The sequence below is a fragment of the Myotis yumanensis genome, unplaced genomic scaffold, assembly GCF_028538775.1.
Source record: "Myotis yumanensis isolate MYYU_CA2020_CCGP unplaced genomic scaffold, mMyoYum1.0.hap1 SCAF_1, whole genome shotgun sequence".
Lineage (NCBI taxonomy): Eukaryota > Metazoa > Chordata > Mammalia > Chiroptera > Vespertilionidae > Myotis > Myotis yumanensis.
Window position 1 is genome coordinate 69823454 of NW_027223752.1, and position 121896 is coordinate 69945349.

The 121896-nt window shown below is 44.2% G+C and overlaps 4 protein-coding genes and 1 pseudogene across 9 annotated transcripts; 2 read left to right on the plus strand and 3 right to left on the minus strand.

Annotated features, from left to right (window-relative positions):
* Positions 1-8054: 8054 nt before the first annotated feature.
* Positions 8055-32898, plus strand: TGM5 (transglutaminase 5; the record flags this gene model as incomplete). The annotated part of the gene is made up of 12 exons (XM_070406756.1): positions 8055-8262; positions 8360-8605; positions 10856-10974; positions 13558-13686; positions 14278-14455; positions 23521-23656; positions 24284-24387; positions 24491-24730; positions 27611-27958; positions 28765-28925; positions 32081-32214; positions 32387-32898. Coding segments are annotated over 12 exons (2157 nt in total), but the record flags the coding sequence as incomplete, so codon positions are not given.
* LOC139019057 (10 kDa heat shock protein, mitochondrial pseudogene) lies at positions 21881-22194 on the minus strand (annotated as a pseudogene).
* A 13884-nt stretch (positions 32899-46782) lies between the features above and the next one.
* EPB42 (erythrocyte membrane protein band 4.2) lies at positions 46783-66013 on the plus strand. Of its 2 annotated transcripts, XM_070424144.1 has the most exons (13): positions 46783-47075; positions 48566-48751; positions 49380-49613; positions 52411-52529; positions 53452-53556; positions 54720-54897; positions 55455-55593; positions 55853-55956; positions 56744-56986; positions 58328-58627; positions 61809-61969; positions 63040-63173; positions 65161-66013. In XM_070424144.1, exons 1-13 carry the CDS (start codon positions 47066-47068, stop codon positions 65321-65323), a joined length of 2076 nt encoding a protein of 691 aa, XP_070280245.1. In that variant the 5' UTR covers positions 46783-47065; the 3' UTR covers positions 65324-66013. The 2 variants fall into 2 exon arrangements, with proteins under 2 accessions (XP_070280245.1, XP_070280256.1); XM_070424155.1 differs by lacking the exon at positions 53452-53556.
* Positions 66014-69335: 3322 nt separating this feature from the next.
* On the minus strand, positions 69336-78806 carry CCNDBP1 (cyclin D1 binding protein 1). The gene is made up of 11 exons (XM_070424217.1): positions 78635-78806; positions 78411-78470; positions 78039-78124; positions 75393-75474; positions 74522-74618; positions 74275-74348; positions 73394-73470; positions 72764-73047; positions 71415-71475; positions 70068-70114; positions 69336-69817 (listed from the first exon to the last, which is right to left on the minus strand). Exons 1-11 carry the CDS (start codon positions 78735-78737, stop codon positions 69703-69705), a joined length of 1086 nt encoding a protein of 361 aa, XP_070280318.1. The 5' UTR covers positions 78738-78806; the 3' UTR covers positions 69336-69702.
* An 87-nt stretch (positions 78807-78893) lies between these two features.
* TMEM62 (transmembrane protein 62) lies at positions 78894-121388 on the minus strand. 5 transcript variants are annotated; one of them, XM_070424174.1, is made up of 14 exons: positions 121170-121388; positions 120748-120859; positions 119370-119507; positions 116591-116636; positions 110898-111039; positions 107945-108069; positions 107677-107799; positions 101635-101751; positions 97003-97162; positions 90424-90537; positions 88181-88265; positions 84732-84836; positions 82739-82857; positions 78894-80179 (listed from the first exon to the last, which is right to left on the minus strand). In XM_070424174.1, exons 1-14 carry the CDS (start codon positions 121347-121349, stop codon positions 79853-79855), a joined length of 1893 nt encoding a protein of 630 aa, XP_070280275.1. In that variant the 5' UTR covers positions 121350-121388; the 3' UTR covers positions 78894-79852. The 5 variants fall into 5 exon arrangements, with proteins under 5 accessions (XP_070280275.1, XP_070280267.1, XP_070280284.1 ...); XM_070424166.1 differs by having other exon boundaries at positions 78895-80179; positions 101635-101787; XM_070424183.1 differs by lacking the exon at positions 120748-120859 and having other exon boundaries at positions 78975-80179; positions 101635-101787; positions 121170-121241.
* Positions 121389-121896: the final 508 nt, after the last annotated feature.

Here is a 121896-nt window from a genome sequence, read left to right on the forward strand (position 1 = left end):
CAGCCATGAAATAGGTTGTTGCTGGGTAGCCATTGGGCATTTTTCTCTCTGCTACCCCACCTCTCCAGACCTGCCCAGCCTAGCTGCACTCACTTCCTGCCTCCCCTCACAATTAAGCTTACCTGCCCATGTCCATTTCTTTTTTCTTTCTTTCTTTATTGATTAAGGTATTACATGTGTGTCCTTATCCCTCCATTGCCCCACCCCCACCCCCACTCATGCCCTCACCACCCTGGTGTTTGTGTCCATTGGTTATGCTTCCATGTCCATTTCTCCTTCCTATCTCAGCTAGTGTGACAATGGGTTCATGCCTTTACTTATTCATTCATTCATGGATCATCTTTTACTTAATTTATTTCATCAGTTAGCAGATAGGAACTAGAAAACCAACCATGCTTCAGGTACTGCATGGTTCTTACACAGGACTCTAGAGTCTGACTGTGTCCAAATCTAGCTCCACCAGTTCTTAGTGAGTGATGTTAGGAAAACTATTTAATGTCTTTAAGTCTTGATTTCCTCATCTGTAACATAGGAATAATAATAGTACCCAGCTCATGGGGATGGTGTGAATATTAGGTGGGATAATGCACATAAAGAACTAAAACAAACATGTTCATCTTGCATGGTCTCATTGACGGCCTCAATAAACAGCTAGCAAACCCCAACAATGGTGGCTCCTCCGTTGTTGGACCCCAAGACATGATGCCCTTGCTGAATAATGAACACTGTGTAGTCTTAGATAAATCAGAGTTTTAAATAATGAAGGCTCAAAGACACACAATTTTTTATTGAGTCATAAAATAAAGCGTGCATACTGGTTCATTTAGGAAGCCTACACCCCTAATTATAACTACACACCCAATTATCTAATTATTACTAAGTTTTCCTTGTTATAAAGTCCAAATAAAGGGGCTCAATTTTATATTCACGTTATCCTGGTTATCTAAAAAAAGAAAAAGAAAAAAGAACTAAAACAACATCTGGAATGTGAAAGCTATTACTAGTTCTTCTAGTAGTTTTGCTGTTAACCACTGTCATTATTAAGCACGGAGGATATACTAGTTAGACACAGGCTATGCCCTTAAAAAGAAAAGATAGGTAAGTATTTATAATGTGGAGTATGACTAGGCTAATAGAGAACACAAAAGGGGGTGCCCCTGAAAGCCTGGTGTGGAAGAGAGAGCCAGGAAGACTTCCCCAGGGCAATGCTTGAACCTGGATACAAGAGAGCAGACAAGTGAGAGGAGAACATTTCAGAGAGAGACCAACTCATTCAAGAACTCGGAGGTGCAGGAGAGCAGGTCTCCATGGGGTAACTGAAGGGGTTTGCCTGCCTGGATTCCAGGCTGGGAGGGAAAGATCCTGAAGGGCTCTGGGGGTGATGTTGACAAGTTTGGACTTGACCCAACTGTTGTATCTTGAGCAGCCTGGTTGAATTGGCATTTCAGAAAAATCACGTTGGCAACTCATTTGGAAAAAGGATAGGTGGGAGGCTCGTTAGGAGCTGCTGTCTAGGCAAGTGGAGGCTTCAGGGAAGGCAAGACCAAGGGCACGGAAAAGGGCCAGTTTTAGGAAATAATCAGGAGTTGGACTGGACAGGCTCCGTGACTGACGGGCTAAGGGAAGTCAGGAAGTTGGAGAAAATAGATGGTACCAGTTTCTCCCAGAGTGACTGGGTGGGCACTGTCCTCACTCACCAAGACCAGGGATGCAGGAGGAAGGGGAGAGGAATGGAGTTCCACTTTTATTTATTTATTTTTTAAAGTATATTTTATTGATTTTTTACAGAGGAAGGGAGAGAGATAGAGAGTTAGAAACATTGATGAGAGAGAAACATCGATCAGCTGCCTCCTGCACATCTCCTACTGGGGATATGCCCGCAACCAAGGTACATGCCCCTGACCGGAATCGAACCTGGGACCTTTCAGTCTGCAGGCCGACGCTCCATCCACTGAGCCAAACCGGTTTCGGCGGAGTTCCACCTTTTTTTAAAAAAAATATTGATTTTAGACAAAAAGGAAGGGGAGGGAGAGAGAGAGAGAGAAAGAGAGAGAGAGAGATCAACATTGATCAAGTGCCTCCTGCATGCCCCCTACTGGGGATGGAGCCCCAAACCCAGGCATGTGCCCTGACAAGGAATCAAACCAGTGACCTCTTGGTCCATGGGTTGATGCTCAACCACTGAGCAACACCGGCCGGGCAGGAGTTCCACTTTGGATAGAAGGTGGGTGACGGTGTGTTAGTGAATTCTATATACACATGTATACTTGTAAATACACTTTAAATACTGATTGGGGATAGAGAGGGTTGGAAACACAGGAAGGGAGATGGGAGCTGGTGACTGAGGTTCCTGAGAAGAGCGGACAAGGAGCCTAGAAAGCAGGGAGACACAGGGAGAAGTGTCCCACAGGAGGGAAAGGAAGGGGGAAGGGGGGGCGTTCTTCAGAGAGTCCCACCCATTGCCTATGAAGAACCCTCCCCCTTTGTGTCTCTCTTCTCCCATCAGTTCTTTTCTCCCTTACACATTCAGTCCAAGGACTAGTACTTTCCTTACTAGAATCAAGGTCACTCACTGGCATTCCCACTCTCTCATCTATTTCCAAAACTTCCACGAATCTTCCCAAGTTTTCTTCCTCTACTGCTTTTATTCAAGAGTCACCTGGGACTTGGCAAATCTTACCCAAGACAATACTTCTGACAAAAAATAAATATCAAAAAAGTCATACTAGCCCTGACCAGTTTGGCTCAGTGGATAGAGCGCCGGCCTGGGGACTCAGGGGTCCCGGGTTCGATTCCAGCCAAGGGCATGTACCTTGGTTGCGGGCACATACCCAGTAGGGAGTGCGCAGGAGGCAGCTGATCAATGTTTCTCTCTCATCGATGTTTCTAACTCTCTATCCCTTCCCTTCCTCTATGTGAAAAATCAATAAAAATATATATATTTTTTAAAAAAAGTCATACTAAAGTGACCCAGAGTGGGCTCTATGGCACTGATGTCCAGGAAGTGACTCTTCAGAATAAAAGAAAGGGCTCAGGTGCCTAGCAGAGTCCTAGGCTTGGGTCTCAATTGTGAGTTGTAGTCTTGTGGCCCTAATACTCCTTCTTGCAAGAGTGCAGCCTCTCTCCATCCCCCTACAGCGGTTCTCAACCTGTGGGTCGTGACCCCTTTGGCGGTCGAACGACCCTTTCACAGGGGTCACCTAAGACCATCCTGCATATCAGATATTTACATTACGATTCATAACAGTAGCAACATTACAGTTATGAAGCAGCAACGAAAATAATTTTATGGTTGGGTCACAACATGAGGAACTGTATTTAAAGGGCCAGAAGGTTGAGAACCACTGCCCTAGAAGCCCCATCAGCTTACCACTCCCACCTGGCTCCCTCCCTCCCAGCACAGCACCTACCAAAGAATACCCCATTGCCCAAGAGCTGTCAAAGGCCTATATAGCACAAGGCCCTGACAGTTCATTGGCCATGACACTTCATCTTAGCAGAGCAACTTTGCCAAGAAAAACCTGAGGGCAAGTGAGAAAACCAGTTGTGATCTGCCCAGTAAACAGGTGGCAGTGCAGCAGCCAGCCCCGCCTCCAGTGTCTCCTGGCATCTCAGGGATGGAAGGTGAAGCAGACACTCCAAGACCAGTTTCCTGAAGCTCCGGGCCATCCTGCTATTCCGTGGGGAGCAGCCCGAGAACTGAAGGCAGCCACCATGGCACAAGGTAGGGCAGGCCCATGGGGCTGCTGGAGGTCAGGGGCAAGAAAGACCGAGAGACTGTAGGAAGTCAAGTGAGGGTGGATTCATAGGAAGAAGGGAGCAAATAAAGAACACAGGCAGAAGGAGTAGAAACTCCGGGAACCTCAGAATTGGTAGCCCAAGAACCAGGAGACAGGAGATGCCAGCAGGTAAACACAGCCAAGCAGCTGCATGCCAACACGCTGGCTTCTATAGCCCAGTGGGACCGGGCAGGATCAGGAATTAGGGGGTCGTGGTTTCTGTTCTTTTCCACCGGCTGACCCTTTGACATTGAGCAAGTCACTTCTCCAGTTCCCAGCCCCCATGCCTGAAAAAACAAGGGGGGTTGGACGAGACAATCTTGACATTATCTTCCATCTCTAGAAGTCTCTGAATTTCATATCTTCACTTCTTCCCCTACTTCAGGTCTCTTCCTCATCTTAGCTAATCTCACCACCACCCTTCTGTCTATATCAATTCCCTCTCTCTAGAAAGAGCTGCTATGATGATTAAATGGTTAGTTGAAATCATAAGAATAAGCTGTAAAGTTCTACAAATGTAACAGACTCACCTTCATTTACTGTTTTGTGTTAAATTTTTATTTTTAAATTTTTAATTTCACAAGAAATATACGAATACACAGTTGGAATAAAATAAAGCAATAATTACAGGTAAAGCTATAGTCAGTCCCTTTACCCCCACCCCAACCCCAGCCTCACCTCCAGAGAAACCACTGTTACCAGTCTTTTGTCTATACATTTATATTCATATATATATATATGCTCAATGTAATATTAGTATGTGTGGCTTCTTTTTTTGTATATCTTTGGTCTAATCATATTGTACATATTTTTCTACAGCTTGACTTTTTTTCTCTCAACAGTATGCCTTAGGGCTCTATCCATGCCACTCAGTACCTATAGATTTTCACTATTTTCTACATTGCATAGTATTTCATATTATGGGTGTAAATAGTTTATTTATCCAGTCCTCTATTGTGGGCATTCAGGTTGCTTCCCTATTTTTAGTTATATAAGCAATGATGCAATGCAAGTTCTTATCTATGCCTCCTTGTGCTTGTGTGGGAGTATCTCTTTAGCTAGACACTGAGATCAATTACTTTAAAAGTTCTTCCTATCATTTTATTTCTACTTTATTGATCATTTCACCACATTCTTCTTGCATAAAAAGAACAAATATGTCCAATGTCAAATGTACCTCCTGCTTGAATATCTAGTGACGGGGCTGAAGGATAATCCCTATGTTACAGGTAGATATTAACTGGACCCAGATGCATCCAGAGGATGAGCTTTGTCCCCACTGCTCACTGTCAGGCAGATGCTACCACTCCCGTTGAGTAGTCTGGGTCATGTGCCCAAGCTGAACCAGGACCAGTTAGCAAGCTCTGTCTAGTCAACTGGTCTCCAAAAAGAATGAGCTTCTCATTCCACCACTGGGAAAAAGTCAAGTGCTTTCCCAACTGGCAGTGGGTTGGGTGTCCTTTCTGAACATGAGTGAAGGCTGGAAATGGGCGGTAGCTATTGGGTAATGGAAATAGCACAGAACTTGAGTCAGTAACCTTAAGTTTAACTTTGGGCAAGACATTTAATTTGTCTAAACCTTGGTTTTCTCTATGCCAAGTGTGGATGACATGGCATTTCATGCCTCTACTGTTGTGGGGAGGATTCAATGAGAAAACTGTCTTAAGGTACCTAGGACAGTGCCTATCACAGTAATCAGGCCCTCAATAACGTGTTCATTGAATCTGAAATTTGAAATAAGTACAGGGTGATTATACAAAAGACAGAGAACTTTATTCAACATAGCAAACATTTGTTAATACCTACAATGTGCTGAAAATTGTGCTTATATTTCTTTTATAAGAAACTCATGCTCATTAGCAGTCATACCCCATATTCTCTACATCCCAGCCCCTGCTAAACTCTATTCTACTTTCTGCCTTTATGAATTGCCTAGTCTGCATATTTTATATTAATGGAATCATATAATATGTGGCCTTTGTGTTTGGCTTCTTTCATTCTGCATAATGTTTTCAACTTTCATCCATGTTATAATATATTCAGCATTTCTTTTTATGGCTGAATAAAAAGTGGTATATCCAGTGTATGGATATACCACTTTCATTAATTAATCAGGTGATGGACATTCAGGTTGTTTATTTTCTGGCTGTTATAAATAATGCTGCTATCAACATTAATGTACAAATTTCTGTGAACATATGTTTTCAATCTCTTGGGTATAGGAGTGGAATCTCTCGGAGTGGACCTGCTGGGTCAGATGGTAACTATGTTTAACATTTTGAGGAACCGCTGGGCTGCTTCCAAAATGGCCACATCATTTTATAATCTCACCTGCAATATATGAGGGTTCCAATTTCTCTACATCCTCATCAACACTTACTGCTTTCTCTCGTTTTTGTTATAGCCATCCAGGTGAATAGATGGGGTGAGAGTGGACATTCTTGTCTTGTTCCTTATCTTAGGGGGAAAGCAGCTAATCTTTCACTATTAAGTATAATGTGAGCTGTGGATTTTTCATCGATTACCTTTATCAGGTTGAGGAAGTTTCTTCTAGTCTTAATTTGTTGAGTATTTTCATTATGAAAGAATGTTGGATTTTGTCAAATGTTTTGGTTCATATTTCTTAAAATCTAAATACAGATGAGACAACACAGCTAGGTCTCTATCCCCATTGATTTACATCTAGTGGTGGAAAACAGACAAGAAAGTAACTGCAAAAATATCTGAACATCTCATAATGAGCCTAAATCTAATAGACTCTCAGTAAAATTTTGTTGATATGAATGAACAAATGAGCATATTAACTTGTCCATTAAGCAGTTAAGGTTCCCTGTGAGTGATACAGTTACATGCTGTAGATCAAGTGAAGATGGGGAGAAGGGTAGGCCAAAGGAGACAAGCTCTATGAAGAAGGTGGGTCTTGAACAGGTGCCGGAGGAAAAATGGACTTTGGTTAGATAGTGAAGGGGCATTCTGAGTTGGTGCTACAGCAGCAGCGAAATACATGGACAGGAAGGCTACCATTTGCTTGAAGACAGAGCAGATGGAGAGGAAGACCCATGGTGAGAGTAGTGAGAAGTAAGAATGCAAGTGTAAGTGAAGACCAGGTATGGAGGATCGTTAGTATCAGGTTAAGGAGTGTGCATTTTGTACGGTGGGCTGTTGGATATTTCAGAGCTTTTAAAGCAAAAGAATGGAATGATCAAGTTGTCTGGAGGAGAGGTCATCTGGTGATGTGTTAAGGGGTGGGTGATGTGGAGAGACAGAAAGCAGAAGACCTGATGGAGACTGTTCGTGTCACTAGGAGTGAGGTGAGGCGGTTGGAATTATGTTAATGTGGAAAGGGACAGATGGACACCACAGACATTTTCATGGAAAGAGTGAAGGGACCTATGACACATAAATGGATACAGACTGAGAAGGAGATGGATGAGCCAACTGTGATTTGAAGTGTGGGAACCATGCGGTGACCATGTTCAAAGGTGAAGTTAGAAATGCATCCCTTCTGCGGGAGGTACACTTGGAGGACACTGAGGTCAGTCTGCGTCTTAGCAGAAACTCTGGGAGACTGGGAGTGGGCCTTTCCTTGCTGACCTCAGCATCACACCTCCCCAAGCATTGGGCACACGCATTAGTATAGTCAGAAGGCCAGCGAATTGCTGAAAGCACAGCAGCTCACGCAGGGACTTCCTCCCAGATTTGGGTGCTGGTACAGGGGAAAGTGAAACTCAACTTTTGTTCAAGAAAGTGGATGCTGGTGTAAATCTGAGGACATGCTAGGCTAAAGGGCGCAGACATACTAGGCCAGTCCTACAGGAGTTGGACCGAGAGAGAAAACCACGTCTCTCCAGGAGAGTAAGGGAGGAAGGCTGTGGGCCGCGAACAATGAAAATACATCCTGCATATCAGATATTTACATGACGATTCATAACAGTAGCAAAATTACAGTTATGAAGTAGCAACGAAAATAATTTTATGGTTGGGGGTCACCACAACCCGAGGAACTGTATTAAAGGGTCGCGGCATTAGGAAGGTTGACAACCACCGGATTAGAGGGTCAGAGAAGCAGGGAAAGAAGGGAGGAAAGAAGTAAAAAGGAGGCACGTCCATGTACGGAGCCTCGTTTAATCCTTATACCAACCGTGTAAGGCTGGTATTGTGGATTCTATTTTCCCGACTTGGGAACTGAGGCTCAGAAAGGCTAAACTTCTTTCTCAAGTTTGCACAGCTAGTAAGTGGTGGACAAGACTGGACCGTGCTCCATAACCCTGCTCTTTCGTCTGCCCCGGCTGCCCCATTGCAGGGCTGGAGTTGTCCGTCACAGACTTCCAAAGCTCCCGGAACAACATGCGGCACCACACGGAGGAGATCACCTTTGACCACCTCATCGTTCGCCGGGGCCAGGCTTTCAACATCACTCTGTACTTCAGGAACCGGGGCTTCGAGCCAGGCCTGGACAACATCATCTTCGTAGCTGAGACTGGTGAGAACCGCTGCTGGCACACCGGGGAGGGCGTGGGGGGCAGAGTCTCAGGAGTGGGAGGTTTCCTCAGAGGGCCCCAACTCTGCTTCCCTCCCAGGACCGATGCCCGACCTGGCCAAGGGGACTCGGGCTGTGTTCAGCCTGGCAGGCCGTCACAGCCCCAGTCCCTGGATGGCCTCACTGGAGACCAACAAGGCCAGCTCCCTGGAGGTGAGCCTGTGCGCCCCTCCCATGGCGCCTGTGGGTCAGTACCTCTTGAAGGTTCACATTGACTCCTTCCAGGGGTCTGTCACGGCCTACCAGCTTGGGAAATTCATTCTGCTCTTCAATCCCTGGTGCTCAGGTAAGGCGGGGTGCCTGTGTGGGGGTCCCTTGTCTCCGCCCCTTTGTCAATGCCACAGAGCCAGGATCAAGGATTTCTAGACCCCTGCTCCCTGGGAACCCACAAACCTCCCCAGTCCCATGCACTAGGCATTCACTCCCAACCACCAAAAAGCAGGGAGGGATAAATTGCTATTTATTTACTCATCTAAAATTTTAAAATTATAAGCCAAGTCATCTTTACTTAAAAGGAAAATATTACAATTAAGTTTGACCACTGTTAACATTTACCTTTATCGTACATTTTTAACTTAACTTGAGTTTTTTCATTGTAAGAATAATAAATGAATTGTGGAATGAAGTAAAGGACAAAAAAAAAAAGCAAAAGAAAGAAGGAAAGAGGAAGGAAAAAAGAAAGGGTGAAAAGTCAAACCTTATCCCAATCTCCAAGTTCCATTCTCCAGAGGAAGTCCTGTTAGTGTTTTCTTGTGCAGCCTTACAAAAAGTGTTCTGCGCTTAATCAAACGTGTATTTATTGCATATATGCATATGTGTGTAATTATATAATACATACCACGCATGGGATTATTTAACACATAGTTTGCTCTAATTTGCGTTTTTTTGTTCATTTAAAAATTCAATGTTGGACATATTTTCCTGTCAGTACATTCCTTTTAACAGCTACAATTACTTCGCCATTTGGATGCACCAAATTTTTAACTGGTTCCCTATTTATTTGGACTGGAAAGTTTTTGTCATAGGCAAACATAGCTACAGGAAATATCCCAGAACTACCTGGCCCACAGTCCCTGTCCTCTACATCTACCTGGGAGCAGGAGTAGTTCCATAGACGGCTGGCACGGATGTGAGCAGAATGAAGGACAAGCTAGGAGGAGAGAGTAGGAAGAGGGCAGAAAGTTGAGAATAAGGGATTTGGGGCAGAGGTCAAATTCAACAAATTCTCACTTCTGAATCAGAGGATGTCTCCCTTCTCTCACTCCCTCTCATTCTACTTTCTCCACCAACCTTATGCCAAGGGCGCCTGCTGCGTTGTGCCAAAACCCAGAGCCCTGGCTGGGTTCTAATATCTCTAACCACCTCCCACTGTTCTGTCACTGATTGGCTCAGAACTCTTACCCATCAGCCAGATGAAGAGGCCCTGCGACTGGATCAAGGAGGATGGATGTCTGTTCGTTCTCTCTCTCTCTCTCTCTCTCTCTCTCTCACTCTCTCTTTCTCTCTTTCACACACACACACACACACACACACACACACACACACACACACACCTACCTGGCCTCCAAAACTGTGTGTTTCAGACTTGTACTGAGGGCCCCCTGGAGCTGTGGGGAAGAAAATGGTATCTGTGGGGTCTTCTGTGGGGCGCGGTTACGGTGTTTTGGCCAGGTTCAAGCCTTGGACTAATGAAAGGACAGGGCCCTCTCATTGCCACGTGCAAGTCCCAGCTGGAGGGCAGGGCCCTCCCAGCACAATTATAGCCAACGGCTGTGGTTGTAAGCTTGAACCTATGGTCCAAACACGTAGCCCCACGTGCTTTGTGATAGAGTTCGGGTGCATGTAGTTGAGTGAGGATGAAACTCACGAGAATGCTATAAACAACGTGATCACGCCCCTACTTTGCCTCGTGGCATCTGCTATAAAATAAAGACACAGCTTGTGGGCGCTGTCGTTGTCTCCTCACCAGGGAGGCAGCGTCCCACCGAGACCCAGCTATTATTCTCTTGTCTGTCTTTCCTTAATCCTTTCACCCCCCCCACTCGGGATCACCCTTGGTCGTGCTGGCGTGGCACAGTCTTCTCTTTTAAAGCTTGAGTCCTACAAAAGAAATAATGAGGTCAAAGCCAACCCCTAAATTCTGGCTTGCTGTTTTCCAACCAGGATTAATTAAGTATGGCAGAGCACAGAGCATGGAGTCACATGGGCTGTGTTCACATTCCACCCTGTACTATGTGATGTGGGCAAGCTATTTATCACTGTGAGCCTGTTTCCTCAACCTTAAAATGGGGCTGGGATGTAAATGTGCTTTGCAAACCAATAAATTCCACCAAAGATAAATTTTTACTGTCCCACCTCATTTTCACGTTGAGCCTGTTGCCGGTGTTGAGGGATGGTGGAGAGCAGGTCTTGCCTCCCCTCTTGGTGTCACCCTGTGCAGTCCTCAGAGTTCAGTTCCCATGCCTTCTGTGGATGGGGATGGGCAGGAAGGGCAAGATGACTTTTCTGCTTTGTGTCCTCCCACTTTGATTCCTAGGGGACGCTGTCTTCTTGGACAGTGAGCCCCAGAGGCAGGAGTATGTCATGAATGATTACGGCTTCATCTACCAAGGAAACAAGAACTGGATCCGCCCTTGTCCCTGGAACTATGGGCAGGTGAGTCTCGGCCCAGGTCATGGACCATCTCAGGGAGAGGGAAGCAGGAGGGGGATGGGAGGATGCCCCTCAGGCAAGGTTTATCTAGAACAGGGGTGGCAAACTTTTTGACTCGAGGGCCACAATGGGTTCTTAAACTGGACCGGAGGGCCGGAACAAAAGCATGGATGGAGTGTTTGTGTGAACTAATATAAATTCAAAGTAAACATCATTACATAAAAGGGTACGGTCTTTTTTTTTTTAGTTTTAATCATTTCAAACGGGCCGGATCCGGCCCGCGGGCCGTAGTTTGCCCACGGCTGATCTAGAACTACTGACTAATGCGAACTAAATGGTACTGGGAAGATGTGAGATGTGACTCCGGGAGCTAGAGGAGCAGCCATAGAAAGTTGGAAGGTGTTCTTTTCTGACTTTCAGGATTAGAGAGAGAAGGGCAGCTGAAGGTACCCACCCCGGAACTCCACCGAGTATGTGAGTGAGGATGAAGGCACAACAGGGACAACGGCCATGGTGGTGCCTCATTTTTTTGTTTGTTAACTGTTTCTAGTGTGGTGTAGGTTGCTCTAGGTTTTGTTTTCCACACATATTCTAAAACATGTGACTTTATTTGTAAAAATAGCATCATATTAATCACAGTGCTCTACAACAGCCCAGCCTTCAGCAGATGCTCCAGGAAGTCCAGAACCAGGCCAGGGAGGAGGGTTCTTGAGGCTGGCCCCGGCACTGGGGCACTGGCAGGGAGAGAGGACCAGCCCTGCCACCCAGAGGGGTGTCAGCTGGGAAATCCCAGGGGAGCATGTAGAGCAGTGGTTCTCAACCTTGGCTGCACATTAGAATCACCTGGGAATCTTGTTAAAATCCTGGTTTCTGGGCCTCATCATTGGTAACAAAGAAACAGAATTTCCGGAGGATGAGGCCTAGAAATCAGGATTTTAACAAGATTCCCAGGTGATTCTAATGTGCAGCCAAGGTTGAGAACCACTGGTGTAGAGCCTTGTTTCAGTTTGCTATGGCTTCCTCTCCTGGACTTGTCCAACACGTGTGGCCTCAGGATCTGTCTAGGCCCCCCAGGTGATTATAGTCAAGATGAGACATAGCAGCCTAAACTTGCACCAGCTGACATCCCCATCCCCACACTCAGCATGGGCAGATGGGGATCTTAGTGAGTCCCTGGACAGGAGGTTGCTGCCACCTGTGAGAAGCAGAAGAGCAGAGCTGCTGGTCTCTGAGCCCTGGGTCCTCCCATATCTCTTATTCAGTGAAAATATACTGAATGCCTGCTGAGTGCCAGGCAGGGTTCTAGGTGCTAGAGATATAAAGATGAATGAAACACTGTCCCCGAGCCCACAGTGAAGTGGGGACTCAGCCAAATAAGCAGGTCACTTATGCAGTGTGACAGGTAAAGATTGCCAGACAGGCACAGGGGCCTCTGAGAGCCTGGAGGAAGAGCACTTGGTTGGGCATGGGGCAGTCCGGAAAGCTTCCTGGAAGAGGAAATACTTGAACTGAGTTAACCAAGAGAAGGAAGGTGGGGGGGAAACATCACAGGCAAAGGGAAGGATAAGCAAAGACACAAAGGTGAGGATCCGTTTGACCTGCTGCAGGGGTTACAAGGAATCTGGGTGTTGCTGGAACAAAACTGGTGAGGCGAGGGTATTGAGAAGTAGAAGGCCAGATCAGGGAGGGTCTTATGTGTCTTGTAGAGGAGGTTAGAGCTTTGATTCTGATCAAAGGTCACAGGGATCTTTGAACATTTTAAAGCAGAAAAGTGAACTGGTCAAACCATCCCTTGGGGAAAGTGGATCGGAGAGCCTCCAAATCCTGTTTATTGCCCAGTGTTACATGAAAATCAATTAATTCACTTACTCTCATTCAACAAAGATGCTCAGAGCCCTTACTCTGTGCTGAGCACTGTGCCAGATCTGGGGTGTGAAGTTCCAAGGAACGTTCGAGAGAGGCAGAGCATATACTTAGGCAGGGGAGACAGACCTTGGCCACATCATTATACCTGAGCCTGATGAGTAGAGAGGTAGCCAGTGCTATGCTGCTAAACCAGGCTTGGGCTCAGCAAAAGGCCTCAGGACAAGTGGCATTCTCACCTCGCCTGCCTTGGTTGGGAAGTTTCCATAACTCACATGCTATTAGTCAGCCCACAGCCCTCCCTACTGCATCGCTGGCACCATGGCAAGTTGGGGCCATCACCTTAGCCTTAACTACCAATGATGAGCCGGATCAGCCGGTGGGGGTGGAAGATGAGGCAATGTGGTTTTAGCAAGAACAGCTTATGAGGTCCAAGAGTGTGGAGATTGAGGAGAGAAGAGAGAGAAACGATTTTTCAGCCAGTCAGACACATTAGAAAAAACTCCAAGGATTTGACTTGCAGGACATACCAAGTGGGGGAGTTGTGATCCTAGAGCTTTGAGACCCTGTACCTGCCCGAGTTCATGGCTGTGCTACTAGACACAGTTACCTTCCAAGTGGGTTTGTGTTTCAAACACACTCCATTGGAGAGCTGAGTGGGGTGGCTCCTTATCTGCATGTGCCAAGCATGGGTGCCTTGCCTCTCGGCATCTCTCCTTGCAGTTTGAAGAGAATATCATAGACATCTGCCTGGAGTTGCTAGACAAGAGCCTGCACTTCAAGAATGACCCAGCCAAAGACTGTGCTCTTCGAGGGAGTCCTGTCTACATCAGCAGGGTGGTGTGCGCCATGGTGAGGCTGGGTGTGGATTTGCCCACTCAGGGCATGTCCAGAGAGGGAGGAAGCCGTGCCAGGGGAGCCCTGCCCACTCACAGTTGCCCCTGCGATGGGAGAATGAAGAGTTGAGAGGCATGGGCCCTCTTGCAAAGCCATTTTGGCTAAGACTGATGAAAGTTATAGCTAACAGGTTTTTCTCAACTGAGCTCTGAAATAGCTGGGCGTGGGCCATCATGTCTATTAATCCCAAATTGCATGTTTTGGGAAAGGCTGAGCGTAGCCATAGTTTGTGAAATGGTCTTATTGTTTCTAAATTTCCTTTGCTCTGAGTATTTTTAAAAGCTACCAAAGCCAAGCTTTGCAGGGCATGGGGAGGTGAGGGGTAAGAGAGTGTGTAGAAATAGAATAATAAACTAATTCACAGTGGAACACAAGTCAGAGTGGCCAGCTTCACATCCCGACCCCTTCCCCGGCAGGTCTGGAAGTTCCCAGGTAAAATGAGATCAAAGCCTCCTCTGTGTCTCAGGCGTTGCAAGGCAGCTCACACATCACATCCTGTTGATGAAAAGGATGCTTCTAATTCTTCTATGTATGGCTTCTCTTCAGATCAACAGCAATGATGACAATGGGGTGCTCAATGGAAAGTGGAGTGAGAATTTCTCAGACGGCACCAACCCTGCAGAGTGGACTGGCAGCGTGGCCATCCTGAAACAGTGGCACGCCACAGGCTGCCAGCCAGTGCACTACGGGCAGTGCTGGGTCTTTGCAGCCATCATGTGCACAGGTATGGAGTAGAACGTTCCCCACGAAATGACCAAAAATGCAATGGCTCACATATTAGCCCTCCAAATAATTCTTGTCTTCATCTCACACAGTTCCCACCAAGGAACATTTGGAAGGAAGCCCTTTCCAGCAAAAATGTCTCTCCACTAGCCTCAGGCTTCACATATCCGGGCTTATTTCAGAGGATGGTTTTGAGGTAGAAATCACACACTTCTGGGAACCTGGCACCCTCCCCTCTCTTCTAACTGAACCTGGCTGGAAACTGTCTGATGCAAGCTAGGAAAGAGATGAGAGGCCAAGTAACTAGGAAAACTTGCAAACTGATTAGCACAGAGAATGGTCTTAATGAAGATGTTCATATGAGAGGGAAATGTGCATCTGAGCAGTGGTATGGACCATGGGGCCAGAGCAAGGTGACAGCCAAAGTGCAGTGACCTTGAATTGGGAGTTTCACAAGTTCGGAGGTCTGGAGGCCTGGCTCAGGCCAGGGAATTAGGGGGTGAGGGGAAATGGTAGATCAACTTTTCAGATAGGGAGTAGATGCAACATTAGGGGAAGAAAAGCTAGAAAGAATAGGCACGTGGGAGAGATGGCAGGTGGAAATTGGTTTGCATGTGGCAAGAGGAGCAAGTAGAAGGAAGTGGGAGGTAAATGTTGAGGAAACTGATACCTAGAAATGAGTTGCACACTGGAGGTAGCAGGAGCAGGTCTTCTGCCTCACCCAGGGACTCTTGCTCCTGGCCCTCACCCCGCCCCCCAGCCTAGGCCAGCTCTCAGCCTCTTGGCATGCATATCCCTAAACCTGACTTGGGTCACAATCAGGAAGTTATGAATGTTACCTGGAGAAAGATGCCAAGCGTGGCTTTTGTTCACAGCACTCTCTAGTGCAATCCAGGGAGGCCAGATCTGCCCACAACTTGGTTTTATCAAGGAGTGAGGCCTTTTGTGTAGAAATTCCCTAGAGGACAAGGCCTGGTGCACTCTGTATGCCTGTGTGTGCTGAGTCCAGCTCCAGTCTCCTGGAGGAAGCCCAAAGAGCCCTGGGCTGCGAGCAAAGGCCAGGCCTCTGTCCAAGGGTACAAGGAGGTCTCTGTCAACACCCACAGGGTGTGACTTCACACAGGTTGGTGAGGAGGAGGTTCCATGGAACTACTCCTCCCCTACAGCTGCACAGCCCCGGCTTGAGTTAATGCTTTGATTAGTCAAAGAATCCTTGGTTGGTGTTTTATTGTTTTGTTTTGTTTTAATAAGAAACCAGGAATCTGACAGCTTTGATTGTGTGACAGATAAGAGTTATAGGCATTTGGGTAAATTAGGATGTCTGAGTCATTGAGGGAGGAGGCACAAGAGTGAGAGGCAGAGGACGGATCAATCTTGTTTGTGCAGAATAGAGAGGAAATCTTCCTGTGCATGGAAAGCCTTGAGTCTAATGGGCCAGGTGTATGTGTGTAAAAGAAAGGGCCAGGGTTTGGGGTGTGATTATCTGGAACTGGTTGATGACAGAGGTGGAGCCAGTGAATGGAGATTATGCAAGAGAGGAGACCAATTAAAATGTTTATGAGAATAATGGGTCTATAGTGATCTGGGAAGCAAAGGGTTGGGCAAAGTGGGTCAAATGTGGGCTACAGTGGGTCCAACTGAAGCTCAGTTAGCACCAGCCTTCCCGGAAAGGCCTACCACATTGTATATTAATAAGTATATCAGTTTTTAAAACTCATTCCAATAACACTTATTTATTGAGTCCTTATTCTATGCTAGGCACTATGCTTCAAATACTTTTGGATATAAAAATGCGTAAGAACCAGTCTGTATCCTCCACTAAAAGTTAGAGATCTATCAAGCTCCTTAACCCGATTCACCTGCCAAAGCGTTACTATTATTCACAATCACAATAGCTGATGGTTATGGAAGACTTCCTCTGTGCCAGGAACTGTGCTAAAACTTTGACAGCTTAGAGTAATGGTGAGGCATGTGGGCTCCAGAGGTAGACTGCTTGGCTTCAAATACCAGCAAGGCCATTAGTTGGCTGAATAACCTCGGACACGTCACTTAACATGTGCCTCAGTTTCCTCAGAGGATTAAGCTCATACATGGGGAATTCTTAGAATGGAGCCTGGCTACAGTGAGTGTTCAGTATTAGCTAGGATAGTTCTCTTTGATCCTCCAAATGACCTTGTGAATTAGGTCCTACCATCACCTCCATTTTGCAGATGAAGAGACTGAGTGGTGGAGCGAAGCTCACATCCAGGTCTGGCACGCTCTAACCACGAGGCCATCTACTGCACAGACATGACTAGCAGCCACCATGTGCCCAGCATTCCCTGTGCTTCGGGCACGCGGTGAGCACTTTCACTCTTTCTAATCGTCACAACCACATGCAAAGTAGATATCATTACCGACCATCACTTTAGAGGTGAAAAAACTGAAGCTCAAAAGTGATCAAGTGACTCGTGTGCGACCCAGAAGTACATCCTCCCCCCAGCAGCTCTACTTCCCAGTATTGCCCTTTTTTAATGTGAACAGATTGACATCGAGTTCCTAAAGAAAAATCATAGAAATGAAACTTTGGACGCCTCAAAGATAGTGCTATAATTTTTGGATGCGCTGTTTCCTTGACAACCGTTTAGTTGTCTATTACTCGGAGAATTTCAGAGAAATCCCTGGCCTACCCTTCGATGCTCAGGCCCAGCTGCCCCCCGACTCTCAGTCATCCTGTTCTGGCCACCCACTCCTCGTGACAAGGTCGGCCCCTCAGCCCTTGGCTGAGGTCTGTAAAGTATCCAGGAAGCCTCACACTGTAACCAGGAACAGAGGGGACAGTGATGATCTGTTGTCTGAAAATTCTCCCCAAAGCCAGGTGTCCAAAAGCCACTTATTGTATGATTCCATATATGTGCAATGCCCAGAATAGGCCAATTCATAGAGACAGGAGAGTGGCTTAGTGGTGGCCTGGGGCTGGGGGGAGGGGGGAATGGAAAGTGACTGCTAGTAGATATAGAGGTGTTTTATTTTAGGTAAAATGTTCTGGGATTATTAGTGGGGATTGTTGTACAACCTGTGAATATACTACCAACCACTGAAGTGGTGACTCCAAAATACTTATTAAACTCATAAAATTCTAAAAGGGTGAATTTTATGGTATGCGAATTATCTCAATAAAGCTGTTTGTTTTTTTTAAGCCAGGCATCCTAAGAATATGCCTGGTCCTGGTAGGCTCCTACCCACAACTGCCTGGGGTAGCAGTGGGGGCAGAAGTGAGGGGCTGAGGGTTGGAAGACTTGAACAATTGACTCTGAGCAGGTCCATGTGGTATCATCTCCTCCGCTGTAAAGTAGGGCCCTGGGCCCTGAGCCATGGTGGGAAATGGTGGGAAGCTGAGGAGGCTGAGAGCTTAGGGCTGGGCACCTCCTCTCTTCATGGAGCTAAGATTTCTCCTCACTTGTTTGTAAAGAGATATTTCAATACAATAACTCTTGTCCTCGTTGTTTTTACTGAGTCATTCGTTCTGAAAGAAGGAACCTCAGCCAAGGCCCCCGTGTGCTATTTAGCTTCAACCTTTGGCTTAAACACAAATCTACTATTATTCTCCATGGATTTATGAGGCATCAAAGATTGTATGAAATGTTCCCTCACCGAGTTGTTAATTAATATGTGGCAAGCACTTAGATAAATGCCTGGCACAGGGTTCGTTTTACATAAGTGTTAGCTATGATAACTCGTCTCCTGGTGTTTTAATCTCCGCCTCTTAGGCTCCAAAGGTCTGACTGGCTCTTGGTTAAAAGGTTTTTTATTTTATTTTATTTTTAAAAAAATATGTATTTTTATTGATTTCAGAGGGAAGAAGGGAGAGGGAGAGAGACAAACACCAATGATGAGAATCATTGGATTGGCTGCCTCCTGCATGCTCCCTACTGGGGATTGAGCCTGAAACCTGGGCATATGCCCTGACCAGGTATTGAACCAGGAAAATCTTAGGTTTTTCTTTAATATATATATATTCAGAGAGGAAGGGAGGGGGAGAGAGAGATAGAAACATCAGTGATGATAGAGAACCTCCATTGATCACAACCTCGGCCTGTGCCCTGACCAGGAATCAAACTGTGACCTCCTGGTTCATGGGTCGATGCTCAACCACTGAGCAACATCAGCTAGGCTAAAAGGTTTTTCTAGCCATCTACCAAACTTCAGCTTTCTATTTTCTCTACCACTTTTTTTTTTTTTTTAAGAATTTTACAGATGTAATTAAGGTCCCAAATCAGTTGATTCTAAGAAGGGAGATTATCTTCAGTGGGTTTGACCTAATCAGGTCAAAATTATTGATTTCAGAGAGGAAGGGAGAGGGAAAGAAAGACAGAAACGCCAATGATGAGAGAGAATCATTGATCAGCTGCCTCCTCCACGCCCCCCACTGGGGCTTGAGCCCACAACCTGGGCATGTGCCCTGACCAGGAATTGAACTGAGATCTGGCTTATAGGTTGGCACTCAACCACTGACACACAGTAGCTGGGCTCTAGCACTTTTTGGGTTTATTTCCTTGCTTTGTTCCTTGGAGTGTTTGGGATTAAATTAATCATATTCCTCGTGTCATGGCATTTATCGTAATAGGTCTTCTTCAGGCCCCTCATTTTAAAAAATGTAACTAATTAATTGATTTCCCCCACTTATCTCATAAACCATTTCCATTCACTTCCCCCCAAGATAGGGAAACATTTTGATGTATTTAATATATAGCATTGTATTTAAAGCTGTTCTTATAAAAAAGTATATTGTCTTTTGTTGTTGTTGTTTTAATCATCATCCAAGGATATTTTTTCCATTGACTTTTAGAGAAAGTTGAAGGTAGGGAAAGAGGGGAGAGAGAGAGATATCAATGTGTGAGAGAGAAATAAGTTGGTTGCCTTCCAACCCAGGTACATACCCTTGACCAGGAATTGAACCCGTAACCCTTTAGTGTGTGGGCCAACATTCTAACCACCGAGCACACTAGCCAGGGAAGTATATTGTTATCTTTGTATAATATTTTGCCCAGTATGTATTTTTGTTTTATAGATTGTATTTTTCACCTTTAAAAGTTCCATTGGGCCCTAGCTGGTTTGGCTCAGTGGATAGAGCATCAGCCTACGGACTGAAGGGTCCCAGGTTTGATTCCTGTCAAGGGCATGTAACTCAGTTGCAGGCTCGATCCCCTGCCCCCAGGTTGGGTGTGTGCAGGAGGCAATCAATGTGTCTCTCTCACATCGGTGTTTCTCTCTCTCTCTCTGTCTCTCCCCCTCCCTTCCACTCTCTCTAAAAATCAACGAAAAATTATCCTTGGGTGAGGATTATTTTTAAAAATTTCATCGAGTCTTCTTTATCTTCCATTTTTCTTATTATATTTATGTTTTCCTTTACTTTCTCTTGAGCATATTTATAGTATTTAAAATACCTGTTTTAATGTCCTTGTCAGTTAGTTCCATGATCTCTGTCATTTCTGGATCTAGTTCTATTGACTGACAATTTTCCTGATCATATTTTCCTGTTTCTTTACATCCCTATATATATATTTTTATTCTTGATTTCAGAGAGAAAGGGAAAGGGAGAGATAGAAACAGCAATGATGAGAGAGAATCATTGATTGGCTGCCTCTTGCACACCCCCTACTGGGGATTGAGCCCACAACCCAGGCATAGCCCTTGACCGGAACCAAACCCAGGGCCCTTCAGTCCGCAGGCCAACGCTTTAACCACTGAACCAAACCAGCTAGGGCTACGTTTTTTTTTAAGTGGGCTTTATTTTTTAGAGCAGTTTTAGGTTTTATTGTCACTGGAGACAAGTGAGAATATGACCTCGTGCTAACATATCTGAAAAACTAAGGCAAGATAACCATCTTGTTGTGGAAACAATTAAAGGCATGGTAGGTGGAGCAGGAAGTGGTTACATCTACCATTTGGAAGCTTACTACAACCCGGGAGAAGTTAAAAGATGCTAAAAATCATCAAATTTAAATGCAATTACTTTGACTTTATATTAGCTGGGGCTTTGACTCTATTCTTCAGTATAAGCCATGGAAGTGTGATAGCAAAGCTGACCAAATGAATTTCAATAAATTGAACTCTAACTTTCCATTAATTTCTCTTATAAAATTGGAGCTACATTTCTTTAAGTGGAGGCAGGGCTGGTGGTGGAGGGAGAACTGGTGAGAAGCCTTCATGTCCAGCCTGAAACAGACTGCGTGTTTTAATGCACCGTCAGCATAGTGTCGGTGTGAAGTCAGGAGTGAAGCTGCACTCCTGGAGGGCAGGAATGTCTTTAGCTTCTGTGCATTTTGCATCTAACTCACTGCCTGGTTCATGGCAAGGGCTTGACACTTGTCACTGAAAAAGTGCTAAATTGGCCAAGTAAAGAGAGAGAGTAATTCATGCTGGGTATTGTGTAGTATGCCTTGGGAACTCTAATCCTTCCCCAGCTCTGAGATCTTCTCCACCTTTTCCAAATATCACCCTGTGAGTGTGCATGCCTGTAGATGCACACACACAAGCACACCCCATATGGGTTTCTTTTTTATGAGGGACTCAGCTCCCACAACATTATCAATGAGTCACCTGAGTCTCATGTCAAACTGTGAATCATTGGGAGTGATACTCTGCAGAAACCTTGTGCACAGGTTAAAGACAACCTGCTTCCAGCACAATTTAATGCGCGTCTACTCTGTGCCCATCCAGACATGTGGGGCAGGAGTGGGCACCACCACTGACACTTCAAGTGGCTGATCATGAATTCTGCAATCAGGGTGAAGAACAGAGGCTTGGTCACTGCTCTCCCTACTCAGTTCTCCTTGGCACATTCTCTTACCACCATAAGTGTTACCCACCCGTCTGACTGTCATCTTAGCATAAATCCTGGCCCACGCCATGCTCCTGAGTCACTTGAATGCTCTTGCATCACTTTTGTCTCAGGTTCCTTCAGTGACAGCTCTTCGAACCTTCACCCTCCCCTCCGAGGCTGTCCTGTGTCACCTCCACCTACAACTCGCTTGTCGGCTCTGCTCACTCCCTGCCCTTGTTCCTTGGCCCTGTGCAGACATGCAGATGTGCCACTCCTAGGAGAACTCCAGGTTCCCCTTTGGGCTTCTCTCCTCCCTGTCTTGGGCCATATCCAGGGGTGTGTCCATGCCCTAGCTTGGAGAGGCTTTGTGCCAACGTATGAGAAGGAGCCTAAACTAAAATCTATAAGCAATTACATGTTTAATATAAATAAGTATTTGAACTAAAAATTATGAACACTTTAAAAATTACAGTAGTATGTGAACAATGCTGAGAAGTATCTATATATTTTTTTCATTAGTTTATTATAAAAGAAACACGGAAATTATTTACATGACGAAAGATTTCAGAACTTCAATGGAATGGGCAGCTTCACGTGATGCCATTTCAATAGTGATTTATTTCAGTCTACTGGAACATACTTTCCAGGAATGTCACCACCTCTAAATAAGAAATAATCCTTGTCGTCTAGAACTACTTCAGTGCCTCCATATTCTGGAAGGAGACCTTTATCTCCAACTGTCATGCTAACAGGTTGAAACCCTCCACCTTTTCCTTTGGAGCCCGATCCAATAGGGACCACTATGGCTTGCGATACTTTTCCTTGAGGTTTTTCTGGAAGCACCATGCCTCCTTTGGTTACAGTTTCTGCAGCACTGCTTTCAGCAATACTCGGTCAAAGCGGGGAAGGAACTTCCTAACGGCCTGTCCTGCCATGACTCCGACCACCGCTGCCGGTGCTCCGTTGTCGCACCGCGGCTGCAAGGAGAGACGTGCAGTCGCTGCTGGCCACTATATTTGTTGACTCTCATTTTATCTCCTGGAATCTGTCCCCAGGGAGGAAAAAAGACTGATCTATAAAGATGTTCATCACAGCATTATTTACAACAGGGGAAAAATGGAAACCAACCAAATATCTAAAAATAACCACCCCTAGAAATCTTGTTTTTGACAAATATTTGATAATGTAGGAAAGTGCTTGGGATGTGGAATAAGGTGAAAATACTAGAATGCAGAACTGTTAGCATAATACTGGGAGGTGAACTCAGAATTGAGCACAAGCTGAGCAGTGAGACCAGGATTTGAGGGATAGCTCTGCCACTTCTTAGCTGTGTGACTCTGGTCCAGGTGAGCAAACTTTTCTTAGCCTCTGATTCCTCATCTACAAAATGGGGATAATAACATCAGCTTCCACGTAGAGTTGTCCTGAGCATAATGTATGCAAAACAGCACCATGCCTGCTGGTAGATATTATTATTATTATTACTTCACAGTTGGACTTTAGGGGACAGGGGTCCCCAGGGCATTGGTGGTAGGATGGGCTGGGAGATACTGCTGTTCTTAAAAGAATGCGGAGTGGGAGAAACAGAGCAGAGGACAAGAAAAGAAGTTGGTTGGCAAAGGGAAGAGATGCACCGTCAGGAATAAAGATAACATTCTACCGCTTTCCCAGAATTGCTCCACCAGGTACAGCCTCCCTTTTCCAGGCTTCTGTTCCACAGTTTCCTTCCCTCTGGCTGGATCTGTGATACTTTCTTTGAGAAGCTGCCAAGACAATTCACCCACAGAAAAGGGGGAAGTCCAAACCACAGGACTCTTTGCCTAAGAATCTGCTGTCCTCAGCCAACAATCTCTATCATAAAAAGGAAAACTTTCCAGGTATTTGGTTTGGAGGTGGAAATTTATGGCCAGGAGAGAAGTGCGACTGAGTCAGGCCACCGAGTCTTGCTAAAGGGGTGTGCCCGCCCCGCCCTGCTGGCCCAGGCAGGGGAACCCAGGCCTCCCTAGGCTTTCTGTTGGCCCTGGCAGTGCTTGTTGAAGCAACCTGCACCTTTGCACGCAGTGGCTTCTGTGAGCACCAGGGAGAGGAGCTCAGGAGGATGGGGAGGAAGTTGGCAGCATCACCAAGCCAGTGCCCCAGACAGCTCCTGCTCGGTCCTGAAGGCGCTAAATGAATGATTTCCCTGAGCCCAGGCCCTAACTCCAGGAAGCCACAGAGCTCCTGAATTCACAACCCCAAAAGATTTTCTGCCCTTTTCGCAGTGATGCGGTGCCTGGGGATCCCCACCCGCGTGATCACCAACTTTGACTCTGGCCACGACACAGACGGGAACCTGATCATAGATGAGTACTACGACAACACGGGCAGGATTTTGGAGAATAAGAAGGACACTGTCTGGTGAGAGACAACTTCTCGTTCTCTTTGTAGGGCGAACCCCACCGGAAGAAGTGAGTCCATGAGCCTGATGCCCTCTCATGCCCCCCACCCCCACTTTCCCCAGCCCTGCGGCTCAGTCTCCCCAACCCAAAGGCTGGGACACAGCTCAACACAAAAACAATGGTTTTGAGTTTAGAATCTAAACATCACAAGAGCTCCCTGTCCTGGCTGAGGTTTTCCTCTTTGCCGCCTCCTTCATTCAATACTCAGCCTGTGGCTGCAGGAGGACCGAAGTCTCACCTCCAGACACAAAGACCATGATTGCCTCTGAGTCAGCAGCACCCACAGGAAACAGCACAAGGACTTTCTGGGGGAGAGAGAGAGAGAGAGAGAGAGAGAGAGTGAGTTAGTTAGTTTTGAACTTCAGTTGGCGCTGCAAGCCTTCATTCTCTTGTCACCAACAGAGGAAAGCTCCTTTCAGGGCAGGTTGGGCTCACAGGAGGAAGAGCCATCACTACTCACCCACAGAGGTTTGAAGGCCTGGGGGTGCTAAGTCTGTCTTTCTACCGGTCAGTGCACCTGCTCATTGGTCCACTACAAACTTGCCCTTAGCCTATCTGACACTGGCTCCTGTGGCTTCTCCCTCAGGAACTTCCATGTCTGGAATGAGTGCTGGATGGCCCGAAAGGACCTCCCTCCCGGATACGGAGGCTGGCAGGTGCTGGACTCCACGCCTCAGGAGAGGAGCAATGGTGAGGCTCTCCATGGGAAAGGCAGAACGCACTCCCACGCCAACAGCCCTCGGCCCCGCCTGTCCCTGCAACGGACCCTCATGGCTCTTCCGTTCTCCTCCAGGCATGTTCTGCTGCGGCCCTGCCTCTGTCAGAGCCATCAAAGAGGGAGAGGTGGATCTGAACTACGACACGGCCTTTGTCTTTTCCATGGTGAATGCCGACTGTGTGTGCTGGCTCGTCCATGGAGGAAAGGAGCAGAGGCTTCACTGGGACACGCATTCTGTGGGCAATTTTATCAGCACCAAGAGCATCCGGAGTGATGAGCGGGATGACATCACGGAGAACTACAAGTATGAAGAAGGTATGACTATACCAGCCCCCTCAGAGTCCAGGTCCTGTGGGCACCTTCCCCCTACCCCAGGGAACCCCTCAGCCAGCTGGAATAGGCCTCTGGGGAACAGAAGGTGTCTGTGGGGCAGGACCCAGGTCCATCTCAGCCCTTCAGTTTTGAGTTCCCAGTCCAGGCATCCCCACTGTCTCACTTCCTCATGCCCCCCACTCCACCCCCCTCCCACAGGCCAGTGAGCACTTTCCCACAGACATTCACATTGACTATAGGGCCATTGACAGGCATCTTATCAACAGTATATGAATTCCTCAGCCCTGCCTTCCCCGCAAATCAGCCTCCCACTGAAGATGGGAGCATTTAGTAAAAAAAAAACACAAACGCTTATTAATTAATTAAATTAATTTCCTTTAATGTATTATTTAATTTACTGTTTTATTGGGTGTTTGGAGGACAAACTAGATCACCAGTCAGCACCCAGGCTGCTATAAGGCCATATGCTCACTCTTGTGCCCGCCCCCTGCAGAAGATGAATTGGAGATGTGGGAGACCTGGCAGGGTCTTCTTATCCAAGCCAGCAGGGGCAAAGGGGCAGCTAAATTAGTCAGCTGTGGTTTAATTCCTAGAAATTGAGGAAGACCAGTCACCAGGTTCAATCACTAGGGAGGCAAGCAAAAATATCCAGCCCATGAGGGCCAGCAGCAGGGTGAGGGACAGGATCTGAGGAGGACAGATCGGGAATGTGTGGAGGGCGGGGGAGGGTGAGCAATTGCTGGGAATGCGGGCAAGTGGGTGCCTGTGGTCTGTCTATGTGGGCCTTTGGGGCCACCATAGAGAAGCTCCAAAATCCAAGCCTAGGAAGGCGCTACACAGCAATACCGTCCATCCCCTCCCCACCCCCATCGACTCTGGGTTATCTTGGTTGGGGTGCCCAGAAACAGATCCTGAGGCAAGGATCCAAGTACAAGTGCTTTATCTGTGAGGCAATCCAGGAACTACTGGAAGGAAGGAGAGTGAGCAAGGGAGACAGGGAAGGGGAGGGAGCCAGTGCAGGGGCCCCATCAAGCCTGTTCGAAGGTGGGCGGCAGGAGCTCAGGCCGGCTGGGGAGCTCTGACAGTGAGGTTGCCAGAGAAAATACAAGATGAATAATGCTTTAGTCTAACCATGTCTCCAATTATTTGTTGTTAATCTGAAATTCAAATTAAATGGCCCTGTATTTTTATTTGCTAACTCTGACCACCCTATCAGGGATTCAGTGTAAAGTGTAGAACAACATCCAGGGTCAGCGATTGTCAATCTTGTTCATCTCATGACACACATACACTAATTACTAAAATTCTGCAGTACACCAAAAAGATATTTTTTGCTGATCTGACAAAAATATGTATAATTTTGAGTCATTCACACCAGGTGCCTACTGTTGTGCTGGCTGTTCTCATTTTTTATTTGACAATCTAAGGGAAAAGAGGTCAGTGCCCTGACTAAATAGTCACATATTGCATGTTTTAAAAATTCTTGGGGCACACAGGTTGAAAATCGCTACCCTAGATTTATCCCACCCAAGAGGCAAGGGGCTATTATTTATCCACCAAATCTTCTTGTTCATGGGTTGCGGGTGTAAATTCTCTAGCACTTTGGGTCTGCCCCATGCAAGAGCAGAGAAAGCCTCAGGCAAAGAGTAGTAGCAGATGCTAGAATTTGAAAATTAGGGCACATGGGCATTGAAATGGCAAATGCCAAGGCAATATGGGTGGGGCATGGGCAGCATTTGCTACAAGGTCCACAGGGGGATCTGGAGCTATATTCCAGTGGGCCTGACTGTGCTGCTCAGCCAGGCAGTATTCTGTCTCCTCCCACCCAGCCTGACAAGATCTGAAGGCAGAGCAAACCACAGATGAGTTAAACCTGACCCACATCTCTCTGGGTCCACTCTTACTGAAGCCAGTGTCTCAAGATTCTCTTCTGCATGAAACAAGGCTTAGAACAACCTCCAGAGCAAGGGGACACAAGTGGCCTCTGCCTGGGAGGTGGTGGGGATACACTAAGGGGGTAAAGCGGGGCCCTGGCGACAGTAAGTGTTCAGTGAAGGCACTGCTGGGATTACGAGGGAAGCACAGTGAGTACCCCTGTACTTCCCGGCCACCGCGCCCCCCAGGACTGAGATCCTCTTATTTTTTTCACTGTGGTTTTTCATCTCTCAATATCCAGGTAGTCTACACCTGACTAATAATGTAATGCTGGAACAGAAATCAAATCATGCCCTGCTGTCTTGAAGGGCATTTGTGGGCCTTTGTCTTCATGGTATAGTGACAATACTATAGTCCAGTGGTCGGCAAACTCATTAGTCAGCAGAGCCAAATATCAACAGTACAACGATTGAAATTTCTTTTGAGAGCCAAATTTTTTAAACTTAAACTATATAGGTAGATACATTGTTATTAACTTAATTAGGGTACTCCTAAGGCTTAGGAAGAGCCACACTCAAGGGGCCAAAGAGCCGCATGTGGCTCTCGAGCTGCAGTTTGCTGGCCACGGCTATAGTCTATTGGTCATGAGCACAGATGACTTTATTCATGTGGATTTGGCTTCTACCTGGACTCTGCCCCGAGCAAGTTGTGAGACTTGGGCAACTGACATGCCCTCTGAAAGCCCCATTTTCCACATCTGTATGTGGACTAATAATAATCTCTCTCTCTCATGGTTGATGTGAGGTGTGAAAGGAGTGAAGTGCTCAGCAGAGCCTGGCACTTAGAAGGCACCTGATAAATTATAGGGAGTATTTGTTGTTGGAAATGCAGGTTTGAACAACCTCGCAGTGTTGGTATGGCTGTTGGGAAGGATGTTCAGCCACGGCCTAACCGCTGGCCCATAGATGGTGCTATCTCTGCCCTCAGGTTCTCCCCAGGAGAGACAGGTGTTTCTGAAGGCTCTTCAGAAGCTGAAGACTGGAAAGTCCCGGGGCCACTACCAAGCAGACTCACCATCTTCCAAGCCCGTGCCTCGGAGGCTGAATTCACCTTCCCTTCGGCCCAGTGATGTTATCCAGGTCTCCCTGAAATTCCAGCTGCTCGACCCTCCCAACATGGGCCAGGACATAAGGTTTGTCCTGCTGGCCCTCAACATGTCGCTCCAGTTCAAGGACCTCAGAGTGAACCTGAGTGCTCAGTCTCTGCTGCATAATGGCAGCCCTCTGCCCCCGTTCTGGCAGGACACAGCCTTCATCCGTCTCTTACCTGAAGAAGGTATGGGCTCTGGGCATGGGCATGGGGACTCTCACACAGATGGGTTATGGAAATACCACTGGGGTCAAGCCAGCCAACAGGGGTTCTGGAGCTTCCCTGTGACACCATCTTCCTGGTGTCTCCTCAGCACAGATTCCTCTCCTTCTCCTTCTCCTTCTCCTTCTCCTTCTCCTTCTCCTTCTCCTTCTCCTTCTCCTTCTCCTTCTCCTTCTCCTTCTCCTTCTCCTTCTCCTTCTCCTTCTCCTTCTCCTTCTCCTTCTCCTTCTCCTCCTCCTCCTCCTCCTCCTCCTCCTCCTCCTCCTCCTCCTTCTCCTTCTCCTTCTCCTTCTTCTTCTTCTCCTTCTTCTCCTTCTTCTCCTTCTTCTCCTTCTTCTCCTTCTTCTCCTTCTTCTCCTTCTTCTCCTTCTTCTTCTTCTTCCTCTTCTTCCTCTTCTTCTTCTTCTTCTTCTTCTTCTTCTTCTTCTTCTTCTTCTTCTTCTTCTTCTTCTTCCCTTATCTCCTTCCCTCTGCCTCCTGTCTCCTCTTCTTCCTTCTACCTTTCCTTCAAGGACAGTAGCCTAGCTTAGTGGGGAAAACCTGAGCTTTTGAGTCGTCCAAACTTTAGAGCCTCAGCTCGCCCATTTACCAGCAGAATAACCTTGGGCAAGCCATTTCACTTCCCAGTCTCTCCATCTGATAACCTGGTACCCGCTTCACTGGGGCTCAGTACATGTTGGCTTCCTCCTTTCTATAAAAGGGTCCCCATATCCACCAGGCCCAGCTTATTTCCCCAGCAGTCTCCCCTCATCCTTGTGTTCTCTCCCTAGCAAAGACCCATCCCTGTCAAATCTCCTACTCCCAGTACAGCCAGTACCTGTCCACAGACAAGCTGATTCGCATCAGTGCCCTGGTGGAAGAGAAGAGCAGTCCCGAGAAGATCCTGGTGAACAAGATCATCACCTTAGTGTATCCCACCATCATAATTAATGTAAGCAAGAGCCCTGGAAGTGGCCTGGGGGTCCCTTGGGATTAGCTGGGAGCGGGAGGAGCCCTCGAGAGCCTGCTCAGAAAAGCAGCCCCTCCTTTCCTCTGCCTCTTCTGGTGCTTCCAGGTACTTCCCACCTGGATTGGGAGGTTTATCTGAAAACACTGGGTGATGTTTCCATCCTCTTGCACCGTTAGATGTCTTGTGGTTGGACCTTAAGCAGCTGCCATGGAGAGGTCCCTCTCTTGTGCCACCTCCCACTCTTGGCCTTCCCCAAGGTCAACGTGAGCTCAATTGGGAGGGACCTGAGAAGAGGGAGAGCACTGCCTGAAGGTCAGCTTAGGTTTGATTTGCCATTTCCTGACTGTGCATCCTTGGGCAAACCCCTGGGCCTCTGCTTCCTGAGCTGTCAATTGAGAGGATTAGACAAGATGGCCTCTGAGGACACATCCTGTTCTGACGTCCTGTGATCCTCTGAGTGGGAAGATGTCAGGGGTCCCTTCCTTCCATTGCTGCCTCACCAAAGCCAAACAGCTTCCTGGACCCTGCCACAGGAGCCTCTGGTGCCCTCCGCAGCATGCATCTGGCAAGCCTCGCCTCGGGAGGGTTTCCAAATGTGCTTCTAGGTTTCTTGAAGCCACTTCTTTGTCTCTACAGCCCTGAATGAGCTCTTCATGTGAAAAGAATGAGTCAGTTATGATAAAAGGGAAGGAAGGGATGAGGTAGAATTGCAATCAGAGGAAACAAACAAAAACTGCCAAAGAATATTCTCTTTTTAAAAAAATTCTTTATTGTTTAAAATATTACATATAGGCCCTAAGCGGTTTGGCTCAGTGGATAGAGCATCGGCCTGCGGACTCAAGGGTCCCAGGTTTGATTCCAGTCAAGGGCATGTACCTTGGTTGTGGGCACATCCCCAGTAGGGAGTGTGCAGGAGATAGCTGATCGATGCCTCTCTCTCTCTCTCTCTCTCTCTCTCTCTCTCTCTCTCTCATCGATGTTTCTAACTCTCTATACCTCTCCCTTCCTCTCTGTAAAAAATCAATAAAATATATTTTAAAAAATCAATGAAATATATTTTTAAAAAACATCATATATAGTATTACATATGTCTTCTTTTCCCCCATTGACCTCTCCCCAGCCACCCCCACCCTCCAGCACATGCCCTCACCCCCCTAGTGTCTGTGTCCATTGGTTATGCTTATATGCATTCATACAAGTCCTTTGGTTGATCTCTTACCCCCCCTCCACCCCTCACCCTCCTCTGCCTTCCCTCTGAAGTTTGACAGTCTGTTTGATGCTTCTCTGTCTCTGAATCTATTTTTGTTCATCAGTTTATGTTGTTCATTATATTCCACAAATGAGGGAGATCATATGATATTTATCTTTCTCCAACTGGCTTATTTTGCTTAGCATAATGCTTTCCATGTCCATCCATGCTGTTGTGAATGGTAAGAGTTCTTTCTTTTTATAGCAGCATAGTATTCCGCTGTATAGATGTACCACTGATTTTTAATCCACTCATCTGCTGATGGGCACTTAGGCAGATTCCAGATCTTAGCTATTGTAAATTGTGCTTCTATGAACATAAGGGTGCATATGTCCTTTCTGATTGGTATTTCTGATTTCTTGGGATATAGTCCTAGAAGTGTGATTACTGGGTCAAATGGGAGTTCCATTTTTAATTTTTTGAGGAAACTCCATACTGTTTTCCATAGTGGCTGCACCAGTCTGCATTCCCACCAGCAGTGCACATGAGTTCCTTTTGCTCTACATCCTCACCAGCACTTGTCATTTGTTGATGACAGCCATTCTGACAGGGGTGAGATGGTACCTCATTGTCCTTTTGATTTGCATCTCTCGGATGATTAGTGACTTTGAGCATGTTTTAATATGTTTTTTGGCCTTCTGTATGTCCACTTTTGAAAAGTGTCTATTTAGGTCCTTTGCCCATTTTTTGATTGGATTGTTTATCTTCCTTTTGTTAAAATGTATGAGTTCCCTATAAATTTTGGAGATTGGGCCCTTATCGGATATAATATTGGCAAATATGTTCTCCCATGCAGTGATCTTTCTTATAGTTTTGCTGATGGTTTCTTTTGCTGTACAGAAGCTTTTTATTTTGATTTATTTTCTTCTTAGTTTTCACTGCCCTAGGAGCTGTATCGGTGAAAATATTGCTATGACATATGTCTGATATTTTGCTGCCTATTGATTCTTCTAAGATTTTTATGGTTTCCCATCTTACGTTTAAGTCCTTTATCCATTTTGAGTTTATTTTTGTGTATGTTGTAAGTTGGTGGTCTAGTTTTATTTTGTTGCATGTATCTGTCCAATTTTCCCAACACCATTTTTTGAAGAGACTGTCTTGACTCCATTGTATGCTCTTGCCTCCTTTGTCAAATATTAATTGAGCATAGTGGTTTGGGTTGATTTCTGGGTTCTCTGTTCAGTTCCATTGGTCTATATGTCTGTCCTTGTGCCAAAACCAGAAGGTTTTGAGAACAGTGGCTTTGTAATATAGCTTGATATCTGGTATCGAGATCCCACCTACTTTGTTCTTTCTCAGGATTGCTGCAGCTATTCGGGGTCGTTTTTTATTCCAGATGAATTTTTGGAGAGTTCGTTCTAGGCCTGTGAAATATGCCGTTGGTATTTTAATGGGAAGTGCGTTGAATTTATAGATTGCTTTGGGTAGTATGGACATTTTAATGATGTTGATTCTACCAATCCATGAACACGGTATATTCTTCCATTTGTTTATGTCTTCCTCTATCTCTTTTTTTTCAGTGTCTTGTAGTTTTCCAAGTATAGGTCTTTTACTTCCTTAGATAAGTTTATTCCTAGGTATCTTAATTTTTTTGGTGCGATGGTAAATGGGATTTTTTTTAGTTTCTCTTTCTGTGAGTTCATTATTGGTGTATAAAAAAAGCCATAGATTTCTGGGTGTTAATTTTGTATCCTGCTACATTGCCAAATTCATTTATTAAGTCTAGTAGTTTTTTGATGGGTTTTTCAAACCACAGTTGGAAAAACACGGCCATGGAAGCCCAGCTCTTCAGAAAACAGACCTAGGGAACAGTGTCCTCCACAGTGTGGTGAACTGAAGAATGAGATTAATTCTCTGCTTCTTCCTTTCTTCTGATTTCTCTGTTTAGGTCCTAGGAGCAGCCATTGTGAAGCAGCCACTCTCCGTACAGGTGATATTTTCAAACCCTCTCTCGGAGCAGGTTGAAGACTGTGTGCTGACTGTGGAAGGAAGTGGTCTCTTCAGGAAACAGCAGAGAGTCTTGTAAGTGTTAGGGGTGCTAAGCCTTCTCTCCTGTTTTATCCTGAGGTCAGCACTATCGTTTCTGGACATGGGCTTTCTTAGGCCAGGCTCTGAGAAAACTGGGAAAGGAGAGACCAGCTTGCTGAGTGAAAGGGGGCTTTGTTTTCCTGACATTTTCCTTTCTTTGTGGCAGCATTGGAGTCCTGAAACCCCAACACAGGGCCAGCATCACTCTAAAGACTGTCCCCTTCAAGAGTGGCCAAAGGCAGATCCAAGCTAATTTGAGGAGCAACAAATTTAAGGACATCAAGGGTTACAAGGACATCAATGTTGACGTGTCGTTATAAATTCTAGGACAAGGAGATGAATGCATAGATTTTAAGCTTGAAGAAAATAATCAAGATCAAATACAAGCTGCGTCATTCCCCACCACAACAGAGGCTTTGTAGGGCTCTGACAGGAGCAGCAGAGGCAATGCTAGTGACGGATAGTCCCCTGGGCCATTTGCACAGTTCCCCAAGATTCTGGTCAGGGCCCAGGGATCCCATGGTGTCCCACCCAGAAGTGTGAGATGGCACAGAGGTTCAATGACCTGGTAGGTCATTTGACCATGATTAACTGCTCAGATGTCAAGAAAAGAAGAAGACTGGCTGTGCAGCTACCTGTCATCTTGTCATTGCAATGGCTAATTTCCCAGTACCAATAAACTTCAGTCCTTATTCTCATCTACTTTGTACCCATGTAATCATCACTTTCCCTACAGTAGCTCCCACCTATTCCCTGGATGCTGGAGTGTCCCATTGTTTCAATGAGTCCATTCATTCAGAAACTGAGAGTCAGTTAACATACTAGTAATCCCTGATCTTTGATTTTGAGACAATAGTCTCAATCCTGAAGGGCCTGCCACTTCAGGAGTATAGACAAAAAGAATTTGACTGCAGAGCACTCCTAGCTTGCCTTGGACCCCACCCATTATTATAGTATAGGGGATAAGGCAGTAAAAAAAAATTAAAAAACGCAAAGTCCTTGCCCCCATGGAGCTTACATGGTGGGGGCCGGGAGGAGCACAGGCAATAAATATGTCAACAAATAAGTAAGGTACTTACATATGGTGTATCAGTCACGATCCAGTTAGGGAAACAAAAACCTTTGTAGGTGTTTCTACATACTACCTATCATCTTTGTGTCTTGGGGAAAAATCTGGAGGATCTCTCAGTTGAACTTCCTTTAAATCCCTTCCTATGGTGCATCCAAGAAGTTCCTGAGTCCTAGCAGTTCCAGCCTCTTGGCTCAAAGTCTACCAGTGCATTGTGGTCCTGGGTGGATCTGGGATGGCTGGGTCCAGGGGATAAAGCCAGCTGAATAATGAAGGAAGGCAGATTTTTCATAGGAAATGAAATACTCTCAGGCCTTTCTTGTGTTTAATGGTTCCACTGAACACAAAAGAATCCCAATTGTTATCTCCTCTTGGATGCACCTTGCTCATGGTGCTGTGCACAGTTCTGCTAGAGAAAGGCATGATGCACCTGCCCTTCAGGCACTGGCTATGACTGCGAGAACTGGTTTAGGACATATATTAAATGCACACACATTAAATTAAAAAGTCAAATAATTCTATTATATGTAAACTAAAGGGTAAGTGTAGTTCATCAGAGGGAGAGTAGAGGGTGTGGTGGGAATTATATAGTAGGTTGATTAGCCCTATTAAAGAGTAGGCTGAGCCATAGTTGGTTTGGCTCAGTGGATGGAGCATCAGACTGTGGACTGATTTGATTCTGTCCCAGGTTTGATTCTGTCCAAGGGCACATGCCTGGGTTGCGGGCTGGATCCCCAGTTGGGGGTGTGCAGGAGGCAGCTGGCCAATAATTCTCTCTCATCATTGATGTTTCTGTCTCTCTCCCTCTCCCTTCCTCTCTGAAATCAATAAAAATATATATTAAAAAAAAAAAAAAAAGAATGGGCTGAGAACAAGAAAAACCCTGGCAGCAGGGAGCTGAAAAGAACCTATACAGTGGTTCCCCCTTACCCATGGGGGATACATTCCAAGACCCCTAGTGAGTGGCTAAAACTGCAGTAAACCTTATATACTAGTATTAACCCACCCGCTATATTCACCAGACCTTGCTCCTTCAGATTACCACTTGTTCCGATCAATGGCACACGCACTTTCTGAGCAGCACTTCAAAACATACGAAGAAGTGGAAAATTGGGTCTCTGAATGGTTTGCCTCAAAACAAGAAAAGTTCTATTGGGACGGTATCCACAAATTACCTGAAAGATGGGGGAAATGTGTAGCTAGCGATGGACATTACTTTGAATAAAGCACTTTTGAAGTTTCTCTTGAAATTATCGTGTTTTCTTTGATTATAAAATCCGCACTATTAACTGGTACAACTAGTAAGTCTTGGATCACAGTCATTGCCTGTAAGTTATTTAAGCAATCAAGTATTTACAGAAGCCAAAATAGCAGGGTTAAAATTTCAAACAGCAGTTTTTATATAAGATGAATGCTTCAAGAGAACTTACTCTGATTTTCATCCTTTTCAATTTGTTGAGACCTGTACTGTGGGCCAGCATATAGTCCATTGATAGATGTTTCATGTGCTTTTGAGTATGTATTCTGCAGTTTTGTGGCACATGGTTTTATATATGTCCATTAGGTCAAGTTGTTAATCAGTTGCTCAAATCTATACCCTCAGTAATTTCTCTGTTTGTTCTATGAATTACCAAGTGAGTATGTTAAAATTCCCCATTATGATTGTGGATTTGTCTATTTCTCCTTTTAATTCTGTCTATAGGTGGGTATTTTGAGGAGAGGGGCTATATCCTCGGGAGTGGCCAGGGGTAGGGAACCACAGTAACTGTGGGACACTCAGATCCCTAAACCTGAAGAAATGATGGGAGGGAGAGATTGTTGGAAACGCATTGCCTACATTCCACATATGTAAGACAAAGATTTGTGTGAAGAGGGCTGCCTGCCAAGAACTGACCTTCAGTGATGATATAGGGAAGGAATCCGAAAAATCAATGCTTTAACCCTACTCTTCTTCAGCCCTCTACTTTTCTATTGGTGCCTTCATGAAGCAAAGAATACAACATGGGCCTTAGCTGGTGTGGCTCAGTTGGTTGGAGCATCGTCCTGTGGACTGAAAGGTCACCGGTTCTACTCCCAGTCAGGGTACATACTCAGGTTGCAGGTTCAATGCCCCCAGAAGGGGTGGGGACAATGAACCAATGTTTCTCTCTCTGCCTTTCCCTTTCCACCTATTTCTCACTTATAGATGGCAGGTTCTACAACTACTGCTCCATGTACCATCATCACACCCAGAGACTGCCTTGTAAATGCCTTCATTGCCTGCTACTGTGTCCGCTACTCCTTGGCAAGGAAGTCAGTTCTCACAATTTAAAGAGGCTATAGCTCAAATAAAAATCTTGCTACAAGTTTAGGTATGCAAACATCAGTAAACTGCAGAGTATGTCTGCCAGTCTGCAGGGAAGCCCAGCTGCTCACAGAGTTTCTCTGGCAGGTGTCCAGCTGTGGCACAATAAGGAAAAAGGAAGCACCTCCATCCAGAACTTCAGTTCGGCCCTTGTCTTGAGTGAGCTGACTGATCGCACCCGCACCGTACTTAATGCAGAAATAGCTGAGCATTGACCCACCAATTGCTCAGGTTGGAAAAATCCTCCAGGAAAGTTTAAAAGTCACATGGTCTTTCAAGACCTTTTAAACTGGACTGCAAAACTGGCTGGCTAAGAAAAGAGTGGCTCATTGAGACCCTTTTCCTAGGGTCTCAAAACCAAAGATCAGGAATTACTAGTATGTTAATTGACTCTCAGTTTCCTCATATATCTTTAAACTTTGCCCCTTTATGTAATAAACAGGGCCATCCAATTCTTTGGATAATAAGCTTCCATCAAGAAAAACATTAAAGGTTATCAGTGATTACTCTTGTGCAGATATTAGCAGTATCCCTATGATTTAAAACTAAAAACTCTAGGGAATCCTTGTTCAGATTCCTAGTTCTTAATTCACTCGTTTAGTCAATTAGTTGATAAAATGTGCCCTGAGCCCCCATGTTTGCTGCTTTGGGCAGAACAATGGAAAACAAGGCATGTTTGTTTGTCTGGAAATATATGCCTTCATTTGTTGAAAGATATTTTCTCATATATATAATTCTAGATTAGCTGTCTCTTCCTCCAGAATTTTTCAAGATATCATCTCACTTGTCTTTTAGCTTCCATTGTGTTCATTGAGATGTCATCTATTAATCTTATTTTGCTCCTTTGAAAGTAATATGTGTTTTGACGTCTGCCCAAGTTGGAAGCATAGGTAAATGTGGTACTTGCATCCTCCCATAACCACATCAAAATTACAACTAGCTCTGGCCAGTGTTATCAGTAGTTAGAGCATCGTCCCACACCAAAATGTCTCAGGTTCAATTCCCAGGCAAGGGCATGTACCTGGGTTCCACGTTCAATCCCTGACCCCAATCAGGCCATGTGCAGGAGGCAACCAATTGATGTGTCTCTCTCACATCCATGTGTTTCTCTCTCTCTCTCTCTCTCTCTCTCTCTTTCTCTCTCTCTCTCTCTCTCTCTCTCTCTCTCTCTCTCTCTCTCTCCCTCCCTCCCTCCCTTCCACTCTCTCTAAAAATTAATGGAAAAATATATCCTCAGGTGAGAATTAACAAAAAGCAAACAAACAAAAAATTACAACTAAACTACAGAACAACCATCATTCCGAACCACCTGAAATTGAGCTGAATCAAAGTCCTACAACTAGGGAATTAAAGAGGCCACATCAACACTGGTAAGAGAGGCAGAGATGAAGAGTGGGCTGGTCCCACACTCACGTGTGATGGATAAAAATTGGGAAGGATATCTCAGCTGTGGAAGTCCCCTTGAAGAGCAAGGGGTCCCAGCCCACCAGGCCCCCCTATCTAGTGTTCCAATGCCAGGAAGAGAAGTCCCCATAACTTCTGGTTGTAAAAACCAGCAGGATTCGGGCTGAAGAAGACTGAGGCTGCTGGAGTCCCAGGCAGTTCCTCTTAAAGGGCCCACACACGGACTTACTCGGACTCACTCCCTCTGAGCTCCAGCCTGGGGTCAACAGCTTGAAAGGCACCAGAGACATAGGGAGGGACTGAATTCTCATCAGGGTGAGAGCTTTCTTCAAGACAGAAGTGCTGGCAGAATCCATTGTTACATTGATGAGCCCTTCCCTCACAAAGCCAGCAGACAGGTGCCATATCTGAGTCTCCATCAACCTGACTCACACTCTTTGCCCCACCCTGGTGATTCTCGGAGGCCCTGCCTCACCCAACTTTCAAGCCCACCCAAGCTGTTTCCAGTGGTTTTTCCATATGAATGACTTGTCTTGACGCATGCTTCAGATTTTCCTAAAATCTCTCACAAAGCAGCATCTTGGCCTCAGCAAATCCCATACCTCTTGCTAAGTGGCCCCAGGCCTGACACTAGCAGCAACCAGCCTTTATTCACAGCTTGACCTTGCCTATGTACCTCCAAGCCCAGCACACAAAGCAACCATCTGCAGATCTCTTTGTAGCTTATGGAGGGTGGTCCTAGACAAAGCACAGGTGGTGGCTGACCTTGGCATGCACCTATCCGGAGGTCTCAGAACCACCACACCCAGTGGACAGCTTCAAAACACATCAAAGCACAACTCAATCACCTCTACAAGTGAGACACTCAAGGAGCAGACTCAGCAGACACCAGAGCCCTGCTGAAGTAAGTCTTGCTTTGTGTGGTGGGCTCCTGTATAGCTGACCCTCCACGGTGGTTGGAGGTCAGTGGTCAGTGGTCACAGCCAGTCCTTGAAGATGATGGGCCTAGATAAATCCCTCACATTGTCATGCCAATGGCAATCTCAACTCAACCTCAATAGGAGAGCATATAGCCCACATGGGGGAATGGAGAGATGCCCAGCTTGAGGGACTGGGGAGGCTGTATCACTGGACCCTACAGGACACCTATTACATTAGGCCACACTACCAAGCCAGGAAGACATAGCAACTCTATCTAATACATGGAAACAAACACAGGAAGGTTGCCAAAATGAGGAGACAAAAGAACATGGCCCAAGTGAAAGAACAGAACAAAACTCCAGAAAAAGAACCAAACAGAATGGAGACAAGCAATCTACTAGATGCAGAGTTCAAAACACTGGTTATAATATTGCTCAATGAATTTAGTGAGAACCTCAGCAGCATAAAAAAAAACAGTCAGAAATGAAGAATACACTAACCAAAATAAAGAATAACTTACAGGGAATCAACAGTAGAGTAGATGAAACCGAGAATCAAGTCAACGGTTTATAATATAAGGAAGCAAAATACACCCATTCAAACAGCAAAAAGAAAAAAAGAATTTTTAAAAAAATGAAAGTAGTGTAAGGAGCCTCTGGGACAACTTTGAGCATACCAACATTTGCATCACTGAGCGTACTGGAAGGAAGAGAGAGTGAGAAATTGAAAACCTATTTGAAAAAATAATAACAGAAAACTTCCCTAACTAGGTGAAGGATATAGAAATACAAGTCCAGAAAGCACAGAGTCCCAAACAAGATGAACCCAAAGAGGCCCACACCAAGAAACGTCATAATTAAAATGCAAAATGTTAAAGGCAAAGCAAGAACCTTAAAAACAAGAAAAAAGCAGTTAGTTACCTACAAGGGAGCACCTATAAGACTGTCAGCTGATTTCTCAAAAGAAAGGCCAGAAGGGATTGGCAAGAAATATTCAAAGTCATGAAAAGCAAGCACCTACAACCAAGATTACTCTACCCAATAAAGCTATCATTTAGAATTGAAGGGCAGATAAAAGAGCTTTTCAGAGCTAAAGGAGTTCATCATCACCAAACTAGTACTATATGAAATGTTAGAGTCTTTTTTTAGAAGAAGATAAAAAATATGAACAATAAAATGGCAATACATACAAATCTATCAACAATTGAACCTAAAAACAAAATAAACAAATAAACAGAACAGAAACAGACTCATAAATAGAGAACATTTTGACGGTTGCCAGATGGGAGGCAGGTTAAGGAGATGGGCAAAAAAGGTGAAGGGATTAAGAAGTACAAATTGGTTGTTATAGAATAGTCATGGGAATGTAAAGTACAACATAGGGAATATAGTCAATAATCCTATCTAATAATAGACAAACATGGTAATTGACCGTACCTTTGCTACTCCTCCCATTGGCTAATCAGCACGATATGCAAATTAGCTGCCAACAAAGATGGCGGCTAATTTGCATACTGCAGGCAGGGTGGGTCAGCACCATCCCGCCTGCCCCACCACCATCTGGGCCTGCTATTTGCCACCCGGGGTGTTGGGGCGGGACAGCGCCATCCCACCTGCCCTGCTGCCATCCGGGCCTGCTATCTGCGACCCAGGGCGGTGGGCATCCCGTGTGCGACCCAACCCGGGGCAGCAGGGCGGGACAGTGTGGCTCCTCTGTCACCCCAGCTTCCTCATCACAGCTTCCTTGGGGGCCTAAGCCTTTAGTTGGACATCTCCCCAGGGCTCCCTGGCTGCCAGAAGGATGTCTGACTGCAAGCTTAGGCCTGATCCCCCGGGGAGTGGGCCTATATCAACAGGTGGACATCCCCCAAGGGGTCCTGGACTGCAAATGGGCACAGGCCTGTCTGAGGGACCCCCCCGAGTGCACAAATTTTTGTGCACTGGGCCTCTATTATTCTAATAACTATATATGGTGTCAGATGGTTGGGAGATTTATTGGGATGATCACTTAGTAAGTTATGTAGCTTCTTTTTAGCAGGGTGTACACCTGAAATGAATATAATAATTTATATCAACTATAATTGAAAATAAAAATTTATTTAAAAAAGAAAGTAATATGTATTTTTCTCTGGCTTCTTTTAAAATTTTAAAAGTCCTGCTTAGAGTTCTCAGCATTTCTTGAATTGGTGGCTTTAGTTTTAAAAACATTCTTGGCATTATTTCTCCAAACATTTCTGTCCTCTCTCTCTCTTCTCTTTCTGGGACTACAATTTCACCGAGAGTTTTTTCCTAAAAGTCTTTTTTGCTATTTTTTCCATTATTTTTTCTCTCCATGCTTAATTTGATCTCTTCTACTGATCTGTTTTCTAGTTCACTAATCCTCTCTTCTGCTGTGCTAAATCTGTTATTAAACTCACCTATAGTGTTTGTAATTTTAATTACTCTATTTTTAAACTAGAGGCCCAGTGCACGAATTTGTGCATCAGTGGGGTCCCTTGGTCCCGCCTGCGGGATCGGGCCGAAACTGGCTCTCCAACATCTCCTGAGGAGTCCCGGATTGCAAGAGGGTGCAGGCCAGGCTGAGGGACCCCACCAGTGCACTATCGGGGCCAGATAGGGGCGTAGGAGTTTGGCCAGCAGGGGAGGGACTGTGGGAGGGTTCCAGGGTGTGTCTGGCCTATCTAGCTCAGTCCCGATCGGCCAGACCCCAGCAGCAAGCTAACCTACCAGTTGAAGCATCTGCCCCCTGGTGGTCAGCACACATCATAGTGAGCGGTTGAACGGCCTTACCATATCATTAGCATATTACGCTTTGATTGGTTGAACAAAGGACTGATTGACTGGACACTTAGCATATTAGGCTTTTATTATATAGGATACTACAATCTACATTTGGTTATTTTCTACACATTTCAATCATCTGCTTAAATTAGAGAAGTTCTCACCTATTTTCTTAAATATAATAATCACATTTTTAAAAGTCTGTGATAAATACCTCCAATATCTAAATTTTCTATGGACCTAGTTCTATTGCCTTTTTTTCTTCTCTTGTTTCTCAGTCATTTAGTCTTGTTACCTGCTATGCCTAGTAATTTTGGGTTGAATGTTAGATACTGTGTGTAAAAATCACAGAGAATAAGGTCAGGCTCTGGATAATCCTAATATTCTAGAGAATTTTCCTTCTGGCAGGCAGTTAGGATAGAGCAGAGCATCATAATCCAGGCTGATTTAAGTGGGGTTTCAGCACATGCAACAAAAGTAAAAACAGACAGCCTGGCTGGCATGGATCAGTGGTTGAGCGTCGACCTATGAACCAGAAGGTAATGGCTCAATTCCTAGTCAGGGCACATGCCTGGGTTGTAGGCTCAATCCGCAGTTGGAGGTGTGCAGGAGGCAGCCAATCAATGATTCTCTCTCATCATTGATGTTTTTATCTCTCTTTCCCTCTCCTTTCCTCTCTGAAATCAATAAAAATATATTTTTTAAAAAAGTAAAAATAGACAAATAGGACTACACCAAACTCTAAAGCTCTTGTTCATCAAAGGTTGAAAAGCAACCTATAGAATGGGAGAAAATATTTACAAACATAAATCTGATAAGGGGTTAATATCCAGAATATATAAAGGACTCCTATAACTCAACAACAAAAATATCAAATAACCCAATTTAAAAATAGGCAGAGTGCCCTGGTCCGTCTGGCTCAGTGGTTAGAGTGTCAGCCCTTGGACCAAAGGGTCTTGGGTTTGATTCCCAGTCAAGGGCACATACCTCAGTTGCAATTTTCCTAGGCCAGGTAGGGGCGCATGCGGGAGGCAACTAATCAATGTGTCGATATTTTTCTCTCTCTCTCCCCCTGTTCCCTCTCTTCCACTCTCTTCCTCTAGAACTCAATGGAAAAAATAGCCTCAGGTGAGGATTTTTAAAAAATAAGCAAAGCATTTGAATAAACATTTCTCCAAAGATGATATACAAATGGTCAACAAGCATATGAAAAAAAAATTCTCAGTATCACTAATCATAAGAGAAAGGCAAATCAACACTGCATTCAGATATTACCTCCCACCCACTAAGATGGACAATATAAAATTTTAAAAAACATACACAGAGAAAATAACAAGTATTGGTGGGGATGCAGAGAAGTTGGAACTTTTTTGCCTTGTGGGTGGATTGTAAAGTGGTGCAATCACTTTAAAGAACAGCATGTCAGTTTCTCAAATAATTTAAAATAGATCTGCCCTATGATCCACCAACCCCACTTCTGGGTATATATCCAAAAGGATTGAAAGCAGGGTCTTGAAGATATATTTGCATACCCATGTTCATAGCACTGTACACGATAGCCATGAGGCAGAAGCAACCCAAACACCATCAATGAATGAATGGATAATCAAAATGTGGTATATACATACAATAGAATATTATGCATGGAAGGGAATTCTGTTACATGCTACTACATGGGTGGACCTTAAGGATGTTATGCTAAAGTGAAAAAAGGACAAATACTATATGTTTCCACTTACATGAAGTATCTAAATTAGTCAAATTAATATTGAAAGAATGCTACTAGATATATAGCTATAGAGAATGGTGGTTGCAAGAGGCTGAGAAGAGTAGGCAAAAGGGACTTGTACCTAATGAGCATAGAGTTTCAGTTCTGCAGGATGAAAAGGTTCTGGAGATCTCTTTCACACAATGTAAATATACTCAACACTACTGAACTGTACACTTAAAAATGCTTAAGATGATAAATGTTCTATCACAATAAAAAGAATTTTTTAACCGTTCTATGCTATTCCAATGTTTACAACTTTGTTAGAAAAATAATAATAACAATGATAATATCCATGACAATGTCAACGGGAATAAAAACCTCCATTGACTGAGCTCCTGAAAACAAACAAAACTATGTTTCAGTTTTTATAAGTTTTAGTCTATTTCCTATGTATCTTTACTCCTGGGATACAGACCTTTGGGGGGGGGGGTCCACTGAAGATCTGGGGTGTTTATGGAGGCCTTTCATCCTTAGCAGCCCTGGAAGTTCAGTTTTTATTCTCCAACCCTGTGAGATGGCCAGAAGATCTGCTCAGACTCGCAAGCTATCATCTGTCAATTATGAATCAGCAAATCCCACAAAGGGAAAAGTGACAGTCTGTCAGGCTGAGCTTCTCTTCTCTCCAGATCTCCATCCCTCAAACCCTTGCTGCCTTGATGCTTTCCAGTATTTAAATTTTTAAAAATATATATATTTTATTGATTTTTCACAGAGAGGAAGGGAGAGGGACAGAGAGTCAGAAACATTGATGAGAGAGAAACATCGATCAGTTGCCTCCTGCACATCCCCCAGCTGCCTGCAACCAAGGCACATGCCCTTGACTGGAATCGAACCCGGGACTCTTCAGTCTGCAGGCTGACGCTCTATCCACTGAGCCAAACCGGTTACAGCGGAATTTAAATTTTTATTCAGCTTTTCTAATTATTCTCCATAGGGGAGATGGTATCATACTAGTCTGCTATATCTAAAAGCAGAAATCCTTGAGAACTTTTAGATTTGAATAGAGAGACCTTCTCAGTGGTGGTTTAGATTACAGGCCAATGTGAAATCAAATATATGGGATTTGGGCTGGAAGACCCTAGTTTGAGTCGTCTTTACCATAACCTGTGAGATGTTGGGAAAGCCTCAACTCCTGGGAGTTTAGAGATGGATACAGTTCTAGTGAGTGGACAGCATGTATATAGACATAGGTATGATGTAGGTTCTTGGCCTCATTGTTCGTTCTGTTTTATCTCCATTTCTACTCGTCTTTCATCTTTTGCATCATTTTAATATATGCTCTTCTGAAACATCATGTTTCATTGTTACTCATCTTAAATTCTCTCTGGCAGTATTTTAATTATTCTCAATAGGGGAGATGGTATCATGCTAGTCTGCTATTCATTATTCATTCATTAAAATAAACATGTTTACTCCCTGATCCTCACCAATTAAATTGAAATAATGATCCCTTATTTAGTTTACAAGACTGAGGTTCAGATCACATGAGATAACGTATATAAAAGTGCTTTGTAAAGCAATGTACCAGCACAATTAATTTATTTGAACCTGGGAGTCATGTTCAATGTATTTTCTTCTTTGCTCTTCAAATTCTGTCCATTAGCATGTCTTGCCAATTTAACCCCTTACATTTCTATCAAATCTGTCCACCTCTATCTTCACCAAAACTCCTTTGACCAGGCCACCATTGTCTCTCACTTGAACCATGTCTTTTATTGGTCCTTTCTCTTCCACTTTTCGCCCCACTAAATAATTTCCTCTATTTTACTCAGCCTCGTATTTTTTAAATGCAAATCTGATTGTGTTACTCTCTTGTTTAAAATACCATTCTATAGCTTCCAAGCACGCTGAGGGAAAAAATCAAAACATTTGACTCAACTCTGCAAGGTTTAGCCATTGCCTTACCTCTTCCCATCACAATCTGTGCTCCAGTTCCATGGCCTTCCTTCAATTGCTCCCTGCCTTAGGGCCTTTGCACATGCCATTCTTGCTCCTCTCACCCAGCCCTTCCCCTTGCCCCATTAGCTAGCTAACTCCCATTTATCCTTCCAGTTTCTCAGCTTAAATATCACTCTCTCTGAGAAGCCTCCTGACCGCCACACCTAGGTCCTAGAACTTGAAGCCTCTCTTTTATAGCAAGTAAATAATTAATGGTGTAAGCATTTCATACTGTCTGTTTCCCCTGCTGCAATATAAGCTCCTGGGTAGCAGGGACACATTTATCTCATTTATTACTGAATTACCAGTGCCTGATAAGTTCCTGGTGCACAACAGTGCTCAATAAATACTTGTGTCATCAATGAATAAATGAATTCTTGGGTACACAGCAGCTGACAATTTGTTTTTCTGCCAGAGGCTGGGGAGTTAAAAGGTGTGAGTGCTAGGAAGCAGAATAGACCTTTTCAGTCATTCCTCCCTCCATCCTTCTCATATGATACACTCACCGTTCAACCAAAGCAGTATCTGTTTCATCATAGGCTACCCCAAAAGTGGCCCAAGTGAAATACTGCTAGATCATGGGTTTTTGTGAAGCTACATGGGGCTGAATTTTCCTACCCAGAAGCAATAACTTTTCAGAAATATTTTATATGAACACAAGTAAATTCGTATATATTCTCCCTACACACACACATCCTGTGTACAAAGGTAGCTTGCTCTTCACACTGCTCTATAGCTTGCTTATCCCATGTAACAATATAGCTTGGAGATTGTTCTGTATCAGTTGATATAGAGCTACTTCATTTTTTTTTCAGACTTGTATTCTTTTGAATGCATGTCTCATAATTTATCTGTCCAGTACCTTATTTATGGACATTTAGGTAGTTTCCAATATTTTGCTATTGTAACTACCAGTGCAATGGATATACTTGTATATATTTCATTTTATACATATTTGGTTATTTGCATGATAGAATACCTAGAGGTGACTCAGAAGTATAGACATTTCAAGTTTTGGTAGATATTAGTTAAATATTACTTGCCACATTTAGCACTTACTTAATGCATACATTTGGTTTATGTACAGTAATATCATATTATGTCTTAATATCTAGGAAGCCTTTAGAAATTTATTTTTGAACCTTAGAATCAACTTTTCTAGTGTCAGAAAAAAAAGCCTTGTTGGCATTTAAAATATTTTTTTTATTGATTTCAGAGAGGAAGGGAGAGGGAGAGAGAGAAACATCAATGATGAGAGAATCATTGATCGATTGTCTCCTGCACACACCCCTCCACCACCACCCACTGGGGACTAAGCCTGCGACCTGGGTGTGTACCCCAACAGGGAATGGAACCCTGACCTCCTGGTTTATAGGTCAGTGCTCAACCACTGAGCAATGCTGGCTGGGTGGCATTTTTATTGAGAATGTATTGAAGTTAAGATCAGCTTACCATATTATCTTATCCTTTATAATCACTTTTAGTAGATTCATGTTTTCCAGGTAAAAAACATATCATCAAATAATGAAAAATTTACCTCTTCATTTCTCATGACGAATCTTTTTTGGGGGGTGGGGAGTGAGAAGGCAGCAGCTTCACTTTTTTATAAGATTCTTCAAATGGGCAATGGTTTAAAGTTTTAAAAGTATAAAAGAGCCAACAGCAGAAAAATCACCGTATGACCCCCCACCCCACACCAGCTCTTCTCCCACAGGCAACCATTGTTCTTTGCTGTTTCTTTTATATCCTTCTACAGATAGCCCACATGCAAGCAGGCCAGTACAGCTGCCCTGAGAATGCTTCTGGTGACAGTTTCAGAAGCCCAATAAATAGCTGGGCTGTAGAAGGTCAAAGGCAGCCAAATAGGGGATCCTCTCCTGTGTCTTGTCTCCTCTGTGACTAGACAAGTAGAACAAGAAAAAAACATGGGCTCTGCATCCCAAGATAGTTCCACACCCTCTGATAGAGAGCCCCAGACCACACAGGCTCGGGAGAGTTTGGGCTCTGGCTTCTGCTTTCAGGACATTTATTTTTCACCAGCAAATTCTACCTCCTTATCTCTTTCACACAGATGAGTCCCAAGCACGCATGTTCTCTCTTTGTATTATCAAAACAGCCCACAAACATCTAGCAACTTACAGCCCACGCTATGTTTAGGGCCTGGGATTTGGGGTTGGATGTGGCTTCCTATTTGTGGAGTCATCTCTTCCAGAGTCGTTCAGTGTCCTCCAGGTAACGTCTCAGAGGGTCGCCTGAGGCCACTGGAGCACCAGGCTTAGAGGTTTCTTCCAGGATTCTTCAGATGGCAGATCTTTCCCACTCCACCTCCCACTCCAGCCTGCCAGGCATACCCTGCCTGGGCCTCCTGGCTCAAGAGATAAAATGAAAAAATGGTAACTCCCAACAGCTGGTTCAAGAGATACCAGTAGGGAGGGAGCAGGAGAGAAGAAACTTGTCAGGGAGCTCGCAAGAGAAGCAGAAGGAAACGCCACTATTTATAGATTCTTAAGCCAACAAAAGTACCTCCATTAATTTTTTGTCTGGAAGACAGATTCAGAGAGGAAGCCCCAAGCATCAGTTCAAGACTGTGGCCAAGTGGATAAGGGCAGTCTGCATCCATGGGACAGGGTGAGCCACGCCAACTCTCCATGGGGCTTGCTGGACTCTCAGTGGCCCCTCCATCACTCTGTATTTTCATTAAAGGAAGTAGGATGGTGGTGGAGGTGATGGGTGGTGTGACTATGTTGAGGAGTGGTAATGGGTGCTGGTAGTGGAGGTGGTGATGGTGGTGGGGCTATGCAGTAGCAACAGAGTAGGTTGTGGCAGTAAGTTTGTGGTCATAATTGATGGTGGTAAGATGGTGATAATGGCTAACATGGATTTATATTCTTGTCCCAGGATCATATGCGTAGAAAATATGAGTAGAGGTGAGCAAGATTCTGGATTTTGTTCATTGCTTCAGGAATGGGACAAGAAAAGGGGTCAACAATGAGAACAAGCACTGCTCTTATTATTAATAATAATAATAATTACTGCTTCATTTAATGGGACTTATGTGTCTGACCCTAAGCTAAGTGTATTACAGTAGTCCCCCCATCAATGTTTTCACTTTTGTGGTTTCAGTTACCTGGTCAACTGTGATCTGAAAATATTAAATGTAAAATTCCAGCAGTAAACAATTCATACGTTTTAGGTTGTGGGCCACTCTGAGTAGCATGATGAAATCTCACACAGTGTGCTTCCTGGGATGTGAATCATCTCCTCGTCCAGTGTATTCATGGCATATGCTACCCACCCCTTAGTCACTTGGTAGCCATCTCGGTTATCAGAGAGACTTTTGTGGTATCACAGTGCTTGCATTCAACTAACCCTTGTTTTACTTACTAATGGCCCCAAACCACGCACATAACTTTTATTACGGTATATTGTTATAATTGTCCTATTTTATTATTAATTGTTACTGTTCATTTCTAATTGTGACAAATTTATAAATTAAACTTTATCGTCAGTGTGTATGTATAGGAAAAAATATAGTATATAGCAGCAATTTTCAACCTTTTTCATCACATGGCACACATAAACTAATTATAAAATTCTGTGGCACACCAAAAATATATTGTTTGCCGATCTAACAAAAATTAGGTATAATTTTTGTTTATTCACACTGGACGGCTATTGTTGTGCTGGCTGTTTTCACTTTTTTCTTTGACAATTTAAGGGAAAAGAGGTCAGTGCCCCTGACTAAATAGTCAGGTTTAGCACATTTAAAAAATTCTTATTGCACACCGGTTGAAAATCTCTGGTATTCTATAGGATTTGGCACTATTTGCAGTTTCAGGCATCCACTGGGATCTTGGCATGCATCCCCTAGGGATAAGGGCGTGGGGAGGACTACTGTATATATATTACTTCATTTAATATCCACAACCCTACAAGGAAGAGTGATCATTCTAAGGAAGAGAAAATTGAGGGTCATAGTAGTTAAGTTACTTGCCTTAGCAAGCTAGTAAGTAAGTTGAGCCAAGGATTTTTGAACCCTGGTCTTGCTGACTCCAGTCTCTGCTTTTACTTACTTGTCACAATTACCTAGTCTCTATGTTTTCTCTCTTTCCACACAGCCCTGGGGATCAAGAGCTGCGACTTCCAGGCAGCAAGAAACAATGAGGAGCACCATACCAAGGACATCAGCTCCAGGCGCCTAGTTGTGAGGAGGGGACAGCCCTTCACCATCAGGCTGCACTTCCGGGCTCCAGTCCACGCATACCTGCCTGCCCTAAAGAAGGTGGCTTTCATTGCACAAACTGGTAAGTGGAGCAGGCCTGGGCCCCTTGGCAGCAGGACTGGAGGGCTCTTTCCCATCACCCTCTCAGGGAACTAAGGGACAAATGACCTACATGGTACCTGGACTTCAAGAAGTTTTGCCCACCCAGCAGGGGCTGTTGTGAAGAGAAGATAACGTGCATAATAAGTCTTGTTTAATATGATTCAGATGTTGTTTCGCAGCATTATTACTAGGGGGTTCCTTTTAGTTGCAAATATAATATCAGTTCTGTAGAAAAGCCTGAATGGGATCTAATCCAGGCTGAATATCACATTTAATTGGTACTATTTATTGGATCTGTACTAGATGTCAGATATTCGGCCAAGGGGTTAACATGCAATGTCTTGATAAGACCTCACAGTGACACCCGGAAGCAGGTATTATTACCATGCCCATGTTATAGACTATAAAATGTCTAAATGTAGGTCCATGGGCACATGAGAACTTGTGTGCTCCCATCACCTTCTATTGCCTCCCATTAATGGATGGGCCTCTTATTCTCCTCCCAAACTAATTTTTTAACTGCTCCAACTTTGTTATACTTGACTCTGTTACTCAGTTGTGACCAAGCGGTCCAAATGACCCATTCATCTGGTCATTTGTGACTGCAGGAGAGCAGCCTTCCAAGGCCAACAGGACCCAAGCCACCTTCACAATTTCCAGTCTGGGGAACCGGAAGAGTTGGAGTGCGGCGGTGGAGGAGAGAGATGCGCAGTCCTGGACCATCTCTGTGACCACGCCCTCCGATGCGGTCATTGGGCGCTACTCACTCCTGCTGCAGGTCTCACGCAGGAAGCCACGCCTCCTAGGCCAGTTCACCTTGCTCTTTAACCCCTGGGTTCGAGGTAAGTTTGGACTTGGGTCAGCCCGGGCTGCACAGGGTCCTCAAGGTACAGGATGTGGGTGCAGCTCTGGCAGGGAGCGCCTGCCCCAGGCCCCAGTGGACAACTCCCTCTGAGGGCAGCACGGGCGCTCATTCTTGGGGAGTCTGCTTCCTGGATGAACGGCCTCTCAGATCCAGAGTCCTGTTTTGGTGTCACGCCTGGCAGAAGCAGCCTGGGGCTCCCCACTGAGAGCAAAGGCTCATCTCACCACCAAACTCTGGTGTTGGCTCAGGCTATGTGGTCATAGGAGATATGAGTCAGAGATGACCCTGGCAGAGCTGCCCTTTATTGTAAAAGGGCAAGAACTTAGGGATAAGCTTCTCTGTTACCTCCCCGGCTCCCATAGGCTATCTCTAGGTGAATCCAGGTTTTTTGAAAACGGAGGTTTATATAATTTGGGGAACCCTCTTTTAAAAAAAGAATACAAAATTTTGAATCGCTAAGGTCCCTCCCGGGGCCCGAAGGGGGTCTGTGCTAGTGAGGGGCCCCAACGCTTCAGTTCCATCAGCTTCACAGTAAATCTGCCCTGCTTCTCCCCACTTGTTTCTTCTGTTCTCACTACTGAAGACTGCTGGGTTCTCTCCATACTGAGGTCTGGAAATATCCCACTTGCGCCTCAAATTACAGGTCTGGCCTCCTGTAGCTCAGCTGCCCAACCAGCAGCCACCTCTGGCAAAGATCAGCCAGGCTGTTGGAGCTATTTCCTCTAGAAGAGCTCATCCGTATTTGGCCCCAACAGGAGCCAACAGGGCATCTATTCTTCTGATGATTGAGTCTGTCTTTCCTTCCCCCGCCCCTTTGGGATAAAGCCAATTTTATTTAGGTAGAGAAAAAGAAGGAGGCCAGGGCAAGGGCAAAGCTGTGAAAGAAGTGAAAAGTCTGTGTCCCAGCAGACGTGGGCCAATTTGAGAGTGAGTTTGCTGTCTTTTCGTTTTAAATCTGCTACCACCCACCTTAATAGTTTGGTCTCCCTGAAGGGGCCTCCTTACAAGGCAGGGCTGGGAAATGGGAGGAAATTTGAAGAAATCTTCCCAGGTTCCTGCAGCCCCATCTCCAGTTCCTGACTCCCTTTTCATGTGGCACCTGAATCCCCATTGGCTCCCTATCTCTACTTCCCTATCTCTACTTCTGTAGTCTCCGATCCCCCCCTCCTTCCTCAGTTCAAGGCTCTTTTTGTGCTAAGCAGGGTGGATAGGTAGAATAATGGATAGGAACTAACATCCAGTCATGGTTGGCTTGTAGGGACAGCCTGTGTGCGTGTTTGTGTGTGTGTGTGTGTGTGTGTAGATGTGTGTGTAGGTGTGTGTGTGTGTAGATGTGTGTGTAGGTGTGTGTGTGTGTGTAGGTGTGTGTGTGCGTGTGTGTGTGTGTGTAGGTGTGTGTGTGTGTGTGTGTAGATGTGTGTGTGTGTAGGTGTGTGTAGGTGTGCGTGTGTGTGTGTAGGTGTGTGTGTAGGTGTGTGTGTGTGTGTAGGTGTGTGTGTAGGTGTGTGTGTGTGTAGGTGCATGTGTCCATCTGAGCAGGAGTGTGTTGTTTGCTCTGCTCACTGGGAGGTGAGTAAGAGATTTTCAGAGATTGTCTGGGACCCAGTCTCATCTTGGATACCTGGGGATGGGGCTTCCCTAAATTCCAAAGGACATTTTACATCCTAGAATGAAAGTCAGAGCCCTATTCATAAGCAGGGAACTTTATCAAAGGGAGGCTGCACCAAGCAGAGGACAGGAGCATAGTGCTACCTGTGCTCTGATCAGGTATTTCCCAGAGCCCTGCAACCTGGGCCAAACACTTCAGTTTGAAGTGACTTCCAAAGAAGTGGTGTCCAGCTGACTTCATAGAATGTACTTGGGATGGAGGGACAGGAGTTGAGGGCTCCTTGGGCATATGGCTCTGATTTTAGGGCTTCCTGATGTCTAATATCCTATCCTTCTGTTGCTTTGAGCACTCTCATCCCAGATGGATGCCCGGTGGGGGGTTGTAAATCTTTTTCTCCTGCTGGTCCCCAGGAACTAGTCTAACACTCCCCGCCCCCCCCCCCCCGACTCCACCCCCAGCACCAGGTGCAGAGAGACACTTGGGAAGCAGAGCAGACCCCCCAGCACTCCCAGCTTCCTAGAGTGGGCAGTGGACTCTTCAAAGCCCCCATCCTCCTCCCCTGCCCAACCCTTGGATGAGGCCAGCAGGAGGGGCACCAATAAGAGACCATGGGAGTCCTAGACCCCCCTGGACACCATCAGAGCAGAAAGCCAATGCTTTCTTTCTCCCTGCCAGCCCCACTGCTCCCTCTCACCCTCTCTTTCCAAATGCTGCTCTTCCGTTCTGCTCCCCCCTGTCAACCTATGTTGTATTGTTTTTTTCTAAACACTATTTTGTTTAAGTTGAACTTGGGAGAGAGACATAATAGGCCCTCTGGGAAGCTCCCTGGGCTGTTGGCACATTCTCTTGGGATGGTAGCACTCTGGCTGCACATGTCTTCTGGGAACGAGTAGGATTTTTAGGGTTGGCTTGTTCCTGGCTGACCATGAAGGCCACCTTGGCTGACACAGAAAGTCTGCCCCCTGCCCCCTCTCTCCACCAGAGAGGAGGCCAGGTCCCAGAGGGGGCAGTGAAAAGAGGAAGTCCTCCCTCAGTCCTCATTAAGCCCAGAGCTGAAGGGGAGACATACAGCCCAAACTGACCTGGGCAGGGAGGGCCAGAGGCTAGGATGTGGAGAGCAGGCCTAGCACCCCACAGGCCCTCATTCCTGCCTGCCTCTCCCCAGAGGATGCTGTGTTCCTGGAGAATGAGGCTCAACGCTGTGAGTACTTGTTGAACCAGAACGGCCTCATCTACCTGGGCACGGCTGACTGCATCCAGGAAGAGTCCTGGGACTTTGGCCAGGTACAGGGGCCTCTGGGGAAGGTGAAGGGACAGTGCTTTCCCCGTAACCGTTAGTGCTCAGGCCAGACGGAGATGGCAGGTCCAAAAGCCCCTGGTCATGAGGCAACATGTTTAGGACATTTCAGCCATGTTGAACCTCTCTTTCCCCAGGGCCATATCAGACCATCCTCCACAGCTCTCAGAGTTATCTTCTTAAAGATCACACCAATCAAAGCCCTCTGTTAAACCCCCACTGTCTACAGGATATAAACCCATCCCCTGCACGACACACAGACCCTTCACAGACAGGTCACCGCTTTCCTTTCCCCGAGAGCCGCCCATGCTCCAGCTCCCGACCAGCCAGCCCTTGGGCATGCGGGCTGAATGTCCCCCCACCTGGAATAGCTTCCCTTCGTTATCACCTGGGAAGCTCCTACCCATCTGTTAAGACCCTCTGAAAGCCTTCCTCAGCCCCAAAGGCAGAGTGAATCTCTCTACTGTGCTCGCTGCTCTGCGTTGGCATCTCTCCTAGAGCCCTGGCCACGTTGCTGAGACCTGCATGTAGTCTAAGTGGCTAGGCATCCCCCTCCGCTGCTCACTGTGGGCTTTGCAAGAGCAGGAGCTGCCTTGGTATCCTCCACACGTGGGTCGTGGGTCGGTGCTAGCAGGAGCGGTAGGAGTGCACTAAATGGATAAAGATAGAAATGAAAGGAAACAACACAGCCCTGGTCTTCAAGCGTTCACAACCTATGGGGGAGTCGAAAAACAGAACAGGCAAAGGATTGGACTGCCAGGCACCGGGACCAAGGGGCACGGTGGGGGGCGGGGGAGGGCGCAAGGGAAGGGAGGACGGAGGGAAGCCTGAGTCTAAGAGAAGGACAAGGTGATGGGGCTGAATTGTGGGATGGAGACCCTTCATCACTGCTCTGTGTGGTCCTTACAGTTTGAGGGGGATGTCTTGGACCTCAGCCTGGACTTGCTGAGCATGGACGAGCAGGTGGAGGAGTGGGGCAACCCTGCGCATGTGGCCCGCATTTTGGGCGCAGTGGTGAGTGAGAGGAGGGGAAGCGGGAGCCCTCTAGCAGAGCTGCCCCCCCTCTATGGCCCTGAGTACCTTCAAAACACAAATAGTCCCTCTTCCCAGGGAGAGGGGGATAGTCCCTGGAGAAGGGCATGAGTACAGAGGGGAGGACAGTAGCAGCCACAGGGGGAGAAAAACAAAAGGAGGTATCATCCTCCAGGACACAAGCCAGCGAGGACTCAACCTGGCCTGGCTGTCCTCAGAGCACCCCTCCCCCAGCCCAAACGGGAGGCCTGGGCCTCTGGAAGGCAGGGAGTGGGGTCCATCTTACTCAGCGGCTAAGGTGGCCAGAGGGACTTGTTTTTATTTGTAAATTATTCCTAAGGACACGCAGACCATGATGGCAGCTTGGTGTTTTCCTGTTGTTCCTCAAAGTCCTTTCACAGGAGTGATGTGTCCCCACTTCCTCTGGTGCCAGGGGACTCCCCTCTGAAGATGTGGTGAGGGGCAGAGCCAGCTGTGAGGAGGAGGAAGGGTAGGATAGGAGGGCCAACACCCTCCCAGGCATCAGGGCCAGCAAGTGAAGGAGCCGGGAACCCAGCCCCCAGCGGGGGCCGCTCTCACGCTGCTCTGTGGCTTTCTTTGCCAGTGTGGTCCCCAAACTCCTGGCTTCTAGAGGACTTGTTCAAGAGGTGGGTTCCTGCCCCAGCCGGCATGGCTCAGTGGTTGAGCGTGGACCTATGCACCAGGAGGTGCCATTCCCAGTCAGGGCACAGGCTGGGTTGCAGGCTCGATCCCCAGTAGGGAACGTGCAGGAGACAGCTGATCAATGATTCTCATCATTGATTTGCTATCTCCCTCTCTCCCTCCCTTCCTTTCTGAAATCAATTTAAAAAATATATATTTTTTAAAAAATCGGTTCCTGGACTCCTCCCAGCGCCCCCACCCCCACCCCAAAGATTATAACCCAGTGAGCTAGTGCGGAACATGCAGGTCTAACATGGCCCAGGTAATTCTGATGCAGATGGACTGTTCACCACCCTTGGAAAACTGCGATGACCCCTCCTCACTCCCCACCCCACTTTACCCTCTCACCCTCACCTCACCCGCTCACCGCCACCCCGCCCCACCCCACCCCAGAAGCTGACCATCCGGGGACTCACGTAACAGCCACGTGTTTCCCCAAACAGCTGCGTGCTCTCAAGGAGAAGAGTGTCCTGCCCACCCCGCAGACCCAGGCTGCCCAGGAGGGGGCCTTGCTGAGCAAGCGCAGGGGCAGCGCGCCCGTCCTGCGGCAGTGGTGCACGGGCCAGGGGCGGCCTGTGTACGAGGGCCAGGCCTGGGTGCTGGCCGCTGTTGCTTGCACAGGTACGGATCGGGCTCACCTTGACCACAGTACAGGGGCAACCTGTCGGGTTGCCCCGGCGGCCCCTCTGTGGGAGAGACATCTCCAAGAGCAGGCACTGCCCCACCCGCCGCCTTTCCTCCCCTCCATCGCATCCATAGCGGGCGCAGGGGCACCATCTGGCCAAGAAAGCAGTATTTGCTCAGGGCGGCTCCTCCTGACCAGCTTCTGCTCTGTTTCCCGCTCAGCCAAGTTGGGCCCATCTGGGGAACTCTGCTCCCAAACTCACTTTCACCCCGAAACTCCCGCTGCCGCTCCCCCAGTAGAGCAAGCCCGCAGCGCTCCGTGGGCTCCCCTGCTGTGTGCTGTGTGCTGTGTGCTGTGTGCACCGCATTTCCTGGCCTTTCCAGGTCCTGTGCCGGCTGTCAGTTCTAACTTCCCGCGCATGTGCCCCTCCTCTTGGCACGCCGTCACCTGGCATTTAAGACAGTGCCTGCCCAGAAGAGACCCTGAAAACACTAGCTGTCCCCCGACCCCCACCAGGCCCTGTGGCCCCTCTGACTCCGCCCCTTCCACGCAGTGCTGCGAGCTCTGGGGATCCCTGCGCGCGTCGTGACCACGTTCTCCTCCGCCCAGGGCACGGGCGGGGGGCTGCTGGTGGACGAGTACTACACGGAGGAGGGCCTGCAGAACGGGGAGGGCCCGCGAGGCCGGATCTGGTGAGCAGCCCAAGGGGATGGAGTCTCGGACTGGAAGGGCTCCACACCTGGGCCTAACCCCCTGGGAACCCACCACCCCGAGCGGCCCAGGCTCTGAGAGAAGGCAGGACGCTGAGGGTCAGTCGGGCATGCACGCTCCTTCCTGGTGTTACAGCCACTTTGACACAGCAACTCCCACCCCCATGGCAACAGCAATGCTCTTTCTAGAACCTCCTCGGGACTCTTCCTGACACTTCAATGGCTCTTTTGCAACCTTCAGGATCTTCCAGACTTCCACGGAGTGCTGGATGACCCGGCCCGATTTGCCCCCGGGTTACGGTGGATGGCAGATTGTGTACCCAAGTGCTCCTAAGGGAGGTGCAGGTAAAACCTGGGGGGGGCGGGGGGGGGGGGCGGTCAGGACCACCCTGGGCTGCACAGAGTGCCTGGGCTGGAGGAGTCCCTTGGAGAGGAAACAGGAACAACACGTGGTCCAAAAGGGGTGTGCATTCCCTAAAGCAAGAAAAGTGGAGAGAATGATAGTGGCTGGCAGAATGCCGACCTGATGCCAGCGGGCTCAAGGGGACAAAGGTCAAAGGTCAGCCATCTCAGCCCCAGGCTGTGGGGAGACGAGCCCCACCTCAGAGCAGCAGGTGAGAGAGCTGGGCTCGGTGAAAGGCAGAGGGCCTTAAGGGAGCTGGTAGATGTGCGGGTCAGGGGCTTGTCATGGGTTTCTGAGATTCTGGGTATGGATGAAGAGGGTATCAAAATAGGTTCAAGCTCATAGAAGGAATCTGGATTTAAGCTCAGGAAAGGTCTTTAGGATCCATAAAAAGATGGTTCTTCCTTCCCCAGCAACAGAACAGTGACCTATTCCTATCACCTCCATAGCAGAGCTGGCTTAGGAACCCCTGTGTACTATGTTTCTCTGGGGTTCTGCCTGTCCAGTTTCTGAGAGGGCTCCTGCCACCGACCATTACCAAAATGATTGTCACTGAACATTGTTTCACCTCTGCACGCCCTCTTAGAAACCCTGTTTAGTGCCCATCTCTGACCTTAATCCCCGGGGAGGGAAAATAGGGTCTAGGATGAGAACTGAGGTTATGGAGCTCTGACCCAAGGAGAGATCTGGGTGTGGCTCCTCTTGCCCACTGACCTTTCTCTCCCTTAGTCCTGAAGGCCTGTGATCTGGTCCCTGTCAGAGCGGTCAAGGAGGGGACCCTGGGGCTGACCCCTGCAGTAGCAGACATTTTCGCCTCAGTAAACGCCTCCTGCGTGGTCTGGAAGTGCTGTGAGGACGGGACACTGGCGCTGACCAACTCCAACACTAAGTATGTGGGCAGCAACATCAGCACCAAAGGTGTGGGCAGTGACCGCTGTGAGGACATCACTCAGAACTACAAGTATCCTGAAGGTACTGGCCAGGGGAGGGCCCCAGGCTCCTCAGCTCCTGAAATAGCAAAAGAGGGGGGATGCAGGCCGTGGAGAGTTGCGGTTCTTTCCCCACCATATTTCTCATATTGACCTATGAGAAATATATGTCAATATGACATTGGACATTTGGGGCCAGGGAACGCTTGGTTGTGAGGGGCTGTACAGCATTCCTGACTTCTCTCCACCAGATGCCAACACCCCTCCGTCACCAATCACCACCACCACCCGTTGTGACAAACAAAAGTGTCCCCAGACATCCCCAAATGTCTCCTGAGGGGCAAAATTGCCCCCAATTTTGCTACAAAACAACACACTTAATATTAAAACCAGCTGCCAAAAGATGTTGTTCTTCCTCTCCCCTGCTTATCCAATCCCTCTTAACCTGTTCCTCCCTCCATATTAGTTAATGGCACTGCTGTCAACCTATTTGTTCCGATAGTAAGGCCTGCACTCTCGTCTTTTCCCCTTCACTGCCTCATATTACTCTCACATTTGTCTCCTCATCTCCTTCCCCATTGCCTATAGGTAACCCAGGGCCTTGTTATCTCTGGTCCACAATATTCCAATGGTCGCCTAACTGGACCCCCTGCCTGCAGTCTCTCCGTCATTATTCCATTTCCAAACTTTCCATTTCCAGAATGAGCTTTCTAAGACACAAGTATAATTATATTACACCCTTGCTCCAGAACATTCCATGGCCCCCATTGCCCTGGGAATAAGTTCCAACTCCTTCACTGAGGAAGATTCAAGTCTCTCCCAAGCTGTCCTCAGGGACAGTGTGAATTGTCCAAAAGCTGGCTCTCCCAACTGTTCAAGGGGCAAATTCATGGCACTTGAAAAAGAACTCGGTCCTTGAGTGACTTGGAAGGGACACGCTGTGTCTGTGCCAAACACAGACTTAAAAAAAAAAAAAGCTACATATGCCCTTAAAGCAGCGGTTCTCAACCTGTGGGTCGCGACCCCTTTGGCAGTCAAATGACCTTTTCACAGGGGTCGCCTAAGACCATCCTGCATGTCAGATATTTACATTACGATTCATAACAGTAGCAGCATTATAGTTATGAAGTAGCAACGAAAATAATTTTATGGTTGGGTCACAACATGAGGAACTATATTTAAAGGGCCAAAGGTTTCAGCCTCAAAAAATAAAAAATAAAATAAAGGGCCAGAAGGTTGAGAACCACTGCCTTAGAGGTTTGCAAAGTTCTTGTGACTTTGGCATTTGAGCAGCTGTGGGTAAATAAATCTTAATCCTGGGCTTCTGTTAGAAGGGCCTATGCCTGCTGGGTAAGAGGCCTGCTTTGTTTCTCCTGTTCTTCAGGATCTCTTCAAGAAAAAGAGGTGCTGGAGAGAGTCCAGAGAGAGAAACTGGAGCATGGGGAAGACAACGGCATCCATCCTCCCTGTCTCGAGACTGCGGATCCTCTGTACCTGTTCTTGGAAGCACCCAGCTCCCTACCCCTGAGAGGGGATGCCCAGTTCTCTGTGACCCTGGTGAACCCCAGTGACCAGGAGAAGGCTGTGCAGCTGGCAATTGGGGTGCAGGCCGTGTACTACAACGGCGTCCTGGCTGCTGAGCTCTGGAGGGAGAAGCTGCTCCTTACGCTCAGTGCCAACCTGGGTAACTCTCTATGGCCCTGCCAGGTGCCCAGACACCCAGGTCCCACCCTGGGCAGACTGCAGCCATAAGGCTCCCTCTGCAGGTCTCAATGGGTGGCTTCTAGCTCCTGGAGTGTTTTTTTTGTTTGTTTTCTCTCTCTCTCTCTCTCTCTCTCTCTCTCTCTCTCTCTCTCTCTCTCTCCATATGGTTATTGTGCTTCACACAGAAAAAAAAAATCCCACAATTCTGATTGCAGTAAGGTAGTACACAGACCACAGCAGCAGTGTAAGAAGTGTTTGGCAAGGTAAACAGAATAGAATGGCAGGGGAGCATTGCACCCAGACTGGAGCACAGGCTGCTTCCAAGTAAATCAAGCTGCTCTGGATCCTAAAGGGTGAGCAGGACAGTGGTGGCCGGAAAAGTGAGTCATGGGCATTCCAGGCAGAGGAACATGTATGCAGGTTCTTCCTCCCAGAGATTCTTACTTAATTGGCCTGGGGTGGGGTCCGGGCATTGGTGTTTTTAAAAAACTCCCCATGTTATTCTAGGGTTGAAATTTCCTGGACAAGAGTGGTTGTTCTCAAATGTTCCTACAATCAGAATCACCTAGGGAAATTTGATGTCAGCCTGCACCCCAGACCAATTAAATCAGAAATTCCATGGTTGGAGCCAAACATTTAAAAAAAAATTGTAATTCCTTGGGTGATTTCAATGTGCAGGCATCTACATTATTGCAACAGTCTCCTAATCACCACCCCACTCTCCACTCTGTCATGTTCCCCTTCTAAGGGGGTGGGGAAGGGAGCGGAGCAGTGGGGGGGGGGGGGGGGGGGGAAGAGGTGTGAGAGCTGGACGAGGCCAGATCATGCAGGAGCTTGTAGGTCATGCTAAGCAGTTGAGTTTTGTTCTCTGCGCAATGGGGAACCAGGGGTCAATATGATCAGAAATTCATTCTTAAAAAAGAACTTTTGGGAGAATGGAATGGAAGGGGTCATATTAGAATCGTGGTACTCAACCTTGGATGCACCTGGGGAACTGTAAAAATACTGATACCTGGGCCTCACCACCAAAGTCTAATAAATCTGATTTGAGGTATGGCCTGGCATTGGGATTGTTTTCTAAAGCTCCCCATATCGTTCTAATGTGCATCCATTGTTGAGAAGCACTGGATTAGAAGTTAAAAGGTTTTAGTGATAATCAAGAAATGAAGAACAAACTAAACTATCAGCACTTCAAATGAAAACATACTAAGGAAGTTATAGATTGGTCTTGTGAATATGTGTATGTATGTGTATGTGTATGTGTGTGGGGAGGGGGTGGGGGGTGCTTCCAGTTTGGGTAGGCCTCTACAATAGGGAAAATGGGGAAGGAAAGGTTTGGGGGGAAAGATGATGGGTTCTGTTTGTGGCATATTGGGTCTGAAAGCCCGTGAGATGGCCAGTAGGCAGCAGGAAACCTATACCGGGTATTCAAGATAAAGGTCTGGGTTGGAGACCAGATTGTGGCATCGATGAGCTCAAGGGGGCATGGAGGACTGTGAGAAGAAGAGAGAGTGAGGAGGAAACACAGGCACCACCAGCATTAAGGGGCAGTTAGGGAAAGAGCGGAGAGTCGGGGAGACAGAGAAGTCAAAGACAGGAAGGCGGCACCCAGCAATGCAGCAGAGGGGCCATGAGATATCAAGGCTGAACAGCCTCTATCGGCAGAGTGGTCTTACTCTGTGTTAGTTCCCTGGTTGGGGCATGTGCAAGAGGCAACCGATGGATGTTTCTCCCTCACATCAACGTTTCTCTCTCTCCCTTCCTCTCTCTCTAAAAATCAGTAAGAACATATCCTTGGGTGAGGAATTAAAAAAAATTTTTAAAGAAGAGAGGTTGGGTGGTAGTCAGTCAGAGATACTGGGTAGAAGGAGGTTGGTTGTTTTTCTTTTAAGATGAGAGAAAGTGAAATCTGCTTACATGCTGAGGAAAATAATCAGCAGAGAGCAAAAGACTGAAGCCTCAGGGGAGATGGGTTTTATTTTTAATTTTTACGTATTTTTTTTATTTTTTAATACGTTTTTATTGATTTCAGAGAGAAGAAGGGAGAGAGAGAGAGAGAGAAACATTGATGTGAGAGAGAATCACCAATCGATTGCCTCTCCTACGCAGACCCAACTTGCAACCTGGGCAAGTGTCCTGACTGGGAATTGAACCGGTAACCTTTTGGTGCATGGGATGACTCTCAACCAACTGAGCCACACCAGCCATGGCTTTTATTATTGTTTTTATTTAAATTTTTTATTGTTGACACTATAGGAGATGTCTGCCATTTCCCCCCCTTCCATGCCCTTTGCCCACCTCCACCCAGGGAGAGATGGGTTTTAATTGATGGTGCAACTCTTTGGGAAATGAGAGACAACAAGAATAATTATAGCTCACATTTGGGGGCACTTATTAGTGGCAAACATGGTGTGTTAAGTGTTATATGTGCATTGCCTCATTTATCCTCACAACCTAATGAGGCAGGAACCATTATTATCCCCACTTTACAGATGAGGAGACCGAGACACAGAGAGGTTAAATAATTTGCCCAAAGTTACACAGCTAGGCACTGGGAGGGTCAGGATGGAGCATAGATTTTAAAAACAGAGGACTTGACTTTCTCTGTGGGGACACATCATCCCCCTAGGGGAGCAGTGAGAGATAGGGTAGATGTCTATGTCTGTAGTTTGGGAATGGGAACATGAGCTTGAAAGAATTCCTCAAGGATGAAGGATGGCTTTATTTTCTCTGCAAAGGGGAAAGAGAAGAAGCAGAGAATGGGAAGGAACTAAGTCAGCATATATTCAGTAACAATGTGCGGCAGGGTCTGAGATAAATACTTCATTTGCAGTATCTCATTTAACACAAGCCATCCCACCAGGCAGGTGTGATTATTAGACAAAGAAACTGAGGCCAAGAGAGCTTAACATGTTCTAGCTCACAGGGACTGTGTCCACAACCCCAAGGAGGTGGTCTGCCAAAAGTGTTAGTGAGGGTGATGATGGCGGTGACGGATGGGTTCTTGGATGAGTTCAAATTTGAAATTGCTGTGAGGAATGAGGCTTCTTTCTGGCTTCAGTGAGATCCTGACTCCTCTGCATTCTGTGTGTAACTATTTGCTTGTCTCCGGGGCACGCGCGCTCAGCTTTTTGCACTGACTCGTCTGTGACGTATCTCAGTTAGGAGAATCACCACCAGCCTGTCCTTCTCCCATTTTGCGCGAAGCCCACCTGACAACAGCTTCCTCAGACTTACCGCTGTGGCAACACACTCAGAGTCCAGCCTCAGCTGCTTTGCTCAGGAAGATATCGCCATTTGTAGACCACGCCTTGCCATTGAGGTAGGCACCAGTCTTCCCCCAGATTGCTCTCATGCGCTACTTACTACTCAGGTCCCCATTTCAGAAAGAATCAGAGGGCATCACACGTCAGTGCAGGTGACTGCTGCAGGATCACCAGAACATGCTATGTTGAGAGCTCCTTGTCTTGAGATGGTTTCTTACATGTGCTATTCAGGTTTAAATCTTCCAGCTTCTTATGTGGTTAGGTAAAGGTTGGTCCTCCCCAGTTGTAGCCTCCATACTTACCGAGATGATAATAGCCGGTGTTTCTTTAGCACTTTATACATTGGCCAATGCATTTTCACCTCATTTCTTTTCATTCAAAAGCCCTGTGCAGTGGAACTGTTCCCATTATTCAGATGAGGAATCTCTCCTAGAGAGCAACATGCCCAAGATCATAATAATGGGACATTTTAGAGACTTATGGCTCTTGACCCAGTCATCCTTCCACGTCTACCCTGCCCAAAATTAATGCAATTTGGTCCATGCCCTTAAAGAGGTTATAGTTGCGTAAGGGAGACACAGTGTTGGTCTTCTATGTAAATGCTTTAATAGAGCCACAAAGTCCCTATGGGATAAGTGAAGTAAAGGGGATTAACTCCATCTGATTAGTTTGAGGAAGACTTCATGGAGAAGGTGGCATTTCTACTTGGAGCAACGGGCAAGCTTCCAATGCAGAAGTGGGGGAGGCCCTTGCAAGTAGAAGAGGCCCAAAGGAAGGAGCCCGAGGGGTGTGCAGGGGATGGGAAAGCACCCGATGTGGCTTGAATGTTGTTTAGTCAAGGGAAGAACAAATAAGGTTGGAGAAGTGGGTTGGGGTCAGACCATGAAGGGCTCTGAATGCTAGCCGAAGCTTTATTACAGAGACCGTGGGAACCCTCCACGGTCTCTAAGTGGAGGAGAGGCACCATCAGAGAAGGTCTGTGGTGGATCCGGTATGAGAGTAAATGCAGGGAGACCAGGCAGAGGGATAAAGAAGGCAGCTATGGTGTTTGGGTCAGGATGGCAGAGATAGGAGGGTACAGGGAGGGTGCCATGAGGGGAAGGAGTAACTGTGTCTCTTACCACAGATGCCAGAGGCATCAGAGCAATATCAGCCTCTTTCGGCCTCAGTCAGCATCCATAACTCCCTAGATGCTCCCATGAAGGACTGTGTGATCTCCATCTTCGGAAGGGGGCTCATTCACAGAGAGAGGAGCTACAGGTAAGAGATCACAAGCTTCTCATCCCACTGACACATCTCAAATGGTCAGAAACACTGGGCCCAAGGTTAATAACTGTCTTTCTGGTGTGTCCATGGAGACAGAGCAAATATGCCCTGTAGTAGAAATAAGGGGTTAGAGCCTGTCTCATCCCAGGGGGACAGGAGGGAGGGAGGCCGTGTACTCCTTAGGCACCCCCCTTACCCTGGTTGCTGCCCTGTCATGCAGGAAGAGCCTCAATATTGTTGGTGAGTGCAGGTGACAGGGTTAGGACTGGGTACTAAAGAACATCACGGGGAGGCTGCCTCTGGAAAGCTGCATTCTACTAAAGCCCACCACAATTTTGAATTTTGTTTATATATTCTCTTTTATCCCTACTCCCGTTCCAACCACACTTCATATCATTTTGTTAGTATATGTAAAATGTGCACTATTGCCTCATGAGCCTCTATTTTTCTTTATTTTAGAGTGAGAGGGAGAGGGAGAGGGAAAGGGAAACATTGATATAAGAGAGACATTGATCAGTTGCCTCCCGCACATGCCCCAACCAGGGTATGTGCCCTGACTGGGAATCGAACCTGTGACCCTTCAGTGCACAGGACAGCACTCCAACTAATTGAGCCACACTGACCAGGGAATGAGCTTATATTTTTAAATTGTGTAAGTGATGTTATGTCTAATTCTTTTTCTTACTTTTCACTCAGATCTATGTTTTTAAGATCCATCCACATATATCCAGTCCATTGTTTCTGCTACATAATACACACTGCACATCCCCTACTACCTACCACTCTACTTCACAGTGATAGTACCCAGAGTACCTCCAACTCTCAACCACCACACATAATGCTGCAATGAACATCTCCACATGGCCCCTTATATACTTGTCTGAAACTTTGGTCGGGGAGGAAAGGATATATATGCCCAGGAATAGAATTGCTGAGTTGTAGGATGTGACCTGGTTTGACCAGGTACTATCAGCTTTGTTTGCAGAATGGCTGCAGAAGCCTCACTCCCTCCAGCACTCCATGACAGTTTCTATATTCCTACTATTCCTCCACTCATGGCAATACCCAACTTTCTCTTTTTTCCAGTCTAATGGAAATAAGGTAATATATCACTATTGTTTTAATTTAACTCTTTGTGTGTTTATAAGGCTTTTCCATTTACTCCTCTCTAAAGGTCTTTGACCACTTTTCTTTTGGTGTTCCCACTTTTTTTCCTCGTTGATTTGTAGGAGTGGCCTGTAGAGTCTAGGTATTAGTCCCTTGTTGGTTTTAAATGCTGCAAGTATCTTCTTTCATCATCTCTCCTCTCATTATGTCCTCTACATCCTTCGCTGAATAACACAGTATATAGTTGAGAGTTCACAATGACTATTGTACCATCCCTGAGGTCCCTGACAGGTTGTCTAGTATTGAGCCACTGCTTCAGCCTCATGAAACTCAGTGAGTCGTTCTTGCCAATAAGTTGAGAGGAGGGACTGCCAACATTTAACCAGACTTCTGTGGTCTTCCAGATCAATTGTGGGGCAAAGCTCCTCAAAGAAAATCTGTACCATTCCCTCAGTCACCATAAGGCCCACAGGCAGGCCAGGAGGCTGCTGATAGGGCTCCAACCACCACCTGTTGGCTATTGACATCTCAATGCACCTGCCATACCCACTGTGTTTAGCAGCGTGAGGGTCCCAAAGCGATAGCTTTTCCAAACACACCCCAATACTGTTACAGAGACTGGGACCAGACTGAAGTCACAGATGATAAACAACAGATGCAGCTTGGAAGCCCTTAGGATAGGATTTCTCTTCTCACCCATGAAACTGCTCACCATAGGGCGGCTCCCATCTTCTACCCCTTTAAAACCCTCTGTTTCAACAGCAAGGTACTTAGGTCACGATCCACCTCTTCAGGTAGGAAAGGATCAGTCACTGGGACCAGCAAAGCAACCAACCTGGGACAGAACTAGCACCTGCCTTTTCCTTTATTTCAGATTAGGGCCCGTGCGACCTGGAAACACCTTGTGCACCCAATTCTGGTTCACACCGGTGAAGGTGGGGCTCCAGCGGCTCAATGTGGAAATGGACTGCAACATGTTCCAGAACCTAACCAACTACAGAAGTGTCACTGTGGTAGCCCCTGAACTTGCAGCTTAAACAAGCGGCTCCAGCATCATTGCCCCCACCCCCCGCTTGTATCTGTGCTCTAAAACCAAATGGAAGGGAAACTTTGCTTACCAGACAAATGAATCTCCATTCAAGCTGAGCAGGAGAGTGACCAAGAACAAAACTAGATTCCCAGAAATCAACAGAAAAGACATCCACTTCTGTCATTCCAGCTTAAGGCAGCTGTGAAGACTAGTTGCCTTAGAAACTACTGGGCTTGGGTGATAAAAGGAGATCCTTAAAAAGGTACTCAGATGAGTACATTCAGATTTCTCTGGTTCAGGATTTTCATAACCATTTTAGTACTCACTAACACATTCATTAACTTACAGGAAAGGAAAAGAACTTAACATTTAAATCATATATTTTTGAAATTGCTAAAAATGGAATTTTTAGATAACCCTATTACATTGATCGGTGCTATCCCTGACCATTATCCTTAAAGTCTCAAAGATGATTGAACAAAGTTATAAAATACAGAACATAGGATCTAAGAGTAGAATGATCTAGATTCAGCTATAGATAAGTTTTATGAGAGTTCTTTATGTATTAAGTATCCCACAATTAAAGTCTGATGTCAGTAACATGAATTTGATCTAGTAATGTTAAAATTATTAAGTATATAGAAAATAGGCCCTGTAAGAAAGAATAAAAAAACTGAACTCCTTTTGTACAAAGTAATGATTGTTTTGTTCACATTATTTTGTTGCTTTGGCACTTTCTCGGTTTGAATTTAGTTCTTTTTCTTTATGACATTTGTTAGATATACAGAATGGCACTTTATAAAGGAAAATTAAAACTCTTGCCTTAGGAATTTCAACCCCAAGTACTCACTAGTGCTCAAAAGAATGGCTACTGTTGCTGTTTCTACCTAGAGACATCAGAAGGGCAGATGGGATGAATTACACCTACACAAGAAAAAGAACGGTTAGAAGAGGTTGCTGAGATCGCAGTATATACATAAGGCCCAAGTCAAGTCACCAGAATATGCAAAACTACAGGTTTACCTTGTTTCCAATATATAATCTTCCAGGCTGATACAAAATTATAATTAAACTAGAGGCCTGGTGCACAAAAATTTGTGCACTGGGGGGGTGGGGGGGGTGTCCCTCAGCCTGGCCTGTGCTCTCTCGCAGTCTGGGACCCCTCGGGGGATGACCACCTGCTGGCTTAGGCCCAATCTAGGGATCGGGCCTAGGCTGGCAGTCAGACATCCCTCTGGCAGCCCGGGAGCCCTTGGGGATGTCCACTTGCCAGCGGGGAGCAGACCTAAGCTGCAGTTGGACATCCTTAGTGCTGCTGAGGAGGTGGGAGAGGCTCCCACCACAACCGCTGTACTGGCAGCTGTCAGCCTGACTTGTGGCTGAGCAGAGCTCCCACTGTGGGAGCACACTGACCACCAGGGGGCAGCTCCTGCATTGAGCATCTGCCCCCTGGTGGTCAGTGTTTATCATAGTGACCAGTCATTCCCAGTCGTTCTGCTGTTAGGGTCAATTTGCATATTACCCTTTTATTATATAGGAGTGCCTGGCAAGCTCGGTGAGGGTCTGACGGCTGTTTGCAGGCTGGCCACAGCCCCTTCAGTGTGGGGGTCCCCACTGGGGTGCCTGGTCAGCCTGGGTGAAGGGCTGAGGGCTGTTTTCAGACTGGCCACACCCCCTTCAGGGTAGGGGGGTTCTGCTGGGGTGCCTGGCCAGTCTGGGTGAGTGGCTGATGGCAGTTTGCAGGCTGGCCAAGACCCCCAGTGGGGACCCTCACCCCATGAGGGTGTGGCCAGCCTGGGTGAGGGGCTGATGGCTGTTTGCAGGCTAGCCAAGCCCCCCAGCAGGGACCCTTACCCCATGAGGGTGTGGCCAGCCTGGGTGAGTGGCTGATGGCTGTTTGCAGGCTGGCCACAGCCCCTTCAGTGTGGGGGTCCCCGCTGGAGTGCCTGGCCAGCCTGGGTGAGGGGCTGAGGGCAGTTTTCAGGGTGGCTAAGACCCCCAGCGGAGACCCTCACCCCATGAGGGTGTGGCCAGCCTGGGTGAGGGGCTGATGGCTGTTTGCAGGCTGGCCACAACCCCCAGCCACCCAAGCTCCCAGTGGAGGCTGACTGGAAGCAGGTATCTGGGATTTATTTGTCTTTTATAATTGAAACTTTGTTGCCTTTAGCGGAGGCCTCAGTTGGCTCAGGGATGGCAGGAAGCTTGGCTTCCTCCATCGCCCGGGCAACCAAGCCTCCTGCTTGCTCCAGCTCCGTGGCTGCCGGCCGCCATCTTGGTTGGGTTAATTTGCATATAGTCGCTCTGATTGGCTGGTGGGCGTGGCTTAGGGCATAGCAAAGGTACGGTCAATTAGTATCTTTGTCTTTTATTAGTGTAGACTAGAGGCCCAGTGCACGCAATTTGTGCACTGGGGGGGTGGGCATCCCTCAGCCCAGCCTGTGCTCTCGCAGTCCGGGAGCCCTCGGGGGATGTCTGGCTGCCAGTTTAGGTCCTCTTCCCATGGGGAGTGGGCCTAAGCCGGCAGTCGGACATCCTTAGCACAGCCATGGAGGCAGGAGAGGCTCCCACCACTGCCGCTGTGCTCGCCAGCCTTAAGCCCAGCTTCTGGCTGAGTAGTGCTCCCCCTGTGGGAGTGTATTGACCACCAGGGGACAGCTCCTGTATTGAGCATCTGCCTCCTGGTGGTCAGTGTGTCATGGCGAACAGTCATTCGTGATTGGGTCAATTTGTATATTAGCCTTTTATTATATAGGACTAGAGGCCCGGTGCATGAATTCGTGCATGGGTAGAGTCCCTCTGGGTGGCCTGCAGGGATTGGGCCGAAATCCGCAGTCCAACACCGCCTGCAGCTCCTACTGCCCCTCCTGCTCATCCCGGCCCCACTGTGCCTGCCGCAGGCTCGCGCCCAATCAGTCCTGATCAGGAGAGGCTCTCTCTGCCGCAACAGTGCTTACCAGTCATGAGCCCTGCATCTGGCGCCCTCCCAAGGGGAATGGCCTGTGGGATCAGACTGAAACCGGCTCTTCAACATCCCCAGAGGGGTCCCAGATTGCAAGGATGTCCCAGGCTGAGGGACCCCACCAATGCATGATCGGGCCAGGGAGGGACCACGGAAGGGCTCCAGGGCATGTCCAGCCCATCCTGCTCAATCAGCCAGACCCCAGCAGCAAGCTAACCTACCGGTCGGAGCATCTGCCCCCTGGTGGTCAGTGCACGTCATAGCAACTGGTTGACTAGTTGACTGTCTGCCCCCGGTGGTCAATGCAAGTCATAGCAAGCAGTTGAGCAGCCTTAGCATATCATTAGCATATTACGCTTTGATTGCTGTTTGGTCTATTTGCATATTACCCTTTTATTACATAGGTTGGTGATGATTTTGCAAAAGATTTAACTAAAGAGACACTTAACATTATATAAGCTTATACATTTAAAATTTTTTGGTTTATAAAAATTTTGTATTTAGCCCTGGCCGGTATGGCTTGGTTGGTTTGAAAGTCATCCTGTTCACCAAAGATGGTGGGTTCAATTACCAGTCAGGGCACGTACCCACGTTCGATTGCTAGTTGGAGCATGTGCAGGAGGCAATATATTGATGTTTCTCTCTCTCTCTTTTTCTCCCTTCCTCTAAAAGATCAATTAAATTTTTTTTGCTTTTAATTTTGTATTTATATCTGGGGACATGTAATATATAACAGAAAACAATACAGGTATGTATAAGAAAAACAAATCTGGTTCAACAAGGTGAACAAACTTAACAAATGAGCTCAATATCACAAAATAATTTTAGAGGCATGGAGTGACCTGTAATAATATTCAGAAGGACTTATAAATATAATGATATTATATAACATGCTCAATTACTAAGAGGGGCTTTGGAGTCACTTTCTTTAAAGTCAAGTGTTCTGTTCTATGTATACTTCTGAACAGAATCAGATCTTCAGACTTTTAAGCCTAAAGGAAAGCAATGTTTTAGTTTCCGCCTGTATTTCTGGTAGAAAGAAACTTTGGAGGAGTACTCATTTAAGCACTGGCAGGTTAGTATTTTATTGAGATTGTCAACATCTTTAACAATGAAACAATATACTTTATTGCAAATAGGGAATGAGGCAGCTTCCCCAGGAATCTCTGGAAGGTGATTCAGAAACACAAAATCATGCCATTATCTTTTGTAGCTAGCACAGAAAAATATATCATACTCATACATTTTATAAATAATTGCCAGTCTGGCCTAACCAACAATCTTTGGTAATAGTGCCTCTTGATAAATATAGACAGAAACTCCTTTTCAAACCAGAAAACATTCTAGCCCCATTTTAAAAGCAGACATCAGAGCCTGACTGTGACAGTAAGAAAAGGAGAGAGGGGAGTACAAATGAGCCTGAAAACTCATAATTCTAGTTCATTCTGAGTGAGTTCCTTGATTCTGTCCATGCAATGATCAACAGCATTAATGAGTAAAGGGATCCAACTATCTTCTGGTTGTGGGGTTACATGACTCGCTCTGTGAATGGAATGGGGGGAAAAAAGAAATGAAATTTATTATATTGTCAAAGGAAAACATATCTTCAACAGGAAGCACAGAGGAAATTAAATTAAGAAAAGGCAAGTTTCTCTGCAGAAGCTCAGCTGCTCCACAACTGAAGTTGAAAGAAAACTCCATACCCGCTCCTTCAAATGGGGGTTTGGGAGTTGAGAATGGCTGGATAGGTTTATTCTCAAACATCTATTTGGGGAGAAGTCCTCATACTCACCTTGTAATTTCAAGTGCCTTCTTTAGAACAGACACAAGTTTTGCAGCCTAGAAAAGAAACAGAGAAGGTTTATTTTTATGGTAAGGACTCACCTTGATTTTGGATTCTTTACTATTTAGCCAAATCTTAATAATACTGTTGCTGCAACACTTTTACAAGATTTTTTAAAAAATATTTTAAGTTAATAAAACAGCAAAAGGAAGAATATAATCTGAATTTGTCCCAACTTCTGATAGTTCTAAACATATAGTAGAAACAACTAATGTTTTTCTTTTTAAAAATCTATGTATAACCCTGGCCAGTGTGGATCAGTCAGTTGAGCACTGTCCTGTGGACCGAAAGGTTGCCAGTTTGATTCCTGGTCAGGGCACATGCCTGGGATGCAGGTTCGGTCCCCCATAGGGGTACATATTGGAGGCAAACAAGCTATGTTTCTCTCTCTCTCCCATCCTCTCTCTTTAAAATCAATAATAAAAAATATTTTTTAAATTCTAATTCTTTTTTAAAAATCTATGTACAGAATTTTAAGAACACCAATGACAAGATAACATGAGGATGTATGTATGCCATCAATATATAATACATATTTTATATTTTCACTCAAGGTAATTGAGAAGGCATATTGCTAAAGATGTTTATTTCTTAGGAAGTCAATTTTTTAAAAGTGAATACAAATTTAAAAAGTTAATGCCCAAAAGAATCCTATTCTCCTTCAAGGTGTTTGTATATTATGAAGATACTTTGATGTATCTAATTTCCACTGTATTTAACTTATCAAGTATGATTAGGATTGATACATCTGATTGTAGAATATAAGTCATTTGGCAGTTTACTTCTCCTTTCAATAACGTTAGAGATAAGAACTTGAGTTTATAAAAATAAAATAGAACTCTCTCTAGCACAGAACCCAGGACTTCAAGGAATACAATATAACCAGATTTTATAAAGAACTTGATCCTCCATGGTTAAATCACATAATGTGTTTATATTAGAACAGAGTTGTTTTCTGGAACATTTATTTCTGCCTATAGCAGAAATCAGAAACAGGTGACTTCAGTTGAGAAGATCTGAAAGCACTACAGTAATTAAGACATTCTCTTCAAAGAAGCATTTTCTAAGGTCATTGGGTTTTTCTAAATGATTACCCAGGTGGTTTTAGAAAACAGTACTACCAGAGCTCATGGCTATTATAATTCAGCAAGTATCTATCAAGCACAAAACACATGTAAGAAATATATTACTGTTGTACTTATGTCCAAGTGTCACAAATGTATTTCCTACAGCTTAAAGAAAATGCTGGTGATTGGTAAAATTCTACCAATTAGGTTTATCAACGCAGGTACTTACACTCATTCGCACAGTCGGGTGGCACATAGGTGGATATATACTTAGAGCCAAATCATCCACACTAAGGGCAGAAAGTAAAAATAACCATTAACAAAAAATGGAACAAAGCACAGCTATGTGGCTCTAGCACACAACGAAGGATGCCAACCAATAAGAAAATGACTGCCCCAGGAATGCCTATCAGTACCTTAAATTGGGCAACCAATAAACAATCAACTCAACGGATATTTACTGAACACATATATACCCTGTTTCACTAGGAAAGTGATGGCGAACCTTTTGAGCTCGGCGTGTCAGCATTTTGAAAAACCCTAACTTAACTCTGGTGCCGTGTCACTTATAGAAATTTTTTTAGATTTGCAACCATAGTAAAACAAAGGCTTATATTTTTGATATTTATTTTATATATTTAAATGCCATTTAACAAAGAAAAATCAACCAAAAAAATGAGTTCCCGTGTCACCTCTGACACACGTGTCATAGGTTCGCCATCACTGCACTAGGAGAAGACATGATCAATTCATTAAAAAATGTGAGGATCTGAAACCACCAATTTAATAACTAATACAGGAGGGGTTCGTCCATATAATGCCACCAAAGTGGGCACCACTTAACCAAGTGATCAAATTTAGTTCCACCAATAATGGGACAAATTAACATCACGTGACACTCAAAGTGACGCGATGAGAAGCCCAAAACACTCAACTATGTTATTTTTGCCAAAAAATCTTTAAGTTGAATAGATGATCATGAAAAAACAGTCACATGAATCTAGATTGTTGGATATTCTACAAAGATTATTTTAAATTGTTAATGTCAATTTTATAAAAATTGGATTTTTAAAAATGTCAATTAAGACTAAAAAAGACAGGGGTTGTTCTAGTTTCAAGAGACCAAGGAGATGACCACCAAATGCAATGTGACACCAAGACAAAACCTTAGATTAAAAAAAAAAAAAAAATTCTGTAAGATATTTTAGAGACAATTGGGTAAATTTGAATATTAGATCATATTAATTTGTTCAATGTTAAATTTCTTGGATATAATAAGAATAAAAGTATTTAAAGGTGAAATGTCATTGATGTCTGCAACTTACTCTCAAACGGTTCAGTGGGGAAAAAATGGCATATCTATCTATAGACAAATAAACTGATATAGAAAATAATGTGAATAATAAGTGAAGGATATGTGTGGGTGCTCGCTGCAATACTTTTTCAACTTTCCTGTAGGCGTGAAGATTTTCAAAATAAAAAGAAACTGGGGGAAAAACTGGGATGACAACACAAGCAGAGATCAGAATTGCTGCTCAGAGTATCAGAACTGATATTTCAAGTAGAGCTCACACTTACCTAGGGCTGATCTCATCAGAAATATCCACAATGTCATCCAGCTGGGCCACCTGGTCCTTCTTCCCATTCTCTGCCACTGAGATCCGGATTTTCTTCAGGCAGGCTTTGGATGCTCTCACCAGCGCAAGGCACGGGATTATCAGCTCTTGATCCTCCTCTGACCAATACGAGTCCTGATTGTTTGGACACCCCAACACATCATCCTGTTCATCACCATGGTTGTCAGAGTTGTCCTCCTCATCATCATTCAAGAGGCCATGGTAAGGGTCACATTCTTCCACAGCCTAAGACATACCACATACATCATTTATGTAAACGCAAAAAAAAAAAAAAAGCCTGTTGTACTTTCAGCATCATGTCTGAGTTGTTCCAAACCTCAGCTAGCTACTTCACTAATGGCGACAGAGTTGGATCACTGCATAAACCCTCTCTCTCTCCTAGTCCAGCAATGGGACAGGGGAGTGGTACTAAATCACACACCAGCATGGGGTGCAGGTGGAAGATGGAGGACGGGAGTGAGGCTGGGACTTATTAGGCCAGTGCTCAGGACATCTCCTGCCTTTATAACCAATTCTCATCTACTAGTCACAGTTGCCTTCCAATGACCAGCAAAGACAGACGTCGTCTCACCTGCTCCATTTCCTCATGTGCATCCTTCACTAAATCCACACTCTTTGTCAGCATTAAAAGGGCTGCAGCTTTGTTATCTGTAAGTAAAAAATTAGAGGAGAAACCCAACAATTCTCTGAAGTCTGCAAAGGGCAATCAACAATGTCCCCATTTGAAGGGAGTGCCAAGGACATTCAACAAGGCCAGTGGTTTAATGTAAAATTCTCACATACAGCCTCTGGATATCCAAACAGGGGGCTAAAAAGCTTATCATTCACTGCAAGTAAAATGGTCACAAGGTGTTTCTCAATGGTCCTCTTGAATGACCACAATTTTTGACCTAGCTGGTTCTACCTCATAACTGCTTCAGTGTGTCTCATAATTTTGAACTTGGGGCCATGGCCAGTATGGCTCAGTTGGTTGGGCATCGTCCCATGTACCAAAAGGTCACCAGTTAGATTCCCAGTCAGGCACATGCCCAGGCTGTGGGCTCGATCCCCAGTAGGGGGGGGTTGCAGGAGGCAGGTGATCTGATTGATGTTTCTCTCTCACATTGGTTTCTCTCTCTCTTCCTCCCTCTCAAAAATAAATAAAAGCTTTTTTTTTTTTTTTTTTAAAGAAAAGAAATACGGATTCTGGGGCAGGCAGGACCAGGAGAACAAGCCATATGGGTTCAATAAGAAGCAGAGCCACAGCAAAAGGGGAGTTTGAATTAAGAAATATGAGAACTAAAAAGACTGGCCGAAATATTAATACCTATCTTTTGATATTGGTAATAAAGTCTATATATTTGACTAAACTCTTTAAGTTAAAATATATATATATGGTACAAAACTGGAAGCTAGTATGAGAGGTCTGTCTGCTTTGGCCATCTGAGTCAATGACCCACTTCCCACTCTTACCTCTTGGTATCTGAGGCACCTGCTCGCACGCAACCCAGACATTGTTGCAAGAAATAAGGTCATTGTTCTCAGGGCTGAGGAAAGGAATCAATAAGGACATATCAATAATCTAGGTTCCTGTCCTAAAGAGCTCCTTCCTCCTGGTTATTACTCTCAGTTACACTAGAATTTTGCTGTTGAACTGAGCTTTTATCCCTTCCTGATACACGGAACCCCATTAACTAATACTCAACCGTGGCATCACTACCTCTGAGCTGGAGTGGTGCAAAGCACTTCCACAAGCTGAGCCATGCCATCCACGATGTCCAAAGTGGCGCTCCGAACCAGCTTCCTCAGGGTGATTCCTGTAGCCAAACCCAAAGACTAAGCAGCCGGTCTTCTTTCCAGAAGCCAACATCTACTTTCAAGAGTGTAAGCACTACAGAACTTAAGGTAATGTGCACCCACATGCTGTAATTGGATTGCCCACACAAAACAGGTCGACTTATGTCCCCATGTCATTTTCCTGCTCTTCCCACCATTCCCGACTGCTGATTATAAGAAAGGCATGGCCCTAGCTGGTTTGGCTCAGTGGATAGAGCGTCAGCCTGCGGGTCCCAGGTTCGATTCTGGTCAAGGGCACATGCCCGGGTTGCAGACTCTATCCCCAGTAAGCAGCTGATCAATGATTCTCTCTCATCAATGATGTTTCTATCTTTCTCTCCTTTCCCTTCCTCTCTGAAATCAATAAAAGTAAGAAATAAAAAAGACATGGAAGCCACTTAATGTATAAGGAAACTCAGCAATAGGATGTGATATAATATGGGTGGAGACTGGGGATAGCTTGGGCCTGGGTATGGGGCTGAGACTTAGCCAGCATCTGTGATGGTATATTGGGTTAGAGAGGAAGGAGCTAGTGAGAATGAAAAACCTTAGAGTCAGAAAAGGCGAGGGGGATGGGAACACAGCATCTATAGCTGAAGGCTTATTTACAGAGGTCACTTCTATTATGAAGTTATCTTTGCATTTTATGAGGAAGTTACATTACCTGCTCAAATTGAGGGCAAGGTAAAGTTTCAGTACATAAGCTGTCACATTAGCCAAGGTCTACCCAATGTTTACGTGTGACAGTGACTTACCCTGATCCTTGGGAAGCGAATAGTATACTGCAATAATTGCCTTGATGGCAGCATGGACTTGTTCACAGAGCCTCTGGGCTTCCTATGAGGAGGTAGACCAATTTCAGAATGAAAAAGGAAATGGATTAGATCAATCTGGTCAACTCTTCTACTCTGGAAGAGAGAAGACAATGGTATAGCATCACAAACCCTTTCTGGAGTCCTAGTGTGAGTTAGGCCTTGTGCTATTCTCATCACATACTAGAGAGAAGTTAGCCGGACACCAGGTACTGAGCTGGTAATTCAATAAAACATGAAGAAACAGCTGGAAAAACTTATTCTTGATTTCTGCTGTGACATATTCACCTTATCTTAGACCAGGAACTGGCCAACTATGGACCCCTGGGGCAAGTCAGGTGCACTGTCAGGTTTTTTTTAATAGTGGTACTGGTACAGTCATACTCTTGTTTAGATATTATCTATAGTTGTGTTTGCACTAGAAGGGCAGAGTTGCGTCACTGGCCTGCAAAGCCTAAATATTTATTATCTGGCCCTTTACAGAAAAAGTTTGCCAATCCTCTTAGACCATTAACCAGGTGTCTGTCTCTCTCCTTCTCTAGTTCCGCAGGATCACAATATACCTAAAGGTAATAACGGACTCTACAATGTTCAGTGTTGACTATTTGCCTTCTAAGCAGACACTGACTTTCACTTATCTTCCTTGTCCTCATTTAGCTGCTAAATTTTAAGACAGTGCTATGTAAAATGTGCTCTACAGAATGGTGCCGGCCCCCAAACTGTTTACTAATCTGGGATGGATAAGTACAGTGATTGAGAGTGTTTAGAAACTTTTATGGCAATTTGACATTCCTTCAACATCCAAATAGATAAGTTTATAAAAGGAAAAGTCCGTATGGAACTGAAATTAAAAATAAATATAACTATTATTCAGTAAGACTAGCATGCTGAGATCCTAAACAATTGTGATTCAAATATATATAATTCAAATAAAACCAAATTCTAATTTTCCATCTGAGTGAAACCACTGACCTAAGCATGTACAGAAAATAGTTGTATGCTGCCTCCTCATGGTATCTTACTAGCTGTGAATTTTAGCAGCAAGTCCTAAGAATGTTTGAAAGAAGGGAGTTGGCAGGTAAGAAAAACAAGGTATTATTACTAACTCCCTTTGAAATAAATATTGACTTTCCTCCACAAAGTTTTTAAAGTGCTCTCATATAATTAATCTCATTTCCTCATCACAGATCTCTGAGTTATGTAGGGGGAGAGAGTTTATCATTGTAGGTGCAGCAAGAGTATTTTTCCATTTCAAAACATCTGGAAATATAGATTGAGCAAGAAAACGAAACTATTAACTGCGAAAATCAAATAAGGCAATGAGTATGCCATTTTTAAATAAATTTATCCCAAATTCAGTATACCTAGCTCTAGAAAAACTGGGCATAGAGCACACCTGGTCACAGTTGACATGTTTATTTTCATTAGTTTTATAATAAAGGGGTTATTAAATGCATAAAGTCTTTGTTCTAGCAATTCCACTTCCTGGAATTGTTTTTGTTGTTGTTGCATATGTGTGTGGTTTTGTTTGTTTTTTTACCAATATACACACATATACCAAGAATGTATTAGGCAGTTTATAGCACTGTTTATAATAGCTACAAATTGGAAACAGCTTAAATGTCTACATAGAGTACTGGCTACCTGAATTATGGTTATATGCTCTCTACTGAATACCTTGCAGCCATTACAAAGAAATGAGCAACTTTATATGTGCTGCTGAGAATCAATTTGCAAACTATATTGTTAATTTTTTTAACATTTTAAAAATATTTTTATTGATTTTTTACAGAGAGGAAGAGAGAGGGAGAGAGAGTTACATTGATCAACTGCCTCCTGCACACTCCCCACTGGGGATGTGCCCCCAACCAAGGTACATGCCCTTGACCGGAATTGAACCTGGGACCCTTGAGTCCGCAGGCCAACGCTCTACCCACTGAGCCAAACCGGTCAGGGCGTTAATTTTTTTTAAAAAGATCCAGAAAAGTGTTTATGGCATTCTGTCATTTGTGTAAAAAGAAGCAGGCATATATAAATACGTGTGCATATGCATAGAATACTTATGAATAATTCAAAAGGAACTGGGGAACGGAGAAATAAACTTTGTAGCACACTTAACTTTGATATTTTTTAAATTTTATACTGTATACATTGTTACTGATTAATATAAAAATAATTGAATATAAAAAGTGATGTAGCGTAACAAAAAAGGTACAGCTTAGACAACAGATAGATCCTAATTTAAATCCTAACTCACTGCTTATATACCTTAACCCTAGCCTCTGAGCCTGTGGACTCATCTGCTAGATGCGGGTCAGATATGTGAAAACAAATAGCAAGTGCTTAAATGACCAGAAAGGTAACAACCAGAATGAACTTGAGGTTAAGCCAATACTACTTAGAAGACCAGCCTACTCCAGGCCAGGCCCCGCACGTGGCAATGTGGTCCTCACAGCAATCCTGGGGGGTGAGAACTGCAGTCCTGTTTGACAGGTAAGAAGAATAAATCCCCTGGCTGCGCTCAGAGGTGGAAAGATGGAGAGAGGATGCCGAAGGAATCAGGAGGCAGCACAGGAACTCAAAGCCCACCTGTGCGGACGGCGGTGGCCGCGGGAGTCGAGAGAAGACTTCGGTGAGAGCCGTGGCTTCCCTGGACACCTTCTCAGCTGCCTCATCTGGGGGCGACAGCGGGGCGGGCAGGCGCCATGTCAGTGCCCACAGGACCAGGCTGCCGCTGCTGCACGGACTTTAAAGATCACGCGCTCCCTCTCCACCCTCACTGCCCGAGACGTCTCAAAAGCACCTCCAAAAACCGACGGTGGGCCTGGGGAGGCACCCCGCAGAGAGGATGCGGGGGGAGGGGAGAGGGAGGGGGAGATGGGGGAGGGGAGAGGGGGAAGGGGAGGGGCCAGGCGGGTCGCTGGATGCAGACGGGGGGGCCCCAGCAGCAGAGGCACTCACTGAGTCGGCTCCAAAACGTCTCCCGGCTGAACTCCTTGGCGGTCTCCAGGGCTTCGCCCACTGGGTGGGTGGGGGGCATGCGGCCGCGGGCGGTGGCGGAAGGAAGAGCAGAGGTGACCGGAGCCGCCTGGGCCCCCGCCCCCCGCCCCCCGCCTCCACTGCCCGGTCCCCGCCACAGCTGGGCCTCTTCCCGACCCAAGCCCGTCCCGACGGCGTCCGCTCACCCCGCACTCCGGGCAAGAGTAGCCGCAGGTCCCCGGCTAAATGCCGCAGCTGCTCCAGAGGCGGAGCCAGGGAGGGCGCTGCCGGTGCCGCCGCGCTCGCCATCTCGGGAGACGGCCTGGGGCCGGCAGACAGGGCGCCGAGGCAGCTGCCGGGGCCGGGGCTGCACAGCTGCGGCCGCTCCACTTCCGGGCGTCACGGACCCGGGTCCCTTCCGGCAACAAACCGCCCCGCCCGCCCCAGAGACCAGGCCACGCCTCCCATGGCCCGCCCCCGGGGAGTTACTTCCTTTTTTAATTTTTATTTTGTATTTCAGAGAGGAAGGGAGAGGGGAAAACATTCATAATGAGAATCATTGATCGGCTGCCTCCTGCACACCCCGCACTGGGGATCAGGCTGCAAGCCCGGCTTGTGCCCTGACCGACCGGCAATCACACGGTGACCTCCTGGTTCATAGGTCTACGTCTAAGCTTAACCACTGAGCATACTGGCCAGACTATTTACATTTTAAAAAAATGTTTTTATTAATTTTTTTTTTTTTTTTTAGAGAGAGAGAGGAAGAGCGAGGGACAGATAGAAACATCCATTGGCTGCCTCCTGCATGCCCCCTCCTGGGGATGGAGTCTGCACCCGGGGCATGTGCCCAACTGGGAATTCCACCCAGGACTTCTTGGTGCACAGGATAACCAACTGAGCCACACCGGCTGGGACCAGTTATTTCCTATTGTCATTCATTTACTGTATTTGATTGATTGAAACTCCCCCTCCCCGACATTGAAGCAGCAGAGGCCCAGCCTGCGGTTAAAGCAGACTGAGAGCTAACAGTGCAAGGGTAGTCAGGGTCAGGTCCAAGTTCACACTGGATCTCCCACTCTCAAGTGGCACCCTTGACTGCTGAGTTCCAGACACTGCTCGGCACTTTACATGAGTTAGCCCTAAAAACACACTGGGCCTCAGATACACCCATACACACCCAGCCCGTCCTCTACCCTTCACAGAAGTAAATCAACCCTTTGCCTTCTTGGAGAAGGAAGGAATCATAGCATCATTTAGAGACTCCTCTGCAAGTCCATTCTGCAGGAATCCGTAGTGGGTAATCACCCCAACCCCTTGGCAGCCAAGGAGCAGCAGCTCCCTGAAGCTTGCCCACCAGTATTGGCCTTCCACCCGCTGCTGGGGCAGAGGCCTGGGCGACAGAGGTAGATGGTGAGACGTGGCCTTCAGGAGCTCAGGTGGCTTTTTAACTGCACGGTAAAGGTTACAAGCTCCCTGGAGTTCAGTGTCCATACACGATGAATGAGAACAGGTGTCAACAGTGTCAACCAGGTGCGCAAAGGGGAGAAGAAAAAAGCTAGAGTGCCATATGCCCTCTGAAGAAAATAGCAGGCATAAATCTGCCAGATGTACAGCAGTGACACAAGAAGGTAAACAGGAATAATTTTCAGGTATTTTCCTTGACGGAGATGAGACCTGAAGTTGTGACCATAGCACCGCTGCAGCAAGCTCCAACACAGGTAAGCCATCAAGGGGATGTTAAAAAACGCCAACTGGAAAGAGGAGAACAGCATCATTAGTTTACTAGCAAGCCCTCAGAGGAGTCAGGGCCAGGGCTCACCAATACATTAGGTAGCTCCTAAGAATACGTTGCTTTCCCCCTTGGGGGTTAACTCTCTGATTCTTTATGCTTCCATCACACTTGCTTATATCACAATAGTTGACTTATGGTTAGTTGTATATTTGAGCCTGTATCCTTTCATTCATTTTAAAGGCAAGTATCATTTCACTTATCTTGAAGCCCTCGATAATGTTTAAGGAGGAAATGAATTGAATCTGTATGCATACACACACTCACATGCTTTTTTGGCAGAGGGAGGGGGTTACTTGGGTATCAATATTTTTTTAATCTCTGTATTTTTATTTGAAGTACCATGATGATTACTGGAATACAAATTAGAAGGTTTAAGTTGTAATCCAGGTTTAGCTGCTGTACCATTCATTCATCATCCATTATGTGGCAAGCCCTGTGCAACACTTTAGGCCTGGGACATACTGGTAAACAAGTCAGAAAAGATGCATTATAGAGCTTGCATTCTAACAGGGAGAACCCCCCCCCCCCCAAAAAAAAAATTAGTTAATTACAGATTTTGAGAAATTCTATAAAGAAAATAAGAGGGTAAATGGCAGACGAACTCTCTGAGGCCTGAAGTACAGGAATGAGTCAATGGGAGGAAGTGCACTCCTGGCAGAAGGATCAAATGAAAAGCCCAGAGGTAGGTGAGGTCTTGGCCTATTTAAAGCCAGTGGCCTAAAACATGATGAGCCAGGTGGAAATTTGGGCAATCAGCAGGACCCGGATCATGTCACTGCTCTGCTTAAAGCAGAAGTGGGGAACGTCCAGCCTGCAGGTCGTATAAGGCTTGTGAAATCATTTGGTCTGGCCCTGCCAAGGCCTTAGAGGTGAGTTAAATGTTTGACCAAACATAGCAGGCTAATTTTTAAGGTAATAATTTTGCATGGCCCTGACTTAAATTAGGGTGGTAATAATGAGATGGAGAGAAGGGTGGATTCAAGATATATATATAGGAGACAGAGCAAACAAGGTATTACTTGCTAGATAGAATATGAGAGAAAGGGAAGGATTGGAGATATATCTTAAAGAAACTGGGTAAATTGTGGAGCCATTTAGTAAAATTGAAATTAACTAGAGAGGAACAAATTTGGGGGTAGAAATTAAAGGTCCTATTAAAGGTATACTTTTAAATTGAGATGCTTGTTAGATATCTAAGGGAAGACGAGAAGTGACAGCTGGATATATAGGCACTTGGAGTGCAGAGAAGAGGTCTAGATCAGAGATATAGATTTGGGAGTCATGAGCCTAGATGTAGTTAAGATCCATCATTAATGTACTACTATTCAAGTATGAATATATACCCACCCTTTGGTAAGGTTCAGGTTTTACTTGGTATAAGAGTGCTCCTGAGAGACAACCTCCATTTACATAACAAAAAACTGAACTGGACCCAGACGTATACACATAGGAAATGCAGCTTTACAGAGAACGTTCGGGCCTATGGCCAGTTTGCAGAGGTCTTCCCTATTTGTTTATCTCTAACCCTGCTGATCATGTTTACTACCCTGTTTGAACATTGTTCAAACTCATTTTGAACAATGTTTTTGGATCTCTGCCAAAACTCCAGATCATTACCTCCAGATTTTGGTCGATTAGTCCCCTTAAGTGAGTAAAATAAATGGTTAGGTAAATATCTTTCAAACCTATTTATAGAGATTTGCTATGGGTCAGGGTTTTGTTTGCGTGTGTGTTTGTTTTAAAGGTATTCCGATCAAAATGTAAATCAAATGTATCAGTGTTTCCAAAACAAGTATACTAATAAGACATTACTAGGAAACCCAGGGCTAGTTTTGCCCAGTGCAGCTTCCAGTGGTTAACTGAATACTTTTCTTATATGTGTCATTTTCCTTTCCTCCTTCTTAATATTTTCCTGCTTCATTTTCATAATCAATTTTGGTTTAATCAGAAGTCTATCATTTATTCTACCATAAATCCCTTATTTCATTCTTTTTGTCAATAAAAAGCACGGTGAAACAAGCAACAGAAACCAAAACCTCTTTCCCCTCTTATAAACCCTGTCTACCAATGTTTAGATGTTTACATGAGAATGGTGGAAGAGCTTAGGCAGTACTCAAAAGGCAAACAAAATACCAGTTATTAAATACTGCCTGCCAGTAAATTAGGAAACATGATCTATGGCAGTGATGGCGAACCTTTTGAGCTGGGCATGTCAGCATTTTGAAAAACCCTAAACTTAACTCTGTGCCGTGTCACATATAGAAATTTTTTGATATTTGCAACCAGAGTAAAACAAAGATTTATATTTTTGATATTTACTTTATATATTTAAACGCCATTTAACAAAGAAAAATCAACCAAAAAAATGAGTTCGCGTGTCACCTCTGACACGCGTGTCATAGGTTCGCCATCACTGATCTATGGTATCTAATTTGGGATTTTGAATTTAATTCTTAAGTGTTACACAATTAGTCTGACAAAGTCAAGATGTTCTTAAGTTGCTTTTCTGACTTCTTACCTGGAGAATTCCAACCACAAACGTTAAACTGCCTTGTAGGAAATGCCCATCAACAAAGATCCCAAAGGAAAAGCAGCAACCCATTTTGCCTTTAGTAATTTCACCAATGAACCATGGTCCTGAAGAAGCAGTGGAGAGGGAAGATTAAATAACTATGACTCTAATTACATACATCACAAGATGCATTTGCAGGAATAACGAAGAAATATGAGACTAGTCATCTATAAGCATTTTATTTACATAGCTTTTTTTCTTTGCTAATCTCTATGCTGCACCCGATATCCTAGCTAACCAACTATTTGCTCCTTTACTCCATATTTCTCTGGATTATGAAATCGTCTGAGTACATACTATACCTGGACAAGATATGTAGCTTGTAATTCCAGAAACATACAGGAGTATATTCACAAATCTTAGGAGATTCTGTTGCAGTAATTTACCTCAATACAATTCATTAACATTTCCTTTAAGAAGCAAAGAGGTATTCCTCAAAAGTTAATCTTCTAGATGACTGAGATTTACTCCTTTAAGCTATACAACTTCAACCACTTTCATCTTTCTAAAATGTACTTCTCTTTATTACTAATGTTAATGATTATTAATATTTTACCTTTTCTTGCTGATCCATAGTCATTACTTTATACATCAACTATATAGGCAGGGTGAACATGAACAGAATTTAACTTGCTTTTTTATTTTTTCACCTATAATACCAGAATGACTTTTCTCTCCTCCTCCCTACTATTATTTACTACCCATTCTCAGTATGCAGGTGCCTGGAACTATTATATGTAAAGAGTGATTAAGGGACTGTCAGACTCCCTTTCTTAAAATGCAATACCATAATTTGCTGGTAAGACTAGACTTCAGCTTTTAAAAAGTCATAGGTACTTTTCTCACGTATATTATTAATAAACTCTATTAGATACATATTCATCTAAAAAAGTGTTTTCCCTTGAAGTTTCAACTTTTAAAAATGAAGCAACTTCTGCCCTCTTCATGTTTTCTTTCACAGCCAGGAACCAAATCACTTGCTTTGTCTTCCAGTGTAAGACATGTGTCCAAATCAGCTTCAACAAACAAGAAAACTGACTTCCAAAGGGGAATCTGCTATAGCTTGTTATATAGTACTAGAGGCCCTAGGCACGAAATTCGTGCAAGGGGCTCGGCCCTTGCAGCCCAGCTTCGTCTGCAAGGTCGTCCAGATGGTCGTTCTGCTGTTTGGTCTAATTAGCATATTAGCTCTTTATTATATAGGATGGTAAAATGTCCTATTTTTTATTTTACTACTTTGTGTTCTCTAGTGGAATAAAAGTGTAAAACAAAGACTAAGCTACAAATAGCCTAATTTATTTTTAGTCAGTAAGGTACATTAGTAAGAAGCTTAAAAAAAAACACAACTCAGTGCTTTCTACTTCCATAAGTGGTTAAGTGACTTTATAAGTATTGGGTATAATAATTAATATAACAGAAGAGTTTCAGATATAACTAAACACACTGCTCATCTCAGTTTTTTTTCTTTTTTAGGAGCAACACATTAATAAATTATTCACTGAACTATATGCTAGGCATTGTTCTTAGTGGTGGACATAAAGGTGAACAAGAGAGAAAAGACATCAATGGATAGTCTAATAAGGGAAAAGATGATGAACACAGAAGATAATCATAAATTCTGATAAAGTAATGACGGAAATAAAAAGCATGATGAAATAGAGGATAAAACTTGAAGGTAGTCAAAAAAAGGCTGCTCTGAAGAGATGGCAATTAAGCTGAATTATCTCCTATTAAGTTTCTACACAAATTCTGCAATGGTTTCCTTAGCACTCTTAAGTAAACTAAATGTCCCTTAAACATGTTAAGAAACAATTTTATTTCCCAAGACCATATCCAAGGAAATGACTTATGAAGGAACCATTGGCCGTTTGTTATGCTCTACAGAGCCTAAATGACTCTACTGATTGCTCCACAATCTCAGGTTTCCTAAATGACTTACCCAGCACTGTATATAGAGTCAGGAACAAGACAGAATAGTAGAAGATGTTTATTTTGCTCAAGACATGAAGGGAAAATGAGGTCAAATTTATAAATCCTGGAGGTCCTAAAGAGAATAAATTTGAAAAATCCAATGAACATATGCAAAGTTTAATTTATTTATAACATTTTCTAGAAGACTTTCATGGGCTATCCTATATATTCAGCAAATCTGTTGTTATATGGTAACTATACAGATGACACCACTTTAAATTTGTAAGTTGGCGGGAATCCTGATGAGCCAATTCACTTAGAATTGCAGAGGGTGAGAAATTCAAAGCAATGGTATAGTTGTGAGGAGTGTGCACGTGCGCACACACTTTAAAATGACTGAAAACAATATAGAAATACCTGCCAGGGGAGGGCTACAAGGGGTCACTGGGGAAAAATGGGGGACACATATAATACTTTCAAAAATAAAGATTTTTGAAAAAGAAAGACCTACCAGAGGATGATACTAGTTTATCTTCATGTGTGTTTGAAATACAAATCTATACTCAAGTCTTTGTTTTCTAGGGGATTTAGTGTCCAAATGTACAAACTTCCAAAAGGTATGTCAAAATATATCAAAGGCATATCAAAGAAATACATTTCTCCAGTCTAATCTTAAGTATGAGTACCTGTTCAAATATTCCTTTCCCATATGTGATACAACTCTTAACTCCCAGCTATCCTCTTACTCCAATTGAAAGGGATCCATAAAGCTCTCCAAATAAGCATCTCTTAAAATAAAGTACCAAAAAGCCCAAGTCTAAGGGCTTCACCCAGAGAAGGTCCATTCTGTGGCCACAGACTAAGTATTCCAGATCCTCAACCCCAGCCAGCCATTCCACTCATTATGTGGCTGATCATAAATCAGGCAGCAGAAGACTATGATAGGAAGCTCAGTGCACACTGAGCTATCTTAGAGGTGGAAAGTATTTAGAGAACTGATCCCAATGGTAAGACAGCCTGATGTAAGTTAATTAGTATGTCTTTCTTCACAGGCTAGCATATAACATCAATCAGCCTGCTGACAGTTAATTTCATACAAAACGTGATAATGTATAACTTTTCTCCCTTTGTGTATTACACACTTGCTACTCATTCCTGTCTCAGCTTCCTTCTTATCCTAGCCTGGTACTTCTCAAAGTATTAATACATATCCACCTATAATAATAATTATAGGTGGATATTTATTATCTACACTAATAAAAGAGAAACATGCAAATTGGTGTCACTCCACTACGCCCACCAGCCAATCAGGGTGACTATGCAAATTCACCCAACAAAGATGGCGGTTAATTTGCATATGCAGGCGCAGAGTGAAGACTGAAGGCTCTGGCCTGAGCAAAGACTGAAGACTGAAGACAACTGAAGACTGAAGAGGCTTGCCTTCTCCACTGTGGCCGGAGTGAAGGCCTGGGTCCGGGGTACCAGAGGAAAACCAGTGCCGGCAGCTAGGGGAAGGAAGGCCTATTGCACGAATCTCTTCGTGCAACGGGCCTCTAGTAAATAAATAATCCTTTAACCTTACAGGCAGCTATACTTTAGACTTCAAGCAATGATTCTCTCCTTTGGCTGCACATTAGAATAACCTGGGGGAACTTTTAGAAAATACTCAGGCCCAGGTCTCACCCTCCAGAGATTCTGATTTAATTGACCTTGGGGAGAGGGGGAGCTTAGGCAGCAATCAGGTGATTCTAAGTAGCCTAAGAAATACTGCTTTAGCCATGCTTCTCAGCCTTAACTGCATATTGAAACCAGAAGAGCTTCAAAAGCTACTGATGTTTAGGTCCTATCCCTAACAGAGATTGTGATGTAGTAATTGGTACTGTGTAGATACTGAGATTTTAAGTTCCCCATGAAATTCTAAAGTGTAGTCAAAGTTGAGAAGTGTTGTTTAAAGAAAAGAACTGACCTGGGGCCCTAGCCAGTTTGGCTCTGTGGATAGAGCATCGGCCTGCAGACCAAAGGGTCCCGAATTCAATTCTGGTCAAGAGCACATACCTCCGGTGCAGGCTCCTCCCCTAGTCAGGGTGTGTGCAGGAGGTAACAAATCTATGTGTTTCTCTCACATCAATATTCCTCTCTGTCTTTCCCTCTCTCTTCCACTCTCCCTAAGAATCAATGGAACAATGTCCTTGGGTGAGGATTAAAAACAAAACTGACCTGGGATTGGAAGACTTGGGTTTTAAGTCTCTCCTCTGTCTCTTGCTAGCTCTGACATTTTGGACAATCTATATAACCTCTCGAGTCCTTGGTTTTCTAATGTTTAAAATGGGGACAACAATTCCTACCTCTCAGGATTGTTGTAAGAATTAAGTGAGATAATGCAGGTAAAATATGTTGTAAATTTTACATAACTACACAAAGATATTGGTATTCCCACATAATGAGATTGGGGTCCTTCCTCAAATATTTATTTATGTACATTATGTGCAAAATATATGTGGGCTATAATGTTTCTGGAACTTTCTCATAGAAGTTTCTCTCTCTCTCTCTCTCTCTCTCTCTCTCTCTCTCTCTCTCTATATATATATATATATATATATGCAGGAAAACATTCAGTAGTGCACTACCTATTCAGCTAACCATGTTACTGTTTAGTCATTACTACAGTTCTCCCCTCCCCCATAATCAGTCCCTGACCTCAGCAATTTCACCCAAGACAAGAAAAGATAAGGAAAGTTTAATTTGACAAGTATTTACTGTCTATTATGCACCAACTCAGCGCTGGGTGCTGTGGAAAACGAACAAGAAGTAGAAAACAAAGGCTCCTGCATTGAGGAACTTAGAGTTTGGCTGAGGAGAAAATGTATATACATTTGAAGTGGTTAGGTAAAGCCAAGTGATTGGCTAATTATGTATCAATTAATCGTCAGGAAGGACTATAGGGACTTAGAGAAACAAGAGCTCATTATGACCTGAAATGGTTGGAGAAAATGGTATGGGAAAAGTGGTTTGAAATGAGCCCTAAAGAAGGCTAAGATTAGACAAGTTTAGGAAAACAATTTAAGTTAGAGATGATGACCTGGGCAAAAGTGCAGAAGCAGAAATGTGCATGGTATGAACAGTGAATAATTACCTAGAATACATTACAGGTAACTGGGTGAAAATATGGCCAGTTAGGTAACACTTCAATGTCTCGTAGGGATGTTTGGCAACTCTGAGCTATACTGTGATTTTTCCCCCCATTGTGGTTGAGCCTCATGTAGCAGCAAGTGATTAAAGGTTTTGGTTTTTGTTGGATTTTTTTTTTTTTAAGCTAGAGTTCTGTGGAAAATGTGTGGTTGTTGAAAGGGTACACCTCACAGAGCTCAGGCAAAGACAATTTATATTTATACTCATATTTATCATTTGGCAATAGTGAGAATATTACGTACTACTTTAAAATAAAGTCTTCTAAGAACGAAAGAAACCATGACTAACCTTTAAGCTCTAGATATCTTTGATGCCTGTAAATAATGAGAACGAAGATCTGGATCAGCACAATCAGCACAAACAGGACCCGGGCCTGCAGAGAAGTAGGTGTTAATGTGAAACAGATACATGGTCACAGCTCTGGATAAGATTTTTAAAATGGCCTCATTAACAAAAATGAAAATGACATCATTAGCAGGAATGACTATATAAGAAAAATATGTAGCCAAAGAAAATCAAACATCTGATCTATCAAAAGAAGAAAATTATAAGCTGCCTCAGCATTACTCTTTCAGAATTTGGATACTTACACCATGTTGAAACCAAGTAATTTTATACAGATATAAAAAATGATCACATTAAAATAGTCCATTTTCATTGTTATAGGAGAAGCATACTTTGTTTTGTTTTATTTAAAATTGTATAAGAATAGCCCTAGCCAGTTTGGCTCAGTGGATAGAGCATCGGCCTGCGGACTGAAGGGTCCCAGGTTTGATTCTGGTCAAGGGCACATGCCCAGGTTGCGGGCTCGATCCCCAGTAGGGGTCATACGAGAGGCAGCCAATCAATGGTTTTCTCTTATCATTGATGTTTCTATCTCTCTCTCTCCCTCTCCCTTCCTCTTTGAAATCAATTTTAAAAATTGATTAAATTTGTATAAGAATAAAAAAAACAGTGCACAGTACACTGCAGCTGAGTGGACAGAGACTGCACTTTCTTTTTGCTTTCTCCATCAAGAAGTCATTCACTTGGTGATTAACTAACAGTAAAGAAATGTAAGTTAGATCCTTGTTTCTCAAAGGTCATCTTTGGAATCATCTTGAGCTTGTTAGGAATGCAGAACCTCCAGCCCCACCTCAGCCCTACTGATTAGAATATGCCTTTTACTAATATTCCCAGATAATTCATAGAACATCAACGTTTTCAAAGCCTGATCTAAGTAGTTATTAAAAATCCCCAAAAGAAAAATGACACAAAAATTTTGTAAAAATTAGATACAAATACCCATTAGTCATAGTTTTACACAACACAATCACACAAGTAATAAAAGCCAATTAAAATAATAATCAATTCACAGTTTAAGTGTGAGGAGGTGAAATTAAAGGAGGTTTAAATTTTCTTCTTAACATTGTAGAATATATCTTTTGAAGATTTTATGTTAATACCCAGGATAGGTGAGATCTGAGGGAAATAGAGTATAAATTGCCACAGCTTCTCTGGAACACTATTTGACAGTGTATATTAAAAACTGAAAAAATATATATACCCATTTATTTGCTCAAGAAATTTTTATTGAGGGCCTACTCGGTGTTAGGCCTACCAGATAAAGATCCCTGCCTTCATAGGGCTTATGTTTTACTAAGGGAGGATAGACAAAAACCAAAAACAAAAAAACAATGAATATAATAAATAATAAGTAATTTATGTAATTATATAATAAGTAAGTAAAGTATGTAGAATAATGTGTCAACTCTTTCACCTAGCAATTCACTTCTAGGAATTTATCCCCCAAAACTACTATATGCAAAAACTTAGATACAAGCAGTATTTATATAGTAGAGGAAAAAATTGGAAACAAACACCCAGCAATAGGGAAATGCTTACCCCTGCTGAGTGTTTCCTACAATCTCTGTCTGACTCATTTCTGTAGTAAGACAGGGACGTTTGGTCTCAAACATTTAAAAGAAAAAAAAAGAAATGCTTAAGGTGTATCTATGACAATATAAAACAGTCAATAACATCATGTTATTAAATAATATAAATTGATATAAGATAATAGTAAAACAAATTCCTCCATGGGAAAAATCAGAGAGCAAAAGAGAACTAAAAGTTTACTTACTGTTTTATACTAAAAACTCATAACAAATGTATATGAGAGAAAACAGAGTATCATAATGACAAATACAATGGTTATAATGGGTAGTGTGATCAAAGAATGATGTTGGAATGGTTTCACTTTATTTCTAAAATTTCCAAGTCTTCTACATTTAGCATATATTGTTTGTTGTGTAGGACACACAGTCCCTATAATTCCTTTAGTTATCCTGGTTTAATGGCATTGGTTAGAGACAGATCCCAAAACAGGTATTACTTGTCTATGCCTTTCAACTTAAAAACATTTTATTCTTCTAGATGAATAACTAAACTTTTCTTTTTAATAAGGTTCAGCTTTCTCATCACATGATTATTTATGATTTTGGACCTACCAAATCCAGTAGAAACACACACATCATTAGGTTGAATTTACTCACCACCATGCAGTGATCTGTAAGAAGAATAAAAGATACTAGAGGGTCAAATCTGAGCTGATTATCCTCTTGAAGAGAAAATATGTGGTGAACACTCTTACTTCTTCCAGCAGAATCCTAGTTAGAAGCAGAGCAGAGAAGAAACTATCATGCTACTTTTTTTTTCATTTATTTTTTATTCTTCCTACAAGCACTTTAACATAAAACCTTGTAATTCTAGATTTAAATTGGAAATATCTTTAGAACCTTGTAATTCTAGATTTAAATTGGAAATGTCACCATGTTCTCACAATATATATATATATATATATATATATATATATTTTTTTTTTTTTTTAAATCTATATTTCCCTATGTTCACTGAAAAGGCCTAGAAATAACAACAAACCCAATAGCTGTGAACTAGTTGGGCTAGTGCCAATTGTGGTCTCAAAGTATCATTTTTCACTATAAAGAACCAGTGCTCTTTAGAAAAATGGCTGATTCCAGTTCTTGAATAAGAAATGCATAAGAAGGGCTTGGACTACCTTGTCATATGGGAAAGCAAAAAGAAAAAAAAAAAAAAACAAAAAACTAACAAAGACTATTAAGACTGTATCAAAGGACTTAGTGACCAATTTGGAGATGTTCCCACTAGCCAAAGATGGAACAATTTGAGCATCAAAAAGAATAAATGCAATGGATTAAAACATGCTACATATGAATTTTAAAATGTTGCATTCATAATGATTCTAAAACTAGAAGACTCATATCATTATCTTTGGCAGATGCTAAAGAACAACTCATTATTCTGAAGACTGGTTTAGAAAAGGGAGGTGGGGGAAGAATTAAGAATTTATCCTGCAGATATATCTCCTAGGACAATGGAAACTAAAGAGAAAATAAACAAATTGGACTACATCAAAATAAAAAGCTTCTGCACAGCAAAAGAAACCATCAACAAAACAACAAGAAAGACCATTGCATGGGAGAACATATTTGCCAATGTTACATCCGATAAAGGTTTCATCTACATTTATAGGGAACTCATACAACTTAACAAAAGGAAGATAAGCAATTCAATCAAAAACGGGCAAAAGACCTAAATAGACACTTTTCGAAAGTGGACATACAGAAGGCCAGGAGACATATGAAAATATGTTCAAAGTCACTAATCATCCGAGAGATGCAAATCAAAACAACAATTAGGTACCATCTCACACCTGTCAGAATGGCTATCATCAACAAATCAACAAATGACAAGTGCTGGTGAGGATGTGGAGAAAAGTACACTGCTGGTGGGAATGCAGACTGGTGCAGCCACTGTGGAAAACAGTATGGAGTTTCCTCAAAAAATTAAAAATGGAATTCCCATTTGACCCAGTAATCCCACTTCTAGGAATATATCCCAAGAAATCAGAAACACTAATCAGAAAGAATATATGCACCCCTATATTACAATAGCTAAGATTTGGAAACAGCCTAAGTGCCCATCAGCAGATGAGTGGATTAAAAAACTGTGGCACATCTACACAATGGAATACTAAGCTGCTGTAAAAAAGAAAGAACTCTTACCATTTGCAACAGCATGGATGGACTGAAGAACACTACACTAAGCAAAATAAGCCAGTTGGAGAAAGATAAATATCACATGATCTCCCTCATTTGTGGAATATAATGAACAACATAAACTGATGCACAAAAATAGATTCAGAGACAGAAAAACATCAAACAGACCGTCAAACCTCAGCGGGAAGGCAAAGGAGGTTGGGTGGGGTGGGGTAAGAGATCAACCAAAGGCCTTGTATCCTTGCATATGAGCATGACCAATGGACACAGACAATAGGGGGGTGAGGGCATTTGATGCAGGTGTGGGTGGCCGGGGAGAGGTCAATGGGGGGAAAAGGAGACATATGCAATACTTTGAACAATAAAGAATTAAAAAAAAAAAAAGAATGCATTTATCCTGTTTTTCTTGTATGAACTCTATATCTGGGTACCAAAAAGATAAGAGAAATGTTTTCTTTATAGACCTATTCTAACTAATACTCCTATAATAAGGAGTAGCAATTTGAATATCATCATTTTATAAATCTAATGAAATAATGGATCTAGGCAAAGATAATCAATAGCTGCTGGAAATCCTTCAATGAAAAGCTGATTGGATACTTCCCAATGAATGGAGGGATAAGCCAGCAGTTTGCTGGAGCTGGCTTGACTGACTCACGGAACCAGTTGTTAAATTTTCAGGAATTTTGCAAGCCAATTGATGTTGTGTTGGCAGGAATATTTATATCATGGAAACTGGTATAAATCAGAGAAATGCTATGAAGCAGCTCCCACTCCAAACATCCTCCAAGTTGGTTGTTAAATATTTATCAGAACATCATTAGATAAGGTTAACAATACCTGAATACACTGATCAATCTTAACCTTACTAACAAAGAGATGACCAGATATTATAATCTTCTGGTGAAAGAATAAAACACCAAATGAAGTGTTCTTGCTAAAAAAAAAAAAAAAGACTCAAATCAAAAAGCAAAAAAATCCAGAACACAGGAAATTCTACAGGATAAAAGACCCAGTTTCCAAAGAAAATATACAGCAAAGGAAAAAAACAGCAGAGGTGAGAGACAGAAGAGACAAATCAGCTAAATGCAATATCTGAGCCTTGTTTGGATTCTGATTTGAATCAACTAAATGCACCGTATAGAGAGAAACATATATGACAAATTGGGAAAACTGAACACTAGCTGGATGGTTTGATATTAAGGAATTACTGTTAATTTTTCAGGTATAATATGGTATTATGGTTACTTTTTTTAATGGTTACATTAAAAAATAGTCCTCATCTTTTAGTAAATCATACTGACATATTTACATATAAAATGACATCATGGTACAGGAAGGAGAGACGTGGATGGGGTATAGATGAAAAAAGACTGGTCATGAGTTGATAACTATTTAATTGGCTGATGGATACATGGGAATTCATTATAGTATTAACTCTTTTTTTTTTTTTTTAATATATTTTATTGATTTTTTACAGAGAGGAAGGGAGAGAGACAGAGAGCTAGAAACATTGATCAGCTGCCTCCTGCACATCCCCCACTGGGGATGTGCCCGCAACCCAGGCACATGCCCTCAACCGGAATCGAACCTGGGACCTTTCAGTCCGCAGGCCAACACTCTATCCACCGAGCCAAACCGGTTTCGGCAGTATTAACTCTTTCATATATTTTTTAAATTAGCCATCATACAAAAATTTTTATTTTTTTTCCTTTTATTAAGGTATTATATATGTGCCTTTATCCCCTCATTGACCCCTTATCCCCCCTCCACTCATGCCCTCACCCCCGTTGCCTGTGTCCATTGGTTACGCTTATTATATTCATGCATTCAAGTCCTTTGGTTGATCTCTCTCCCTTACCCACACCCTCCCCTACCTTCCCTCTGAGGTTTGACAGTCTGATCGATGCTTCTCTGTCTCTGGATCTGTTTTTGTTCATCTGTTTATGTTGTTCATTATATTCCACAAATGAGTGAGATCATGTAATATTTATCCTTCTCTGACTGGCTTATTTCACGTAGCATAATGCTCATACAAAAGTTTTTAAATAGTGAAAAGAAGCTTTGCTGGCATTTATCAAACTATACTCCAAATATTCTTACTTTCAGTGATAAGTTCTTGTTTTAAAGCAGAGATTTTCTTTAATTGAGATATAGAAATTTCTAGTCTTTAAATTGGCAAAATAGATACAACAGTCTAAAATACTGTCCTCAACCTTTAATGCACATCGGAATCACCTGGAGGGATTGACTGTTAAAAGATTGCCGGCTCCCATCTCCAGTTTCTGGTTCATACGTTTGAGAAGGAAACTGAGAGTTAGCATTTCTAACAATTTCCCAGGTGGTGTTGATGCTACTAATCCAGGAACCACACTGAGAATTGACCTGAGAATGTTTGCTGGTAGGCTGCCTGGAACCTATATTCAATGAATATAGTAAGTAGGTAAAATACAATATAATAAATTGATGTGATCTCTTACGGATTTTTAAAAATTGTTTTTATTAATTTTAAAGAGAAAGGGAGAGGAGAGAAAGAAGAGAGGGAAACATCGATGTGAGAGAGAAATATCAATCAGTTTGTCTTCTTTATGCACCCCAACTGGGGACCAACCCCACAACCTGGGCACATGCCCTGATCAGGAATCAAACTGGCAAAGCTTCAGTGCACAGGACGACACTCAACTGAGCCACACCGGCCAGATTCTCACAGATTTTTCTCTCAGACTTATCTACACAGCATAACGTATTTGAAAGGACATAATGTTCACCAAGCCAGTGTGGCTCAGTGGTTGAGTGTTGACCTAAGAACTTGGAGGTCAAGGCTTGGTTCCTGGTCAGGGCACATGCCCCAGTTGTGGGCTCAATCCCCAATGGTGGCATGCAGGAAGCAGACGATCAGTGATTCATTAATGTTTCTATCTGTCTTTCCCTCTTCCTTCCTGTCTGAAGTCAATAAAAAATATATATATTTTTAAAAAGGACATAATGTTCCCATTGATGAAGGAGGGGACCAGGTTCCCTATTTCATATTCAGTAGACTAATGTTTTTAAGTTATAACACACAGACAGAAAACAAATCACTGGTTGCCTCGAAATGAGAGCGGAAAGAAGGTAGTTACAAAAGGGCACAAGAACACTTTTGAGGGTGATGCATCATATTGACTGTAGTAATGGTTTCAAGGATGTGTATGTATGTCAAAACTTACCAAATTGTATTCTTTATATGTTTTATATGTAAATTATACCTCGATAATGTTGCAAGAAATGTTAAAGATATAAAAAGTATAGTGATTTCACATTTTTACTAAGGATTCAGATAGATAACCAGAAATATTTCAAGAAATATGAATAAGGTTTCTTTCTCATAAAACTACAGAAGCTGAGATTCTGGAGCAATCCAAGGATTTGAGAGTTCCCCATTCCTACAGTGAGCAGATCTCCTATGGTTGCTCCTACTACTTCCCATGACACAGGGAATATTCTAGTTGCACTCATACCTTCAAGCCTTTTTAAAATGACCAACTCCTAATATGAAAGACATTAAGAGTTCATCCCCAGCCATCCCGCCTTCCACATCCTCCCTGTGTTCCTTTTTCCTCCTAAGCAGAACACTTCAAAGACAGTGACATTGTAAAGTGCCTTCTCTTGTTCCTTATCTATGAATCGGGGATAAAGCTACCCAGCATACAGGATTATGATATGGATAAAGTAAAAAATTTAAGTGCCTGGCATCAGGGCTGAGTAAACAGCTCCTTCCTGCTCAAAATCCTTCTTTGTGACCAAAAAAAAGTAATGAAAATAATTTCATGTGTTTTCGGAAGGATTACTTCATGTTTCAAACCAAGTTAATATTAAAAGATTTAACAGTTAAAAACTGTCATCAAACCATAAAGTTATAGATATTGATGGATTTTTTTTAGAAAATAATTTCTTTTTTTTTTTTTAAATATATTTTATTGATTTTTTACAGAGAGGAAGGGAGAGAGATAGAGAGTTAGAAACATTGATGAGAGAGAAACACCAATCAGCCGCCTCCCGCACACTCCCCACTGGGGATGTGCCCGCAACCCAGGTACATGCCCTTTTGACCGGAATCGAACCTGGGACCCTTCAGTCCACAGGCCAACGCTCCATCCACTGAGCCAAACCGGTTTCGGCTAGAAAATAATTTCTGAGCACAATCTATCCCAGGGGTCCTCAAACTACGGCCCGCGGGCCACATGTAAATACAAATATTGTATTTGTTCCGTTTTGTTTTTTTACTTCAAAATAAGATATGTGCAGTGTGCATAGGAATTTGTTCATAGTTTTTTTTTAAACTATAGTCCGGCCCTCCAACGGTCTGAGGGACAGTGAACTGGCCCCCTGTTTAAAAAGTTTGAGGACCCCTGATCTATCCCTTAAAGAGTTTCATAAGGTTGATGAAACAGCTCTATTTTGGTAACAATGATCACTGTCTACTCTGGCAGGTGCTAGTGAATTAAATGCTTGCCAGGTTAAATCAGAGCAATGCCAGGCAGACAATTACTGCACATGCTATGAATGCATACCCCCAAATTAAAAAAAATATCCTTTATTGCCTTGAAAATTTGCTGTCCTAGAGCTTTCAAAATAATGACACAATTTTCCTGTATTTGGAGATAGCAATCAAAGGCATGGATACATAAATACATGTTTTCTGAATTACTCTATTATCTTTTGGTATATTGGTGAATTTTTCTCCCATTATTAAAAGACACTGGGGCCACAGTTGAAAAAAACACAAAAGAATGATTCCCTGAAGTTAGAAAAAGGGGGGACTGTGGCCAGTAGTTGCACACTCCTCTTTTCCTCTACTCAGTTTTTAGTCTAAAAGTAGAATTACTCCTGAGTGCACATTTCAGAACATAACAAATCCAATGCACCCACATTTTTATTAAACTTAGTTCCATCTTTACCAACTGGCTGCAAAACCCCCCTTCCCCACCAAGTCGGAGTTCAGTGTGGTTCCAGTCTAATCACATTTATATAGCGAATTGAAAATTACTACCTTACCTGGACAATTACTTCTATATTATGTGTACTATTAATGTAGTTCCTTGGGTTCCACTTCAGTGTGAAAATAGGACCAGACAAATGAGTAGCTTCCCCTAAATGAACTCCATCGATCTTAACTGTGACAGAAGTAATGGAGGATGAGGAAAAGGCCAAGACTCTGAAATGAAAGCATATATAAACAGGTTTTAGGTATTTGTCACTGTTTTTATAAAGGAGAATAACCTATTACAACCTGAAAAGATAAAAGTATAGGCAGAATCATGACATGGTACTATTGTAGGAACCACTATTCACATAATTGGGTTTCTTTCTGAATGGTGGCTTTTGGAGTTGCATTGATTCAGCACACCTGAACTGGTGAGAAATTAGAAACTATTCTTGAGTAGTTTCTGGAGTATATTTTGGAGTAGACCCAAAGTTCTTGCTGAAGAAACTCCTGAAGTCCTGGTTTTTCTCATAGAAGGAGAATGTAAATTGGACATTTGTTCATCTAATGTCAAGCCTATCATCTCCTGTTTTGGTTCCCATCCACTCATTTGGTTCTTCTATTTACACTAAACAAGCAATGTTACAAATAAGGCTAAGTTTACCAGGCCCCAGAGAATGTAATGCCTAAATTTGATATCCAGCTCCTATTAAAAAAAACAAAAACCTGAGAAATGTATGTTTTACTTCACTAGTGATAAAAAATATCTTAAAACAGCTTGATACCATTTTTTCCAGGTTAAGTAGTAAATCTTTTTAAAAGCACAATATCTAATAACATATAAATTAGTACCCGTTTTAAAAAGTAATTGGGTACCTTATTCACTGGTGGTGGGAATGTGAAGTGGTAAAGCCACTATGGAAAACACGGGTGGGGTCCCTCGGCCTGGCCTGCGATCAGGGCCATGGGGGCTGATCGGGGCCAGCCAACCAGGAGCAGGGACCACGGGAGGTTGGACAGCCACGGGAGGTTGGCTGTGGGAGAGCACTGACCACCAGGGGGCAGCTTCTGCATTAAGCGTCTGCCCCCTGGTGGTCAGTGTGCATCATAGCGACCAGTTGTAAAGGTCACTTAGGCTTTTATATATATAGATGTCAGCCCAATACATTTTTTAAATAAGAATAGATTGTGCCCTATTATTACAACTATGTAAAAAGATGCCTAAAAGAGAATGCCTACTAAGGGAAACTCAAAATCATTAATAACAGTTCTATTGGTGAGGGGTGGGGATACACATATAATCCCACACCCTATTTTCCAAAGGTGGTGGTTGTACTGATGGGGTGGTCATAATAATCTGGCCGGTCATAATAATCTGGCCACTCAGTATATATATATTACATTACAGGCCCGGTGCACAAAATTTGTGCACTGGAGGGTGGGGGTCCCTCAGCCCAGCCTGCCCCCTCTCACAGTCCGGGAGCCCTCAGGGAATGTCCTACTGATGGCATAGGTCCGCTCCCCAGCCGCAGATGCTCAGAGCAGGTGCCCTGTGTGTGTGTGTGTGTGTGTGTGTGTGTATGTGTGTGTCCACTGGGAGCCTGCCCCCAGCCGTGTTGGAGGCTCAGAGCAGGTGCCTCGTGTGTGTGTATGTGTGTGTTCGCTGGGGGCTTAGGGGGCGGCGTGGCCAGGCTGGGCCCTGAGTAGTACCACTGCTGCTGCCACTGTCATTAGCGTCTGGGATGCAGGCATGGGTTGAAAAGACTGAACCACACCCCAGGCCTCTCTGACTCTGAGTTTGTTCATCTGGGAGTTGAAGCAGGAGGGGCCGGGCCCCACACTCTAGGGCTCTTCACAGAGACATCTTTTTTGCCCTCAGTTGTCTTCCCCTTTCCAGGCCTGAGGACAGCAGCATTCTTCTTGGTGGTTTTTTTTTTACTTTTTTTTTTTTTTTTTTTTTAAGAATGTGGAGATTTCTAGAAAAGACAAAATTACAGAGACAGAAAGCAGACCTGTGGTTGCCTGGGGCTAGGTGGGGTTGACTGCATATGGGCAAACAGCGTGATGGAAGCTTGAAAACGGTTTGTGTTGGTGGTTGAGCTGCTGTGGAAATTCATGCATCAAACAGTATGCCTGCTGTGGGTGAGTTATATGGCACGTAAGCACCTTTTCAAGAAAGCTGTATAAAGGCATACATCTAAAAGGGAACCCTCTTTGCCCTAACCGGTTTGGCTCAGTGGATAGAGCGTCAGCCTGCAAACTGAAAGGTCCCAGGTTCGATTCTGCTCAAGGGCATGTGCCTTGGTTGCGGGCACATCCCCAGTAGGGAGTGTGCAGGAGGCAGCTGATCGATGTTTCTCTCTCATTGATGTTTCTAACTCTCTATCCCTCTCCCTTCCTCTCTGTAAAAAATCAATAAAATATATATTTTAAAAGGGAACCCTCTTAAAACCACAGTTGGTGAGGGATTACCACCTTCTAGGAACTTGATAGAAAGTGTTCAGTCAATGGTTGTGAACTTGAAGAAGAGTGGAGAGGGTGCTGATTTGGAAGCTTTATGTGACCTGGGCAGGTCTAAACTCTGTCTGGGTCTGTTCCCCTGACTGTGACATCCCGAGTTGATGCCCTCGGGGGGGGCGGGGGGGGGGGAGATTTTTAGAAAGAGGAAGGGAGGGAGAGAGAGAAAAAAAAAACATCGATAGGTTGCCTCCCAAACACACCCAGACTGGGGATCTAACCTGCAACCTGGGCATGTGCCCTGACCAAAAACAGAACTTGCAACCTTTTGGTATACGGGATGACACTCCAACCAACTGAGCCACACTGGCCAGGGCTAAATATATATTTTTAACTGAATTGGAATGCAACAGTAACCAATTTGTCTATCTATACTAATAAAAGGGTAATATGCTAATTAGGGCGGATGTCTTCTGGATGTCCATCCAGATGTTCATCCGGACAAAGCCACAGTGGCTGCAAGGCCTGGGGCTCATGGCAGCCGTGGCCATGGGCTCAGGCAGCCATGAGCCCTGGCAGTTGTGAGGCTCGGGGCTCAGGCCTCGCAGCCGCCACAGTGGCAGCAGCAGCAGGGTGATGGGGGCAGCACCTTCCCCTGATCAGCCTGGTCACCCCCCGCAGAGGGAGGCCAAACTGTGGCTCAGGCCCCCCGCCCGGGGGAAGCGGGCCTAAGCTGTCAGTAGGACATCCCCTGAGGGCTCCCGGACTGTGAGAGGGGGCAGGCCGGGCTGAGGGACCCCTCCCCTCCAGTGCATGAATTTTCGTGCACCAGGCCTCTAGTATCCTTACTAATAAAAGCCTAAGTAGTCGTCACGCCATGATGCCCTCATGCTGTCACAAGATGGCTCCATGCACAGTGGACATGTGCAGGCAGGCGGGGCTGGGCTTGACGCTGGGTGCGCGGCACAAAGCCTGCCTGGGACTCCCACCTCCTCCCGGCTCCGCACGGCACGGAGGCAGGACCCCTGGCTCCGGCCTACCTCTTTGGGGCAATCCATCAAGGAGCCCCGGGTGGGTGGGTGGGGCCTACCTCTTTGGGGTGACTGATCGTGGGGCTCCCGCACTGTGACAGGGCACAGGCCAGGCTGGGGGACCCCTTCGAGTGCACGAATTTTGTGCACCAGGCCTCTAGCATATATATAAAAGCCTAAGCAACCATTACGACTGGAATGACCAGTCGACCAGTCCCTATGACGTGCACTGATCACCAGGGGGCAGATGCTCAACACAGGAGCTGCCCCCTGGTGGTCAGTGCGCTCCCACAGCCAACCTCCTGCAGCGAGGGCAGCATTGGCGTCCGGTGTCCGTTCCTTATGCCTGGCCTGGTGACCGTTGCCTCCTCTCCCAACCCCACTGGGGCCTTTGGGCCCCAGGCTGGGACGGGGAACCGGGGGTGGGTGGTGGTGGACGCAGCCCCTTTCCCAGAGGGGCCGAGGGCCTGCTCCCTCCTTGGGGCCGGCGGCCAAGCTCCCACGCCCCGTCCCTCCCCTCGGCTGGCAGGCCCCGATTGGCCCACCACCCACCTCCTGTGGTGGTGGTGAGGTGGCGAAGGAAGGAGGAGTTGGGGAGGCAGGGAACCATGTGGTGGCAGGGCGCCAGCATCCGTTCCTTCCACACCCTGCCCAGCGACCCGTTGCCTTCTCCCTGGGGCCCGGGCTGGGACAGGGAGCCAGGGGTGGGTGGCAGTGGATGTGGCCCCTTTCTCATGGGCGCTGAGAGCCGGCTCCCTCCTTGGGGCCAGTGGCCAACCCCCTGTGCCCTGTCCCTTCCCCCGGCCCACAGGCCCTAATCGGTCCTGATCACCAGCCAGGACTAGTGACCCCCACCCATGCACCGGGCCTCTAGTTCTATCTAATAAAGACAGAATATGCAAATTGACCATAACTTTGAGACAAAGGTGGCAGCGCCCACAGCCAATAAGGAGGGAATATGCACATTGACGCGACAAGGCGAGAGGCGGAAGGGCGGCTCTGGGCCGGAGTGAAGGCGGTGCCAGCAGCCAGGGGAAGGAAGGCCTATTCTTGCATGAATCTTCGTGCATCGGGCCTCTAGTCTTTACAGAATGTTTAGATTGTTGAGACAACTAAAATGGGACATCTCATAGCTGTTACATGGGAATGCAGTCACAATGATTTATTCTCCATCAATATCAAACTGAAAGTAAATTCTGAAAATTTTCTACATACCTGATGTGTGTTGAGTGAAGGAGTCTTTCTAGTGGTTCATGTTTAGAACTATAGAGGAGCGACTTAGGATTGGTGATAAGTATCACAGGCCACTCGCCAAAGATCAAATCTGAAAAGCTAAAGAGGTCATGATCAAAAGCAAAGATGCGGTACCTAGAGACCAGAGAACGATAAGGCAATTAGTCACTTCACATTTTAAGAGGCATGAAGGTTATATACAGAACAAATGTAAAAATATAAAAGCATACTTTTTGAGATCATGAATTTGAATGCAGAGTCAATAATATTGTTTTTCTGTCTTCTTCTCTGGCCCCTATCACTTTATACTTCACATTTGTCACAACAACTGGGATCTGACTGAAGCCATGAATTTAACTGTGCCTTGATAAATGTCTAGTACATAGCATGCACTCTTTAACTTTTAAATAAATGCTTGTTGAATTAATTCATTTTGAACCTGAGACATTCATCTTAAGCCTAATACCTGACATTCTTCACACCATCAACAATGCTACATAAAATATTAAAATAAACACAATTAGAAACCTTTCACTTGGCTGTTAAATCTTTATTTCTATAATTTCAAAGAAATTAACAAAAGTTAAGTTGTCTTGATTTTCTAACTGCACAATGAAAGTTATAGAATAACCAGTTTTGCCCTAGCTGGTTTGTTTCAGTGGATAGAGCATCGGCCTGCGGACCAAAGGGTCCTGAGTTCAATTCTGGTCAAGGGCATGTACCTTGGCTGCAGGCCCAATCCCCGGCCCCTGGTTGGGGTAAGTGCAGGGGGCAAGCAAATGATGTGTCTCTCTCACATTGATGTCTCTCTCTCTTAGTCTCTCTCCCTTCCTTCCACTGTCTCTAAAAATCAATGAAAAAATATCCTCGGGTGAGGATTAACAACAACAACACAAAGGAATAACCAGTTTTGCATTTTCTAACTTTTAGAACTGAGAAATAATTAACTGGCAGAAACAAGAGTGTTCACCAGATACTCCCTGTGCTCCCCTGCATTTCCCAGAGTCCCTGGTATTAGGTTGGGACCATGTGACTAGTTCTGACCAATGGGCTGTGAACAGAAGTGACACATATCACACTTCTGGTCCAAAGCACTGGAACTGAGGTGTTGAAATAGTGGCCTTTTAAGATGGAGTAAGTCTGAGTCCCTGTCGCCCTCTGGAAGAGAGTTGGCCTGACTCATACCAGCTTTACATAAACGAAAAAATAGACATCTGTTGTGTTAAGCCACACGTTTATTTGCATCTAATACAAAGCCTGGCCTAATATTACTAGTATACTATTTTTTAAAACTATTTTACTAGTACAACTTAAATGTTTAGTAAGGGCAGGTAAAAGTTAGATACTTTCAGTAAAACTCCAAATAAAACCCCAGGCTTAGAACACAGGAGAGCAGGTGAGAAGAGAGAAAAAAGTTTCATAATTAATATCACTTAAATAAAGAGGCTGATCAAGGATTAGGAACAAGGCAGTTCCAGCCCAGCCCACAGCCTTTCAGTCATGAAAAGACAGGTCTTATAAGTCTCAAAGTAATTACAGTAGCCAGTAGCCAACTAATGACAGGCTTCAAGCGTAGCTCTTACCCAGATTCTACAAAACCAACTAAAATGAGTAAGTACCACCTACAATGTAAAGCTGCTTTTTAATTAATGGAGATAGTTAAAAATGGAAAGAAAACATACTCAGCTCAGCAAATATTTATTGGATACCTGTTATCTTCAGAGCACTGAGTCTTAATGAACAGCAATTGGTAATAGTTAAACAATGAAGTGATGATACTCATCAATACTTAAACTGGTGCACTTAAATGTTATTATCAAAGTTATAATATATTTAGTTCTCTTTCTATGTTTAATTATACTGTATGCTTTTGATAAGTTATGTTTCTTCTTAGGAAGACATTAACCTTAACAAAACCAATTATCATCTATTTGAAGAACTTAAATCACTAACATCTTATAGCAATAACTAGAAATGTAGATAAAAAATTCAGGGGAGCCCTGGCCAGTGTGGTTCAGTTGGTTGGCCATTATCCCATGCACTGAAAGGTTCCCCATTCGATTCCTGGTCAGGACACATGTTGGAGTTTTGAACTCAATCCCAGGTAGGGGGTTTACAGGAGGCAGCCAATCTGTTTTGCTCTCACGTAGGTGTTTCTCTTTCTCTCTCTCCTTTCCTCTCTCTCTAAAAGTCAATTAAAAATAAAAATTAATAATTAAATTAAAGCCCAGCCAGCATGGTTCAGTGGTTATCGTTTATGAACCAGGAGGTCACGGATCGATTCCTGGTCAAGGCACATGCCTGAGTTGCCCATCCTCAGTGTGGGGCATGCAGGAGGCAGCCAATCAATGATTCTCTCTCATCTTTGATGTTCTATCTCCCTCTCCCTTTCCTTTACTCTGAAATCAATACAAAATACATATATTTAAAAAATTAAATAAAATTCAAAAGAGAAAATGATATATTTCTAGTCATAGTGTTTTTCTTTCTCTCTTTTAAAATTTTGATTTTATGCATTCATTGGTTGCTTCTTGTATGTACCCTGATTAGAGATCGAATCCACAACCTTGGCATATCGGGATGATGCTCTAACCAATTGAACTACCCCACCAGGGCTGGTCCTAGTGTTTCTCAAAGTTTAGTGCATAGAGTGCCTGGTATGCTTTTATTTATTTATCTATTTTTAAGTAACATATTTTTGCTCAACAGTAAATTTATTTATTTACTTTTATATATTTTTATTGATTTCAGAGAGGAAGGGAGAGGGAGAGAAAGATAGAAACATCTGGGGATCGAGCCCGCAACCCAGGCATGTGCCCTTGACTAGAATCGAACCCAGGACCCTTCAGTCTGCAGGCCAACGCTCTATCCACTGAGTCAAACCAGCTAGGGCCCTGGTATGTTTTTAAAATATGCATTTTCTTGGGTCCTAACCCAGACCAACACAATCAAAATCTCTAGAGGTAGAGCCTAGAAAGTTTTATCTATATATATAAAAAGACAGAGACTATAACGCCGTCACGACCATAACGACCTAACCACCAGTCGCTATGACACCCACTGCGGCCAGTGAATCAGCCTGATCCAGGCCAGATTGCCCCCAACACCCCGATCAGGGTGGGGCCAGCTGGCCAACCGCCTTGGCTGGCAGAAATTTGGGGTCCGGGGACCTTGGAGTTGCTCGGTCTCAGTCTCAGGCAGTTGCACAGGTAAAGCTCTCCTTTGGCAGAAGTGGACCCGGGATCAGGGCGCTGGAATCAGGGATGGGGTGGGAGGCTTTCCTGTTGACCATAGCAGTCCCCGCGGGCCGAGCACAGCTCCTGCGTGTCTGGCTCGGTCGGAACAGCGGCAGCGGCACATAGGAGCCAGGAGGTGCGAGGCCCGACATGGGCTCTTACCCCGCCCGCTGGGCCCAGCAGCACCAGCAGGTGGGCCATGATGTGCAGCGAGGCGCTGGGCGGCAGACAGGAGGGGAAGTGAGCCAGGAGGGCAAGGCCCCCCGCACGAGACAAAGCCCCGAGTGGCATGGGCGGGGCCGGAGCTGGAACCCCTGGCGAGGTGGGCGGGGCTGCAGCCCCACGCCTTTTCCGCCTTGGCCTTGGAATTCAGAGGTCAGCCCCACCTCAAGAGAGAGGATGTGGTGGAAAGTGGCAAGGTGACAGAAGGGATGGGAAATGTTGTGGCCATCTTCGGGAAACAGCTGCCATGGTCTTCAGTAACTATGAACAGATAATCTTTGGTCTCGGTTCTACAGAAGAGGAAGATGAGACTCAAAGTAGGGAGCCTTCTGCAACACCTCACCCACTTCTCAGACCTGACCCTGTGTAGCATTGTTTTTGTTGAAAGGAGAGGATCCAAGATGTTTTTAGATCTTTGCTATTTTAGGCAGGAAAGAATTTAGCACAGGGAATTGGTGCTTGGGAAATCATCAGAGAGCTGGAGGAGTGGGTATTAGGCTGGGCCCCCAGGAAAGACTCCCTGCCCAGTGGGAGGAGCTACCCCTCAGCCACAAGTGATTTCGAGGACACTCTGGCACAGCTGTGACTCTGGGATCAGGAAACTGCTGCCCCCCACAAGTGCCCTCCAGCTCCCACAAAACAGGTCACTGGGCACTGCCTCTGCCACAACTGCCTGTGCACAGCTTGGATTCCGCTGCAGAAAACCTCCACATCTCTGCAAACATGATCACCAGCAGCAAACAGCCCAAACTGTGGGAAGATGCCTCTGCCCCACTTCTGCCTTCAAAATACTGTGCAAGCACATCCAATCGGCAGAAACGAATTCATATCCAGAAACCTAGCTGCAGAGGAGTTTGGGCAATTTCAGACTTTTGTCTAGGAGTGAGATCTTGCCCATGTACTTCATGTGCCTGGTATTGATAAAAATGGGGCCTGGCTGGTGGGGCTCAGTGGTTGAGCATTGATCTATGTACCAGGACGTCACGATATGATTCCTGGTCAAATTTCGGGCTTGATCCTCAGTACGGGTGTGCAGGAGGCAGCTGATCAATGATTCTTATCATTGATGTTTCTATCTCTCCCTCCTTCTCCCTTCCTCTGAAATCAATTTTTTAAAAATGGGGTCATGCCGAACCGGTTTGGCTCAGTGGATAGAGCGTCGGCCTGCGGACTGAAGGCTCCCAGGTTTGATTCCAGTCAAGGGCATGTACCTTGGTTGCGGGCACATCCCCAGTAGGGAGTGTGCAGGAGGCAGCTGATCGATGTTTCTCTCTCATCGATGTTTCTAACTCTCTATCCCTCTCCCTTCTTCTCTGTAAAAAATCAATAAAATATATATATATAAAATAAAATAAAATAAAATAAAATGGGGTCATACTGTATATACGTTATAACAAGTTTTTCACTTCATAGATCACTAATGTCTTTCCTGTTAAAACCATACTTAGAGAACATTATTTATCACTCATTTTAATTGATCTCAGAGAGAAGGGAGAGAGAAACATTGTTCCATTGTTTCCGCACTCACTGGACTGGGTATTGAATCTGCAACCTGGATATGTGCCCTGATTGGCAATGGATCCTCCACTTTCTGGTGTATGAGACGATGCTATGCTGGTACCCTGACCCCAAATTCCAGCCTCCAAAACTGTGGGAAAAATACATTTCTGTTGTTTAAGCCACACAAATTTATGATATTTTGTTTTGGCTGTCTGAGCTGACTAATCTATACTAATAAAAGGGTAATATGCTAATTAAACCAGGTCAACTGGACATCTTCTGGTTGTCCTTCCGGACAAAGCCACGGTGGCGGAGGCCAAGGCAGAGGCAGTTAGAGGCGATCAGGCAGGCAGGCAGACTGGTTAGGGGCGATCAAGCAGGCAGGCAGGTGAGCAGTTAGGAGCCAGTGGTCCCAGATTGCAAGAGGGCTATCCGACCAGCAGTCGGACATCCCCGAGGGGTCCTGGATTGGAGAGGATGCAGGCCAGGCTGAGAGACCCCCCCCACCCCCGTGCATGAATTTCATGCATCGGACCTCTAGTTTTTAATAAGATCCTCCAGAATTCTTATGCACACTAGAGTTTGAGAACTATTTCCTAATGGATGTGTCTTGAAAACCCAACATAACATAGTGATAGCAAACATAACTGTTGTAAAAAGTTTTTGCACAACAAAAATTGCCAGGTACACAAATTACTTCAAAGACAGAAATATCACAAGTTTTTCCTTAATTGGGATTACCCATGATAGCATTAAGAAAGCTATTATTGCTTTAGCAAACTTAGCACATTGCGGATGAATCACAAGAATTCTCGCTTCATATGACAGTGTTTTACAAAATATCATACTTTTAAAAGATATTAGCTTGTAAGAACATGTAATAAATAACTTCAAAATGCAATGGATATTTAATTTTAAAGCATGCCTTAAACATTTATGTAAAAACGGTTTTTGTCCTAGTTCAATAGAAACTTATCTGGCCACTGGGTAAAGCTAGAAATAAAACTACTGGTCCATAATGTGTTAACATGTATAAGTTTTATTCTGTGGGGAAACTACCCCTTACCTTCTGTTGCTCTTCCAGTCTCCCACCTCAAGTTCCAAAGTGCCCTGGTAGTGACGAGTGTGCAAAACAGGCATCAGTCCACCAAGTGTATGGAGGTGCCCACACAAATAAGCTGTAGCTGAACTAACCAATGAAAAATAAACGGAATAATGAATAAAAATAACTTGTGTGCCAAACTCATACAAATATTTCTTCAGAAAAGCAAGATAGGTAGAGCAATATAAAATAACTAAAAACAATTAATTTTAATTTTAGAAGCCTGCCTCACCTCATTATTGACCGAACTCCTGGTGATGGAGAAAGAATAGTAAATGTTGTATAGTGTCCAAACCAAATAGTGTGGTTGCTCTGATTACTTTCCTTTGACAATAATATAAGCTCCTCCATCTGTTTCTAAAAAGGAAGAAAAATAGAAGAATCTTTTAATTAGGCTCAGGCTGAAATCTAATGTCAATAGATTAAACAACACCCTTCAAATATTATAATAAAATGTGTATTATGTTTCAGGCTGACACCTTGCTAATTAATGACCTGTATGGACGTTTGTAAGTTTCTAACTGTTTTCACATATAATATAAACAGGGCAGATATTACCCCCATTTAATAGATGAGGGAACAAAAATAATCAACGTAACCTTACATAATTTTTAAAATTTATAAATTTCTTTATAAAAATAAAGAAACACTAACCTTTTCACCCCTGTATACCACACTGCAATTAATAAAGAGGATACTGATACTAAAACAAAATACATATTATGTCCATAGAAAGCCTTGTACCTGAATGTTTCTAACAGCTCTAGTCATAGTAGCCAAAAATTAGAAACTATCAACAAATTGCATATAGCCATACAACAGAATACTACGTGGCAATTTAAAAATAAAGAACTGGCCCTGGCCAGTTTGGCTCAGTGGATAGAGCGTCGGCCTGTGGACCAAAGGGTCCCAGGTTCAATTCCGGTCAACGGCACATACCTTGGCTGCAGGCTCCTCCCCGGCCTGGCCTCTGGTAGGGGTTCAGGAGGCAACCAGTTGATGTGTTTCTCTAATATTGATGTTTCTCTCTGCCTTTCCCTCTCTCTTCTACTCTCCCTAAAAATCAATGGAAAATCGGGTGAGGATTAAAAAAAAAGAAGAACTGCCCTGGCCGGTGTGGCTCAGTTTGTTGAGCATCTTCAGTGCACCGAGAGGTTGCTAGTTTGATTCCCAGTCAGGGCATTTGCCCAGGTTTTGGGCTCAATCCCTGGTACGTAGTGTGCAGGAGGCAGCCGATTGATGTTTCTCTCTCTCTCTCTCAATCAATAAAGCCCTAGTTTTGCTCAGTGGATAGAGCATTGGCCCAAGGACTGAAGGGTCCCGGTTCAATCACCAGTCAAGGGCATGTACCTCAGTTGCAGGCTCAATCCCCGGTTGGGATATGTGCAGGAGGCAACCAATTGATGTGTCTCTCTCACATCAATGTTTTTCTCTCTGTCTCTCCCCCTCACTTCCACTCTCTCTAATAATCAATGGAAGAATATCCTCAAGTGACGATTAGAAAAAATCAATAAAAATGTATTTTTTAAACAGAAAGAACTGATACACACAATGATATGGATAAATCCCAGAAACATTATACTGAGCAAAAGAAGCCAAATACAAGAGCACATTCTGTATGATCTCGTTTATATAAAACTCTAGAACAAACAGAAGTAATCTATGCTGACAGAAAACCCTGAACAATTGTCCCCTGTAACTGGGGGTGGAGACCGACTTTACAAGATAACTTTCTGGGGTTCTTAGTTGTGGAGAGAGTATACCTTGATAAATGTCTACACCAGTATAGACATTTATCAAAACTCTGCAAACAACCCCACCAGCGTGGCTCAGTGATTGAAAGTCAACCTATGAACTAGGAGCTCACAGTTTGATTCTCAGTCAGGGCAGATGCCCAGGTTTTGGGCTCAGTCCCCAGAAGGGGGCATGCAGGGGGCAGCCAATTAATAATTCTCTCATCATTGATGTTTCTCTCTCTCTCCCTTTCCCTTTCTGAAATCAATAAAAAATATATATACCTATATTTTTAAACTCTTCAAACAGTTGAAATGAATGCATTTTGTTATGTGTAAATCATCCCTCAAGAAGTTGATTTCAAAAATAACTTGTACATACGTAAATATACATTAATATTATCTGTAAAGTGCTATTGGCAATAAATTCCTGGGCCCCACCCTAAGTGTTTCTAATTTGATACATTGCAAGTAAAGCCAGGAATATTCATTTTATAAGATTCCAGCCGATTTTTATGCAGATGACCCTTGAATCATACCTTAAAAAAACATTATTCTGAGGAATACATTTAAAAATAACACTTCAATCAACTCAGTCTAAAAACATTTGGTAGACAGGAAACAAAATACACCTACATTAAACAAAACGCCTAATATAACACAATGCATCAGACAATATTCTGTTCACTTGATTTCCAGCCCCTCTACACCCTTATATCACTTTGAATCTCTTGCAGCACTTAGCAAATTCAGCCTTTTATGAGTTATTTCTGCACTGGTCTTATGCCCCACCACTAGATTAAATATCTTAAGAGGCCAGACTTGACCATATCACCTTTGTATTCTTATATATGGACACATACGTACTGCATATGAGCATGTGCTCACTAAACATTTAATGAGTTGTTATTTGTTGTACCAAGAAATAATGAGAGGTTCTCAGATGTGACTTTCCAGTTTTAATCCAGCTTACAAAGAGTCTTCACCTAGCTTACAAAAAATTGGTTAAAAGGAACTTGTTTATTTCAATATAAATATTGAGAGAAAGAGATAGAGATAGAGAGAGTGAGAGAGAGAGAGAGAGAGAGAGACCTTCAGTTAAAAATGGCAACTGCAGGGATTTAGGAATATACCATATAGTATACAAAGCTGTATGCCCTGTACCTTGCTAAGTGCATCTTACACTTAGTACATATTTAATAAATGTTTACTGAATAAATATAAGTATAAAATGTGAGGTACTTCTTTCCCAGATTGTGGGGCAAGAATAGGTATAGCAATAACAGTGCTGAAGTAGCCAGTAATTTCTTCTGGCTATACCTGTAATTGCAGGAAACTTTTTTCTCAAGCATTTTTAGATAAGGACTTGTTTCCCTAGGATAATTTTAAGTGAGCCACATATATCTGAGAAAAGTAGATTAGCTACAAAGAGAAGTGAGATTTTTACTGTACCTCATCTAAAATTCCAAAGAAATTATAGGGCCTCTTAGGCCCTGGGTTTAGGGTGGCATCCACAGAGATGAAAGAATAGTTTCCAAAGGGAGTACTGTGAACATAATGGAAAGAGCCATCCGTACGTATGGCAGAATATTTCCTAAAAAATACAAGACAGAAAAGTTTTAATGCAATCATAAAAAAACTGAATACGTTTAAATGCCCTAATATCACACTGTGGTTTGCCTCCCCTGATCTGACAGAGAAACAGACTGAACTAGATCCACAATGGATAAAGCGTAAAAGAAATTGTAAAGATTTTTATCCCATTGTCTCTAAAGACAGTAACCAACACACAAAGTTGCCAAGTAAAGCAGAGAAGTAGGGGGTGATTTTAAGCAGTCCACTAAACATTTAAAAAGAGATCAGTCAGAACCTAGTGAAATGGTACTTACCAATCATTAAAACTGTAGTGAATAAAATAAAAAGTTGCTAAAAAAAACAACACACACACAAAAAAAAACAGCAGTGAAGTCCTACTAAGTACATAGTAGAATTCTTAGTGCAGTGAGATACAAAAGTGCTTATTTCTTAAAACAGGACTACAGAGGCTTAACTAGCGATAAAACCTTGTAAAGAAGTCATCAAACCAGGAGGAAAATGATAGTCTAGGTATGGGTCAGTAAACCTTTTTCAGTTCCTAAAAACATACTGATAACATTCACAGGGTCCATAACCAGTAATAAAAGTCCTCACCATCTTAAGTGTCAATAGTGTTCAAGTGTCCATAAAGTAGGAGAGTGAAGAGTAGAGAGAAAGGATGAGTAACATAGTACATAAAGTAGGCACTTGTTAAATATTTGTTAAATAAATGTAAGGAAAGTATAGATTACATTGGGGTATACCTATATTGTTCAAATGTCAGAACATTTTAAGAAAATATCTAAGTGTCCTATATGACTTTTTACCTAAGAGCACATATGAAAAATACAAATAAACTTCTGAAACTTAATGTGCCATCAGGGAGCTAAATTTAAGCCACAACAGCCATCAACTATATCATAAATTATCATACATATTACAATTAATATTCAATTCTATTGCCTCTCTTCTTGGTATTTTTAAAATTTCCATTTTAGGGCTTTTTCCTCATTAAAAAGTTTATTTATATTTTTCCTGCTCAATATGTTTTCAGAGTTATTCTTCAGGATTTTATAATCTCATATGTTGTTTATATTGCTATATTTTTGACACGTTAAAATCCAACTATCAAAAAATAAATCCAACTAATTAAAGGGAGAGGTTAAAATATATGATAGTTAATAACGTTTTTTGAATTCTGGATTTTGGCATTCCCTGGGGCACTCTTTTTAAAATTATTTTATTTTTTTGTTGACAGTATTACAGATGTCTCCCATTTTTTTCCCCTTACCCACCTCTGCCTAACGCTTACTTTCTCCCCTCCCCCCCTCCCCACAAGTCTTCACCACCCTATTGTCTGTGTCCATGGACTATGCAAATAAGTGTTTTGGTTTCTCGCTCCTCCTCCCTGCAACCCCACATCGAGGTAAGTCAGTCTGTTCATGCCTCCATGCTTTGGGTCTTATTTTGTTGGTTAATTCCTTTTGTTCATTAGATTCCACAAGTAAATGATATCATGTGATATTTGTCTTTCTCTGATTGGCTTATTTCACTTAGCATAATAGTCTCCAGGTCCATCCATGCTGTCTCAAAGGGTAAAGGGTCCCTCTTTTTTACAGCTGTATAGTATTCCATTGTGTAAATGTACCACAGCTTTTTTACTCATTCATCTATTGATGGGCACTTGGTCTATTTCCACATCTTAGCTATTATAAATAATGCTTCTATGAACATAGGGGTGCACATATTCTTTCTGATTGGTGTTTCGGAGTTTTTAGGATATATTCCCAGAGGTGGGATCACTGGGTCAAATGACAGTTCCATTTTTAATTTTTTGAGAAAACTTCATACTGTTATCCATAGTGCATTTCCATTAGCAGTGAACTAGTGTTCCCTGTTCTCCACATCCTCTGGGGCATTCTTAAGCTCAAGATTTAACTTCAAGATTTTTTTCCTTCAGGTTGATATTTCTGTGATAGATAGATAGATAGATAGATATGTAGATATGTGCTATTTATTAAACTCAGATAGGCTAGGTACTTAGGAACAACAATCCTATCTAATAATAGACAAACATGGTAATTAACCGTACCTCCGATACGCTTCCCATCGGCTAATCAGCAGGATATGCAGATTAACTGCCAACCAAGATGGCGGCCGGCAGCCAGGCAGCTGAAGCAAACAGGAGGCTTGCTTGCTCCAGTGATGGAGGAAGCCAAGGTTCCCCGCCTGCCGCTGCTGGGCTCTGAGCTGCACTCTAAGCAACAATGTTGCAATTATAGAAGCTAAACAAACCCCAGATACCTGCTTTCAGCCGTCAGAGCTGGAGCGAGCAGGACCGCAACAATGTTTCAATTATAGAAGCCAAACAAACCCCAGATACCTGCTTTCAGCCAGCCGGCCTCGAGCTGGAGCCACAACAAAGTTTCAATTACAGAAGGTAAATAAATCCCAGAATAAAAAAGAAAAAAAGGAGAGACTGGGAGCTTCAGTTGCAGGCTTGCCCGCCTGAAAACAGCCATCAGCCCCTCATCCAGGATGGCCAGGCACCACAGTGGGGACCCCCAACCTGAAGGGGGTGCGGGCAGCCTGAAAACAGCCATCAGCCCCTCACCCAGGCTGGCCAGGCACCCCAGAGGGACCCCCACCCTGATCCGGAACACCCTTCAGGGCAAACCAGCCAGCCCCCACCCATGCACCAGGCCTCTATCCTATATAGTAAAAGGGTAATATGCAAACTGACCCTAACAGCAGAAAGACTGGGAATAACTGGTCACTATGACACACACTGACCACCAGAGGGCAGACGCTCAATGCAAGAGCTGCCCTCAGGTGGTCAGTGAGCTCCCACATGGAGGAGCTCTGCTCAGCCACAAGCCAGGCTGATGGCTGACAGTACAGTGGTGGTGGTGGGAGCCTCTCCTGCCTCCTCAGCAGCGCTAAGGATGTCTGACTGCAGCTTAGGTCTGCTCCCCGCTGGCAAGTGGAATCCCCCGAGGGCTGCCGGGCTGCCAGAGGGATGTCTGATTGCCATCTTAGGCCCAATCCCCTGGGGAGCAGGCCTCAGCCAGCAGATGGTCATCCCCCAAGGGATCCCAGACTGTGAGAGGGCACAGGCCAGGCTAAGGGACCCTCCCCCCCCACCCCGAGTGCACAAATTTTTGTGCACCGGGCCTCTAGTCTATATATATAAAAGCCCAAGCGACCATTGCAATCAAAACAACCAAACGGACGACCAAACAGGCTGCGTGGGGCGACCAGGCCAGCAGGGGGTTTAGTGAGGGATGACCAAATGACTGAGCAGCAGGCTGTGTGGGGCGACCAGGCAGGCCAGCAGGGGGGGCAGTGAGGGGTGACTAAACAACGAAACAGCAGGCTGCATGGGGCGACCAGGCTGGTGGGGGAGGCAGTTAGGGGTGACCAGGATGGCGGGGGGGGGGGGTTGTTGGGGATGACCAGGCCAGCAGGGGGTGGCAGTTAGGGGCGATCAGGCAGGCAGGCAGTCAGACATCCCCCAAGGGGTCCTGGATTGGAGAGGGTGCAGGCTGGGCTGAGGGGACCCCTCCCCCTGCCCCGTGCACGAAGTTTGTGCACCGGGCTTCCAGTATAAAGATAAGAAACTTTAAAGTGATTAATAACTTTACTTTCCCAATAAACACTCAGATCCTAAGCCCTATTAATTCTTCTTTGAAAATGTTTCTTAACTCCATTCCCATAGTCACAATCAAAGACACAAACAGTTAATAGAAAGTGAAAGATTTTCATCTCTGTCCTTTTCTTTTCTCACATTAACAAAAGAGGAATACCTCCTCTTCCAAGTTATGGCGACTAATTATATGGTAACCAATTCTTTTTGACATATCATCCTCAAATTGATGCCACCATTCCCATATCCAGGAACTTAGTTAGACAGGTTTGTCTTCTCAAGCCCTTTTCATACTGTGACTGGACTACTGTAGGACTCTCCTATTTGGTATCCATACAGCTCCAGTCTCTCCCTCTTTTTTCTTTTTTATCCTTATCTTTTTGTTGTTGTTGTGCAATTGTCTTTATAAGATACTATTTTCATTATGTTACTTGTCTTCTTAGGAACTTGTACTGGATTATGAACTATTACTCATCACATCTAAATCTCTATGCTTCTCACTTAAGACCTCCATTAAATTGGCCCCAAGATACCAGTCCTCATTATGAACCCTAATTTTGGTGATAACCAGTTTCCTTACTGCCCCTAAAAGTTCACTCTAGCTTTTAAAGTTCAGGGAGTTCACTTTATTTTGTTTTTGTTTGGGGTTGGTTTTGTTGTTGTTCTTTTTGCCTAAAATATACCACTCAAAGTATCTTACTTTTTGAAATGCTACCCCTCTTTTAAGACTGAACACAGCCCAGCCAGTATGGCTCAGTGGTTGAGTGTCAACGTATGCACCAAGAAGTCACTGGTTCGATTCCCTGTCAGGGCACATGCCCAGATTGCAGGCTTGATCCCCAGTAGGGAATGTGCAGGAGGCAGCTGATCAATGCTTCTCTCTCATCGATGTTTTTATCTTTCTCCCTGCTCCCTCTTCCCTCCTTTCTCTAAAAAAAATCAATAAAAAATATTGAAAAATAAAAAAGGCTGGACACAATTTTCACTTCTTTTATAGTCTTTGTTTTACTATGGTTGCAAATATCAAAAAATTTCTATATGTGACATGGCACCAGAGTTAAGTTAGGATTTTTCAAAATCCTGACACGCCGAGCTCAAAAGGTTCGCCATCACTGGTATAGACTATATTTTTTAATATTAACTCTTTTTTTTTTGTAGGTGACCAATTTAATAAGTGAACTTACATACAAGGGTTGTCTAGGTAGCTGTATGACCGGTGGATCTACACCCACCTGCCGGAATCTTAAACATTTATACAGAACCCTTACGAATATTAACTCTTGTATTTCTCATACTATCTAACCAATGAAGGGCTCTCAATAAATATTTGCTACTTGACTGACAATGCAGAAATACTGTGAAATTATCATCAAAAGAAGAATCTTAACACATTGAGATTACAGAATCAGTTTTCTAACTCAAGATCCTTTCACATTCACAATCTTTTTCATATTCATTGCACATAAAGAAAACTTTAATATTTGTGTGACATTCTGGAATGAAAGGATAAAGCAGCCAGAGGTGACCAACTGGGCACTTCAGCCACCCTAGCAGGTGAGAAAATCAATATCTCAGCATTCCTAAAACCTATAGCATTCTAGTTGACAAGCTATGATCTAAATGACTTCTGCTATGCATCAATGGCAATAAATAAATAAACAAATAAATAAATGTCTATGTGGAATATTACAAGTACCATAACCCAAGAAAAAGCATGAAAGCACATGAAATAAAAAGAATTAAAAGAAAAAGTCCCAAAACAAGAAAAAATTGAATGTCATACACATTAAAAAAAAAAAGTTTCCCTTTCTAAATTACCAGTTTCTATAAACAGAAATTTATCTGTTAAAAAATGTTTTCACCCATTCATTGACTGTACCCTTCTTGTAACACATGATGGTCTGTCTTCTGTTCATTACAGTACCTGTAATAATTCTCGACGCTCTCCAGACTTGGAACATTGAATGAATCTAATTAAAAAGAAAAGAGCAAACATCATCTATATTAAAAAGAAAAATGAACCCTGGCCAGTGTGGCTCAGTTGTTTGGGCATTATCCCATGCACCAAAGGTTGCTGGTTCAATTCCTAGTCAGGGCACATGCCTGAGTTATGGGCTCGATCCCTAGTGGGGAGCATGTGGGAGGCAGCCAATCAATGTCCCACTCTCACATCGATGTTTCTCTTTCTCGCTCTCTCCCCCTTCCTCTCTTTCTGAAAATCAGTAGAAATATTTTTTTAAAAAAGTGCAAACATGTTAATGACTAAAGAAAAATTACAATTCTTTCAATAACACTTTAAATGGTAGAATGCCAATAAATTAGATTGATAATTTTTAAAATTTGAAAATAGAATTCAGATTATCTGGAAACTTGTTTAAGGCATCTAGTATACTGGAGAATAATAAATACAGTGGGGCCTTGACTTACGAGTGTCCCGACTAACGAGTTTTTCGAGATACGAGCCGTCTCTCGGCCGATATTTTGCTTTGAGTTGAGTTGTGAGCTAAAATTCAGGTTACAAGCCAGCTTCAGATACCCCACTGCTAGTTGGCGCAGCGAACATCACAGTGATTTGACATACGAGTAATTTGAACAAATTAAACTTGTAAGTCAAGGCCCCACTGTACTTTGAATTATGTACTATTTAGAATACACATCAATTTGAAAGTACAAGACTGGATGGTTTTTGCTGTTGTTTTAATCATGTGATTCTGGAAGCCAGCAAGGACTGGATTGATGCCTGATATATGGATACATACCAAGTGCCTCTAAAAAACAGATTACTTTGATAACAGCCCCTCTCCTCTTAAATCTTTTTTTAAAAATATATTTTATTGATTTTTTTACAGAGAGAAACAGAGAGTTAGAAACATCGATAAGAGAGAAGCATCGATCAGCTGCCTCCTGCACACCCCCCACCGGGGATGTGCCTAAAACCAAGGTACATGCCCTTGACCGGAATCGAACCTGGGACCCTTCAGTGCCCAGGCTGACGCTCTATCCAGTGAGCCAAACCAGTCAGGGCTCCTCTTAAATCTTAAAGAAGATTCAGTAAGAAAGGAATTACATAATGGTAAGGGTTAAGGTTCAGGATGTCATAGAATATTTATCTGGAAATACAGTGATTTCATAGTTTGACAGACTGATTCCAACAGCTAAAACTGCTTCAATTCCAGGAATCCACTACATTTCTAATAACCTTAAAAATTAATCTGTAAGTCCATTCTAGCCCCAAAGAAATATAATGTATATGTAACTTCTTGCTTAGTAAGAGAAAAATTGTTATAAATTTTAGTTTCTCCTCCTATGATAGCACAACATGTATGTATATGCTCATACCATAAACATTTATGCCTATGCAAGTTAAGTTAGATTTTTATGAACTCCGAGGACTATGCAGATTATTTAAACACAAGAGTCTATTTGATATTTCTTACTTGAAATAAGTCAGCACCTTGGCTTGGAAAACTTTTTAAAAAAATACACATATTTATTATTTATTGCAAAAGAATTTGACCTGTACCACTAATTAGGATCAGGGGAAAGGGGAAATGTAAATATAGCAGAGAAAGCTGTAAGCCAGATATCCTGTTTTCAATTTATAATTCATAGTTGCTTTGTAAGAAGGCATCTTTTAATCAAACCAACAGCTGTATATTTCACCAGACAGACTTACCTGCTTAAAATAGTAGAGTTTTAAAAAATATAATTAGGTACTTACCACTAATGAATAATCAAATGAAGCAGACAAATTAAGTAACTAACCAGTAAGAAAGTCAACCTTTATAAAACCAGCAAATCTACTACCATCATGATACTTTTAGAGAAGAGTTCATTTCCTTACTATCACAACAATGATCATCTAAAAACAGAAAGGGATTATCCATTTCTCTCCTCATGCTGATGGGGATTTATTTGCAATTTCAATTTATACACAGTAAAATTCAATCTTTGTGATGTACAGATCTATGGATTTTGAGAAATGCACAGAAATATATGTGCCACCACAATCAACATACAGACAGTTCCACTACCCACCAAAATTCTCTCTTGAAGCCTCTTTATAGTCAACCTTCTCCCCATCCTCACCCCTGCAACTGCAATCTGTTATCTACCCATAGTTTTGCCTTTTCTTGAATGTCATAAAACTGGAATTATACAGTATATAGATTGACAAGTTTGGCTTCTTTCACCTAGCAAAATGCATATTTTTTAAAATATTCACCTGCATGGATTTTGCTAGGAGCTTTTCTTCCATGTAAAGAAGAAAGGACCATACAACTTTCCCCTCTAAAGCCAACATTGACATCTGTAGTTTCATATTTACTTATTTTTTAAAAATATTTTTATTGATTTCAGAGAGGAAGGGAGAGAGAGAAAGATTAATGATGAGAGAGAATCACTCATCGGCTGCCACCTGCATGCCCACACTGGGGATCAAGCCCGCAACCTGGGCATATGCCCTGATGGGGAATCGAACCATGACCTCCTGGTTCATAGGTCAATGTTCAACCACTGAGCCACACTGGCCAGGTGACACCTGTAGTTTTAAAATCATATATCATAGTTGTATTTCAGAATTGTGGCCTTTAGTATCTCTAAACCTAGGTTACAATGTCCCATTTTATAATCTAAATGAAAGAATCTAGGCTCCTGGAGGAAATAAAAATATAGCCTTAATATACGTGTGTCTTGACTCTTACCATGATTTCCTTTGACATCAAGCCACTTAGTTTTTTCCATGACCCTTGTCTTCTTCAGAATACTGTGGTAAGTTTGCCATTCTACCTTCTGCTGCATAGATCCCAACAGGTCCTTCGTTTTGGCATCTGTCAGATCTCCTGCAGATTTACATAAGAATTGAATCGCAATACAAAATAAACCCCAGAGGAGGTTCAAGGTTCAACTTATTTTAATGCACACTGAAGGAACAGATACTTAAAGTATTCACATGTGTAAGCATAGCCACTTTTGAGTCCATTCATTTGTTCCTTATAGCTTAACAAATGCCTATTTAACCTCCTATATTAGAAATGGGTTGTGAAAAAATATATCTTTAAAGAGAGCATGGACTGACCAATGTGGCTCAGTGGATTGAGCACTGACACAAGCACCAAGAGGTTGCTGGTTCAATTCCCAGTCAGGGCACATGCTCAGGTTGCCGGCTGCATCACCCATAGGAGGCAACTGATTTATATTTGATGTTTCTATTTTTCCCTCCTTTCCTCTCAATCTAAAGATCATTAAAAACATATTTAAAAAATTAAAAAAAGAGAGCATGGGACCCTAACAAAAATGATAAGAAATTCCAACAGTCTGGGCAGGTGCCTAATGGCAACGGCTGTAATCTAACCAAGTATTATTTTTACAGCAAGAAGCAATCTGGAAGGTGTAGATTGGACAAAGAAATACCAAAATTTCTAGAAAACTAGACAGACCCTTGAAATAGAAGTTTGCCATAAGATGAGGACTGCTATTCCATCATATCACTAGAGGTGTTTCAATAAGGGGGGTGGGATGAATCCCCTAGAAGACAAGATAGATGCTCCTTTAGCTTCTCCTCCAACATGATTTGGGAGCAAATGGTTAGGGGTTTGAAAACTCTAGGGAACTCAAGTCTCAGAAGTACCAAGGGCTGAAGAAAAAGTGTCCTGAGTAATTTAAGCCTCAAACAATTGACAATATAAGATTAACTGTAAAAAACATGGAAATATGAGTGCGTTTTGTTTTAAAGGTAACTTCTGAGTTGTGGTTAAAGGGCTTTCCCTAATCCTCTCTCAAATTCAGGAATGCAACATCAAAAACAGAAACAAATACAGCAGACATTAAGATGAGGACACCGAGTCCTGCTTCTACCGCTTTAACAAAACCTTGCTATGACAAATCTTTTATCCTGGATCTTGATTCAGTTATCCACAGGCAAATGGAAGTATAACGTGTTATCGCCTCTACAGGAGGAGGTCTCACCTGGGGCTGGGGCTATAGGGTTTCCAATGTTCCCAAAGTGAAGGGCTGCAGCCCTGGCTATCATTCTACCTTCCGGACCACGGAACAACATGACAGCACAGCAGCCTTCCCTACCTGTTGCTAGGACGAGAGCTGGCTGAATGATGTCAATAGTTTCAGAACAGAACTTTTCTAAGTCTGCAGCTCTGCCTGGGTCATGAAACCTGCTCAGGTGAAGGTCGGATATCTGCCGAAAGCAGGTATTAAACAGATATCTGAGTCAGGAAGAGGCAGCACGTACAGAGCGACCCAGCGGCTCGCTATGGGGGTAGGAAAAAGCAAAGATGCAGTGCAACGGAGAACCCACCCCCGCCAGGGAAGGACCGAGGCGCCCCCCCACCCCCACCCCCACTCCCGCCCCCGCCCAGGGTTTGGGGCCTGAATGGGCACGGGTCCTGCCCCCGCGGAAACTGCCAGCGTCTCACCGAGTCCTGCCAGCTCTGCACCCAGGCCCTCGCCCCGGCCCCCCGCCCCCGGCCAGGCTCCCCCAGCGTCACCTGCAGACCCCAGAAGATATTGCTGGCCCCGGGGCCCGGCGCAGGGTGCGGCCTCCTGGGGACGCGGGTCTGGGGCAGCGGCGAGGTCTGGCCGGCCAGGCCGTAGTGCTCCAGGAGCACGGCCGTCAGCGCCGCGGCCACCAGGCCGGCCAGCACCCGGAAGGCCAGCGCTGCAGCCATCCCGCCCGCCCGGCCCGGCGCGGCGCGGCGCCCGCGGGAGCGGCTCGGCCGACCTTCGGGACGCGGTCCGGAGCCTACCGCGCCGCTCTGGAACGCCGCCGCCGGCACCTGCGCCTTCCCGGGCACCGGGCCCTCGCGGCCGCCTGCAGCTCTGGGTTCGGTTTGCTAAAGTAACGGGGGCGAAGACAAGCAAACCGAGAGACCCCCAGCGCCATTCGGGGCTGCCGACGGGGGTCCGGGAAGGAGCCGGTTCCGGGAGGCGGGGCTAGAATTCTGGCCCCGCCTTAGTCATTTCTGACCTCTCGTGAGTCAGCTTCCTTACCAATAAAACAGCTTAAAAATACCTCCCGGAGCGTATTTCACAGGGTTGTGAGAATCAAAGTATGCACGAGGACACCTTTTAAATTGCAGCGCACACACACACACACACACACACACACACACACACAAATAATAATAATAATAATAATAATAATAAATTGCAGTACACATGTGACAGTTGACTTTCTCTAGCCCCTTCTGATTAACAACCTGCTTCCATATGTGG

Bases quoted from the DNA above. Each gene is read 5' to 3' on its own strand.
- EPB42 (XM_070424144.1), top strand. The intron at 55,957-56,743 runs GTAAAACCTGGG...TCTCTCCCTTAG, and splicing joins TGCTCCTAAGGGAGGTGCAG to TCCTGAAGGCCTGTGATCTG. The intron at 56,987-58,327 runs GTACTGGCCAGG...CCTGTTCTTCAG, and splicing joins GAACTACAAGTATCCTGAAG to GATCTCTTCAAGAAAAAGAG.
- CCNDBP1 (XM_070424217.1), bottom strand. From the start codon at position 78,737: ATGGCGAGCGCGGCGGCACCGGCAGCGCCCTCCCTGGCTCCGCCTCTG. The intron at 78,125-78,410 runs GTGAGTGCCTCT...TGTCGCCCCCAG, and splicing joins GACGTTTTGGAGCCGACTCA to ATGAGGCAGCTGAGAAGGTG. The intron at 74,619-75,392 runs GTAAGTCACTGT...GTTTGGCTACAG, and splicing joins TTCGCTTCCCAAGGATCAGG to GAATCACCCTGAGGAAGCTG.
- TMEM62 (XM_070424166.1), bottom strand. From the start codon at position 121,349: ATGGCTGCAGCGCTGGCCTTCCGGGTGCTGGCCGGCCTGGTGGCCGCG. The intron at 107,800-107,944 runs GTGAGGCAGGCT...TTCATTGGTTAG, and splicing joins GGAGTTCGGTCAATAATGAG to TTCAGCTACAGCTTATTTGT. The intron at 82,858-84,731 runs GTAAGTCATTTA...CTGCTTCTTCAG, and splicing joins GACTCTATATACAGTGCTGG to GACCATGGTTCATTGGTGAA.